Raw genomic sequence first — 133,176 nt, 5'->3', positions numbered from 1 at the left:
GGGGGCGGCGGCCGCCGAGCGGCGGCGAGCCTGCGGGGGCGGGGGCGCGGGGCTGCGGGGTCGGCTGGGGCACCGCGGCGCGGCGACCGGGCGGGGGCGGCGGGGAGGAGGGCGCCGAGCGCGTGCGGTGGCTCCTGGCGGCCCAGCCCAGCTGCCCGCTCGCCGCCGCTCTACCCAGGGCGCTCTGGCATAACTACTGCAGAGGGGCTGCGGGCTCCGGCGCGCTGATTGGCTTCCCAGCAGCCGTCCCCTCTGACTGGCTCTGGGAGAAGTTCCCCAGCCTCACTCCTCCTTCCCGCCGCTCATTGGCCTACAGCCGCCAGGGCTTTTCCCTTTAGGATTTTTGCAACCTCTCCATCCTTCCTCGAGGTGCGTGGGGGCTCCCTGGCCGCGGGGCCCCTCTCCGCTTCGCCGCAGGCCTCCTCCCAGCCGGGTCCAACTCGCCCCTGGCCACCGGAGCCACCCGAGGTCTTCCTCCTCCGCACAAAATCCACCTCCTCTTCCTGCTCTCCGAGGGGCTTCCCTCAAACCGTTTTCCCAACGCAGCGGCCCCGGTCGGGTTAGCAAACCCAACCCACGAATAGTCACATTCAGGGGCAGCTGGGGACCGAACGGGGGGGGGGTTCACAGCCTGCCTCATCTTTGACTCCTGTACCTAAAAAGTCCACAAGCCCGTGGGATTTGCTACGTTTGGTTCCAATGAGCCACACAAAGTCAGAGAAAGCACCTGATCCCAGGATGTTAAAAGAATCTGTCTCCTGCAGGATAGCCCCGGGTGACCCTTCACGAAGCAAAGCATAACTGGTGACAACAAAATAACCTGAGGCTTAACGCCAGCCTAACTCATGAGGAAATCATTGGACACAGCAGATTCATCGAGCCAGAGCTTGCCTGTTTCGTAGATGGAGTAGAAGGCTGCTTGAACTGTCTCCTAGACCCAAATCCCCACCTCTCCTGCTTAAATTTCTCCGTTAGAAATCCAGTTCTTTGAAAATGAAATACCTCTCAGAGGAGGAATGCGTTTGGTCATTACTCATGTGCTCCTAGGCAAGGATCTTTAACTCTCCTATTCTTCTCTGTGACTCCCCCCCCCGCCCCCCACACACACACATGCCTCTTAGCACGGTGCCTTGCACGTGGTAGGAACTCAAAAATTGTATAATGACATGATTTAACACTTCAGTGTGGATTAGTTTATCATCTGATTGTGTTGTTTCTGATCTAGGTAAAAGTAGGTTTTGATTAGGAAAGAAAAGGGAGAGCCTCCACACCACGAATTTTCCAGGGAGTGCCAGACCAGGAGAGAGGAGGTCATGTGCCAGAACCTGTGGGCTGAGGAAAGAGGTAAAGGAAGGGTAGGCTGCTGAGGAGCTCGCTCATTCATTCATTCATTCATTCATTCACTCAGTAACAAAGATTTGAACTCCTACTATGCACCAGACATGTGGGATGCAAACAGACAATGAGAATCCAAAGATTAACCCTTGGTACCTAACTTCAAAGAGCTACAAGTCTAATGGGGAAAACAACCAAACAGAAAATGTTAACACAGCACACGGTCAGTGATAAGACAGAAGCAAGGGCAGCATTCTAAGGGGTGAGAGGGTAGGTCAGGGAAAGCTTCCCAGAAGAGATGGTGCCATAAGCTCAGGCTTACAAGGCCAGCAGGAGTTGAAGTCAGAAAAGAAGCCGGCAAGGAGGGGGCCAAGGGGAAAGAAGCAGCATGAACAGAGATGGAGCAGGGACAGCCTGCAGGGCCCCATTGCAGGGCGGGAAGTACAAGCGACCGCTCAGGCTGCGGGGGCGGGGCGGAATGTGTCAGAAGAGCCCACGCGGCCGAGGCCGAGGTGAGCGAGCAAGGGCCAGGTGATGCAGTCTTGAAGCCAGGCCAAGGAGCCTGCGGAACCACTTAAGGGAATGCTAAGCAGAGGGGTGACATGATCATATTTGCCTGAGGGAAAGATCTCTCCGGCATCGACTTTGTGGATTGTGGAGAATGGCTTGGAGAAGAAAGAGGAATGGAAGCAAGTTAAAACGCCGAGAAAGTCATCCAGACCAGAAGCGATAAAGGCCCAGGGCAGAGGAGATGTGTGTGGAAGGGGAAAAAAAAACTAGCAGCGGTATTTGGGGAGGAGAATGAAAAAGGCTTAGTGACCTGGTGGATGTGGGGGCTGGGAGAGGAGTCAAGGACGGAGGGCTCATTCATTCTTTTTTCAACAAACATTTGAGTGCCGCCTATGTATCTGGCATTCTTCTCCTACTTCATAATTTTGCCTGGGGCTAGGCCTGCGCCTGCATTGAACATTTGACAAATGACATATCCACTTTAAAAGAAACACCAATTAAGAGTCATAATTTGGCTGGTGAGTTTGATATGTTCCACCTGTGGAGCCCTGTGACCAAAGGGCAGATTGGAAGGCAAGCATTGATTGAATTTCATGACCTCGCAGAGGAAGACATGACCTCCCATAAATTCATGATCTTCCAGAGCTCATGCAACTAACTACAAAGGCAACAGTTGTTTTCAACTACTGGGTAGTGAGTACCTTGAAGTAAGGGACGGAGACCTATTTTTAATATGAACTTCTTTATGTGATACGCTCTGTATGAGCCCAGGGGGGTGCTTCCCAAAGTAAAGTGCGTGAATCCGTGGTGATAGGTGGGCCAGTGAAGTTTTGGGTTTTTATTTTACTTGATATTTATTTTAATGTGGATTAGAAAAATATATACAGGAGTAGTGCACCTAACCCCTGACTGCATTAGGACAAAGCTAAGTAGATAGTGCTGAAACGAACTGCTTTCAGTGAAATCGTGAGCTGGCTTGAAGAAAAACAGGAAAGAGTATTGGGAATATGATGATATGGCAAAACTTGTGGGGTGCTATGTGAATGACCGGGACTGGGGCTAGCTCACAGGCAAACCAGCCCAAGCCAGAGGTTTGGGGAACTCTGTCTTTGGCCTCAAAGCGTCTGCTCCTCCTCCATCCAAGCAGCTTCTTCGAGGCTCTCTGTATCTCTCTGCCAAATCAATCAATCAATCAATCAATCAGTCTTAAAAAAAAAAAAAAAGAAGCGGTTCCATTTTTATAAGGGCCTCTCAAAGACTTTCTGGTCTTCCAGCCCCCAAGCGATGACTCTGGCAGTGGAATTTCAGGCACGGGGACAGACCCTGAGGAACAACAGGCTTTGGGTCAGGAACAGCGATCGATCCGGTGCCCTCTGCACATCCAGTGACAACGGAGTTTTACTGACAAACATCCAGTTCCTTTCCCAAAGCCTACGTACTCTCCACCGCCCAGATGAGTGACTATGAATTAAGATTGGGTTTTCTTTTTTGCTCTTTTACATAAACAACCATCTTATCCTTCAAGGCTCCCTTCCTCGTGTTAGGAGTCAGGCCAATGACTCATTCTTACTCTTCAGCTGGAAGAAACAAAGAGAAACAATCAGTCGAGAAACACAAAAGGATGTGCTGATTGAGCCAGTGTTCACTTTCTACAATTCATGGTTCTGTGCTTTCAAGCCCCATTGGAAGCATTTAGATGACACCGTTGGGCCCCATTTTCCTCTTTGGACCTCAGAAGAACTTTTCTTCACCTTTCGTTCCTAGTCTCCAGTTTGAAAGAATTCGAGAATTCCCAGCTGTAGCCAGCAGCTATTATCTTGCTGTAGCTGGGAGGAGAGTCTAGTTCCATGGCTCCAAAAGCAGCATAAATCAAGGTTTCTGGGAGAGAGTTAAGAAAGGGTGTTCAGCAGCTGCCGCCATGGGAGGGGCTCATACACAGCCGTGCACGCGGCCACACACGCACACATGGTTTGTCTTGGGCCCGGTTCCCTTTGCCCCCCAGATTATGCCTTCCTCTTCCCACCCCCCTCAGGTGCACAGTGCCTTCTCCTCCTTGCCCTACCCTCGAAACCGGCTTTCAGAGAAGAAACTTTCAGACTCATCTGCCCACAGTCTATCTGCTTGATAGGATATAATGGGGCTGCCCACCCAGGGGTACGGGTATTTTAACAGGGATCAAAGCTTTAAACCAAAGGAACAGAGCTCTCCAAACTGTGGAATTCCAGGCATTCGCCAGTGGGAAGGGAGTGTTTAAACTGAGGGGCAATGAGGCCTTTTTTGGTGCACCTGAAATCACATCATGTAGACAGTTGCTTATATGTTGGACCGCTGCTGCCCCCAGTCAACACGTCCCTAGCCACACCTCTGCACTCCGTGGCACACAGCCACTTTGTCTCCCCTTCTCTCGCAGTGTATGAGTCCTTTGTGGGGCAGAGAGGAGGGGAGGCGCCAGGCACACTGATCCCAATTCTCCCAAACATATAAGCTATGATCAGAGAATGAATTATGGTCCTTTGGGAAAGAGTGTTCATTCATTCATCCCAGCCAGCAGGCCAGTGCAATGTAAATGGTAACTTTGTAAGTTGAAAGACTTAAAGCCATTTTGAAAATTGCATAATAATCCCAGGCAGAGTTTGGCTCCATGTGTATGGAAAATTAATAGGGCCGGCTGAGATGCTTGCATTATGAGTTGTGGATGGATAGCCTCTCCTCAGACCAGGGACTATGCTTGGCCCTCACTAAATCCACAAAATATACTGAGGTTCTTGTAAGCTAGAGTCTAAGACTTGGGGGAAAACATTATTGAAATTTTTATTTGTGGCACCATGTTGATTACTACAAATCAAAAATTATTCCGTTCCGTCTCTGTTTGTATGAGGGATATTGATCTAGATTCCTAACATATTTCTTCATACCCCCAGTCCATTGATTTTTTTTTGATTGGGCAGATATAGTGTATCTATCTATATCTAACATTTTGTCTCTTGCATAGGGTATTTGGTTTTCTAAACAATTTAAGGGGTTTGTAGTTTGGTGGTTGAGACTATGGTAGCATTAAATCTAAAGGCTGGTGATGCCTGAGGCATGGCTTTATATGCCACATGGCAATTCACACATCCTTTGTTTTGCTTTGAATTATCATGGCCCCAAAACACAGTGGTTCAGGTAATGTAATATATTTATTTTGTCGTATGGTGTGTAGAACCTATAAGGAATTTTACTATGTTGTTTTTTTGTTTTGTTTTTTGTTTTTTGTTTTCCCTGGGTCTTTATGCTCTGGAGCCTAGGTCAACAGAGGCTCTCCAACAGTTGAACTCTCGCGTTGTTTCTTTCCACCAGGGTCCTTTCTCATCCTCAGAGCTCCCTGAATTCCCAGCAGTCTGGGGGAAGAAAATCGACAGCCACCACCACAGATAGCAACTGATGCTTTCTCAACCACGTCTCCCATCCCACTTCCCAAACCCCATCCACAGTTCTAAGTCTTGGGGAATTTCCAAAGTAGCATCTCTCAAGAAAAGGCCATCCCCACCCCACCCCTAACTCTATAGAGTTATCATAAAGGCTCTCCATGAGGGACTGTGTTCCTGAGCAGCAGTGTGGTGGGGGCCTGCAGCCAAAGGAAGGGGAGAGTAGGTACCAAACCATTCTATACCCGTTAGCCCAGCGTCTGCCATATTTGCTGTACCAACACCTGGAGGGACCATTGTCTCCACCATGACTTGTAAGCTTTAGATGAGCACAGGTTCTCATGACGCTTCTCTCTCTATTTCCTCTAGTACAGTGCTACTCAAAGTGTGGTCTGGGTACTTGTGCTGGTCCCTGCACTGTTTGCTACCAGTCTGTGCCAAGTTTAAGTACAAAAAGGGAGAGTAAGCCTTTAGAAAATTTTATAGCATTTTGATACCGCGGCCACATGTAAACACATGATGAATTGGCCCCACTGTTGAATCTCATAATTGTTTAAAAACGGTCTTGTATTTAGGTTTTATTTCCCGGTTTTTCTAGTCATTCATTTTTATTGTAGTTTCCCCAAGTATTTGTACATGTCAGACAGAAAATTAAAAAATATATAAACTAATCCTTTACTACAGCCTGAGAAGCACTGCCCTAGGATGTGCCCAGTGCCATGGTAGCCACTTCATACATATTTTTCAAATAAAGCCCTGTGAAGCTTTTCTTTACAAAAATAAATTCCCACCTTCCCTACTTATAGAGAGTTCCTATTCAAATCACAACACGTAAAAACTTTCCGATAATACCGTAGCCCATCTGAAGATAAATTTCTAACTGAAAGGTTTCTCCTACAAAAATTTCCCCATAGGAACATTCTTCTTCTTTGGCTCACTTTGATTCGGCAATACTCAGAAGAGAGTAAATATGGTTTTTGCGAGATTTTGTGTCTCAGTAGATCTTGGTGTAAATTGCAAAACAGAAGTTGAACTGCACAGCTTTCGTATATTATTTTACCAATTATCCACCCACCCCCCGGATTTTATATCATGTTTTCTGTTGGAAATGAAGGAGATGCTAGCCTGTGTACCAAAACCTATCTTCTTAGAGCAAGATGGTAAGATCCAGAGGGAAGTACTGCTTCCTTGGAATGCCTTCCTCTCATCCATCCTTACAACATGTCAGAAGCATAGCAAGTCCCCCCTGCCATAAATAAATTGCATGTCATTACTCAGAAGATTTAAGCTCTTTTGGATGTCTCCAGTCCTCCTCTAACTCCTGTTAAACTTATGGTTAATACCATATGGTTTGTTAGCTTTTTGTCTGCTATTGTTCTAAAGTTGTTTCATGTGGGAGTATCCTGTCTTCCCAAATAGACTGGAATAACGGAAGGAACATAGGACTAGGGAGTCCAAAGAGCTGGTTTCTAATTCTTGTGCTGCCACTCAGAGCACTGTGCCCCTGGTTCAGTAGCTTAACATCTCTGAACCCACAACCTCCTTCCTTAACTTCCAACTGAGGAAGGTGGTCTATATACTCTCTAAGAGTCCTTCTAGCTCTGACAGTCTGTGTTTCTGTGACTGTGAACTCCTTGAAGGAAGGAACCCTATACTTCTATACCCTGCTTCTAGAACAGTACCTACAGCATAGCAGGCCCCCAATACCTATATGTCGAATGGATGACTGAACAAAGCCCTCACAACACACACCCCAACAATGGGGTGCAATCTCCACAGGAGAGTCTTGAGAAATATTTGTTGGTCCACCGGTGCTCTTCTTAAAGTACTGTGTACAACATTTAGAATCTAATTTTTCTCCTAACGAGCAGCCCAGGCACGCTTGTTGTAAGCAATATTGCAAGAGTGGAGATACAAACAGACATACTTCTATCGTATTTTCTTTATCTCCAGAAATCTCAGTTAGAGATTTTTAGAATTATGTCATTAAAATCTTTACATAACTGAGGCTTTGATGTTGACTCTTTAAGATTGTGAAGTACTGAAGGTAAGAGACTATGTTTATCTAAATCTTGCTGCATGGGGGTCTAACAGGTTACTATATTGGCTGGAAATGATGGTAGTAAACTTTGAGGAGGGTTTATTATCAATTTTTCCCTGTTGAAAGACCTGTGTCAATCCTTTCTATGGAAATCTTTCTGAAATGTTGTGCATATTTCCCTGCCTTACTAAACAAAGTATAGGAAATCTAATCTATTCTTGCTGCTCTGTTTTCTCTTATTTAACTTGTGTATGATGTTGTGAATATATAGAAATGGTGATACATTGGAGCCGAATCTGTGCTGGGCCTATGACACATCATGAAACTTGCTTTCTTAAAAACAAGCACAATAAAAATCCCCCGTATGATTTGTCTCTTCCTCTTTAATGTATGCCATAGAACATATAGCGATCCAAACCCTCCTGCATGAGTCTGATTTTTACAAACTGTAATTCTGGAATGAAAGGCCCTTCATGGGCTGTTCCTTTGCTGTCAATACTTGCAACGAGTAACTTCAACCATCCGGTCAGTTTCAAACCACTCTTTAGTTTACTTGTTTTAACTGATGTTGCAACACGGTGATGACAAGAGTCCCTGCATCATGGTGGAGTGAGTGTGGGTTCTGGAGTCAGATAGTCCTGAGTCCAAATTCCAGCTCTGTTACTTACTAGCCGGGTGACCTTAGGCCAGCCGCCCTACGTGGCTGAAGCTTCACTTACAAAATAAGGATTAAAGGGGCGCCTGGGCGGCTCAGTTGGTTGGGTGTGTGACTTCAGCTCGGGTTGTAGTCTCGGGGTCCTGGGGTCGAGCCCCACGTCGGGCTCCCTGCTCAGCGGGAAGCCTGCTTCTCCCTCTGCCTGCCGCTCCCCCTGCTTGTGTTCCCTCTCTCGCTGTCTGTGTCAAATAAATAAATAAAATCTTTTTAAAAATAAGGATTAAAAGCTTAACCTTTGGTTGATGAATTGATGGGTGGGTAAATTCATGTGATAATACAAAAATAGTACAGGTAGCCAGGATACTGGCGTCCACTGCAATATTCCTTTGGCTTCTCTGTATGCTAGGAAATATATAACCTTGCAAGGTCTTTGTGAGACCTAGAGATAATATAGGTAAATTGTCTGGCACATTGTAGATATTCACATTATCCTATGAACTTAAAGACTATTTCTTTTAAGGGCCATCAAAGCCAGGTTTTCTGTCTGTTTTTTGTTTTTAATAAAGACTGCCTTATTTTTTACGAACAACATTTATTGAACCGTCACCATGTTCTAAGCGCTGTTGATACAGCAATTAGGGTAAAATTCTTACCCTTGTGGTCCTTATCCAGGTTTGTTTTTAACCACCAGAGTGGTCAGGCCTAACTGAGATCTTGCATTTTTCGTTGGGAGTTCATTGCCAGGTTTGCCACAGTCCCAGCTTTGGGGCATGCCAGATTATCAAGATTTTATAGGATTCAAAAGTTTGAGGGGGGCATATGCTCTCAGAGGGTCTCCTTTAACTACACACTGCTGGCTCCAGCTCAACCCTCCCGCAGCCTCCCTTAAAACAGGTCCATGTGGAGGGTGTAAGAGCTGAACGGTGTTCAGTGATGGCCAGGCTCCAGCAAGAGACCTGCCACAGGCCCAGGAATTCTCAGACACCGATTTGCCTTTCCATTTCCCGGGGCTTAACCTCTGTCGCTTGGCCTCCCCAATTACAATTACATTTCCAGACCCTTTTTTTTGGCCTTACCCTCAATTCCCAGCCTTCGTAATGGCTCGTATTTCCTGGATGTAACTACAGGAGCTCAAATTCACTTCTGAAAAAAAGCTTTCAAACTTGAGCTTGCAGCCAGATCTACCCCAGTTTTAAACTTCACAGTCATATTCACATATACTCATACCATTTCTAATTTACTGCTGTACAGAAATATCATATGCTGTATTTACTTTTCTTTTTTTCTGCTCGATACTAGGCAACGAACTGACTCTTCTTCAGAGGAAAAAGGCCAAATGATTTCTTGACAACTGGAAACAAGGCCAGGCTCTTGGCGGATAGTCTATATGTGGAGGGAAAACATTTCTCCCACATGTGGAAGGGAAAGTTCATCTTCCTCAGTGTAACTGCTCCTATGGCAAAAAGGTCATTTAATCACATGCCGGCAGCTAGACAAGATGGTAATATAAAGCAGGATTCTGTGTGCTTCTAAACCATCTGGGGTTTATCAGATGCCCCTACAACACTCAAGGATGGGAAACCCTGAGACAGTTAAGGAGAAAAAAAATCAAAGAATGAAGGATGGATTTGCCTATCGCCCCTTTGTCTCTTCTCACAGGCACTGTTTAGTTCTTGACTCTGAGATGAGCAGATCAACAGAGGATCTTTTCTCCGAGCAGTTGTGTTTACACCTGAAGCAGCCATGATTCCGGAATCCGGGGAGAAGATCTGTCTCACTTTAGTTTTGCTGCAAACAGGACTTGCACTATTAGCAATATACCTTGAATACACTCACAGCATCACTGATATTAACAGAACTTTAAGCCTGCCAAGTTTCCTTACCCCTGTACTAATCTTATTATGGGTTCTTCAAACTGAGGCGTATATCCATTCATACCATTTTTTTTTCCTTAGAATTTGATCTTTCAGGGCGTTTACATCCAAGAAACAGGGATTAAAGGGATGGTACTATGTAGGGCAATTTGGGGGCCTGACAACACACCTCTGGATCTGAGAAGAAAGGGCCTGGTTTCCAGGACTGCCTAATCACCCCAGTTAACTTGTCTCCTTTCCAACTCTCTTACACTTGTTTCAGACTTCATGCTTCTCACAAAGGGCTTCCCCATACCTTATCCAGATTGTTCTTCCCAACAGCCCCATGAGACAGACCAGACATGCAAGTATTATTACCCCGGTAACACTGATGAGAAAACCTCCAAGATTCAAAGACATAATGTGATAATCCCAAGATCACATAGCAGGTCAGCCACGGAGATGGGACCATAACCCAAGTCATATCCGTCCATTTCTAAAAGATACAAAAATAAAAACTCCCAACAAGCCATGTGGCAGTCGTTTCAAACCTAAATGTCATAGGCAAAAACTTTTGAATGTTATCCAGATGTCTTTGAAAGGCTCAGGGGAATCGATACTCACCTTCAAGAGCCAGGCCTGAAAAATGCCATGTTATGAAACACAATGCCCATTTAGGATTTACTAGATGAGAGAGAAAAGTCGGGGACCATATAGACCGGGCCAGGTTTCAGAACGTTTCTTGTTGCTCTTCACTTTCCTGCAAACCATGACCTTAGCACAAGATAGAAGAGGTACAGTGTTGGCTGTGTGTGGAAAAGCGAGTTTGTTTCAGAGGATTCACTCCCAATTTGTGGGCGGGGGGGGGAGCAGAAAGTGGGAGACGCTTTGGAAATCACCCTGCAGTTGGATTTTAAATGTTTGGAGAACCTTTTCCTCCTTGTAGGTGAAAAGCCTCAAGTGGTTCAGGGAAAGTCTGGCTCTGTTTTACTTTCATCCTGTTATCAGGAAGGTAAATGAAGAAATCAAAAGGAGAAGTCCGAATGAAGTAGCCTTTGAAAGCCTCTGAAATCGCACTTCCTCAGGCCAGTGGAATTTGACAGCTAATCATGGAGACTATCGATGATACAAAACTCAGAATTTCTCCGAATGTAGTAGTGACACGCCTGGGTAGGGAGAGCCGCTTACATTCACTACGGGAAATCCACAGCTTCCCTGAGGAAAAGTGGTTCCACGGGTCAGAGTCAGGCCTCATGCTTGGAATTAGGGGGTACAGGTCCGACCAAAGCCCTCTTTTTCCTACCTTGCCTTCACAGTCCGAGAGGAGCACAGAGCCCCTCAAAGGAGAGCTCCCCACAGGAAGGAACAGTGAGCCTAAGAGGGGGCTAAACCTATGAAGCTGACGTGCCAGAATCCCTCCACAGGCCACCCAAGCAGTGAAGAAATTCATGGAGAGAAAGAAAGAAAAGACCCACAGCCGTGAGCAGAGCCAGCTGGGAGGGATGTTATTACTTTATTTCTGTTTTCTTAACTATGCGTGTGTGCGCGTGCATGTGCGTGCGTGTGTGTTGAGGATTGATTGCAGAAAATGTCTGAATCCACGGCCCTCAAGATGGAAACTTTTGTTGATATAATTTCTCCTAACTTTCCTACACCTTCCTTCCCCTCCACTCCAGTTCCCCAGTGGCTATCAAGAGCTGTATATATCTGACCACAAAACATCCAGTCAGTTCAAGTCAAAAATGCAGCCAGCCATCTGGATTGACTCAAACTCTGTCTACACACACCAATTGGCTTGGGGGTAAAAAAATGTAATTCAGCGGAACAACTGGTTATTTTTAAAACAACGAGTTGAATTCAGACAACCATCCAATTAGTTGATTTCAAAATGCCCGTTTGGCGACATGAAAAGGGTTTTTTTCTTTTTTTTTTCAAAGGGCCTTGTGTGTGCATAAACAACCTGAACGCTATTAAATTGACGAGCTATTTTAGAATCAAGTAGATAAGGCCAAAGCGGCTGGCCTCTGTTTATAAAGGGAAAACCTGTTAGAGTAGCAGTCCATCAAGCACTCCAGAGGGTGACACCTTCTGTTGCAAGGATGCAGTCTGCCCCTCGACAGCAGGGTAGACATATCCCTCTTTGTAGCACAAGCACCTCGTTCCTTTTTTACAGAAACCTCCCGGGCGCCTCCTTCCTGGACGCGCCATGCTAGCCGGAAAGAAGGCCGCAGATTCAAACAGACTCTCAGAGGCCAACGGGCTAGGGTTAGCTCTCGCCACGTACCATTCCCTAACGCACACCAAGATGGGAACTCCATTCTCTCTCGCCTTTCCCGGGTCTCAGCCTCGCCACATGCCCCCCAAGGAAGCCTCCTTGGAGCCCTCTGGCACACTCCGGAGTGGGTTGGGTCCGTGGAAACTGCACGACTCTATCTCCCTGAGCTCCCCCGCCCCCAGAAATGTGAAAGTTCTCTTCTTGTGTCACATTGCTAAGAAATGATTTAAGCAAAAAAAAAAGGGCGGGGGGGAGGAAGGTCTCCTCCTGAAGAGAATTTTATTTGCACTCCCCATGCTTTGTCATAAAGGGCACTGAACCGTGTTAATCATATAAGAAGTTTTAGAGAAGCTCTCTTTTTCACATTAGGCTTAAAACATCACCCCTGAGGTGGTGCTGATGGTTCCCTTAGAAAAGATTTCTTTGACATCTAAGACACAAAGGACTTCAGCAAACGCTCCGGCGTTAAATGAGTGGCGCTAAGTGCTGACTCTCCATCCCCGGTGACAAGCATTGACTAAGTGAGACTTTTGTTACTGCGAATGTCTTACTTGGGTGTGTCTTAATCCCGAATGTTGTGGAGGTTTTGTTTTAGTGTGTGTGTGTGTGTGTGTGTGTGTGTGTGTGTGTGTGTGTGTGTGTTTAAATATTTATTTTATCAGAAAGGATCCTCACAATGGAAGCATTCATAGCCATCTCTGTGGCTGAGTCTTTAGGTTTAAGACTGGCTAAGCAGCCTCAGGTAGAAGGTGTTTGCACAGCTACAGAAGGATGGAATCCCAGCCCCCGAGTTGGAAGGGGCCCCATTAAGCCAGTCCTTGCCTTCAGGCATCCAAGCCAGAGGAAGAGCCACCCTTTTTTTAAGATCTCCAAGGACAAAAACTCCACACGTAGCTCTTTTGTTACCAAGAAAATGTGAACTACAAAACATATTTGCAAGGGAAGAATATTATAATCCATATTTAAATGATTTCCTTGCTTCACTTATTTGCCTTCCTGAGTTTTAAAAAATGAATAAACAACAAAATGTCCTTTTCCCTTGGGGGAAAAAAATCCTTTCAATGGAAGCATTTCTCCTCTTTTTGAGGATCCACACGAGACATTTCTCTCAGGAAATTCTATCAGAAACTGTGATGTCTCTCCTGAAAAAGCAGGTCTGCTTTTATCTTATGGATGCTCTGAATCAAGAGTTTTGGCTTCCTTTGGCTGTTAGCTCACAGCCACATTTGTAATCAATGAACAGGACCCAATCCGCGTCACCATGCTTTCCCTCCCTTATCTTCTCTTCATCCAAAGTTCTTCCCTTGGTTGTATCTTTTGTGGTTCCTGGGCTTTGGGGTTGGTTTGTTTTGATGTCTGTAAGTAGTTCAGTGACACAGTTAAGAGTAGCAGAGGCCTCCGCTTGGATCCCAGCTCTGCCCTTTCCTAGCTTCCCTTCCCCGAGTCTCAGTTTCTCAATCTGTAAAGTGGGGGTTGTTGTCGGCATTAAATGAGAGAACGCATGTGCCCTACCAAGCCGACAGTAGGCAATTCGGTTATTTACTAGTATAACTTTGCTACTGCCTTAAATCATTTCGGGAGCAAGCAGGGCAAAAACTGATTGTTTATTCCCCCAATCCAATTTCCCATCTTTTATCCCTTTTCCCCTTTTTTATTTTGTATGACTTGTCTTCCAAGTGAAATCACTTGTTGCTGTTTTCACACTTTGCCAGAACTCCTACTACATTACATGACAGTGCTTCCCAGACTTGCTTGATCTTAAGAATCAACAGAAGCGCTTATTACAGATACAGATTCTGACTCTTTAGACACCTAAAATTATTTTATAAACAAGCAGTCTGAGATCAGATGTTTCTGGGACTGAAGATGTTGGATGTCCTCATCGGCTTTTTCAACAATACACGCCACGTTGTCTGTACTTTTCGCCAAGAATCTAATCACAAACTTCCAAACTTGCTTTCTCTGTAGTGAGTGTCCCTCTAACGTTTTCATTTTGTTCTCTTGTTTTTCCTTCAGTGACTCTTTATACGACTTCTCATTCTTTGACTTCCCGTCTGGCCCCTGTGCGAGGCTGTGTCTGTCCAGTTCCTGATGCCCGCCCCCCCTCTTTGTAAGAGCATGTCCTTCAGCACGCCTCACCCCCCGCACTCCTTGGGGTGAGGTATATCAGAGCTAAAGTTGTCAGCCTCTCCGTATCTTTTCCATGACTGAAAGTATATCGCCATTAACCAACAGTTACTCAGGAACCATTCCAACCCCTTCTTCAGGAGAAAAACATCTGCAGGCCTTTTTTATTTTATTGGCCTGCTTGATGGCTCTACAACACAGTGAAGAAGGAGCCCCACCCTCCACGAGTCTCTTCATCCTGCTGGGGAAGCCATACACAGTTGAGAGACCAAAAAGTCCAAAAAAGAAAAAAAAAGAAAAAAGAAAAAAAGATTTTATCCGCCTTCCTCTGTTTTCCATGGATGAATGCCAAATCCCTCATACTTAAACTTTTCCCCCCTTCCTTTATTTTGCCTGCCAGTTTTCCTTTGAATGAATGAATAAATTGTCCACCCCTCCAAATTTTCTCAATAATCTACCTCTGTAGCTCACTGCAGTGTTTAACAACCTTGGTAATAAAAAAGAAGGAAGGAAGGAAGGAAGGAAGGGAGGGAGGGAGGGAGGAAGGGAGGAAGGAAGGAAAGTCTTGCCTACTAAAATGCTGAAAGCTCTTTAGCTTTATCTTAAGACTGGTTTGGCTGTTCCCTCTTGTTACGTGTACATTGCCAGGATAGTACGAGTATTTTCAAGATGAATTCTCTGCCAAAAGATCTTGCCACTGAGTCATCACCATCCTCATCTTTTCTCAAAATGTGAGCAAGTCTCAGCCGCACTTCATTCGCTTTAGTAAACACCACCTAAGGAAAGAAAGCATCAGCTTCAAGAACATGCACCCTCATTGAAACGAAAGTTTACTTACGGAGTGCCTACTCAGGGCCCGGCACTGCGTTAGCCCCAGAGGTAGAAAGAAGGGCTTGCCTTCAGGCACACACGCACACACATGTACTCCCGGGTGTAACATCCAGAGAAGGGGCGCAGACTGGAAACATTACTGGAATTCCAGGGAGGGTGCAATTCTCCCCCAAGGGCCCTGGGTAGTCACAAAAGGTAAGGCTCCGAGCCCTGAAGAAAGGGTAGCAGAGAGCCTGACGGAATTAATGTGGACAAAGACCAGGAAACAGGAATGAAAATAGTTTCAGCTATTTGAGGGGGAAACAATTAGGAGACCATTTGCCGAGGGCAGACAGTTTGTGTAGACTAGAAGACGAGTGGTAGATAATAATGGGGCGGTGGACCTTAGTCTGCTTGGAGAGGGCCTTGAATGCTAGGCTAATTAGCGTCGCCTTAGCCTATAAGCAGTAAGGAGAGCCGCCCTCACAGATAAAAGAAAACAGGAGACCCCTGGGGCTTCTGGGTACCTTCAAGGAAAGAAGCAGGGACATTGATTACAAGAACTTTGTGACATGTCTTGAGTTTTTATCACTGTTCATATTTGTGACTTTGTTCTTCCCCTGTGGTGTCGGCGCCACTGGGGATGACAGCAAGGAGAGGAGAGCTAGAGAGCTTACTCCTGTCCCCAAAGGCCAGACAGAGGCAAAAAGGACCCTAAGAAATGGACTAAGTGGAGGTGGTTTCAGAAGTAGGAAGACAGACCAGGAAAATCACTGGGGCTCACAGAAGAGGGAAGAGATGTGGCCTATTTGGAGTCAGCGTGGAATTGCAAAATGCCTTTGAGGGTTTAACTGTGAGGAACCTCAGCCATTTCCCTCCCAGCTCCACTGTTCCAGCAGTGTCTCACATGCTATTTTAGAGAAGCGGAATTTAAGGGGCACCGTTGAATGAATGCCCCGTTTTGTGAACCCCAGAGAGCCCTGAGACGACTCTGTACCTACAATTGACCCTTGAACTACATGGGGTTAGGGGTGACGACCCCCCATGCAGTAAAAAATCCACATACAACTTTTGACTTCCCAAAAACTTAACAACTGTTGACCAGAAGCCTTACTAATAACATTAACCATCAATTAGTGCATATTTTATAGGTTATATGTATTCTATACTGTATTCTCACAATAAAGTAAGCTAGTAAAAAAATGTTATGGAGAGAGTACTTTAAAAAAATCACATGGAAGAGAAAATACACTTAACAGTACCGCGCTGTATTTATTGCAAAAAAAAAAAATCCATATATGAGCAGACCCACGCTTTTCAGACTTGTGCTGTTCAAGGGTCAACCTGGTTGAACTAGCTAGGATTGACTGAGGACCAGGGAACACGTAGGTTGATTCCTTGAGCCTCCTAATTCAAAGGTTCTCCTTGGACAATAGTGGCTCCGCATCTCCTCATTCAGATTTGAGGCAAAAGTGAAACAAAAACAACAACAAAATTCTTTTCAGCCAAGAGTTGATCGTGTCCTGCTAAGGTAAGAGTTGATCTGCTCTCCTCCTAATTCAATATGGCTTCAGTATTGTGAATGGGCGGCTCTCTGTCCAGGACCACTTGGAAAAGGCTTCTGTCTCTAACAATCTTCATTTCTCACTGAGCTGCTCTTTCTGAGTCCTAAATTCACCCCTGTCTCCCTTCGCAAGCAGGGGATTGCCAGTGTTTGGCTGATAGGGCACAAAGTGATTGAGAAAGACCCTGTTGCCTCCCTTCATCCACTCTGCCCCTTAGCCAAGCAGACAGGAAACAGTGCTTTCTTCACTGACTTGTGATCACTTTCATGAGCATTTTGTCCAAGCTACATATTAGATCCTCAATAGCATTTGCTGAACAGGTGAACGAATGAATGCCAGGCACTATCCTAGGTTCTGGGCATCTGCCAGTCAAGAAGACGATAGACAGAAATTCCCGCTTTTAGGGAGAGATTACGTTATAGTGATAGAAAAGAAGGAACCATAAAGTTCCGAGTTATGTCAGACACAGCCTGAGCACAGGAGAACTACTCAATAGATAATGTGGTGAAAAGAGAGACTCTAATATTAATAATGCATCTAGTTTATGTTTCTCCTCCTCCTCAGTCTCATTAAACAACACTGATTATCCTCAAGTGTTAAAAAGAGAGTCACCATATGATCCAGCAATTCCATTCTTAGGCATATGCCCGAGAGAACTGAAAGCGGAAGCTTGAGCAGATATGTGTACGCCCGTACAGTATTTTTTGCAAGAGCCAAAAGGTGGAAACAACCCCAGCGTCCTTCGACGGATGAATGGACAAACAAAATGTGGTCTATGCATACAAATGGAATATTATTCAGCCTTTAAGAGGACAGAAATTCTGACATATGCCACAGCGTGTATAAAGCTTGAAGACATTATGCTAAGTGAAATAAGCTAGTCAGAAAAGACTAATACAGTATGATTGCACTTAAATGAGGTGTCTGGAGTAGGGAAATTCATAGAGACAGAAAGTAGAATGGTTGCTTGCCGGGGGGGGGGCTGGAGGGGAGGGAGGAACGGAGAGTAACTATATAATGGATATAGAGTTTCAGTTTTGCAAGATGAAAAAGCTCTAGAGATCTGTTGCACAACAATGAGAAGGTATTTAAAGCTACTGGCCTATACACTTAAAAATGGTTATGATGGTAAATTTCATGATAGGTGTATTTGAAATGATGATATGTGTAATTAAAAAATTGTTTTAAACACTTGTTGAACACTCGTTTGTGAGAAATGTACAAAGATTAACAAACATGAGCGCTTTGCTAGAGTTTACATTGTAATACAGACCCTTCATGATGTGGCCAGGCGTGTCAAGGCCACACAGACAAGAGAACACAAACATTCAACCCAGATATGGAGAGGCAGCTGGATATTTACATTACCTAACAGAGCAAAGGTGAGTGCATTTGGGGATGGAAGGAGGGCAGGCTGTCCACACAGTATGATTTGCCCGGATGCTGCTCCTGATCCGTTTCTCCAAACTTTATCAACGAACGCCATTGCCCGTCATACATTGCAAAATTACAGTTCTTTCTTTCCAGTCTTGAAGGATTAGGATCTTCCACAATTCCTCATGAGTAGGCAAATAACCCAGGGAGGGACAAGAATGGGTTTGAGCTCACAGTTTGCTCCCTGTTTTATGTTACAGGGCTTCGGGACGAGAGGCGAAGAAGTGGGGTAGGAAAGGAGATGGGTGGGCAAACAAAGTCAACTTCCCACTTTGACGCCCAAATGAAGGAGACTGGGGATGCAAAAGATATTGATGTGACAAGTCCACACGCAGACAGGTTTACAGGGGCTGTCCTCCCCACAGGTAATCGAGAGCAAAGGAAAAACCCATTTCCAAATGTTCGCACTGCCCAGCCTCCAGAGGTAGTGATCTCCTTCCTGATGCCAGCAGTATCCCAGCGGAGGCCGGCCTGGGGATGGGGATATTTTTTCCCAACTCCGTATTCTGTATCTCTCTTGACAGAGACCGCTGGGTGAACCTCCTTTTCCCCCACCAGGCCAGCCACGCCTTAATCCCTCAGGTGCCACAAGAATCTAGGGAGAGATCTCTTTGCACTTTCCATGAAGAGAGAGTCTGTTGGACAGGATTCTCTAAACCACATCACAAATGCGTTTTCATCTCCTTAAAGGAACAAATTGTTTTTAAGGACTTCAGCACATTGTTTATGAGTCAATGGAAACTGCTAATAACAAATGGGTCTTATCTATTCACGAAAGCAAGTCTCTGAGGGTCTCTCTTGGGAACCACTGCGAGCAGTTAGTTTGAGTTATTGTACACATAAGACTTCAGCTAATAAAAGGGCATGTTTTAAAACATTCCAGAATTCCAACCTGTCACTAATTCAGATTGGTCTGCCTGCCCCCACGCCCATTAGTCCAAATAGATGAGATTTTGCTGAGGCAGATTTTTGAAGTCCTTTGCAAATGGTAAAGCAAAAGAGGGGATTTCTCCCCCTCTCCCTCTCTTAAACTTGAGACACATTGTTTGACATCTCACTATTAGGATCAATAGGTGACAATTTCTCCCCACTTGTTATTTACCTTGGTTCCCATTAGCAAGTTGCATTACAACAAGAATGCGTCCTGACTTTCTTGCTTAGTGCCAAACAGCTTTGTTTTTCCATAGGCTGACTCTCTTTTGGTTCCGTAAAGGTCATCATTAAGCTAATGCCAACTTATATTTTTAAAAGATTTTATTTATTCATTTGACAGAGAGAGAGAGAGAGAGAGGGCACAAGCAGGGTGAGCGGCAGGGAGAGGGAGAGGGAGAAGCAGCTCCCAGGACCCCAGGATCATGGCCTGAGCCCAAGGCAGACGCTTAACCGACTGAGCCACCCAGGCGCCCCTAGCTAATGCCAAATTAAATTACCTTTCATTCATTTGCAAATGGAAAGCACAAATGCTCATCAGTGGCATGACTTAGAAGTATCATAGAAGATGCTCTGGCCAATCACTCTCTTCAAAACAATCCTGTGGATTGCAATACTTGTGACATGCTATTTTTGAATAGTGTTTTCCAAGATCAACAAGCTATAAACCACATGGTCAGAAGAAAAAAAAGCCATAAGCTATTTAATATTTAAGGGACTTGTGGGAAAACAATATTTCAATGTATATTTAGGTTTTTTTTTTAATCAGCTAAAGAGCACTTCAGCTCTAAAGCCTGTAGGAACCCATCACACCAAGGTTCCAGGCTTACGCAGTAGCTGGAGTTTCCCAGGAAGACATGGAACCAGGTGCAGAAGCTTCAAATAAGTCTTTAGTTTCCTATATACATGTCAACTGATTGTTGTGTTGGCTTCCCGTATCACAGAAATGGTGGCTTGCTGATGGGAAAGCATTTTTAGAGCCACAGGAATAAAAAGGGAGCAGAGATGCTCCTCCGGTTCTGATTCTAGGCAATAGAAAGGGAGTGCAGAGACCGTGGAGATGTGAGCTCCCCTGGCTGGCATCAGGTCAGAAATGTGACTGACTGACGGTCTGAGGCAGTTTGGTGCTGAGGGGAAGGCCTTCTGGACGGGGCTTTGTAGCCCAGAGACTTTATCATCCCTCACCTCCCAGCATGCACCTGATGAAATAAGCTTTAAAAGCTTACGAGGCAGGCAGCTTTTAACAACAAAGGGATTCCCCGTCCAAGAAGTTTCCGGCCTGAGATGACACATGTAGTACAGAAGTGCTCCATTGTTAATCAACCAAATGTATGCATTAACTGAGGGATAGAAAAGCATACGCATTTTAGGGTCAAAGGCAAAGTCAATGAATTTGAGATGCACAATCTTACAATTAAGACTTCAAAACCAGTTTTCAAAGTACAAGTAGCTACAAGCCAATAGAAGAGGGCTAAAGTAAAGGCAGGGTCAATGATACTGTGGCCACCGCAGCAGAATCTTCGGGAGGCACTGTTCTCACTTAAAGGATTCTTTTTGGTCGGGCAATTGAAATCCGCCACCTCCTCTATGAAGTCCTTCCCGTCGCTGGCTCTTTCCCCGGCTAAAATATGGGTCACTCTTTGCTTTAGGCCTCACTCTGCCCTGATAGATGAGACCATGATGCTCCACGTCGCGCCACCCCTAACAACGGGCCGCATTTCTGTTTTCATGCCTGTGTCCTCACTAGCCCTCGAGTACTCTGAGGACAACGTCCTGGTCTTTTGTGTGTCTCCATCACCCTAGCTCAGTACCTGGCACATAGTAGGTGCTCAATATGTTTTTTTCTGAATGGATGGTATCCCATAATGCCCTGTGGTAAAGAGAGCACCCACTGAACAAATGCTCCTGTTAGAGTTATGTCGAGCCAATTTAGGGCCCTGCAGAAGAAAGAGAACTGTAAATTCCCAGCTCCTAAATCAAAGGTTGAAAGCTTGCTCCTCCCTAGCCATAGCTCCTTGATATGGCTCCTGATTAATAATCTGTTACATCCTCAAAAGGGGTCATTTTAAGGTAATCCACCAGAGCTCCCATGACCTACTGACCTTGTTATATCACCAAAAAGGAGCTAACTTTGGGTCAAAGGATGGCAGAATACTTTGCTGCGATTCACATATTACCCAGAAAAGTTTGGCTTCCTGGAATTCATAATAAAAATTCCAAATCCCCAGCAATAACTTCCCAACCCCACATTTCTTGCTAACACAGCAGAGTAACACTTGGATTCTATGCCAGGCCTCCTGACCTTTTGCTAATTGCAAAATAAACAGATCTCCAGTTTAGAGGGGCCTTCTCCTTTTATGGGCTCCCTGCAGTGTAGGCACTGCTTGAATGGTATTTATTTCTGCCATATTTGCTTTCCAGCACTTGTTCAGAGCAGGAGGCAGGTGTCTGGGAATGGAAAGAATAGGGATTGGAACAAGAGGAAAGAAGCAGGTGCCCTAACGTCCTGAGTGAAGTGCCCAATTTATTCTTCAGAAGAGGCTAAGGTCCTAGGAGGATGTGCGCAGATGAAATTTTATTTTAAAAAATTTCAACAAGTATTTCTGAGCCCCTACTCTCGTGCCTAGCCCTGCCCTCGCATAACTCACTATCAGGTAGGGGAAACAGACATGTTAAAATGTGATAAGCACCATTACGGAAGCACGGACCAAAAGCTGGGAAAGTCCAGAGGATAGATAACGGTCCCCTACTGGCCAGTGCTAGTGATTGGCATAGAAATATGATAGGGAAGGGCAGCGGCAGCATCATGGAGATGTGGCCTCCTCTGTTTTGCGGGCTCCGAAACGTAATTTTATGTGCTGCTTTTGCTCTAGCGCTAATCAGACTCCAAGAGATGGACACGTGAAAAACCAGAAAGATAAATACTAATACAGATGTAAGCTAAAGTTCATTCACTATGTATTTACTATATGCCCAGAAGTGTTCTAAGTGCTCGGCACGAATTATCTCATTTAATACTCATCGCAACACAAGGAGAAAAGCACTATCACCAGCTTCATTTTTTAAAAAAATAAGTAACAGAGACTCAGAAAGGTTCTTGCCCACACTGGTCAAGTGAAGATTCTTATAAAAGTCTGTCTGATTCTAATGCCCACGTTCTCAACCCCTACACATGTAGTCACTCATTACTTTATAGTGAAAAAGTGAACTGTCAGCTACTGTGTGAGTTCCTTCCCCAAAAAGGAAAATGATGGAAACCGAGTTAAGTCCTGAAGATCATTTGCAAAGTGTCAAAAGCAGAACAAGGGGCTCAAGAAATATCCTCCATGAAAGAATAGTTACGAGTCCTCAAGCTATGCCGGTCTAGCGAATTAGACTCCTTCACCCCCGCCCAATAGCTCCCAGACTTTGAGTGATCAGCCAGGACACTCTCTCCTGCCGAAAGCCCAATGATTAAGTCGACCTGAGCATTGCTGCTTTTTCTGTCCTTACGTACCCACATCTGGGCCCCGCCCTGAACTTCCGTCAGTGACTAGGGTCTTACATACTCTCCTTGCTCAATTTCTTCCAGCTGCCCCAGCTAGATCCTCCTCTTTCCAAATCCTACTCCCTGCCCTAGGGTTGCTCCACTTGCTAGATTGACCCTCCTCGAACTCCTGATGATCAGAATTGTACCAGAATTACCTATTCCCTTTGGACTACCCAGCTATCCTCCCCAAAGTTCGTTAACTTATTCATTTTACTGGTGTTTAGTGGGTGCCTACCAGGTGCCCAGCACTGTGCTAGGGGCTTGAGGGACAAAAATGAGGGATGTCTTATGCTACCATGATGCCAATGTCGCTCCGGGCTTAGGAGATAGTACAAAAATGACCAAGGTTTATCAGTTAAGGTCTGGGCAGGAAAAAGATGGCACCCTCAAACTGAGTAATCTGGGGGAGAATTTCATAAAGGGGCTACTTACAAAGGTGTGGGTAGAGAGTGGAACCTTCACAAGAGATGGGGTCATACCTGGGAGATAGTAACTGCAGGGCGCTGTTACCCACCCAGGGCCAAGGAGAGGGAACGGTGTGCAGAGTGTGATTTATAGGACCCTGTGGCCTTCCATAGAGAGAGACGCAGGCACTGCCGGTCCTCAGTCCCATCAAGAGAGAGCCTGGGGAATAAACTCTCCAGCCTCACTCTCCTCCCACCCCCCAATCCCCAGCTGGTGCCAAACACAACCAGAAGTCAGGAGGCAAGGCAGTCCATGAATGCAATCCATATGGGTCAGCCTCCTGTCTCACAGAGCAGGGTGAAGAGTGGATCTGGACATCCAGTAACACTATGCAACTGGATTATCTCCTCCCTAGCCCCAGTCTGCTCCGTTTAGGATTCCTTCCACTTCCCCCTCCTCCTTATTCCACCCTGCCAAAGATTACACTTCTTGTATGGCTCGCGAAGACCCCACGACGATTTAATGACAAAACCAGATCACAGACCTGAGACCCTGTTTCTGTTTCTTTCTACTTCATTCTCCCTAAGACAGTGAAGTGCTAACATGATAAGGATGATGCTAATGATGATGATAGCTGTCATTTTTTAAATTCTCGTGATGGGCCGGGGACTAGGCTGTTTTACATAGAATGCCTCCCTAGGTGTCTAATCTCAGGCAGGAAAAAACCGCTGACTTCTAGTAGACAAGTGAGAATAAAGACCAACTTCTTACCTTTACAGATAGCAGAACATTTTTGTGGGTCCCATTGCCATTCTGCCTCTGTCACCCTTGAATTTCTGTGTCCCAGATGCAAAGAGGATGTAGTTAACACATTCTAATTATGGGCTCTAGGAAGAGAGCTGCTTTTATGGAATGTACTCCCGCTGCCACTTTGGCTTCTGTCGCAGAGGCTGCTGAGTATGCTAAATGCTCTCCAAATGCCCAAGGGGCACCCTCAAAGTTTGAACGTGCAAACACAGGAGCTTAATTATGGATCCTGAGAACCAGAATGATTCCATTTACAGCCTTACAGTCCTGAAAGGCGATGTAAGTGTTTAGGGGAAAACCCAAACTGCACCTAAGGGTCGAGACAGTTGCATCAGTGATTTAACATATCCATCCGGTACAGCTCCCCCAAAAGTTATGGAATCTGTGAAGGAAGCCAACACCTCTACTTGCCAGCCCTGGAGGGGGAAGGGTGTAGGGTGAAAGGAGGCTGAACAGAAGCCCAGCAGACGCGCACGCGCGCGCGCACACACACACACACACACACACACACAGAGAGAGAGAGAGAGAGAGAGAGAGAGAGAGAGACCCGTGCGTGCACGCGCACGCACACAGGGCAGCTTACCTTTTTTTGCCAAATATTTACCCAATAGTATGTAATCTACATCAGGTCAGGGATTTTTGTCCACACTCCCACCCACCCATTGCAGTATCTCCAATACCCAGCATGGTGCCTCATGCATAGTACATGCTCAATAAATAAATGAATGGGGGCGCCTGGCTGGCTCAGTCGGAAGAACATGGGACTCTTGATCTCAGGGTCGTGAGTTCAAGCCCCACGCTGGGTGCAAAGATTACTTAAATAGAACTTTAAAAATGAATAAATGAATGAAATGGGGGGAAGTTTCCTCTGCTGCCCAAACAAAGACTCCTTAATAACCCCTGAGTTTATCTCAGTTGGAAATTTCTCTGGGCATCTGGAAGATACTATCCCTCCCATTCTCTCATATACCGGAGTATAATGCTTTAACTTTTCCATAGCATTTTCCCAATCATGGTCAAATAAGTCTTTCCCTAGCATTAGTTCAGCCCAAAGCTACTCAAATAAATCAAATGAGTATGGTTAGATCCACTTTAAAAATGTAGAGATTTACTCCTGTGCATTTGGATATCTTAGTGTTGTAGTTGAATCTGAGAGACTCTTAGGAAAGAGATAACAGGCCCAAACCTCACTTGACACACAGTGCCAAAGTTAATGTTAACTGTTTCTGCACTAGTGAGCTTTTCATTATTCAGCTGCTGCCCCAGCTCCAGAGATGTGGGGCAACTGACAAGACGGGTAATGAGCTTTCATTTTCTTTATACAAAGTCAATTAAGGAAGTGGGTGGTCTCCACTTATTTTGTAGCTTATTCTGGTCAGTAACCTCCTTTCTTCCTTGCAGATAGAGTCTTTCCTATGGCTGGAGAGTCAGGGCCAGAAATAGTTTGGCTGCATTTATGCTCTGTGTATTGCTCAGGGGAAGGACATGCCTGTTACACCAAGGATTTGCAAGGTGGTCAATTTGCTGCAAGCAAATCAAATCAGACTGGGAAGCACTCTAAATTTCTAATACATTTTATTTCCAGACCCTTAACTGAGATTCCCCAAGGTGGTCTACTTAGACTAACTAGATTTCAGTCAAACGTATATAACCTGCTCGATTTGTAAGTTCCTTGAGGCAACTTACAAATGTCTGTCCTATTCACTGCCAGGTCCTCAGTGTCTACCTCGGTGTCTGGTACATAGTAGGTGACCAATAAAATATTGATGGATAAAGGAAGGAGTACTTTTCTAGTTCATCTTCTCACCAATTGACTGGCCCAACGTCACAGTAAATATTGTAGGCATCTCCCTAAAGGAAGACCAGTGGTGAGGCTGATGGCAAGCAACAACTTGTATTCTTTTTTCGAATCTGAGGCCATCATTTGTTCGGATCGTGTGGTCATTCATTCATGGATTCAAATGTTTATTGGAACACGTACCATGCGCCGAGTAGAGGGGATGCGTATGTGAAAAAAACCGTGTTCCCTGATGTCAAGGAGTTCAGTCTCCCCAGGGAAGAGATAATGAAATAACTGCAGCACTATCTAATAAGCATCATGAGAGGGGGCGGGCCCCGAGGGCCACGGGAGCACAAAGGAGGGACATCTGATTTAGACTGGGAGGTCGGAAAGGCTTCCCAGAAGAGGCAAGGGTTAAATCGAGTTTTGTAGGGCAAGTGGGAGTTAGCCAGATGAAAACGGGAGAGAAAGGCATTCCAGGCACGTTTTAGGCACAGACCAGTGAAACGGGCATGGGGCTTCCAGGGAGCTAAAGGAGCCCTGGAAATGCCTCATGACATTTTGCATGCTGGCTAATTCTTTGTTGTGAGAGGCTGTCCTGTGCGTTGCAGATTGTTTAGCAAATGGTATCCCTGGATTCCACCCACTCAATACTACTAGCACCTCACTCCCCCGGGCTGTGACAACCAAAAATGTCTCCGGACATTGTCAGACGTTCTCTGGGGTGTAAAGTCACCCCCAGCTGAGAAACAGCGCCAAAGGTATGTGTGAGGAAGTGATAGGAGATGAGGCTGGAAAGCCAGGCAGGGGTCCAGGTCATGAAAGTCATGGGCGTTGTGATAAGAAGTTTGGACTTTATCCTGGAGATCACAAGAAGCCCTTGAAAGATTTCGAGCAAGAGGATAATCTGCTCAAATATGTGTTAGGACTATCACTCCGGCAGCAGAGTCGAGTGTAAATCTGAAGGGGATATGTGGCAGGGTGATGAGTTAGGAGACGAGCAATCATCCAGAACAGAAGTGATGAGAGCCAGTGTTACAGCGACGGTGGTGAGAATGGAGGCAGGAAGGAAGATTTGAGAGATATCAAGGGTCAAATTCTCAGTATTTAGTGATTTAGGGGACGGGGGGGTGGTGAGGGAAAAGATGCGACTCCCAAGTTTCTAGTTTTAGTAATAGGATAAGTCGTGTGGCCATTCACAGACAAAGAGAACATAGAAAGAAAATCAGGTTTGGGGAGGAGCATACCTTTCATTATTGGCATGTTGACTTTGAGTTACTATGGGACATTCAAGTGAAACTGTTCAGGAAGGAATTTGTTATACTGGTGGCCATTAAGCAGGGAGTTACAGGATCCCCTGGGGTAGATGGGTCCTGAAAAGGAGCTATGTGAAAGCCTGTCACCTATAGAACATTTGCCACTAAATGGCTTCAGAGCCTTCTCCCACCTTCATTCATTTAATAAACATTCACTAGGGGCCAGACCCTAGCCTGGGTGTGAGGGATACAAAGCAAAGTAAGATGGAGCTCCCGCTCTCCGCATCCTCCCAGTCCATCCAGGGAGACAGATGAGGCCACGAGCAATGGGAAGTGCTGGGAAGGAGGCATGCCGAGCGCCGGGAGTGTAAGAGAGGGGGGCCTCTACCAGAGTGAGCGGAGGGGGAAAGCCAGAGAGGGTGTATTGGCGGAGGGAGACAAGATGGAGAGGTGGAGAATGCCGTGGTCCTGAGAATGCCCCTTGCCGGCCTCCCCCTACATCAGTGGTTCTCAACCCCAGCATCACTGAAATTGGAGACTGGATCATTCTATGTTGGGGGGGCTGTCCTGTGCACTGTAGGATGTTGAAGAGCAGCCCTGGCCTCTACTCACCAGGTATCAGGAGCAACCCCTGCCTTACTGGTGACAATCAAAGCTATCTCCAGATGTTGCTTCCTGTCCCCTGCTGGGACGAAATCTGCCCAGTCGAGAGAGAACCCCTGAACCTCACGGAACATAATCTGATCAAGGGCCCGAGGTGCTGTGTTCATCACGGAGCGTGCACGAGGCGGCACTTCTTCCCCCCTGGCTGCTGCTAGCCGGGGGACTCCGCACGACGGACCCGAAGGCAGGCCTGCCGCGGAAACATGTAGGACTCCACTGACGGCGGACTTCAGCTCAAGGACTCAGCAAAGGGCTTCCTGAACCTTTCCTGGACTGCATGGTCATCTAGGATGTTCCTACCCAACCTTTTTTCCTCTCTTTGCCTCTCAGTCTGATGGCTCTCTCAGCCTCCTCCAGCAACCTCCCCAGTGTCTCTTGTACTGCTATCACTCTAGTGAAATCTTTGCACGTTTAATCCCATCTTGGCTTCTGCTTCTCAGAGGAACCGGACTAACAGAAGAAGTCAGACTCTGAAATCAGAACTATCTGGGTTTGGGGCCTGGGCGGCTCAGTCGGTTAAGCGTCTGCCTTCAGCTCAGGTCATGATCTCGGGGTCCTGGGATTGAGCCCCGCGTCGGGCTCCCTGCTCAGCGGGGAGTCTGCTTCTCCCTCTCTCTCGGGCCCTCCTCCCCCCACTGCTTGTGCATGCTCTCTCTCAAATGAATAAAAAATAAATCTAAAAAAGAAAACCCACATACCACAACCAGAAAATAAATGATTGAGGGAACCAATCACAGGGGAAAATTGAAGGAGGAAAACACTAAAACATAAAATACGTTTGGCATACATAAAAAAGCACCGCTCAGTCTTTGTGTAGTTGCTAGAAATGGGCTATAAACTTGGTTCTAAATTTCCTAATGAGGGACGCCTGGGTGGCTCAGTCGGTTAGGTGTCTGCCTTCAGCTCAGATCATGAACCCAGGGTCCTGGGATGGAGTCCCGCATCAGGCTCCTTGCTCTGCGGGAAGTCTGCTTCTCCTTCTCCCTCAGCCCCTCCCTCTCCCCTGTTCCTGCTCACTCTCTCTCTCTCTCTCTCTCTCTCTCTCTCTCTCTCAAATGTATAAATAAAATCTTTAAAAAGAGAAAGAGAGAAATACCTGGGTTCAAATTCTGGCTCCTCTTACAAGCTGTGTAGCCTTGGAGCAAGTTACCATACTTCTCTAAGTCTCATTGACTTGAACATAAAGTGGAGGTAACAGTAGCCACCTCAGAAGGTTTCTATGAGGATTAAATGGTCTACTGCCTCTAACACAGTTAGCACAGTGCTGGATACCACGAAGAGTAAGTGCTGCCTCTGAGCAAAGGATGGCTATGTGGAGAAAGGGGCATTCTGGGCATACTGCACCGCATGACACACAGACATGATGGCAGCAAGTGGCACGGAAAGGCTGGGAGTGATGGGAAACGTGGTGGGCATTTCAGTATGGCTGCCACACAAAGTGTAAAGCAGGAAGTGACCAGAGGTGATGCGAGAGGGAGGCAGGTCTCGACAGAACAATTCCTAACCCTTCCACCTTTTGAATTCAAGTCAAATTGTCCAAGCCTTTCATTGTCTCCTCTGAGCCTTCTTCAAGTTCACTACGTCTGCCTTTGAGCTAAAATCCCAAATCTTCACACAAACTCCATCAAAATTCATCATTCAAAGGGTCTTGCTAGTTGGGAGAGACTAAAGGGTTTGCTGCCTCCCAGTCCCTCTGCTCAGTATTCCAATTTACACAGCCCTGAATGGGGATTACTTGGAGGGAAAAGATCTAATCGCTACTTGGCCCTTGCCCTGAAAACTCTTTCATTCAATCCAAAAACATTAACAGGGACCATTTCCCCCACCCTAAGGAAAGTTAATCATTATCCCAACCTCCTCCACTCAATTCTCCCCTCCCCCACATGCAGACCCACGGGAGCTTACACACACACACACACACACACACACACACACACACACACAGGAATAATCCAGACACGTCCATGAGCAAGAGGACTGAAAAACCAGCAATAACGTGGCCAGTGTGTGGATGTTCTGCTAGCTAAAGACTTGAATTCATATTCCAGCCCCAACATTGAGCAGCTGTGCGATCTACCGCAAGTCAGTCTCTGAGCCTCAATTTTCAATAAATCATAACCTGGACAGAAAAGCACTTTGAAAAATACAAAGTACAGGACAAGTCATTATTATTCAACTTGTGTCAGGTTAGGGGTCCAAAACCCTCTCTCCGGTGCCCTTCAGTATGTTCGGTGCCTTTCTGGAGATCCTTGCCCAGGTAAGAGATGTGAAGCCATCCAACCGGTCTTATGAGTAGGCAGAGAAACAGCTGTCCAAACCTTCTCTGAGGAAGAAAAGTGTAAGCAAAATAGGACTGGTGATGCCAAGCTCTGCAGTGGGTTCCTCATTCAGTCATCTTTGCGAAACTGGAATTTCTCTCCCTCTTCCCTAAACCCACTCCTGAAGCTTAGCTCATCCATTCTCACATCCTCTACCTTACTTGACTTAGGAATTCATCCCTTAAATCACTCTCTGTGTTTTTGTCTACTCACTGTCTTTCAGCCCTGCTATGAATGCAAGCTCCATGAGAACAGTTTTTTGTGCTGGGTTTGGGTTTGGGTTTTTTTGCTATTTTAGATTCATTGATAGATCCCTAGGACTGTGCCCTATGTCTGGGACATAGCACACACTCAATAAATCTCCGAATGAATGGATGGATGAAGAAAGCCCCGCTTCCTAGCTGGGCTCCCAGCCTCCCATCTCTCCAGTCCTGTATGCACCTCCCTCTCAGGCTTGACCTGAATGGTGGTGAAGAGTAAGAGGATAGTACTTGGAAGTGGCAGTAAAGGAGCATGAGCTCCACCCTCAGGAGTGGACGAGTAGTAGTGAGGGGGCTTTTAAACCTCTAGAACTATCTGAAAAGTGTATTTGGAATTACAAACACAGGTAAGACTTTCCCAAAGTGTCTTCTGTGGAAAATTAATCCTACAAATGCTTCTCAACAAGAGGGTTCCATGGTCAAGAAAGTTCGAGAAACACTGCACGATTAATTTTACGCTCAGGGCACTGACAGATTCACGGTGTGTCTTAGCATGTTAAAGGCTTTCAGATGTCAGATAGCAAGGAAACAAGCTTAATTATAGAACCCTTTTATCATATAATACCTACAGAAATATTTTAGGAAATAATCATAAGAAATTTATCAGATTTCTAGAAGCCTTAAGTCACTTTTCCAGATTTGTTTTTTGTCTTCTGCCTGTTCCCATTTAGTTATCGCCAGGAAAACCCTTAAAGCAAACAAACACACTGGGGCGCCTGGGTGGCTCAGTCGGTTAAGCGGCTGCCTTCAGCTCGGGTCATGATCCCAGGGTCCCGGGATCAAGCCCCGCATCGGGCTCCCTGCTCAGCGGGAAGCCTGCTTCTCCCTCTCCCTCTGCCTGCCTCTCTGCCTACTTGTTCTCTCTCTGTATCTCTCTGCCAAATAAATAAATAAAATCTTTAAAAAAAAAAGCAAACAAACACAAAAACAAAACCTTTAAAAGCAAAATGGAGCTTTCTTTTCTTTTTTTTTTTTTTTTAAGTCATCTCTATGCCCAACATGGGGCTCAAACTCACAACCCCCTGAGATCAAGAGTCGCATGCTCTACTGGCTGAGCCAGCCGGGCACCTCCAAATGGAGCTTTAAAGGGAAAGGAGCCTGAGTGTCCAACAGGAGCTACCAAAATTAGGGTTGGGAGAAGGGCTGACAAGACCAGCCTAGACAGAGAGAAACTCAAGCAGAAAAATCAGCTGGTAGGATCTGTGAAAAAAGGAAAAAGCAAGCTTTTTATGAATCACTCTCTCAATGACCATAATCAGTCTTTCTCTTCCCACACTCCACTGAAATTGCACTTACCAGTGGACTCCTTACTGCAAAACCCAATGGGCACTTTGCTGTCATTAGCTCTCAGCTGTACGTGACACAGCCAACCTTCCCTTGTTCTTGAAACATTCTGTCCGTCTGGCTCCTGCAATGCCATATCCTCCTGGTGTTGGTCCTACTCTATGGACCTCATACCTAAAACAATGGGGTACAAGGATATGTCTTAGGGCTGCTTCTCTTCTCAAATGGCACATCATCCTGAGCACTCCCACATACCCCCATAGCTTCAAACATCATGGATAGGCTGATAACTCCCCAAATGTGTATTTCTGTTTTGTTTTGTTTTGTTTTGTTTTTAAGTAAGCTCTATGCCCAACATGGGGCTTGAACTCACAACTCCGAGATTAAGAGTTGCATGCTCTACCAACTGAGCCAGGCAGGGCCCCCCAAATATGTATTTCTAGTGTGGTCTGTCCTCTTGGTTTTTGGACCTTAATATCCAGCTTCTTCCTCAACATTTAAACTTGAACTTACACTCAACGTGCCCAAATCTGAATTTGTCCTCTTGTCACAATCTCAGAGAAAGCATCACCCAGCTGCCCGAGGGAGATCCCGAGTCAGCCTCAACTCCTACTCTCCGACATTCAGTCAACCAGCAAGTCCTGTCAGTGAATTCTCCTAAACATTTCTGAAACCCATCCACTTCTCTTCATCCCCATTGTTACTGCCATTCTCACTCCAGGCCCCCAAGTTCAGACCAACTCCTTACAGAACTCACTGCCTCTGATCGTGTCACTCCTCCCTAATCCATTTGGTCACATGGCAACAAGAACGCAATCAATGTCTTCCAACATAGATCTGATCTTATCACCTCTGTTTAAAACACTTCAGAGGAACCTGAATCAAAAATTAAAACTCTTTCGCATGGTTTCCAAGGCGCTTCGTGATCAGATCTTGCTTTCACATTACAGTGTAATGGTCAGACCGAGGAGCAAGACTGGCTGGGTTCAAATCTCAGCTTTACCACTTTCGGTAGCTATGTAACTGAGCACATGAACCTCCCTGAGTCTTAGTTTTCACATCTGTAAAATGAGATAATTGCGGTTCCATCCCTTCTAGGGTTGTTTTTGAATATTTTGTCAATACGCGTATCGTATTGAAAACGTGCCCTCTAAATGTCAGCTTTGAGTAGTAATACGATCTCTCTAACCTTATCTCTTGCCACACCTTCCCCCTCTCTCTATCCTCTGGCCATAGCATGTCTTTTAGTTTCTAGAGCATGACACGTTCTGTTTTCTTTTTTTAAGTGTACACTTCAGTGGCCTCTTGTACATTCACAGAATTGTGCATTTATCGCCACAGTCAATTTCAGAACATTTTCATTACTCCAAAGAGAAACTCCACGCCCCTTATCCATTGCCCTCCCAACCCCCTCCCCAGCTGTCCCAGCTCTAGGCAACCACTCATCAATCTACTTTCTGTCTCCGTGGCTTTCCCTATCCTGGACTTTTCCTAGACATGGAATCATACAACATTTGTTCTTTCGTGACAGGCTTGTTTCACTGAGCATCCTGTCTTCGAGCTTCCTCCCTGTGGTGGCAGGTATCAGTACTTCATCCCTTGTTACAGCCACACCACGGCCTCTCCTATTGCCTAACCTTTGTGCTCGGTAAGCCTCTGTCCAGAACCCGTGGCTTCTCTCCCACCCCGGCTCACACGGGTGACTCCCACTCAAACTTCGGCTCTCCCTGGTCTAGATGGAATGACAAGAAGCCTTAGATGACAGCCTCCTCCCATCTCCCCTCCCTCTCCAGTCTGGGTCAGGTAAGCCTCCTGGATGCTTCCCCGGTTGCTGGTCTTTTTGTCCGTCTCTCTCCCAGACTGCCAGCCGAACAACGAGGGCTATGCGTGGGGACTGCTCATCCCCCGCACCTAGCAGAGTAGGTGGCACACATAGGCCCTCGATTGCTTTGTTGAATGAATGAAATGGGAACACGGGGGAGAGGGGAGGGGACAGCCCAGAACAGAAAGGTGGAGGCTCCGTTGTTAGCAGAACAAGGGGAGGCTTGTTAATATGCCACCAGACTAAGCGTCCGAACACTGTTTTCTTCAAGCCTGATGTCCTCCAGCAAGATACCCGGCCTCAGTTTTTCCTCCACAAAATGAAGCGCTTGCCCGAATAATGCCTACAATCCCTTTTAGCTCTGACACTGATTGCTTCCAAGTATATGTTTAATTAGTCCTATAATTATTAAGGAGAGCCAGAAGGATGCCAAATGCATTAAAAATACATTCCCCTTTCAAATGAATGCAAAATGGCACTGTACAAATTGTACTTTTTTTCTCTTATAGCATTAGTAATGTAGCATTTACTGGGGTCAAATAAACAAAAAATAAAAATGATGTCTTACATTAGAATGGTTAAGGGATACAGCCTCCATCAACTAGAAGCTTCTGAATCCTCTTTTAATCAGTTCTATCTTGACACTTGATTGAAATATTAGCAGTAAGTGCCTCTGCATTTATCAGCATTTAAAGACCTGAATTAATTTCCCAATCCTGGCCTGGCTTTGTAAGATGGAACGGAAAGTAGGAGGCACCCCTCTCTCTCAGAGAAACACTTCCCAGCTCCATCAGCCCGGCCCAAGCTATTTTGAGTGGGCTTGTCATTAATGAACACGACTGCAGCTCCTTCCAGGTCTGGACTGCTCTCTGTTAGAGCAACTGGAGCCAAAGGTAGACAAAAGCAGCAACAATGAAAAAGATTTAGAATCACGACATAGTCTCTACCTACACACCGCTCTAAGTGTGTACCATACTCAATAATAATAGCTCCCATGTATCGAACATGGTATTGACCCTTTATCTATGTCATCTCATATCACGTTCGTAACAATCCTATGGGATCAGTATTATCATTTTATTGTTATTATTATCCTTATTTTACAAATGAGGAAACTGAGCCAGACAGGTTGAACAACCACCCAAAGTCATGTATCTAGTAAGTGGTAGAGCCAGGGTTTGTTTTTTTTTTTAAAGATTTTACTTATTTATTTGACAGAAAGAGAGAGAGAGAGGGCGCACGAATGCACAAGCAGGGGGAGCAGAGGGAGAGGGAGAAGCAGACTCCCCACTGAGCAGGGAGCCTGAGGCCAGGCTCGATCCCAGGACGGTGACCTGATCCGAAGACAGACGCTTAACTGAGCCACCCAGACGCCCCAGAGCCAGGATTTAAAACCAGGCCTCTCTGAACACAGAGGCACAGTCTACGATGTTACAGGACATATGCCTCCCATCATGTAGTAATTATCCACTTACAAATCCTTCTCTCCCATTGTGCTATGAGCTCCCTCTAGGTTTGTACCACCAGCACATGGCTTGGCACGCGGGTTCACTCATTGCTTCAGGACAGATCTATTGAGTGTGTACTGTAAGCTGAACACGAGCTAAGGGCACTTGGACATACGGCAGTGACCAAGGCAGTAAGATCTCTGGCCTAGTGGAACTTCCATTCAGGTGGAGACAGACCAGTAAACAAGATTTTCAATGAAGAAAACGTGATTAAGAGTAGCTTGGGGTGGGGGTGGGCAATGTTTCAGGAGGCGAAGGTGGTCAGGGAAGGCCTCTCTAAGCAGGTGAAAGGTCACTGGAGCTGAGACCTAACTTGCGAGAAAGAGCCAGCCATGAGAAGAGCCAGAAGAAGCGTGCTCCCAGCAGAGGGCCAAGAATGTACAAAGGCCAGGAGTTGGGAAAGAGTTTGGCACATTTGAGGAGGGAAAGAGGGCTAGTGGTGTGGGCGAAGAGCAGGGAGCAGAGGGGTGGGTGGTGGATAGATGTCTGATCTTACCGGGATTGTAGGCCTTAGGCACCTCCTATTGTCCCTACACTTAGGATTGGGACTGCTGCCCCCTACTGATTCCCAACAGGAGCCAGGGTGGAAGAAACTAGTTTTTGATGGGGGTTATTCAGAGGCAGGATCTCTGGGCTGGGGAAGGAAAGTACGGGGCCTTCCCCATCCCGACTTACTCCTTTCCCTGGGGATACCTTTCTTTGTCCCCTACTCCCATTTTGTACCTTTCCTCCGCCTCCTGGTCCTCCACACACATCTCTAAAACCATTCAAGGGTGCCGCTCATCTCCTTCGACTCCTCCTGGGACTGTAAGCCAGCCAGTCTGTGCCTTGGGCCTCTCATGTGAAAACCCTCGAGGCAGATAAGAGGAGTGAGTGACGGTGACAGTGGCAGCAGACAAGTCCCAGCTTGAGGTCAAAGCTCAAAGATTCCTTCGGCCTGACCCCTGGAGGGAGTAAGGCAATTTTTTGCGTGGCTTAAAACCGTGGTGCAGAGAACTGAACTTCCTCACCGCTGTGGCGAGCAGGAAGGAAAGCAAGACGCAGAAAGAGCAAACACCAGGGAACAAGACCCAGAAGGCCGGCGCCCGCACCGACAGCGGACCGGCTGGTGAAGGGCTCGCACCCACAATCTGCACAGCGGCCCCGGCGCGGCCGAATCCCGGGGCGCCCGCAAGCCCGCTCCCACACTCCCTGCTCCCTACTGCCCCGCTGTGGAGAAACGCTTCGGGCAAAGCGCTGAAGTGCAAGAGAAAAAACGTTCATTGCCACCCTCGGCCTTCTTGGCTTTGGGGTCCCGGCAGTCCCCACTTTCCGTTCCCTCCCTGTCTCGAGCTCAGAGAAAAGGGCTTTTGACAGACGTCCAACAGCCTTTACCTCTCACCGTTAACATTTAAGGCCAATAAACTAAACTAAACATTGAGCTTAACAGTTTAGAAAAAGAGCAAAAAAAAAAAAATGCACAGGAAAATAGGAGGAAGGAAATAATAAAGATAAAAGCAGAAATAAATAAATTAGAGGATGTAAAAACAGTGGAATTAATAAATACATCCAAGAGCTGGTAGCTTGAGAGGGCTAATAAAGTAGCTAACCCTCTGGCAAACCTACGTGAGAAAAACACACATAAAACTAGAAATGAGAAAGGGGGTATAACAGCCAGGATAAACAATAGTTTTAATTGTAAGGAAATTCTATGCACAATTGTATGCTAATAGGTTTTTAAAATATAATGCAATGGATGCCTTTTTTTCCGGCAAAACTATAAAATATTAAAATTCATACTCCAAGTAGAAAACCTGAATAAATTAATAACTGAGGAGTAAATTGAGAAACTGTCACACCAGGTCCCTTAACCTAATGATAAGGTAGTTTCAAATCTTCAAGGAAGAAAACAGAAAAAGTTAGGATGTACCTAATTCATTCCATGAAACAAATATGGTCCTGATTCCCAAACCTGAGAAAGATAAAACTCAAAAATCAGAGACCAATATAAACTCCAAATATAGATATAAAAACTTTAGGTAAGACAGTAGCGAACATAATTTAGCAAAGCCTGAAAGGAACAAAGCACAACCACAAAGGATTGATCCCAGGGAAGCAACAATAGTTCAAGCCTAAGGCGGTCTATTAGTATAATACTATCTAAGTTAAATCGGTGCAACCCAACTTTTCATGGCATACATAGAAAATGAAAATATTTGCCTGGGCCACTGGAGTATGCAGATGAGGCTGCTCCTAGCTGAAGAAGGGGAGAAGGCATGTCAGGTTATCCCAAGCCCACTGGCTACCCTGAGAGTTGAAGGGATGGATATATCGACTATTACCAAGGGTGCTATTTGCAGTATTTATCAAGTGCTAAGGCACAGAAATTGACCAATCAGAATGTACAAGCCATGCTGGGTAGTAGCATTGGATCGGGGTCCTGGCGGCCGCATGCTGTATATACCAGGTATTACCCTTTTAGTTGGTAGATTCTCAGGAGGAACTGGGTCAGGGAGGGAGCACTCAGGGTGCTCAGGGCAGTAGCGATTTACTGTGGAAGTATTTTAATATTTTAAATGGCCTTACCGTTTTGGTGTATACCAGCTGAATATCAGCTCTAGCTGTGACCCAGACCAAATCGTCAGGTGCATCATTTGGGAAGCTCTAGTTGAAGTAGAGTTGACCCATGATGTTACATTAGTCTCAGGTGTACAACAGAGTGATTTGGCAAGTCTATACGATCTACTGTGCTCCCAACAAGAATAGCTGCCCTCTCTGCCCATGCAGAGCTATTACAATGCCATGATTATCTTGTCCTTCTTCGGACTAGTCTGTGGAGCTATCCATCTTTGTCTTCCCAGCATCCCAGCAAAGTATCTGACATATAGAAGCTTAACAAATGTTTGCCAGATGGATAGAGAATCATTTTGAAGAGATAGGGGCGCCTGGGCGGCTCAGTCGGTTAGGCGTCTGCCTTCGGCTCAGGTCATGATCCCAGGGTCGTGGGATCGAGCCCCACATCGGGCTCCCGGCTCAGCGGGGAGCCTGCTTCTCCCTCTGCCTCTCTCCCTGCTCATGCTCTCTCTCTCTCTCTCTATCTCTATCTCTGTGTCTCAAATGAATAAATAAAACCTTAAAAAAAAAGAATCATTTTGAAGAGATATCCAAAAAAACAAATCATAGTGTTTAATACCTGTTATGTCAAATTGGGACTGTGAGGTAAAAGGGTAAAGATATACATGAAAATGACAAGGAAGACACAAGAAAGAACATCTCTGTTAAACATGAGGTAAGAGAATACTTACCAAAGAATATTACCAGCATTTCTTTCTCATTTGTCTGTTTGTTTATTGTTGGTTTCATTTTTTAAGTAAGCTCTATGCCCAGTGTGGGGTTCGAACTCATGACCCCAAGATCAAGAGTCGCATGCTCCACCGACTGAGCCAGCCAGGCGTCCCTTACATCATTTCTTTTTTTATTATTATAATTTTTTAAAGATTTTTAAGTCATCTCTACACCCAATGTGGGGCTTGAACCTACAGCTCCAAGACCAAGAGTCACACACCCCACTGACTGAGTCAGCCAGGTGCCCCAGCATTTCTTTTTTTAAAAAAACAAGCAAAATAAAGATATCTTCTATCATGTTTAATATTGTTTTAGAACTTCGGATCACGGGCGCCTGGGTGGCTCAGTCATTAAGCGTCTGCCTTCGGCTCGGGTCGTGATCTCAGGGTCCTGGGATCGAGCCCCGCATCGGGCTCCCTGCTCCGAGGGAAACCTGCTTCTCCCTCTCCCATTCCCCCTGCTTGTGTTCCCTCTCTCGCTGTGTCTCTGTCTGTCAAATAAATAAATACAATCTTTTTAAAAAAAAAGAATTTCTGATCAATGATACAAAAAAGAAATAAGGTATAAATACTAAATTATGATAGAAAATGCAAAATATCAGGAACTTCAGAATAAACATAAGTTATATTACCCATATAAAGAAAACTACAATACTATGGGAAGATATAACAAAAAGCTCCCACCATCAACCATATATTTTTTTGGTATGAATGCCAATACTATTGTGTTATATTATAATCTTGTTGTCAAGTTATGGCTGCAGGGAAAGGCCACACTCCTGTGGGCAAAGGATGGGTGGAATCCCCCTGGAAAACTGTGGTTATTCCAGATTAGCAGTCATCTGAGCAAAAAGACAAGAATGTGAAACTAAGAAGGCAGGTCTTGGAAACGAACCGATCCTAGTGCTCTTGGGTTCAGAGGTCAGAGGATTCAGAAGTTCTCATCTTACACTCCTGGGTGGTGGGTTGTTAAGATGGTACCCACCTTGTGGAAATAAATGAGGACCAAGAATAAGACGGTGCTCTGAACAGCAAGCCATAGCGTAAAGTACAATGATCTGGTTTCATATTATTTTTTGTTTATTTATCTGCTGTTATTCCCTAGTCTTTATGTTTTTTTAAGACTTTATTTATTTATTTGACAGAGACACAGCGAGAGAGGGAACACAAGCAGGGGGAGTGGGAGGGGGAGAAACAGGCTTCCCGCGGAGCAGGGAGCCTGATGCGGGGCTCGATCCCAGGACCCTAAGATCATGACCTGAGCCGAAGGCAGACGCTTAACGACTGAGCCACCCAGGCGCGCCATGTTATTCCCTAGTCTTTAGACAGTCTTATTCAATATTCCAGCCTCACCTCAACCATGCTAAAAGGTACTCAGGAAAGGTGAATGTGTCTACATTTAGGCGAAAGTGCTGATGGAAGAGCAGGACCTCAATTTTTATAGGCAGATAGAAGCAAGGTTGCCAGTAATTATGAATAATTGAGTGCTTGGGTTAGGCACTGCTTTACACACATTATCTCATTCAACTCTCTCAACAAACTGATGAGGTAGGCACTTTTATTAACCCCAATTTACAGGTGAGAACACTGAAATTCAGAGAAGTGTAGTGATGTATCCAAAATTATACAGGAAGGAAAATGGCAGAGGTAGAACAGAAACACAGCTCCGTCCAACCTCCAGGTCTGTGCTCTCAGCTACTACCTGCTCTAAGAGATCCCTAAGGAAAGACAGCTGTCAAGGACAAGAGTTAAGGGTTCTAGGCTTAATTTAATTAACAAAGGTAGAAGTTTTTTTTTTAGGAGACATAAAAGATGAATTCAATAAATAGAATACATGCCATGTTCATAGACAGACAGTATTGTAGGAATATAAATTCTCCTTGAATCAATTTGTTATTTGTTAGCACCATATTCCAGAGGAAAAGTAACTTCGGAGATACAGGGAATATAGATTGCTTATGAAAAGAAAATCTTTGGGTATTTTTTATTAATAGGTTTTACTTGATATCCTTAAGAGAGATATCTCAAAGTACACTAGGGATATCTTCTCCAAACCCTGCCCAAAGTATAAAGAGTTCTATAGCTCTAGCTTCTCCCCTGGTTACTTCATACCGGAGCTCATCAGATCACAGGAAGGCCCTGGGACTTGGCTCTGTTAGTGGCTTCACCCACACTCAGCTCCGTTCTCTCTTAACAGTGCGGAATGTAGTCCAAAAGCCCTTGTATGTTTTGATTCTGTTTTCTCCATCTTTTCTCAAGACCTTCTTTTCGCAAAACTCATTTCTCCCTTTTTCTAATCATTTCTAAGATTCCCACCTTTTTTTTTTTTTTTTTTTTTTGGTTGATGAGCCTGTTGCTTTTATACTGATGGATGTCACAGAAGCTCATTAAATCACCCTGAGATGGTCATCACCCTGCACACTCCGGGCTCCTGCAAGCATGATGGGCATTCACAAATAAAACACACAGAGCACTGAAAGCATGCGCCAACCCAGTGATCATGAATTTTGTCCTAAAATTGGCTCGGGAATATAGAGGTCCAAGCATTCCCCATAGGGCAATCTGGAAAAAAAAAAAAAAAGCAAAAGTAGACCTCACTTTTCAGAAAGGAACCTCGAGGGACCCAAAGTATCCCATATCACAAAATAAATCCTCACACACTAAACACAGAATAATAATAACTACAACCAAAGAAATAAATTTGGCCTTGGGATGATGTCAAAATCCTGCTCTAGTTCTTTTCACACGGCCGGAGAAAGACCGTGTAGTAAGAGCATGGGACTCAGCACCAGACCGTCTAGACTACAGAGTCCGGGCTCTGCCACTTACCACCTGGGTAACTTTGGATAAGTTACTTCACCTCTCTGGACCTTGGTTTTCTTATTTGTAAACTGGGGTAATAATAGTAACTACCCCCATAGAATCGCTGAGTGGATTAAATGAGATAATATGCCTAAAGTGGCTGATAACTCGGTTTGCAATCATTGTATGTTAATAAACTCAGTCTCCTCTGCCAGAACCCCAGTTCCTTCTTTCCATGTTTTTCTGCACTGATCCTCTCGCCTATCCTTTTGCCACACGCAGTTTCACTGCTGATTCCCTCCTCTCGTTTCTTCTTCTGTGACTTTTCTCACTGCCTCTTCAAACATCCCCTCCCTACAAAATGCCCTTTTGCAAGCAGCTGTTAAGACACGAGAGCGTCAAGGCTCAGTACTCTTTCCAATCCCAGGACCCAAGATGGCTTTCTCTTGCAGAAGCTCCAGCTCGATTAATGAAAAATAGTCAAATGCAGGGCATAGTGTTTGTCCTGTGGAGATGTTCTGCTGTAAGACAACAGTTGGTCTACCTTCTACCACAACTGGTGTTTTTGAGAAATCCAAACTGCTCCGAATAGACCCAAGTCAAAAGGAATTTTTTCAGACCACCGAGGAAGCCCTAATTCATTTCTAGGCTAAGTCTCCCTTCATCGGCAACCAGGGCATGTCTGCAAAGCTTCATTTACCTTACTTAGGACTTCTTTGCCATTTTCTTACAGCCTTCCCATGTCCTCACGCCAGCCACCACTAGTACGGATGCCGTCTGTTCTTCAAGCCACTTTCATAAAGGCTTTCAATATTTGCCTTTGCATTTTGTCCTTTGTTTTCAACTCTGAGCTGGTAAAAATGGCCAATCAAGAGTATCAGCCTAGGAGCGTCTGGCTGACTCAGTCAGTAGAGCATGGGACTCTGGCTCTCGGGGTCATGAGTTAGAGTCCCTCGCTGGGCATGGAGATTACTTTAAAAAAAAAAAGTAATAAAAAAACTAACTATTGAAAATCGACTTAATTAGAAACAAACATGAATTAGAAGAGAACATGTATTATATCATTGGAAAGATGTATTTTAGACAAAGAAATTTAAAAGGAAATGATAAACTTTTCTGATTGCACTGTTTAAACAACTTCTGTACAATAAAATTAAAAATCCTTCTGATAATCTACAAAGATCTATATAATCTGGGTTGCTGGTCCCTCTCTGACTTCATCTCCTCCTCTGCTCACTCTGCTCCAACCACGCTGGACTCCTTGAACATATCATGCACAATCCTTCTTCTGGACCTTTGCACTTGCTATTTTCCTCTGTCTGGAATGCCCAGCCATTCTAGCTCTGTTTCATTGTAATTTCTTCACTTCTGCTTGCCTCTTTGCATTGGTTTCATCCTCAGGCAGCTGCCCCTCATTGTTGCAAAATGGCTGCCAAAACAACGAGGCTATATGCTTCTTCTTGAATATATTAGGAAAGAGAGCCTACTGCCTTTTATAAGCATAGTAAGAAGCCCCGAGTTTCATAATGACTGGGCCATAGCCGAACCAATTTCTGTGGCCAGGAGAATGCCATATGCTGAATAGTTTAGGCCAGGGTTACCTTGACCAAATACTATGGCAAAGGGGATAGATCACTCAGATTGGCTAAGACGAATGAGGGCTCACACTTGGAAGCTGGTGGTGAGGTCAATTCCACACATTTCAAATGGTTGCCAGGAAGAGAACTACAATATCCACTGCAGAAAGGAATTTAGATATACCTATCAGGAACCTTTAACCTAGTAATGATATTCCTTCCTGGGAATTTATTCTAAGGAATAAATTCAAATGAAGAAAAGCTATGTGCATCAATATTTATCTCTGCATTATATCAATGGTGAATAATGAATTGATGAATAACTTTTAGAAGCAAACACTGTAAGAACTTAAATGCGCAACTACTGAGAAATGTTTAAAGAAAGTATGTTATATAAATCAATATTCAATAAAATATTATGTAACTAAGAGTAAAAATTACAAAGATTATGTGATGAGGAGATATATATAAACATTTTTGCATTATATACATATAGAACATAATATAAAAATCTCAATACAGACTTCTGTGTATACTAATACTGGAATGGTATATGAAAAGATGAAAACAGTCACGTTCAGGTAGGAGAATTAAGGATGACTTTTTGCCTTCTAAGATTACCTTTAATTTTGTCTTTCCAGTAAATTTTAAAATCAAAGAGAGGCAATCCGATGACAACCAAGAAATTCCTGAGAAGTGTGCATGCTCTAACGATAAAATTGGACTCCAGGTTAAGCCAATGGCTCCATCAAACCCTGGGCAAAGCTGGTCGTCAACAAGCTGGGCTCTCCTCATTATCAGAGCCTCCCCTTCCTTTTCAGTTTTCTTTTTCCACTTTTGCATCCCCACCCCCGCCCCGATCCACTGATCATTATGTTTCCTAGACTCTCCAGTCATTCTCAGAAAGATCTTAGAAACTCATTTACACTGAGGTTCCCTGGTGGGAGGACTTACAGAGTAAGAGTGGCAATGCTTAACCCAAAGAAATATGTAAATGAAAATGGACCATTAGGTCCAGCTCAATTTTGGAGTGGAAAAGAAGAGTCCATCTTGGAGATGGAAGAGAAGAGGCCTTCCAGTACCTGTCATGTGTCTGTTATTTGAATAGTGATATATTATCCAAATATTATTGTTACTGTTTTGCAAATATTTAATTACTAAATCCAAGACATAGTGGGAGAGAGATATATATGAATAAAAATTACAGACTAGAAAAAGAGATGAGGCCTATATACAAGCAACAATAATAAAATAATGAAAATAAGAACCATAAATGGGATTAAGTGATATGGGAATTCAAAAACAGAAGGTTATTTCTAGCTGGTGATATTAGGAGAGGCTTCACAGAGGAGGTGATGGAGTTTCTAGGGCTTGAAAGATAGAAAGGTTTTAGTATGCATAGAAAGGGGAAGAAGGCAAGAGCAACAAAAGCAAAAGTAAACTATTAGGACTACATCAAACTAAAAAGCTCTTGCCCAGTGAAGGAAACCGACAAAATGAAAAGGCAACCTACTACAGAGGAGAAGATACTTGCAAATGATATGCTTGATAAGGGGTTAATATGCAAAATATACAAAGAACTCATCCAACTCAACACCGGCAACACAAACAATATGGCTAAAAAATGGGCAGATCCAAATAGACATTTTTCCAAAGAAGACATCCAGATGGCAAACAGACTCATGAAAAGATGCTCAACATCACTAATTATCAGGGAAATGCAAATCAAAACTGCAATGAGGTATCACCTCACACCTGTCAGAATGGCTAGTATTAAAAAGACAAGACATAACAAGTGCTGGTGAAGATGTGGAGAAAAAAGAACCTTCGTGCACTGTTAGGGTAAATTAGTGTAACCATTTTGGAAACCAGTATGGAGGTTACTCAGAAAATTAGAAATAGAAATACCATACGATCCAGTAATTCCACTTCAGAGTATTTACCCAAAGAAAACAAAAATACTAATTCAAAAAGATATATACACCCCCATATTTATTGCAGCATTATTTACAAATGCCAAGACATAGAAGCAATCTACGTGTCCATTGATAAGATGAATAGATAAAGATGTGGTATATATACACAATGGAATATTATCCAGCCAAAGAAAAGAATGAGAACTTGCCATTTACGACAACATGGACGGACCTAGAAGGTATTATGCTAAGTGATATAAATCAGAGAAAGACAAACGTCATATGATTTCACTTATATATGGAATCTAAGAAACAAAACAAACTGGGGTGCCTCGGTGGCTCAATCGGTTAAGCGTCTGACTCTTGGCTTTGGCTCAGGTCATGATCAGGCCAAGAGATCAAGCCCTGAATCCAGCTCTGCGCTCAGTGCAGAGTCTGCTTGGGATTCTCTCTCTTTCCCTCTGCCCCTCCCCCTACTCACACACACTCTCTCTCTCAAATAAATAAAATCTTTAAATAAATTTTGTTAATTAATTAATTAAATAAAATAACAAATAAACCAAAAACAGAAGCAGACTCATAGAGAACAAACTGGTGGTTGCTGGTTGGGGCCGTGGGGATGGGCCAAATAGGTGAAGGAGATTAAGAGGTACAAACTTCCCATTATAAAATGAAGAAATCACGGGGATGAAAAGTACAGCACAGGGAATATAGTCAATAATATTGTAATAATTTTGTATGGTTACAGGTGGTAACTACACTTATTGTGGTGAGCATTTCATAATGTATATAAATGTTAAATCACTATGTTGTATACCTAAAACTAGTATAATATCCTATGTCAACCATACTTCAATTAAAAATAAATTAATTAACTTAAAAAGAAGAAGAAAGGGAAAGGAGATGCCAGGCAGGGGTAACTTCATGGGAAAATGCACATAAGAATAGCAAGTACTGTCTTTCAATGAATCTTAAAGCACCAGTGATTGTAAGATGCATTGTTATTTTTTTTAAGATTTTTTTATTTTTGGGACGCCTGGGTGGCTCAATTGGTCGAGCATCCGCCTTCGGCTCAGGTCGTGATCCCAGGGCCCTGGGATGGAGCCCCGAGTGGGGCTCCCTACTCAGCGGGGAACCTGCTTCTCCCTCTCCCTCTGCCTACCGTTCCCCCTGCTTGTGCGCTCTCTCTCTCTCTCTCTCTCACTCTCTCTCTCAAATAAAATAAATAAAATATTTTTTAAAAATAAAATTTAAAAAAAGATTTTTTATTTTTAAAATAATCTCTACACCCAATGTGGGGCTCGAACTCACAACCCCAAGATTAAGAGTCGCACGCTCTACTGACTAAGCCAGCCAGGCACCCCTTTTTTCTTTCTTTTTTTTTTTAAGATTTTTTTCATTGTTATCTTATGCAACACTTAGAAAAGATAAACACTGCCGATCAAACAGTAACTCAATAGTTTCTTTTCATATGGAATTTTTATTCTATATTTACTGAAGGAGCTCTTTCAGACTTTAGACATAGACAAACACAAAATAAGATAGTTATAATATTCCTAAAGCTTCTTCACAGTGAGTGAGGAAGGGGCCAGATGATGCAGGACTGTGTAGACCATGTTGAGAATTTGGGCCTTTCATGGGCAGTTCATATTGAGAAATGTTTTCACCAATAAAATATTGGTGGACAACTCTGACCTCGCTTCTGCTGGGATAACCATTCTCTTCCACCCTGAACCCTTCCTTCACAATCTCCATGGATTACCCCAACAGAGTAATTCTTAAAGAGTAACTTGTCCCTTTTCTTCCGAAAAGTGTTGGGCCAAAAGAGAGCAAAGGCAAGAAGCAGAAATGTGGCCATATATATTATCAAACCATATTAATGAAGGATACCTAAAATAAACCACAAATAAACTACCTTCTCTTTATGCCACAATAACTTAGGGAAGAAATGAACACAGGTTCTCACCTACTCAGTGATTATTAATAGCCAGATGTTCATACTTGAGAGATCCTGCAGTTGAATTGCAAAATAAAACCTCCAGCAATATAGGAAGATCAAGAAAACCATTTTATCATCCAAATGGATATTCAAAAGGCATAATATTACTATAGGAAGGCAAGAAGAGAATTATTTGGATTTCACAAGATGTATACATATGATTGATACATCAGAAATGCTTTCAAAGTTTATTATATGGTCACTTCAAAATATGTGAAATATATAGTTATCAAATATTGCTCAATTAATGTATCTAACGGTTTTATTTTATGAAACCAGTCTGTCATTTTATCTTAATTTTTACATAGATGAAGGAGCAGCCCCATAATATTGAAAATGTAATTTAGCAATTTAACAAGGACACTGTAATCCTTTGAAAATGAACAGCTTTTAACTGAGTAACATAGCTTACCTACTTGTCATACTAAACAAATAACACACTAAATACCAAATAGTTTTTCTTACTACTGAGCTTAACTTTAAAACCACAAATTATCTTTGTACCCATACTTTAAATTTAAAATTCCAAGATTTATTTTTTGCAGTACACTAAGTGGGTGTGTCTTCTTGAAATATGCAAATATTAATCATTGTCATGACAAATTACCACTAAAATATTATCACTGCGAAGAAATGTATTATAGGATTCTACAAAGGGCTATGGAAAGTAATAGATTAAAAGTAAGGACAGAAATTATGTTAAAATGGACTCAGCTTCAATTTTTAGGATTATGATTACATCTATGATTAATCTATATAGAGAATATTCAACATAATATAATATTAAATATGCTGTCACCATCTCACTTACAGACTGATTACGAGGCAAATTAAAGTGTCATGAAGTCATCCTGCTAACCTTCAGGCTAGTGATTCTCAGACTCTAATGTGCATGCCACACACCTGCAGATCTTGTTAAAATGCAGATTCTGATTCACTAAGTCTCCATGGGACCCACGATTCTGCATTTCTAGCAAGTTCCCAGGTGGTACTCATGCTACTGACCACAGTTTGAGTAGCAAGGCTTTAGGTTACAAAAAAACACTTTATATTCTTCAGGAAACTTTATGACAAATATGTTTTTAGTTCCCACTTCTTTCATTCACACTTCCAACGTGTTCAACAAAAATTGAAAATATTTCCTCTGGATAAAAATGTTCTCTATTCACATTGCTCCATGGTAGATGTTGGCGTTAGGAACATTCGCCTCCTCTCAAACACAGAGAAAATAATTAATAAATACTTGTTGGCTGACTGACTTTTTTAAAATAACAGCTTTATTGAGACGTAATCCACATAACATAAAATCACCCTTTTGTAGTGTATAATCCAGTGGTTTTCAATATACTCACATTGAATTGTGCAGCCATCACCACACTCTAATTTTAGAACATATTCATCACTCCAAAAAGAAATCCGGTACCCATTACCGATCACTTTCCATCTCGCCTTAACCCCTCCAGCGCTAGGCAGCTATCAATCTACTGTCTCTATGGATTTGCCTATTCTGGATACGTGATCTTTTGTGACTGGCTTCTTTCACTTAGCATGATGCTTTCAAGGTTTGTCGGTGTTATAGCATGTACTTCATTCCTTTTCGTGCTGGTTATATTCCATTGTATGCATACGCAACCTTTTGTTTATCCATTCATCAGTTGATGGACATTTGAGTTGTTTCCATTTTTTGGCTCTTACGAATAATCCTACTGTGAACATTTGTGTATGAGTTTTTGGGTGGGCGTATGTTTTCAATTCTCGTGGGTATATTCCTAGGAGGGGGTCACATGTTAACTCTATGTTTAAATGTTGGAGGAGACCTAATCTGTTTTCCAGAGTGCCTGCACCATTTTACATTTCCATCAGCAATATACAAGGGGTCCAATTTCTCCACATCCTGGACAACACTTGTTGTTGTTGTTATACCATCCTAGTGGATGTGAAGTGGTATCTCACTGTGGTTTTCATTTGCTTTTCCCAGATAGCTCATGATGCTGAGCATCTTGTCATGTGCTGATTGACCATTTGTATATCTGATTATTTTTTTAAAGTTACGTTTTATGAGGCATTTACCATATGCCAGGCCATTTCCATTCATTGTCTCATTTCAACCTCTTACCAGGCATATGAAAAAAGTACCATTTTGTCAAACAGCTCTTTCAAGGTATAATTGACATACAAGAAAATGCACATATTTAAAGTGTAAATTTGATGAGCTTAGACATGTGTATACACCCCATGAAACCGTCATCAGAATCAAGATAATTAACATTTCCATCATCTCTAAAATGTCCTTGCTCTGCTTTGTAATCCCTCCTTCCTGACCCTTCCCATCGCCCCTGCCAAGCAACCACTGATCTGCTTTCTGTCATTATAGGTCAGTATGCATTCTTCTAGAGTTTTATATAAATAGAATTATATGGCATATACTCTATTTTGTCTGGCTTCTTTCACTCAGCATAATGATTTTGGAATTTATCCAACTGCTTCAATATATCAATAGTCCATTCTTTTTTTTTTAACAGCTTCATTGGGATATAACTCACATGCCATATAATTCACCCATTTCAAGGGTACAACGCAATGATTTTGGTATATTGCATTATTAATGGCATAATATATATATAATATAATATATATAACATAAACATAATATATATAACATAAAATTTGCCATTTTAGGACTTTTTTTATGTTGCTGAATAATATTCTCTTGTATGGACCTACCACAACTTGTTTAACCATTCAGACAGGTAGTATTATATTCGCGCCAACTTTACAAATAAGGCAAAGTGAGGCATGGAGAGACGTCAGCTGTGATTGTCCTAAATCACAGGCAAGTAAGTAGTAGAGCTGGTATTCAAACCCAGGTCTGTCCAATACCAGGGTTTATGCTCTTAACCATTATGTTACACTGTCTTTCCAAACTGAGAAAACCTATCTGTTCTCTACATCAAATATGTGCGGTCCCCACGGCCAACGCCATATCAGTTTTTGTCACAGTCTAGCCCTGGATCATGGTCCTCCTCCCCTAATAACCTATAATGATCTAAAAGATCCTTTCACACACACAAAAGGTAAAGTAAAAGCCCTTGTCAGTATAAGGTTTCCAGAATCAAGGATCAGACATGAGTCCAAGCAGGACGAGACAGGTTAGTGTCAGAATGGTGAGCTTTGCCCAGTCGGCAAGAAAACAAACTGCCCTCCTCAGGCATGTGCAAAAGGGTTTAACTGAATGCAAGCCTGGGGAAGAAAAAAAGTCTTTGTGTGGTAACAGTCCAGGTGGGACGAGTAACCGAAAGAGTCACTTCAGCTCTCAAGGGACTTGATTCACTCACCTTTAGTAATACCTCAGATCGGGAGGACACGAAGATGTATTCTCTACTTTTCCGAGAAAGAAGTGCCGAAGGCTAATGCACTAAACTACCTTCAGAGGATCACAGGACAGAAGGGTTGCCATGGGAGAAGGCAGGGGCGGCCTCATCTCTACTTTCACTAATTCAGGAAAAGAGGAAATGAGGTGTAGTAGAAATAGAAAGGCATAGCTTGACAATATTATAAAGCACTGTAATAGAAGCTGTCAAAGGAGGCTGTGGAATCTTCTTCCCTGGAACTCATTAAGAGCAAGAGAGATACCCACCTGGAATCCAGCCCGGAGGAGAGTCAGAGGAATGCCACTCGGAGACACAGAGAGAGGGCCTAAGCATGGTCTGCAGGAAGGGCTGGCTGCAGTCAACCGACGGGATCGCAGCCCGCTGCACAGGCTGGCAAGCCCGACAGTCTGTAGGGACCACTTGACTCCAGTGCAGCCAGACCGTCCCAAGAAGTAGTTCCTAGAGAACTGGACTCTATGCTTCCTCTTAATTTCATCTGCTTCTTTCTCCTGTCAGAACATGGCCACACCAGGGCCACTACTATGACATTTGGAAACCAGAATATGATTTAGTTTAAGGCTCCAGGACCTTTGGTCGGAAAATATATATTAGACACAGAAATAGCAAGTGGTGTTTCAAAAAACAACCCTGAAACACACGGACCCTGGTCACTACAGGCAATACCCATACAAATTAGGGGGGAGGGTGATGGAATAGGCACAGCTCAAGACAAATGAATCTTAATTCCTGACCACGGCTCTAAGGTCATCTACAAGGGTCTGATTCCAGTCTCCCTAGGCCTCCTCTACTCAGAGCTGGAACATCACTTTGATCCCAGCTAGAGGCTCAGCGCTAGCTCCAGACACGGCTTCGTCAGCAGAGTTGTAGGAAGCTGCACCCCAACACCCTAAGGCTCAACATCAACCTGCTGCAAGTCCTGTGCTTCTGGCCCAGTTTTTGAAAATGGAATTCCTTCCCCACTCTTTCCCTTCTGCCTTTACTTCCTCCCTCTCTCCCCTCCCTCCTTCTTCCCCATCATCCAGCAATTCCACACCCAGGTTTTTACCCAAGAGAAATGAAATCATATGCCTACAAAAAGATTTGACTCTCAATGTTCACAGCAACTTTATTTTTATTTCTTAAAAGATTTTCTATCTTTTGTGGGTTTTTTAAATTTTTATTTATTTATTTTTTGAAGTAAACTCTACACCCAAGGTGGGGCTCGAATTCACAACCCTGACATCAAGAGTCCCATGCTCTACCGAATAAGCCAGGAGGGTGCCCCTACAACTTCATTTTTAATTGCTAAAACAACTAAAAACAGCCCAAGTGTCCATCAACAGAAGAATTGATAAACTGCGGTATATCCATACAGTGGAATACTACTCAGCAATGAAAAGGAAGTAAGAACTGATACATGCAACAATGTGGATGAATTACAAAAACATGCCGAGTGAGAGAAGCTAGACACAAAGCAATATATACTACATGATTCCATTTATATGAAAATTCTAGAACAAGCAAAATCAACGGTAGAAAAAAATCAGAACAGCAGCTGCCATCTAGAGGCATGTTATGGGTTGAATGACATCTCCCCAAAAGATACAATGAAGTGCTAAGCCTCAGTATCTGTGAATGTGACCTTATCTGGAAATGGGGTCTTTGCAAATAAAATGAAGTTTAAATAATGTCGTTAGAATGGGCCCTAATCCGATAGGAGTGGGGTCCTTATAAGAAGAGAGACAAAAACAGACACACACAAGGAAAACACCATGTGATGAGAGAAACAGAGATTGGAGTGATATGTCTGTAAGTCAAGGCACACCGGAAGCTAAAAGAAACAAATGGAACAGATTCTTCCCCTAGAGCCTTCAGAGAGCAGGGGCCTGCTAACACTTTGATTTTGGACTTTCTAGCCTCCAAAACTGTGACAGAATAAGTTTCTGTTGTACTAAGCAATCCAGTTTGTAACAATTTGTTACAGTAGCCCTAGGAGACTAATACAGGGTGGGTGGAGCAGGGATTGGCTAGAAAGGAGCATTAGGGAACTCTTCGGGGGTGAAGGAAATGTTCTATATTTTGCTAGAGGTTTGGGTTACATGAATATATACATTTGCCACAGCTCATCGAATGGTATACTTGAGACTTGTGCATGTTACTGTACGTAAGGTTTACCTCAAAAACAAAAATAACCATAGATAAACCCTGAATTCTAGGTAATGAAATGCATGCGGAAGCATTTAGGGGTGAAGTGTACAGATGTCTGCAACTTAACTTTAATGGTGGGTGGAAGGATGGACAGATGGTAAAGCAAACATAGCAAAACGTTCACCACTATAGAATCTGGGGGGTGGGCATTTGGTGTTTGCTCTGCGCTTCTTTTAGCTTTCTCACATGTCTGAACGTTTTCATAATAAAACAGTGGAGAGGAAACAACCTCGGCTTGCTGTGTGAAAGCATCTTCCGAACCAGTTCCTTAGCCGGCCACACATCTGCTCCTTCCAACCAGACTGGGAATTCACAGGAGCCACCGCAGCCTCAGAAACGTTTTACAGTCGAGAAAATCGCATCACAATGTGTGATTTGCCCTAGGTCACACAGCTAGTAGTAGAGCTGAGGCCATTTTGGTTCCCCAACTTTCCAAAGCTGGGGTCACCCTGTCCCAGGCGTCATTATATATGCAGCATCCAGCACATGGGGGAATCTCAAGATGAATGAAAGGCGGCACACCTGAACTTCTACTGCTCTGCACACACCCTTTCCTGAGGTCCAGGCCCTCTTTGTGCCCCGGTTCTGGTCCCTGGAACTGTGCCTCTTCCCTGAGCTTAAGCCCTCCCTCTGGTGTCCAACCTAGGACCCTGATCCCATGCCACCAGCGTTGCTGGCTCCCCTTCTGGGGACTGAACTCCTAATCACCTCCAGACTATGGGGACCTGTTAACATTTCCCTACTTTCCAAGGTGGATAGTCACCCAGCGGTCCGGTGGCACCTGCCACTGCTTTTGGCACAGATACTGACCACTCCTTTGCCCAACACCGATCTCCTATTGTGGTCACACTTTGCCTGCTGGTCTGGCCTTTGCAATGGAAAGAAAAACAGAAAGAAAAAAAAAGGGCTTTACATCAAATACGTCCAAACAGGACCTGCTTCCTGGTTGTCTCTGGGCCTATCTGACCCCAGGGTGAGCAGAGCCTCACGGCCCTGACGAAGCGCCAGACTGCCGAAATCTGAGCCACGGCCTGCTGTTCGAGGGCTGAGACAACCTCCTGAGCTTGAAGAGAAGGGGAGGAGCGTGAAGGAAAGGAGAGAACACAACCGAAATTTCTCCTTTCTCTTCCAACTGTAGGGCAGTATGGAGTACTGCAGGCTTGGGGTAGAATATACATTTTTTTAAGAGGGAACAAAACACCAAAATCACTCACCCAGCATTTAGGAGAGGGGGCAGAGGCAAGTAGAATGCAAAATGGGACATACAGTGGGAAGAGATCAACAAAGGTTGTCAGCACAAAGCCGCTGAGGCCCAACGAAGGAGCGACAGAGAAACGTCCAGACTCCTCTACTTTTCATCAACTCATTGTATCCTTCAACTCGGTACCGAGCCTCCGTGGGGACCGTACATGGACACTTTCTCTGAAAATCCTCTGGTCCCCAGACTCCTTCAAGTGAATGCCTACATTAATAGACATGCTATAAACTATATATATAATATTACTGTCATGTGTAGCATATATAATATATATATAGTTTATAGCATGTCTATAATTATGTTATTCATTCACAGACATGCTAAAACTATATATATGTATACGCACATATTATTGACGCAGTTTGCATGTGGCCTGCATGTGGCCAGCCTGAGGTGGAGAGAGGGCCCCAGGAAGGCCACCCCTCCAACCGGAACTGCCTCACTCATCAAAGATAATTCCACCAAAGAATTCTTTTCACTTCAATTCTCTTCAGAAGAAATTAGCCAGTGACCAATACAAGATTGAGCATGATGAGTCCCTTTACCTTAGATACGCATACAGCAGAATGCACCAAGTCGCCCGCCCTCCACACCCCCAGCTCTGTGAACCTTCCAACTTAGCAGCAGCCCTGGAGGGAAAACACAGGGAACTCAGGGAGAGAGCAAACCAGGCTCCAGGCAGAGAGAAAGTGTAAAGAAAATAAGCTATCACTCTCCAGTTGGCACGATGACACAGGCTTATTTTCTTAGCGGTTGCTCTGGTGATTACAATTAGCATCTTAATTTATAACAATCTAGTTCGTATTAATATCAACTCAATTGTAACAGTCTACAAAAACTCTGCTCTCATAAAACTGCATTCACTCTCCCTTCCTTTTCGCTTTACGTCTTTACACGGTAAGAGCCCATGAACACAGATTTATAATTACTGCTTTATGGGGCTGTCTTTTAAATCAGATAGGAGAAAAACAAGTTGCAAAGAAAGATACATAGATACTGTCTTTTATGTTTAGCTATGGGGCGAGCTTGACTGAGGATCTTTATTTCTTCATGTGGATTCAAGTTACGGTCTAGTGTCCTTCCAGGTCAACTTGAAAAATGCCCTTTAGTATTTCTTGGAAGGCAGGCCGGCCAGTGAAGAATTCTTTGTTTTTATTCATTTGGGAATGTCTTAATTGCTTCTTCTTTTATGGAGTATAGTTTTGATGTACTTAGAATTCTTGGTTGACAGACTCTTTCTTCCAGCACTTTGAATAGGTCATGCCCCTGCCTTCATACAGGTAATATGGCCTCCATGGTCTCTGATGATAAGTCGTTGTTAATCTTATCGGGGACCCCCTTGTTATGGTTTGGATCACTTTTTCTCTTGCTGTCTGCACGATTCTCACTTTGTCTTTATCTTTCAACAGTTTGACTCTGATGCATCTAGGTGTGGATCTCTTTGAGTTTAATCAAATTAGGGTTTGTTGAGCTTGTTGGGTGTGCATGTTAATGTTTTTCATCAAATTTTGCGAGGTTTTTGGCCATTATTTCCTCCAATAGTCTTCCTGCCTTTTGGTCTCTTCTCTTCTTCTGGGACTCTCATTACGCATATGTTGGTACATTTGGTGGTGTCCCACAGGTCTCTGAGGCTCTGTTTATTTTTCATTCTTTTTCCTTTCTGTTCCTCAGACTAGATAATTTCAATAGACCTATCTCCAAGTTCTCTGATCAAATATGCTATTGAGCCCCTCTAGTGAATTTTTCATTTCGGTTACTGTCTTTTTCAACTCCAGAATTTCCATTTGGTTCTTTTTCTTCACTTTAGTTATTTTTTTTAAGTAATCGCTACACCCAACATGGGGCTTGAACTCACGACCCCGTGACCAAGAGCCACATGCTCTACAGACTGAGCCAGTCAGGTGTCCCCATTTGGTTCTTTTTTTATGAATCAAAGTATAGTTGACACACAACATTACACTAGTTTCAGGTGTACAACATAGTGATTCGACAACTCTGTATGTTATACTGTGCTCACAAGCGTAGCTACCATCTGTCACCATACAGTGCTATTACAACACCATAGAGCAGGGCGTCTGGCTGGCTCCGTCGTTAAGTGTCTGCCTTTGGCTCAGGTCATGATCCCAGCGTCCTGGGATCGAGCCCCGCAACCGGCTCCCTGCTCGGCGGGAAGCCTGCTTCTCCGTCTCCTGCTCCCCCTGCTTGTGTTCCCTCTCTCGCTGTGTCTCTCTCTGTCAAATAAATAAATAAAATCTTAAAAAAGAAAAACCACCAACACCATAGAGTATATTCACTATGCTGTACCTTTCATCCCCATGACTTATTCTTTCTGTAAATAGAATAAATAGCTCCCATTCCCTTTCACCCATTTTGCCCATCCCCCAACTCCCTTCCGTCTGGCAACAGTCTGTTCTCTGTATTTATGGACCTGTTCCTGCTGTTTCTTTGTTCATTTGTTTTGTTTTTTAGATTCTTCATGTAAGTGAAATCATTTGGTATTTGTCTCTGTCTGACTTATTTCACTTAACATAATATCCTCTAGTTCATCCAGGTCATCACAAATGTCAAGATCTCATTCTCTTTTTCCATTTGGTTCTTTTTATCATTCTTGTCTCTTCGTTAATGTGCTCTATTTAACGAGACATCATTCTCATACTTTCTTTTAGATCTTCTGACATATTTCACTCCAGTTCTTTGAACATATTGTAAGTGACTGAGTTAAAATCTTTGTCTAGTAAGTCTAATGTCTGGGTTTCCTCAGTGACAGTTTCAGTTTAATGCTTTTTATCCTGTGTATGGGCCATGGTTTCTCATTTCTTTGCTTATCTTGTAATATTTTGCTGAGAACTGGGCATTTTAAGTAATATAAAAACTTTGGAAATCAAATTCTCTCCCCTCCCCAGAGGAAGTTGTTGTTGCTGTCTCTTGTAATTGTTGTTGCTTGTTTAGTGATTTTTCTGAAGTTATTCTTTTAAGTCTGTATTCTTTGTCATGTGTGACCATTAAAAATCTCTGCTCAGTTGGCTTGGTGGTCAATTACCCATTCAACAGGAATTTCTTTAAACTACCGAAACCAACAAGTCTACCAATCTTTGCTGAAAGGCTGTGTGTGTGATAAGGCCCACATTCAATGCTCCAGTAAGCAGTTTAAAACTTTGCCTTACTGTTCACTTTCTGCTTTTGCAGAGCCTCAAGTCAACCAGTGGTGAGAGCTTAGGGCCTTCTCGGGTCTTTCCTGAGTATGTAAATAACCCTGAGCATGCACATGGCCCTCTAGATTCCCAGGAATATATCAGAGAGCTTTTCAAAACCTCATTCCCTAACTTGATTTTAAAAGTTTTTAGTTAGCTTGTTGCTTTCTACAACTGTTATCACCTTCCCAGACAGCCAGGAAGTTAAACAATTTCCTCACAAATTGCTTTTGACAAATGCCTCATGGGGAAAAGTTTTTCACACTAAATAAGCTCTGAGTCAGGTCAAATACAGACACACTTGCAAGTGGGATCTTCCAGGGAGCCACCAGACAGATCATTCGTGGGGAATGAGTCTTTGAAAGAGCTCCATACTGGTTTTGCTCCCTCTGTTGGCTGCCAAGATGAGAAGGTCAGCGGTTGTTTTTCAAGGCTACCAGGGAGCTGGAGAGTTGGGGACAAGACTAAAGCAAGTTAAGAGGCCACAAACCTCACTGTTTTCACCTAGCCAGGCATTTGTTCTTATAGAAACACTCCCTGATTGCTGCAAATATTCGGTTAACTTCCAAAGTCCTGAAAAAATTAATTCTGACTTTTTTCTAGCACTTTCATTTTATTAATGTTTACCAGTCTCTCCCATAATCCTTTGTTGTTGTTGTTTTTCTACACAGATTTTTAAAATTTCCTTAATAATCCCCTTTTCGCCCCCATCCTCCCACCCACCTCCCCTCTGGTAACCATCAGTTTGTTCTCCATAGTTAAGAGTCTGTTTCTTGGTTGGCCTCTCTCTCTTTTTTTCCTCTGCTCATTTGTTTTGTTTCTTAAATTCCACATGAGTGGAAAATCATACGGTATTAGGTTTTCTCTGACTTATTTCACTTAGCATTATACTCTCTAGCTCCATCCATGTCGCCGCAAATGGCAAGATTTCATTCTTTTTTATGGCTGAGTAATATTCCTCTGTGTGTGTGTACCACATCTGACATTTTTTGACAGTTTTCTTTTTCATTGATGCAGGAGGGTCATTTCAGAGGTCCTCACTCTTCCATTTTCACTGGTATCACTCTCTCAAGGATCACTTTGGGACTTTTTTCCACACACTTTTGTGGGACATAAACTGGGTGACAGAAATTATCATGGCTTTTGTGAAGTTGAGGCATCTAGTTTTATAAATGGGCTACCAGCAATGTTCTCAAAACTGTAGGGTCACGCATACACCTGAAGGACAGGACCAGAGGCAGAGAGCAGCAAAGACCAGTGAAGAAAGATCTAGTGTGAAGAGGGCAGGTTCTTCTTCACCAATGTTTCTCAAACATTGCAGACTGATAAGCAGAGGTGCCCACTTGAGTCGGACCTCTAAATTTATATTTAAGCAGCCTTCCATTGCCAAAAAGGAAAGGATCAGTCATGATCCGTTTACCTTAAAATGACCACCCCATTTTTTTCCTTTTTAATACAGGCAAACTTCTGGGAAAATATTTCTGTAAAGGCAGAAACACAGTTGCTCAGTCTCAACCTATCAAAAAGAGAGAAGTGGTGTTGTGAACTGAATTAGGTGACTCCCAAATTCATATGTTGAATCAGTAACCCCCCAATGTGGCTTCTTTGGATATAAGACCTTTAAAGAAGTAATTAGGGTTAAAGGAGGTCATGAGCATGGGGCCCCAATCCAATAGGACTGGTGTCCTTATAAGAAGAGGAGGAGACACCAGGAGTACATGCCCACAAAGAAAAGGTCATGTCGAGGACACAGCGAGAAGATGATCCATCTGCAGGCCAAGGAGAGAGGCCTCGGGAGAAACCAACCCTGCTGACACTTTGATCTTGGACTTCCAGCTTGCAGTATTGTGAGAAAATACATTTCTGTTTTTTCAGCCACTCCATCCATGGCATTTTGTTACGGCAGCCCTAGTACCAGTGGTAGCCTTGATGGGATCCTGAAACAGGAAGTGGATATTAGGGGAAAAGTCAACGAAATTCAAATAAAGTGCGGAGTTCAGCTAATAGTAATGTATCAATTTTGGTTCATTATGACAAATGGGCCAGAGCAATGTCAGATGCTTACAACAGTGGAAACCGGGTGTGAGCTACAAAGGAGTTCCCTGTACTTTCTTTGTAACTTCTCTGTGCATCTGAAACTATTTTAAAATTAAAAGTTTATTTTAACAAAAAACAGAGAAAGGAGAGCTATCCAAAGCCCTCAGGTGCAGGGCAGCAGAGGTTCTAGACTTCGCAGGGCAGCAACATTTCCTCCACCACTACTTCCTATCCATAGACATACACCAGAGCTCCCCCTAATTCTCCTTTTGGGCTGCCTTCCAGCAGGGGAAGCAAGGTGTGGGTCACTCCTGATCCAGCCCCCTTGCAGCCACTGCATGGTTGTTTCTATCAGAAATGGATTATGCTGTGGGAAGATGGAAAATCTGATGGTGTTTCCAGTCCCCAAGCTCTGTGAAAGCACTAAGGCAGCTGTTCTGTTCCAGTCTCTCACGAGGAGAGGAAGCAAGGTTGCCAAAACTCACAGGCCCAGGGGCAGTAGAGGGCTATGAAGGAAATGCTGGTATTAACAGGGAAAACGTTACAGACTAGCTTCTCTCTTGCTCCAAGTCAACATAGATAGCATCACTCTTTGTGTACCTGTCCCCCCAAAAATCTCCTTCTGCAAACCTTTCATTCTACCAATTAAGGCAAGATTCGGTCGTGCCCAATTCTCTTCTCTATAGATACTTCTTGCATGTGACCAGAGAACAGCAAGGGAAAGGAGGCCATCAGGAACTCCAGGCCCCTGGTACTATAATCAAGCAATTTGATGGGATCCACAGCATGAGAAGCCCGCGAAGGAGCTGGTGTAAATAGGGCAGCTCAGCTCTCGCCCCTCTTCTGCCCCACTGGGGACTAATGCCAGAGGCCCCCACCAGGGCCTCCCACTTTTTCTCCCTTTGGACTAACTCCCATCCCAGTGAACAAGTCTGGAAACTTTTAGGAGCCACCCCCCCCCACTCTCCCCCTGAAGAGCAAGATGGGGAGAAGACATTAGTCACCACGAGCTCCTTGCCTGGACAGAGGCACTGACACAGCAGTACTGGTAAACTGAGAAAGGAAATCGACAGGAGCTTGAGGCACAGAGCAGCACTGACCTGTGAGGCCGGAGCTACTGTGAACAGGTCAGCAAAGTCCCCTGTTCCTTTGTCCCTGCTGCTTTTACTGTGGAGAAAGCTGTTAACCTGTGTCTCAGGTGTTACCAGACAGCGCCCCTCTGGTCCCCTTCCATTCCCGCAAGGGAAGCAAAGGTCATTCTTGACCTGTTCCTCCTATAGTCTCTCCCTTGGGCATAATTAAAGCTGGGAGAGGAAAGGCATTAAGGAACTGTGGTCCTTTAGCTTTATAAAGCTCCATGACTCCAACAGCATAGAACAAACAAGATTTTAGGCATGGCAGGAGAGTAGCACATGAAATTTCTAGTCTTTACAGGTCATTTTCTAAATAGCTGTAAAGAAAAGACCAGTAGCAGTGAGCCTCAGATCGGCGTCGAAGTCCACGCAGTCGTGCTGCTAAGCGGCCGGGAACACAGGACTGCCTCCCTGGGCTCACGCCATTTCCAGAAGCAGGCCGGGCCAACTTGAATCCATTAACCAGGAAGGAAGAACGAACACTTACTTGGGTTTGCCTAACAAAGCGCGACGGGAAGCCATCTCCTGGGTGAGGTGGGCTTTGGCGTAGGAAAGGCCAGTTGAACGGTGACCCCCCCCCCAAGCCGAAGCCAAGCCTTTCCTAACTGCCCCCTGCTGCTGCGGGGGCGGGGGGGGGGGCGTGGGCTCTCCCCCAGGGATGGAGACGGGCTGGGTCCCCCTTGCTTTTACACACCCGAGGTGGTACAGAGAGTCATTTACCACAGCATTCTGCAGGAAAGAAAGCGGATAGTGTGAAATCTGAGGACTAACATCTATAACTAACAAAGGGAAGAAAATGTGAATTGAAGCATAATTACCAATTTACAATGCCATAGCAGTTTCTAGATGCTATACTTAGCAGAAGCCCACAGTCCGCTCTTTATAATTATTTGTATGCATCATCCAGACCTTCAAACTATCTGTATTATCCACAATTATTATCTCAGCTCATCTACACGTTCAGTTTCCCAGGAGGTGAAAAAAACCTCTCCTGATACTTAGTTTATGAATTCTGGGGAATCTGACCGGGGGAGATGTGGAAAAGCAAACAATTGGTAAGGCATATAATTATCTCTTTCAAAGGAAACATTCACCTCCAGCTGGCCTACTTGTGTAGGTTCTAATGCCTGAAAAGAGAATTAATTAACCCAAGCAGGTCTCCAGTGCCTGCATGTCCTCCTTCAAGCCTATTTACAAACCTGCTTAGAAATGCTGGGCTTTTGCAAGCAGAGAGTTCACTTAGAAATACAGCTGCACATGGAATTCTTTGAAAATGGAAATGGAAAATTCTGAACAGGAATAACTTGACATTTGATTCTGGAACAATGGTAAAATGTCAACATCTGCCATGAAAATATAGAACCATAAAATAATGAAAAGGGTCCTTTTGGTTTTTTAAATCTGTAGCACTGTTTGGGTTTGGTTGTTTTACAAAGCTCTCTGCGGTTATCACTTGGCTTCGACAAACTTACATTAAAGTAATATTATTTAAGTGACTGATTAATTAAACAGGCACACTGTAGACTTTTAATTTTATTGGAACATAGTAGTAGCCTCATTCTGTCAGAGGTGTGGTCCATCCAGGCCAGAAGTCTCTTTTATCCATGCACCAAAAGCTAGGTTGTTTGACAGCATATCATCCTCTGTTTAGTGATCTTTTTAAAGATCTGGAATGTCAAACATCCCAAATTCTGTTAAAAATCCATTTTAATGTTATCACTTATAATTATACTTAAATCTTTTTAAAACTTATTTACAATAGGAACCTGTACCAGCTCTTGAATGACTAATTAATCCTTGAGTTTGCTGCCTGTTGTGTAAAGTAGCACCTCCAGCATTTCTTTCTGTTTTAAACTTTTTAATTGTGGTTTAAAAAAAACACACACACAACAGGGGCGCCTGGGTGACTCAGTCGGTTGAGCGCCCAACTCTTGATTTCGGCTCAGGGCGTGATCTCAGGGTCGTGGGATTGAGCCCTGCCCCTGTGTCAGGCTCCCCACTCAGCAGGGAGTCTGCTTGTCTCCCTCTCCCTAGGCCCCTCCCCCTCCCTCCCTCTCCCTCTGTACCCCCCCATGCACACATGCATATGCACTCTCTCTAAAATAAATAAATCTTAAAAAAAAACCCACAACATAAAATTCATCATCTCAACCCTTCTAAGTGCACTGTTCAGCAGCATTAAGTATATTCACCTTGTTGTGCAATCAATCTCTAGAACTTTTTCATCTTGCAAAACTGAAATTCTATTCCCCATTTCCCCCCTCCCCTCCGCCCCTGGCAACCACCCTTCTACTTTGTTGCTATGAATCTGACTACTTTAGATACCTCATACAGATGGAATCATACTGCATATGTTTGTCTTCTTGTGAAGACAAGAACTCTTGTCTTATTTTCACTTAGCATAATGACCTCGAAGTTCACTCATGTGCAGCATGTGACAGGAATTCCTTCCTTTTTTAAAAATTAAGTTTATTATTTTAATTCCAGTAGAGTCCACATACACTGTTGTATTAGTTTCAGGTGTACAATATTGTTCAAGGATTTCCTTCCTTTTTAAGGCTGAATAATAGTCCACTGTATGTAGGGCGCCTGGGTGGCTCAGTCGTTAAGCGTCTGCCTTTGGCTCAGGTCATGGTCCCAGGGTCCTGGGATTGAGCCCCACATCGGGCCCCCTGCTTGGCGGGAAGCCTGCTTCTCCCTCTCCCACTCCCCCTGCTTGTGTTCCCTCTCTCACTGTCTCTCTCTCTGTCAAATAAATAAAATCTTAAAAAAAATAGTCCACTGTATGTATGGGCCATATTTTTTTAATTGATGGACATTTGTGTTGCTTCTGCCTCTTGGCTATTGTGAATAATGCTGCTATGACCATGAGCATGCAAATATTTCTGCAAGATCCTGCTTTCAGTTTTTCTGGGTCTATACCCAGGCGTGGGATTGCTGGGTCATATAGTAATTCTATTTTTAATTTTTTGAGGAACCACCATATCATCTTCCATAGCAGCCATACCATTTTGTGCTCCTATCAACAGTGCGTAAAGGTCCCAATTCTCTATAGCTTTGTCAATGCATGTTAGTTTCTGTTTTTTTGATAGTGGCCATCCTGATAGATGTGAGGTGGTATCTCATTGTGGTTTTCATTCACATGTCCCTAATGACTAATGATGTTGAGCATCTTTTCATATGCTTGTTGGCCATTTGTATGTCATCTTTGAGACATGTTTATTCAAATTCTTTGTCCATTTTTAAATGGTGTTGTTTCTCTGCTGTTCACTTGTAAGAGGTCTTTATATATTCTGGATAGGAGCCCCATATTAGATATATGATTTGCAAATGCTTCCTACCATCCTGTAGGTTACTTTTTCACTCTGCTGATTGTGTCCTTTGGTACACAGTGGTTTTTAATTTTGAGAGAGTAAGATTTCTTTGTTTTTACTTTCCCTTTTGCCCATATGCTTGCCAACACTTTTCTTTTTTTATAATAGCCATCCTAACAGGTATGAGGTGATATCTCATTGTGGTTTTGATTTGCATTACCCTGATGATGAGTGATGTTGAGCATCTTTTTTTGGCCATTTGTATGTTTTCTTTGGAAAAATATCTCTTCAGGTCCTTTCCCCATTTTTTAACTAAGTTATTTGGGGTTTTTTGTTATTGAGTTGTAGGAGTTCCTTACACATTTTGGATATTAATCCTTTGTCAGATGCATAGCCTGCAAATATTTTTCTCCCGATCCATAGGTTGTCTTTTATTTTGTCGACTGTTTCATTTGCTCTACAGAGCTTTTTAGTTTTACATAGTCCCACTTGTCTAGTTATGCTTTTGTTGGCTGTGCTTTTGGTGTCATATCCAAGAAATTATTGCCAAGACCAATGTCAAGGTTTTCCTCTATTTTTTCTTCAAGGAGTTCTATAATTTCAGGTCTTATTTAAGTCTTCGACTTAGTTTTAGTTTGTTTTTTTTTTATTATGTAAGGCAAGGGTCTAATTTCATTCTTTTGCATGTGGATATCCAGTTTTCCCAGCACTGTTTGTTGAAGAGACTGTCCTTTCCTCATTGAATGGTCTTGGCTGACTTGCTGAAGATCATTTCACTTATATGCATGGGTTCCTGGGCTCTATTCTCTTTCATTGTTCTACATGTCTGGTTGTTTTTACACGTCTGTTTTCATGCCAGTACCATACTGTTTCAATTACTATCAGTTCATAATACATTTTGAAATCAGGAAGTACGAGGTCTACAACTTTGTTCTTCTTGCTGAAAATTGCTTTAGTTATTTAGAGTCTTTTGTGGATTTTAGGACTGTTTTCCTATTTTTGTAAAAAATGATAACGGGAGGGGTACCTGGGTGCTCAGTCAGTTAAGCGTCTGACTTCAGCTCAGGTCATGATCTCAGGGTCCTGGGATCGAGCCCCACATCTGACTCCATGCTCAGTAGAGAGTCTGCTTGTCTCTCTCCCTCTCCCTCGGCCCCTCCCCCTGCTCGCGCACACGCTCTCTCTCTCTCTCTAATAAATAAATAAATTCTTCAAAAAAATGATAATAGGATTGGATGCGTTGAATCTGTAGGTTACTTTGGGTAGCATGGATCTTTTAACAACTAATACTTCTGATCCATGGACATGGGATAACTTTCCATTTATTTGTGTCTGCTTTAATTTCTTTTTTTAGAGATTTATTTATTTTGAGAGAGAGAGTGAGAGCACACAAGCAGCGGGGAAGGGGCAGACAGTGAGGGAGAGAGAATCTCCAGCAGACTCCTCACTGATCATGGAGCCCAACACGGGGCTCAATCTCACATATGAGCCTGAGATCATGACCTTAGCTGAATCCAAGAGTCAGACACTGAACCGACTAAGCCACCCTGCTTTAATTTCTTTCATCAGTGTTTATAGTTTTATTAATGAATAATATTCTACTGTATGGATATACCACATTTTGTTTATTTACTCATCAGTCGGTGGACATTTTAGTTGGTTCCACGTTTTGGCTATTATGAATAATGCTCCTATGAAAATCCATGTAAAACCTCTTGTTTGGATGTATGCTCTCGATTCGACATTTTAAAGTATATTTACAAGGTTGTACAACCACTTCCTAATTCCAGAACAGTTTTACTCCCCAAAAAGAAATCCCACACCCATGCAGTCACTCCCCAATCTTTATTCGGTCCTCTAGCCTCTGGCAACCACTATTCTATTTTCTGTCTCCATCAATTTGCCTATTCTGGACATTTCATGTAAGTGGAATCATAAAATATTTGCCCTTTTGTGTCTGGCTTCTTTTAATTAGCATAATGATTTCAAGTTTCCCCCATGTTGCAGCACATATAAGAACTTCATTCATTTTTATAGCTGAATAATATTCCATTGTATAAATATATAACATTTTGTTTATCCATTCATCAGTTGAAAGACATTTGGGTTGGTTCCACTTTTTAGCTTTTATGAACAATGCTGCTATGAACATGTGTATGCACTGTTTGGTGTGGACATATGTTTTTGATTCACTTGGGTATTTTCAATATATCTAAGAGTGGTATTGCTGGATCATATGGTCACTTTATGTTCAACTCCCTGAGAAACGTCCAAACAGTTTTCCAATGAAGTTAAACTTTTTATATTCCAACTAGCAATGTATGAGGATTTCAATTTCTTTAAGTCCTTGCCAACACTGGTCACTGTCTTTTTGTATTATAACCACACCAGTGGGTTGAAGTGGTATCTCACTGTGATTCTGATTTGCATTTCCCTACTAATGATGCTGAGCATGTTTTCATGTGTTTAATGACTATTTGTACATCTTTTTTTGAAGAAATTTCTATTCAAATCCTTTTCCCATTATGTCATTGGGTCATTTGTCTTTTTATTGTTGAGCTGTCATGGTTCCTTTTTTTAAGATTTTATTTATTTGAGAGAGAGAGAGAGAGAGCATGAACAGGGGGGAGGGGCAGAGGGAGAGAGAGAAGCAGACTCCCCGCTGAGCAGGGAGCCCGTTGCAGGGCTTGATCCCAGAACCCTGGGAATCATGACCTGAGCCAAAGGCAGCAGTTAGCCGCAGACGCTTAGCCAACTGAGCCACCCAGGCACCCCGAGTTGTCATTGTTCTTTATATATTCTGTATCCTATGCCCTTATCAGATATATTTGCAAACATTTTCCCATTCTGTAGGTTGTCTTCATTTTCTTGATAATACTGTCAATAGCACAAAAGTTTTAAAAATTTTATGTAGTCCAATTTATCTCCTTTTTCTCTAAAGTCTAATTCTTTTAAAATTGTGAAATTGGACCAAAAGTAAAGCAAGAGATGAGGGACACAATCTTGTTATGTTTATACTTTAAGTGAACATATGTATATGAAGTAGTAACTCAGCAAAGAGACCACAGGGAAAGAAAGGAAGCTGTGAACAGTGGGGGTTTGAGTTAGGGAAATGAAATTAACTGTTGGATTCCCTCTTGTAAGTGATAGCTAACAATTTAAATTATTGGCCAAAAGATCAAGGTAGCCTGGATCTTAAATTATTCTAGCATCAGCATCTAAGGGAGTCAGTCTGCAGAGTGAAGTTATGGCAGCAAGGGTCTCCAAACCGGAGTAGATAAACCTGTGAATAAAGTGAAAGTCAGCAACGTGGTTTGGAGTAGTCCATTCAGTTGAGAGTAGAACTGCCATCAGCCACTCAGAATACAGAGAATGGGGGAAAGAGTTGGTGGAAGGAACAGGAGAGAAAGTCCAGGAAATCAATGCAGAATTCTAGAAGCTCATACTAGCAAAAATGGTACAGGAAAGAGAAAAACATGAGGAATTAAGAAAATAAAGTATTTAGGGTTCATTTCCTATATACCACTGGTGATGGTTAATTTTATATATCAATTTGGCTGAGCCATGGAGCGGCCAGCTATTTGGTCAAACATTACTCTGGGTGTTTCTATGAGGGTATTTTGGCCAGAGATTAATGTTTAAATTAGACTGTGTAAAGCAGATTGCCCTCCATGTGAGTGGACCTCATCCAATCAGCTGAAAACCTGAATAGAATTTATATGCAAACAATGAATCATGGAACACTACATCAAAAACTAATGATGTACTGTATGGTAACTAACATCACATAATAAAATAAAATAAAATAAAATAAAATAAAATAAAATAAAATAAAATAAAATAAAATAAAAAGGTTTACCCTTCCCCAAGTAAGAGAGAATCCCTCCTGTCTGCCTTTGAGCTGAGACATCAGCTTTTTCCTGCCTTTACTCTAGAACAGAAACATTAGCTCTCTCTGGATCTCAAGCCAATCTTCAGTGTGGAACTATACCATCAGCTTTCCCAAGTCTTCAGCTTGCCAACTTACCCTGCAGATCTTGGGACTTGTCGGCCTCCATAATCAATTGGTTCATATGATTATGGAGGCTGACAAGTCCATACATACCATATTCATGTATATACATACACACCATTGGTTCCATTTCTCTGGAGAACCTTGACCAATACTCCGGGTTCAGGGAAAGCCAGATTCCACTGGTTACTGGAAGCTCCTAAACAGTGTGTTTGCCTTCAGAGTGGCTCATACATTGGATAGGACTGAGCTTTCAAGTTCACATTTCACGTTTCAAAGCATTAATATATGTTACAATATGGTTAGAAAGATAAGGAATGAAAAGTTCTAATACTGAAAGATGACAAACAAGCCTATGGTCACCATATGGATTTCACAGTGTATAATAATATCACTTCTCGGCCTTCATTTGCTAGCCTGAAAAATACATGATGCTAGTTATTTAGCATGGCCTCACATAACAATCTTCTTTATTTGCCTGAGTTTCAGAAATGCTCTTCTCTGGACTTTCTGTAGCTCCATCCAGTCCTTTTTCAAGTGAAGAAATCAGAACTTGCAACGGTGTTCTAGGTTCACAAATATCTGGGTTTTGTCGAAGAAGGGGAAACTGTTTGGGTTTTCTTACCAGTCGACTTCTCTGTTTCTTAGCACTTTGTTGGCCTTCCCTCACCACGGTTGTCTCAGATGGGGCTGTGCTCAAAGCCTTCCTGCCATGCCTCTGTAGTGGGGTTAACTCAAACGATAGACAAGAACACGTGATCTGATGAAGGTGTTTGATTTTTGTTTCCTGCTTTCTTTATAATGACTCATCATTCAGATGCTCCCAAGGGAGTGGTCTTCCAGAATCCTTTCATTATACCTTACTTTAAAGGTGACAGCACACTTTTCACCAGAGGGATGCCCGTATTTCTTCATAACTTCAATATGCCTTCTACCTACTTCTTTGTTTACACTAATCAAAAATTGAAGGGAGAAAGATGGATGATATATCATGCTGCCCTTCTTTTATGCCAATAGCCTAAGATCCTGTAATGACTTTTGTGAAATCCAAATATGGTACCTAGGAAATCACGACTCTACAGGAAGCTCCTGCTCTCTTTCTTTCCTATATATTCAGTCTTCTGTTTCCACTTCTTTTGAATGAATCAGTCTTTAACATGCAATGAAAATTCTCAAATATGTAGATGCTGACAGTTTTTAAATAATTGCAGCTCTTTGTAAAGAGGCTTTTCTGTTTTTAAAAGTTGGTATTTTTAAACACATCTTAGACACAAACTTGTTTTAAAGAGAGTTACACAGTTTTCTCACAGGAGGAGGGGAATGACAAATTTGTAAATAATGTTTAAGCATCATCTTAAAAAACATCATCTACTACCCCCTTTGGATTTCACTTGTAGGCAAGAGTATACTTTGAAGAGACACCAAGGCACACAGTCTTTCTGCCTGCTGCTGGAAATCCAAAGAAGTGAGTTGCATTTATATCTCAGCCTTAAGTTGGTAAGTGGAACTATAGAGCCTTATACCATCTGTTTATATTTGTTTAGAAGGAAGTAGTAAGCAATTTTTCAGTGATTTTTAGCATGTTTACAAGGTTGTGCAAACATCACAACTCCCAAATTCTAGAAAATTTTCATTACCCCAAAAGAAACCCCATACACATTATCAGTCATTCCCCATTCCTCCTTTCTACCAGCCACTGGCGACCACTAATGCATTTTGTGCCTCCGTGGATTTTCCCATATTGAACTTCATACAAAAGGACATTTACAATATGTGGTCTTTCTCACTGGCTCTTTTCATGCAGCATAATATTTTCCAGGTACATCAATGTTGTAGAAGGTATCAGTACCTCGTTACTTTTTATTGCCCAATACTATTCCACTGTATGAATGTACCATATTTTATTTGCCCATTTATCAGTTGATGGACATTTGAGTTGTCTCCACCTTTTGGCTATTATGAATAATGCTATGAACGTTTGTGTACAGGCATTTGTGTGGATATTAGTTTTCATTTCTCTTGGTAATAGACCTAGGAGTGGAATTACTGGATCTTGTGATAACTCTATGTTTAACCATTTCAGGAATTGCCAGACTGTATTCCAGAGTGGTTGCACCACATTACATTACCACTAACATGGGTAAGTGTTCCTATTTCACCAACACTTGTCATTGTCTGTCTGTCTGTCTGTCTGTCTGCCTATCTACCTATCTAATATATATCTCCTAGCCATTATAGCCAGAATAGTGGGTATCATTTTATTTTGATTTGCATTTCCCAAATGATTAATGATGCTGAATACCTTTTCATGTGTTTATTAGCCATTCGTGTATCATCTTTTGGGAAGGGTACATTCAAATCTATTGCCCATTTTCTAACTGGGGTATCCTTTTATTGTTGAGCTGTAAGGGTTCCTTATATATTCTGTATGCAAGACATCATATATGTGATTTGCAAATATTTTCTTCTAATCTATGGGTTGTCTTATCTCAAGAGTCAGATGCTTAACCAACTGAGCCACCCAGGCACCCCATTAATTTTTTAACTTTAATGAAATCCAAATTATCTGTTTTTTCTTTTGTTGTTCATGCTTTAGGTGTCATATCTAAGAAGTGCCTAAATTGGGGCACCTGGCTGGCTCGGTCAACGGAGCATGCGACTCCTGATCTCAGGATTGTGAGTTCGAGCCCCATGTTGGATAGAGAGATTGCTTAAAAATAAAATATTTTTTAAAAGTGCCTAAATTGCCCAACCTAGGTCATAAAGATTTATACCTATTTTCATTCTAAGAATTTTATAGTTTCAGGTCTTTGAACCATTTTGAATTCATTTTTTGTATGTGGTATAAGGTAAGGGTTTAACTTCATTCTTTTGCATGTGGATATCCAATTGTCCAAGCACATTTTTTTGGTGAAAAGACTACTCTTTCCCCTTGAATGGTTATGGCACTCTTGTTGAAAATCAATTGACCATAGATGTGACGGTTTATTTCTGGACTTTCTATCCTACGCCATTGATCTATATAGACCTGCATCACACTGTCTTGATTAATATGGTTTAGCAGTAAGTTTTTAAGTCAGGAAGTATAAAGTCTATATTCTCTGTCATTCTGATCCTTCCCACGGCTGCTAAGGTGCTGGTTTTCACTGTGATTGTGGGCTGTCGATTTTCAAGGCTACCACAGAGCTGGGGAGAGAGTATGGGAATAGGGGAAGTTCTAATGACACAAAGTTCACTGTTCTTACCGAGATTAAACCATTTTTCTTGAAGAAATGCTCTCTTGATTTTTGCAAGCTTTTAGTTAATTTCTAGAGTTCTGGAAAAGTTGCTTTTACATTTTTTGGCTAGTATTCATTGCCTTCTCTTTTTTAGAGCGAGAGAGAGAGCAAGAGCGAGTGAGAGGGAGGGGGAGAGAGAGAATCTGAAGCAGGCTCCATGCCCAACACAGAGCTTGACACGGGCCTTGATCTCATGACCCTGAGGTCATGACCTGAGCCAAAATCAAAAGTCAGACACCCAACCGACTGAGCCACCCAGGTGCCCCCTCATTGCTTTTATGGAGGAGAGGTTTCTCAGAGTTCCTTACCCCCCCATTCTTGACATCATCTAGATCTGAGCTTTTAGCCTCCACTACTTTCTCTTCCTTTGCACCAAATGTTGTTGGACCAACTTGTGCTGTTTCCTAGGAATTAAGTAGATAACAATATCACAAATTATCATGTACACTATAAGCCAGCATAAAACTGTTGGGATTTCCAGGAGATTAAGCTATGTGAGCCAGGATCCTTGTCTTTTTATGTTTTAATGTATCGCTTATCTGTGAAGCACAGTGTTAAAATGGAAATATTTGTCTCCAAATTGCTGCTGGAAAATATATGTGACAAATACCCATCATTCCTGTTATGAGCTAAATGTTTCTGTTTCCTGAAAATGTATATGCTGAAACCCTAATCCCAATGTGATGGTACTTGGAGACAGAGCCTTTGGGAAGTGATTGGGTCATGAATGGGACTAATGTTCTTTGGGTCATGAATGGGACTAATGTTCTTATAAGAGGAGACCAGACAGCTAGATAGTTCTCTTTCTATCAAGTGAGGATACAGCAAGCAGTTGGCCATCTACAACTAAGAAGAGGGCTCTCACCAGAACCCGACCACGCTGGTATCATGATTTCCAATTTCCAGCCTTTAGAACTGTGAGAAAGAAATGTATGTTGTTTAAGTTACTTTGTCTAGGATCATTTGTTATAGCCAACTAAGGCAATTCTAAAAAGAAATATCAATTTATCCAATGAAGGACATGCTTAGTGCATTGTAAAATAGCCCATTACCAGCCTCTGGTCTATTCAAGAGAAGAAAAGAGTGATCAGGAAGGGTAACCAATGAGTGAGGATTACTTAGAAGATTGTCATAATGCTGTGCATTTCTCTCCCCACTCTCACGATCTTCAAACTAAATTAAAGGGGCTTCAAGAGAACTACTCTGAGCTTGATATATATTCTCTAGAGTTTGGACAACAGTTGATATGTGTCCTTTGAAAATCAGAAGGCCCAAGGAGTGGCGATTGAGGTTTACCTAAAATAATAGATTTAAAGACTGGTTGGAGGTGTCTATGACTGTCGAGCAAAGACAGCGGATTGCAGTGGATGTAGTCTGAACTCCAAGTATTTGGTGGGGCAAAAGTACAGAGTGTTTACCATGGGACAGAAGGGGTCTTAAGGAAGATACCCAGGCTTGAATTTTCTTGAAAGGCACCTGCTGAAGAGGTATGCATGCTAAGACAAGGTGATCTTAACCATCAGAATCTAGGTGGGGTGCGCAGCCAGCCAAAGTTGGAAGCTGAGGGGAAGAAGAGCAAGCAAAGAATAACGGCATCATTGGCAAAAACTGAGACAATGAGGGCGCCTGGGTGGCTCAGTTGGTTAAGCTACTGCCTTCGGCTCAGGTCATGATCCTGGAGTCCCGGAATCGAGTCCCACATCGGGCTCCCTGCTCAGCAGGGAGTCTGCTTCTCCCTCTGACCCTCTTCCCTCTCATGCTCTCTGGCTCTCATTCTCTCTCTCAAATAAATAAATAAAATCTTTAAAAAAAAAACTGAGACCATGAGAGAGAAAGCTGGTAGGAAAGAGAGAACTTTTGAGTTTGAGTTGAGACATCATTTGTGATATTTATTTTTTTATTGTTATGTTAATCACCATACATTACATCATTAGTTTTTGATGTAGTGTTCCATGATTCATTGTTTGTGCATAACACCCAGTGCCCCACGCAGAATGTGCCCTCCTCAATACCCATCACCAGGCTAAGCCATCCCCCCACCCCCCTCCCCTCTAGAACCCTCAGTTTGTTTTTCAGAGTCCATTGTCTTTCTCATTTGTGATATTTAGTATCCTAATGATTATTTAACATTGGTTAAAAGATATCTCTGCAAAATTCTTTGTATATATTTAGTATTTCCAAAATATTTTAGGGAACTTGGCAATATTTTCATTGGGCCTGGGATGCTTCAGTAAAATGAGGAAGAGAAAACCTAAATTCTTTTTTTTTAAGATTTTATTTTTAGAGGGCGCCTGGGTGGCTCACTCAGTTAAGTGTCTGCCTTCAGCTCAGGTCATGATCCCAGGGTCCTGGGATTAAGCCCTGCATCAGGTTCCTGCTCAGTGGAGAGCCTGCTCCTCCCTCTTCCTCTGCCTGCCACTCCCCCTGCTTGTTCTTTCTCTCTCTCTCTCTTTCAAATAAATAAATAAAATCTTAGAAAAAAAGATTTTAAGTAATCTCTACTCCCAACATGGGGCTCAAACTTACAACCCCAAAATCAAGAGTCGCATGCTCTACTGACTGAGCTGACAGGCACCCCTAGAAAGCCTAAATTCTAATACCAGTTCCATCATTATGTCATATGGGATGTTAGCCACTTTGTGCCTCAGTTTCCTCGCTATAAAATGCAGAAAATAGCTTCTCTCCTCATCTCACATGGTTACATGATGATGAAAGAGAATACAGGACAATTTATGTTAAATTTATTTGACAAGAATAAGTGCAAGATTTATTCCAAATCTATTTCTCATAATTAGTACATACCAGTAATCTAGCAAAGATAGGGCAGGAGACAATGTGTCCTTTGTGTCCCAGGACGTCATCCAGCAGTTCATGGAGATGGGGCCCAAGGTGCTGGCCACGTAGACCATCGACCCCATGTCCTTTGCTGTGCACCAGGAGGCCCTGCTCTCCATCTACACGTAGACACAGGCCAGCTCCGCTTCCCAGGGCTCTGCCTCTGTTGCCAAATTACTACCCAACCTGTGCACACACGCAATGTACAACCTTCTGTTCTTTGCTCCTGGAAGGGCGAGTTCAACTACCAGGGAACCAAGCACTGATTGGAAGACAACGTGAACCACACAGATTCCAGCATATTCAGTACAATGTGGCCTTTGTCCTCTGACACCGTGGTCCAGGCGGACAGCCTCTATCTTCACACGTCCTAGCCACCTTGCAAGGAGACGCTGCAACATGCCTTCCTGCCTGAGCTGGAGACAGTGGCCGCCAGGTCCCGGAGCTGCAGGAACCCGTGGTGCACAAGATCAACCCCGCTGAGGACATCCTGGCCTGGGAGCATGAGCACTGCACCATTCTCTGGCTGTCTGCTTTCGCCCTGGCCCACCTGGAGAGCCGCCGTGACAGCCAGTGCAGCAGCAGCATGGACGTGAGGTCTCTGGTCAATTCTAAAACTCTGACCGGCAACTTGAGGCTCATCACAGAAGCCCTGACCTGAGTCATTTACAACCTGACCGCGAAGGGAACCCCTGAGACATGCCAGTCTTCCTGGAGCAGATGATCCAGCAGGAACAGCTAGACCTGGCAATGGGCTGGCCCACCAGCCAGCCGCAGGCCACCCAGCTGATGGACAAATCCTGCACGTTCCTCACCATGCCGGAACACTAGCTGAGTCACTACCTGAAGGAGGGGAAGCAGCACCACATCAAAGCCGATACACAGGACCCCAAGTTTGTCTTCCATGACCAGCTGAAGCAGGTGATGAGTGCCTACAGGGTCAAGCCAGCCATTTTCTACATGCTCCTGGCCATCTGCATTGATGCCTACCTCGGGCTGGCCTACACGGCAGTCCAGGTGAGCAGGTGGGAGCTCAGGTGGGAGGCAAGGCCTCTGTGGGAGAGTCAACCTGGCCAGGTGAGTCCTCGGCATCCCCTACCCGCCCCCCGTCCTGCCTAGAAGCAGGTGACCCCACAGGTGGCCCTCAGGCCTTCCTTGAGGCAGGGTTTGCCCCTGACCTCACTCAAACCATCCTGCTGCCCCCAGCACTTCGACCTCCTGTACAAAACAGTTCAGGGACTGCTCCCAAAGGCCAAGATGCAGTGACGGGGCCACCCACCAGCGCAGGGAGCTTTCCACCTGCCACCCCTCTCTGCTCCACCCAGCGGGAAGCAGGGCTTCACCCCTTACTGAGAGGCCCCCGCCTGGAATTACAGAGCTTTTCTGTGTTGCTCCTGAGGACTTGGGGGAATCTTTCTCCTTTTCGTCTTTTGAATTCCCTTGGAGGAGCATTTAGGTAGAAGTCCCAGGGCCAGGCCATGGACTTGGGAACAAGCCTGCCAGTGAGCCCTCAGCCCTGGAGGCGACCCCATGGTCCTCGGGGCTTGTGAGCAGAGATGACAGAGGAAATGTGCAGCCTCAGCGTCCCTGCTCCTGCCTGCGATGCTGACCAGGGACTCCCAACCCTGTGTCTGTCCTCCACCCTACCCCAGTCGCCCTCTCGTGACTGGGGTACTCTCTCCTCTTGTCTGAAGGAGGGCAGGGCCAGCCTCTGGATCCCCGGTTCTGGCCCCTTCCTTAGAAGCCTTGTGCCCCCCCCCACCTTGGTCAGGGCTGAGGGGAGCCAGCTCAGGGTGCAACCTTGGTTGCGTCTTCCCCAAGCCCCCATGGGTGGCTGGTGCCCTGAACACCCAGCGGCCTCCCTGTCAGGCTCCTTGCACCACTCGCCCTCCCCTGTGCTTCTCACTGCCTCTGCCCTCCTGCCACACCCCAGGGAGCTTGGGCCTGTCCCTCCTGGGGTCCTGGGTGACTTCAGAGTCCCTGGGGCAGGAGGCAGCCCTAGAGGAGGTCCCCTGGTCCCTCTGCCTCTTACCTCGGGCTCTCTGGGCCTCAGTTTCCTCGCTTGTAGAAAAGAGGATGTGTTCTGGGGTAGCTGGTGCTGCTGGGTCCTGGGAGGGCGTCCAGACCGGGGGTGGAGCAAGAGCGTTTTCTGTAGGAGATGCAACCAACCATGGGGCCGGCAGGGCTGCCCTTCCAGGACCTGGGACCTGAGAGGAGGGTCAGGGCCTGAACCCCACAAATCAGGTGCCTCGGAAGGGAGGGGTCTGGGGAGAAGACCTCGAGCCCCTCTGAGATTGACCTCAGGGAGACCCAGGTGTTTTTTCCAGGGGTACCGATTCATTAGCAGTATAATCAATTAGGTGTTTTGTGCTGGGAGAAGGGTCAGGATGAGGGAGGAGGCGCTCAGGCACCTGCCTCGTCTGCCCCCAGGGAGGTCTTGCCATCTTCTGGTCTGCTGCCCAGCCAGCCACTCCCTAATCAGAAGCCAGCTTTCCAATCGCCGGAAGGGACAGGCCCCTGGAGGACTGCATCTCTGCCTCCACCTTGGGCCTTCTGCCTTTGCCAAGCCAGACTCCCCGGCAGGGCTGCCGTCCCAGCCTTCCAGGCCCCAGATGTGGGCCAAGCCGGGCCCAGGGAGGGGCAGGCATGCAGGCCACCGGTTCTCTTTTGCCTCCCCCCTGCTTCTCTGCCCCGCTGGGTGGCCTGTCTCCCTCAGAGACTGTTTACTGAGTGCCCAGCCAGACCAATCACCTCTGGGGTGCTGGACACAGGGACCAGCATTAGCTCATCCTTCCGCCTTCATCCTTCCCCAAGGCAGGTTGTCAGGACCGCTGACTGTTGAGAGCTCAGGCTGGTTGTGGGACACAGTTGGATGATCAGAAAATAGAGCCATATCGAATAATCAAAAAAAAATGTAACATGAATACAGAGCTTTGATCTAATCTAACTTCCATAGTTTAATTTTGTCCATTGACCAATAATGCCCTGTCTAGCACATCTTTACCCTTGAGCCCAGGATCCAGTCTAGGATCATATATTGCATTTAGTAGTCACGTCTCTCTAGTCTCCCCTAGTCTGAAACATGCACAGTCTTTCTTCTCTGACATTGAGATTTTTGACGAATACAGTCCTTCCTTTTGTTTTAATGCTCCTCATTTGCAGTTTGTCTAATATTTCCTCATGTTTAGATTCATATTATGCATTCCTGGCTAGACAACTGCATAATTGATGCTGTGTCCTTCTCAGAGCATAATATTGGGAGGCACAGGATGTCTGTCTGCCCCCCACGGGTGATGTAAATTTTGATCAGCCAATCAAGTTGTTTTCTGGGTTTTCCACTTTACAGTTACTGTTTTTTCTCTAGCAACTAATAAGCAGTCTGTGGAGAGACATTTTAAGAACAGTGCAAATATTCGGATCCTCATCACAATTTCCCCCTTTTCTTTAGCATCAGTTGATGATTTCCTGCCTAAACCAGTCTTTACTATGAGAGTTGGAAAATGATTATTTTTCCAACTCCAGCGCTCCTTCCACATTTGATACTTGTCAAGCCCTCTTATCTTTTAAAACAGCCTTATTAGCTGTTCTCTCCAGGTGAGGATGCTAGTGTGACATATTGCAGTCAAAATGAGCTTGCTAATCTCAATGGGGATAACTAAGGGCCTGGGCTAGCAAAGACTAGATGGGGACACTGACCCAACATAGACACAGTTGGGGTGACTACTAGAATCCATAGCAGGACCTGTATAGTAACTAGAAACTGTAATTCACAAGGATCTTTGGCATTATATAATTGAGCAGGAACCCTAGGACACAAATGGATGGGCAGCCCATGAGATCCTTCTATAACTGACAAAACTCCTGGTTTAAGTGAATGGAAACCTGACTTGATCTACCACAATAAAGAGTCATAACTTTCACTCAGTTACCAGATCCAAGTTGATTTATAAATTTAGGATCCCATACATGAAAGGAGGCCAGATATCCTTAAGGAAGAACACCCCAAGTATGTATGCATTTTTCTCCTAGCTTCCCCCCCCAGTGAACCTGCAGCCATTTTCCCTGGTGAAAAGGAAATACCCCAAATTTTGAAGAATAGTAAATCCTAGTTCTGAGTTAAACACTAATTTCTGATCAGCCAGGACACTATAGCTACCAGTTATAGACTTAGGATAGGAATTGACAAGATAAAAGTGCAGGTTTTGACCCTTGTGGGTCTCACCATAGGCCCATTGAAACCGCCAAACCCAGTCCAGCAGAAATATCTTCAGTTCCTGCAGATATAAATGACATGCATATTCTAAGTAAACAACAGAATTCCTACCTGGGCTCCTTGAGCCACAGAGGCAAGGCTTTTAAGACTATTACAGAAGAAAGGGCCAAGTAGAAACTCCTGGAGCTCCAGTTCCCTAATAAGAAAGCAATACTGCCTCCCTGGTAGATAGAATTGCAGAAATAAATGTTACCATCAATGACTTGAAAGATGTAAGAGTGATGACTTAATTCATATTTGGCTACTTTAAAAGGCAGGTGGGTCTCAAAGTGACCTTAGATTATCATTAATTATATGTCAACTCTAACTGTGGCTAGTGTTCCATATATGATCTTATAAACACTTGGTGAGTAGCGTTGATCTAATGGATGCATTTTCTCTATATGTCAATCAAGATGGGGCTGGGGTGAGATGAGTGAAGCACTCACCTCAGACACAAAATTTAAGGGAATGTCAAAGCACTGAGTAACCAAGATAAGTAATATTTTAATGCAATATTTTATAGAACTAAAATTGATGCAAAAAACCCATGATATACAAAACAGCAAAATTTTACATAGAGACACAACTAGCAATAAACAGAGAACACCAGAAGCAGAACACCACTGTCTTGCCCCAGTGTATGTCAGCTCTTCAGCCATGTGCTACTAATTTGCAGGGAATATTGATCATCTCATCATCCCATGAGACATCATTATGCTAGTCTACCATCGATGACATTGTGCTGACTGAATCTGGAGAGCAAAAATTAACAGGTACCCCAGATGCTAGGAAATGGTGATAATTCTCCAGAAAATACAAGGGCCTGCTGACACCTCAGTAGAATTGGGGGGGGGGGGAGCAGGTATGTCCAGTGACCTTGGACATACTGGATATCTCGCCCACTGTGAGTGAAAAGTTGTTACATCATGGAGCCCCTACTATTTAGTGGACTTCAGTGGATGCTGGAGGTAACATGTGTCACATCTGATTGGTTGCTTCTTTCCACGTACTGGCCTACAAAGCTGTAACCCTCCATCTTTGAGAAGGCCCAGAGCAACAGGTGGTGCTCCATCTGGTCCACGCTGTAGTGGGAGTGGTTCCACCACCTGGCCCTTATCATCCAATAAATGCAGTGGTACCGAAAACATTTCTGGCAGGTTGGGATTTTATGACAACATGTGGAAAGTCCATTCCAGTGAATCGCAAGACGTCCCTGGAGCTCTGGAACAAACCTATGTTCTTTTAAGGAAGTACCTTTTCTCCTTTAAAACCATTACTTGTCCTGCTTCTAGTTTTTTGATCGAGATTGAATTTCTAACATATATCTTCAAGTGACCACATAATCCAAACTGCCTATCATAAATTGCGTGCAGAGAACTGCCTAGCTATAAATTTGGGTGTGCCCTGAAGCATTTCATCCTCAGTGGAAGCTCTGTGTTTGGAATGTGGCTTGAACAGATCTTGCAGGTAAAAGTCCTAGGACACCTATCCCTACCATAGAGCTGTTGTTCCATTGACTCACACCTATAACCTCATAGAGGGTTCAAGGCTTGTTTACAACTGGCTCTGCATAATATGCCTGCAACAGGCAGAAGTGAACTGTTCCAGCATTATAGCCCTGAGGGGTATCTCTGAGGGACAATGGAGAAGTAAAATCCCCCAGGGGGCAGAACTTCAAGGAGTACTTCTGGTCCACTTTGCTTGCTTGGCCTTTAGGCCAGGATCCATACTTGGACTTGGCAAGCTTTTTTTCTAAAGGTGCAGATAGTAAGTATTTTCCGCTTCGTAGGCCACATACGATCTCTGTGGTAACTGCTCAACACCACCCTTGCAGTCAAAAACGACCGTAAGTAGGATGTAAATATATGGATCTGGTTGTGTTCCAATAAAACTTTATTCAGAAAACCAGGTAACAGACTAGAGTTTGCCAACCTCTCATCTCTACCAATTCACTGGCAGAGAGGTTAATGGTTTGGTCAGACGGTTATGGATCTGGAAGTGAACGTAGAGGATGGGTAACAAGTTTAACCTCTTGATTTGGGGTCCCCAGAACCCTAAGTGGCCTGAAGATAAAACAATATAATATTATATAATAGTGGCTTCCTTAATAGTCTTATGTGTTTTATATGTTGCACTTAAAAATATTACTCTGAGAAGGGGTCCATAAACTTTACCAGACTATCAAAGCCTTTGAAAGATGAAAATGTGAAGAACTACTCAAAATGGAGGTAGACAGTGAGAAATTACATGTCTCAAGTAGGATGCATCCCAAAAGGCCCTAGTCTCCATTGCAGAAGAATGGTACCAGCAGCGTCAGGGAGAGCAAATCCAGAAATAGTTTCTTTTCTACTGAGGGAAATTGTCACCCCATCCATAGTGGAAGGGGCTTAGGGCAATCAACCTGCCATAATGTTATGGCTAGTCACCTCGAAGTACAGTACTTTATGAGGGGCTCAGAATTTGTTGCTTCTACTGATAAGTTGGGTTGAAGTCCATGAGATTCCCGGGTTTTATGTACATCATCACAGAAGCAGCAGGTCTCAGATTGTTGGAAAGGCTTACTGATGATTCAGTTACAATACCACTTGGGAAATTAACACCTTGCATGGTTGGGATGATGTGCTACAGGATGTGAAATCACTCTGAACCAACTAACAGCACATAGACAATACTGTTTTTCTCGTTGTCAGAGTCCGTGAGTCTGGGGTCCAGGGCCCCGGAAAGGTTACTGGCACCTCTTGGGTTCATTAAACCTAACCAACAAAACCTTTGTTTCCCATACTTGAAACTAAAATTTGAAGACAGCAGTACCTATGGTAGACCCTGCCCGTAATGATAACTTTGTCAGCATCAAAAACCCTGGCATCAGGTCACCAGATAATGGAAGAGTATGGACAAGACCACTTGAGAGCTGAGTATAAATAAGATTATGTTCTCGGGAATTCCGAGAAATAACTGGGAGGGGGCTGGTATAGAGGAGAACTGGAGATTCCACAAGACTTGATGGAAGCAAACTGAGAGAAATGCTGTGTGTGACTTATTCTGACCACACTGCGATTATTTAGACATAATAATGGCGGTTTTCTCCATGAAATCTGTGATTTTATAGTCACACAACTAAAAGAACCATGAATTAATCATGACTTATGTTTTACAATTTATATAGCTATTTTCATCTATTTTTGACAGTTTTACTTCTTTTAACTGTTAACATCTTTTGTGTGTCTGAGAAGATAGATGTGTGCTCCTCTATCCATGTTGTACGCACCTTTACCTCTAAGATAAACAACCTCAGTCTTCCTCCTATGTATCTTTCACTCAACTCAACTCAGTTCTGACACTATCTACCTGGAGATAGCATCAGATCCCACAGGTTAAAGGCTCAGTCCCACAAGACTGCTCCTACCCTACTTCAGATGCCAACAGCAAGCCCAGATTGTCACCTGTGCATTGATCCACCCACTATAAATAAGATTTTCCCACAACCCCCTTCTCGGGTTCAATTAATTTGCTAGTGTGGCTCACAGAACTCAGGAACCCAGTTTACTTACTGTTTACCAGTTTATTATAAAAGGATATGATAAAGGATACAGATGAACAGCCAGATAAAAACATACATAAGGCAGTGTCTGGAAGGGTCTCAAGCAGAGGAGCTCCTGTCCCTATGTAGTTGGGGTGGGTCATCCTCCTGGTAGGTGGATCTGTTCATCAACCTGGAGGCTCTCTGAACCTCCTACTTTAGAGATTTTAGGGAGGCTTCCTCATGTAGGTATGACTAGTCATCAACTCCATTTCCAGCCCCTCTCCCCTCTCTGGAGGATGAGGAGTGGGGCTGAAAACTCCAAGCTTCTAATCATGGCTTGGTGACCAGCCCCCATCCAAGAGCCCACCAAGAATCACCTCATTTAAACAAAAAGATACTCCTATCACTCAGGAAATCTCAAGAGATTTAGAAGTCTGTGTCAGGAGCTGGGGTCAAAGACTAGGTCAAAGACCAAATATTAGAACAAAAGATGTTCCTAGCGCTCTTATCACTAAGGAAATTACAAGGGTTTTAGGAGCCCTGTGCCAGGAACTGGGGACAGAGACCAATATATATTTTATCTATTACCCTGCAGTGAGCAGTTCACGCCAGGCTGGTGTGGTCTTGGGTAACACAGATTATAATACAGTTTTATGCTGAGTTATACGTATTCTCGTAGTGTTCACCCTAACAAGATTCTTAGCTCCTTGAGGACAGGGTCTATGTCTTATATCAGTGCTACTCATTTTTTAAAAATTTTATTTATTTATTTGACAGAGAGAGACACAGCGAGAGAGGGAACACAAGCAGGGGTGGGGTGGGGGAGGGAGAAGCAGGCTTCCCGCGGAGCAGGGAGCCCGATGCGGGGCTTGAACCCAGTACCCTGGGATCACGACCTGAGCCGAAGGCAGATGCTTAACGACTAAGCCACCCAGGCGCCCCTAGCAGTGCTACACAAAGTGTAGTCTGTGGACTGTTTGTTACCAGTCCACACCTAGATAAATTCAGGAATTAAGATTAAGCATTTAAAAATGTTAAAGAAATTTGACAAGGTAAATGCCTTGGTGATTTTTAAAAATATTCTTCTAATAGTTAATTCTTATTGTGTTTTATAAAAGTATTGGATCACTATGAATTGGAAATTTTTAGAAAAGAGCTTCACAGTTTGAGAAGCACTATTTTTTATACAACTTTTACTCTTTCTTATATATGAAACCTTTGAGTTTCATTTTGAGGTCAGTCTTTACATTGTAATTAGAAAGCCTGAAATGCAAGTGACAATGTGGGCAAAATGTTACCAAAGAAATAAGAGGAAGGATACGAAATAGAAAAATAAATCACTGGTGTATATTACCAATATACACCTGTAACATTACAGACACCATCAGATATTTCTTTTAGCTCAACTTATTTCAGAAGATGGACAAATGATAAGTTGCAACATCTCTTGGTTCTAACATGAATTTTTTTCTTTACTAAGGGAGAAAAGCGATTCCATGTTTGGATTTTGTCCACAGAACAGATTTGTTTTTGTGAAACCATAGTTTTTGATATACATAAGTTTACTTTGAAAGATACTTTGTAAAACCTTTTTTCACTTATAACTTCTAAAATATATTTTTAAAATGGTGGCTCTTACACTGGTTCAACTTCTGTTTTGCCTAGTAAGATGCTGGTTCTTAAATGTATGATGCATGTAGCCTCGGACAAAGAAAACCCTGAAAACTGACTTGTCTCACCAAAATAATGAATAAAAATCATGTCTAATAACTAAGCTATCAATTCACTCAACGTGTATTAGACATCTGTGTGCCAGATGCCCTAAGATAGGCCGTGGCACAGAAAGGGAATTTTAACTTTCTTACAACCAGGGATCCTCTTATTTTGTGCCCCAATAATGGCCAGGTAGTATATCTTTGGAAAAGCTTTTATTTGTCTAATACCAGAAGCCTGGTCCTGAATTCATAATTATTGAAGAATGAGCTATTCTAGAACATTGTGGATTAACCCATTTCCATATTATAATACACTGTAAGGTGAGAGAAAAGCAGGATATAAGATTATATGTACACCACAATTACAAAAGAATAAAACATGCATATGAAAATAGCCTAGAAGGCAATAAAAATGATAATAGCTGTGTGTTGGAGTAGTGGCATTAGGGGTGGTTTTTATTTTCTCCCTTTTTCAAATCTTTTGTAATATATTACTTTCATAATTTAAAAAACAGAGGCAGTAGACACAAACAGACATTTCATAAAAGAAGACATTCAACTAGTAAGCAAACAGAAAGCCATTCATACTCTCTGAGAAAGGAATATATATTAAAACACCACTATGGTGCAATTCTTCACCTAGTTGGCAAAAAAATTACTTTTTAAAATAAAACTTGATGTCATTGAGGATACAGAACAGGCACTCTTATACATTGTAGATGGCACTGTAAGTTGGTTTGATCCTTGTTATGGGTTGAATTGTGGACCCCCAAAATTCATACATTGAAGTCCTCACCCCCAGTACCTCAGAATGTGACCTTATATGGGAATAAGATCATTGCAGATGTGATTCATTAAGTTAGGATGAGATCATGCTGGATGAGGGTGGATCCCTAATCCAATGTGACTATTGTCCTTATGAAAGGGGGGAATTTGGGAACAGACATGCACCCAGGGAGAAGGCCATGCGACAATGAAGGCAGAGATTGGGACGATGTAGCAGAAGCCAAGGAACACCAAAGGCAGCCAGCAAACCACCAGAACCTAGAGGAGAGGCCTGGAACAGATTCTTCCTCATAGCTCTCAGAAAGAACCAACCCTGCTGACACCTTGATTTCAGACTTTTGGCTTCCAGAACTGTGAGACAAGTTTTTGCTGTTTAAACTACCCAGTGTGTAGTATTTTGTTACGGCAGCCCTAGAGCAAAAACCCTAATATATATATATATAATATATATATATATTTAAAGATTTTATTTATTTATTTGAGAGAGAGGATGCGCAGGGGAAGGGGCAGAGGAAGAGGGAGAGAGAGAATCTCAAGCAGACTCTGTGCTGAGTGCAGAGCCCGACATGGTTCTTGATTTCACAACCCCAAGACCACAACCCGAGCCGAAATCCAGAGTCGGACATCCAACCTACTGAGCCACCTAGGAGCCCCTAAATATTTATATTTACACCATATTTATATTTTGTATTGTATTTATACTGAATTTACTATATTTGTATATTTTATATATAAATATAATCATATATAATTATGTTGATACTTCTGTATATATGAAATACAAGCCATGTATTAAACACTATGCATAAAAATGATGTAGAACTGATTTTTCTCTTCCTTTCTCTTTTACCATTTTATTTAATGAATTTATAGTACTTTTATAATGGAAGAAAAATTAATAAAACGTAAAAATAAGAGTAATTTGTTTTTTAGTTATCTTACCAGTTCATAGACCAGTAATTGAGAAATACATCTATTTAGTCTCTAGAGGACATTTGAATTCTGAAATTTTTGACTTTGCAAAATGGAAAAGACAATAGTTTCCCTGATGGTGCGTTAATATTCCTTGTAGGTTACAAAACCTTCCAAGGATACATGGGTGAAAAATTCAGTCAGAACCTTACTGCTAAAAGGAGCCCAAGTCAAATCTACAACTGCAGGACTCACTGAATTCCCCACATCCTCTCTGACAGATGCCCATCTGGCTTCTGCCCAAGTACTTAACAATAATGACAGGGAGGTCACTGCTTTTCCATTAGGCCATGCAATTATCGCATAACAATCATAGTTAAGGTCTTCAGTATATTGAGCTTCTCCTTATGGTGTCCAGGGTTCCCTTTGGAGCAACACTAAATAAATGTATTACCTGATTCATAGGGCTCCTGTTTAAATATACGAAGTCTTAGGGCGCCTGGGTGGCTCAGATGGTTAAGCGTCTGCCTTTGGCTCAGGTCAGGATCCCAGGGTTCTGGGATCGAGTCCCGCATCAGGCTCCCTGATCCTTGGGAGCCTGCTTCTCTCTCTCTCTCTCTCTCTCTCTCTCTGTGTGTGTCTCTCATGAATAAATAAATAAAATCTTTAAAAAAAAATATACGAAGTCTTTCCAGATCACATGTTTAATGCCTGAAATGACTCCTCGTATGATAGTATTTCTAGAGAGTCTCTTTTCATGCTTGCCTGATCATTCCCTAGTGTCTTGGTGTACTTCAAAATATGGTATAAAAATAAAGTTCTCAAGGGGTGCCTGGGTGGTGCAGTGGGTTAAGCATCTGCCCGTTGGTTTCAGCTCAGGTCATGATCTCAGGTTCGCGAGATGGAGCCCCACGTCAGGCTCCGTGTTCAGTGGGGGGTCTGCTTGAGATTCTCTCTCTCCCTCTCCCCCTGCTCCTCCCATTCATTCTCTCTCTCTCTCGCTCAAATAAATCTTAAAAATAAAGTTCTCCAAGTACAAAAGCAGATTATTGTGGGTAAATTACCACAATTGATCTAATACAAGGCCAAGCACTAAAAAATATTATTAAGTACTTTGCATATATTCTTATTTTGGTTCTCTCAGCCACCATGCATTGTTCTCAGTCACATTTGACAGTTAGGAAAGCTGAGACACTGTGAAGTAACTTGCCTAAGATCACACAGTCGAAGCTGAGAACAGTTGAAGTCCAAAGCCCTTCCTCTTAACCAGCTGCCAAAATGCATTTGTTGAATACATGCTTAATAAATGCTTGTTGAATGAAGGCAGGATTTATATATTTACACTTTTAAGTAATTTTTTTTGCCCAGTCCTAATCCTGGCACTTAGCGAATTAGTGCTTAACTGAAATCCCCGGATACTTTTCATATAAACAGCCTTTAACTGTCATCCTGAGCAGCCACAGCCCTCAGCTCTAACCTAAATGCAAAAAGGTACATTTCTCTCTATTACATTTCACCTTGTTGGTTTGGGCTCATCATTATAGCTTGTTGAAATATTTCTGAATCTTGACTGTCATATGGTGCTCTCCTATCTCTGTGTCATTGCAAATTTAATAAGCACACCTCCAATAATTCTGCAGTTGTAAAAAAAATATATAAAGACTTTCTTCCTAATTTCCTGTGATAAAACTATTGCTTTTATAACTACACATTCTTAATAAAGTAGAAGTAATGAGAAAAGAAAGGCACACTGTATAAATCCATTTTAATTATTTCATGTTGACACTCAGCCCTAATGGGGCTGAATCTATGGATTTTTAGCATAGTGTCTGGAGACGGAGAATGATGTCACCTAATGCCGAATAGGAACCATCAGCTCTACGTAGTATGTCAGTTAGGATGCCTGGATACAAGTAATAGAAAACAACCCGAACTAGCTCCAGCAATTGTGAGTTTATTAAGTCCTATGACAAGGACAACAGAGATAAGGCAGTTTGGGTAATTCACTGGCCCAACAATACTATCAAGGATTCATCTTCTTCCCATTTTTCTCCTCTGAGGTTCTGTTTGTCTGCCAGTCTCATAGCTGTGAATTGTTACAACAGCCCCAGGTATCATGTCCTCAAACATTGACTTCCAAAGGCCAAAGCAGAGGACATCCTTTTCTGGTGCCCCTTCCTGAGAAAAGCTTTCCCAAAAGCTCTCCAACAGACTTTTCCACATGTGTCATTACCAAAAGTATATGTCCATGCCTGAGCCAGTCATTAATAAGGTTAATGAAATTACCATGGCTGCAGACTGAGAGAAAAGATTTGCAAAAGACACATCTGATAAAGGACTATTACCCAAAATATACAAAGAACACTTAAAACTCTACAGTAAGAAAACAAGCAACCTGATTAAAAAATAAGCCAAAGACCTTAACAGACACCTCACCAAAGAAGATATACAGATGGAAAATAAGCATATGGAAAGATGCTCCTCGCCATATCATAAGGGAAATGCAAATTAAAACAACAATGAGATACCACTAGGTACCAGTTAGAATGGCCAAAATCTGGAACACTGACAACACCAAATACTGGTGAGGCGGTGAGGGAACAGGAACTCTCATTCACTGCTAATGGACTGTAAAATGGTACAACCACTTTGGAAGACATCATGATGGTTTCTCACAAAACTAAAAGTACTCTTGTCCTACGACCCAGTGATCAGACTTCTTGGTATTTACCCAAAGGAGTTGAAACGTATGTCCACACAAAAACCCACACACGATATTTATAACAGCTTTACTCATAATTGCCAAAATTTGGAAGCAACCAGGATGTCCTTCAGTAGGTGAATGGATAAATTGTGGTTCATACAGACAATGGAATATCATGTAGCACTAAAAAGAAATGATCTATCAAGCCATGAAAAGATAGGAAGAACCTTAAATGCATCCTACTAAGTGAAAGAAGCAATCTGAAAAGGGATACGTACTGTATGATTTCCATCTTGGAAAAGGCAAAACTATGGAGACAATAGAACAATTAGGGGTGGCCAGCGGGACAGGGAGAGATGAATAGGCAGAGCACAGAGGATTTTTAGGTCAGTGAAAATACTCTGCATGATACCATAATGATTAATACATGTCATTATGCATTTGTCTAAACCCATAGAATGTCCAACACCAAGAGTGAACTCTAACATAAAGTCTGGACTTTAGGTGATAATGATGTGTCCATGTAGGTTCATCGATTGTAACAAATGTCCCACTCTGGAGGGGGTGTTGTTAATGGGGGAGGCTATGCATGTGTGGTGACGAGAGGTATATGGAAAATCTCTTACTTTCTCCTCAATTTTGCTATGAATCTAAATCTGCTCTAAAAAAATAAAGTTTTAATTAAAAAAAAAATTACCAAGCCTGGCTTAACAAGGTGAAGGCCTGGGGCTGGGAAGGGACCCAGTCTCTCTTAAAACCCACGGTGCCTCATACCAGCACAAATTGGGGTTCTGTTATCATGGAAAAGGGGATAGTGGTGGGCAACCAATGGTGTCTACAATATGTAGCAGGATATGTGCAGACATTTCAAAATGTCTGAACAAATGACATCCAGATGTACTTGCACAATCATATATAGAAGAGTTAGATACTACTTAGCAATGGAATAAACCTATTAAAATCCAAACCCATTGGAAAATCTAAAATAGCACAGTACTCCACTCGATGGGCATTATCATGGATGAAAAGTGGGACTGATCTCAGGATGCTAGAAACAAATTACCACATGTTTCATCCATTCAACAAGGATTGCATCAAAAAGGAAAGAGAACTTTCTTTCAGAAAATCCAAATAGAATCCAGTAAATGCTCAATGAAGTATCATGATTTTGCATTTATTCCATAGAAAAATAAGCAATATACTTCAGGCTTCCTTATGTTTATACAAGTACACTCCATAGTTTCTTTGATGTCTTCAGTATAAAGGCACACTAATACCAGTTTTTAATAAGGAGTAAGAGTGATATAGTGAATATTTCATTTTGAGGAGTTGGCGAAAAGATTATTTTTAAGTTTACTTCAAAGGAAAAGGATGAAATAATAAAAGATGAAAGACTGATTCATGTTCTCAGTGCTAGTTAATTCAGAAGACTCCGTGGTCCCATTTTTATCTGCTGACTGCAATCTTTCTAAGATAATTGATCTAGGTTTCTGTTTGATTGCATTTGCTGTCACTCATTGCATTGTTTGCCAGATTGGAAGTGTTTGATACAAGTTTATGTACCAGGTATAATTTCAATATGTCATCCAGTCTTTGTTCATCCTTCACTGTCAGTTGATGGCTTAAAATTGGCTCTCCAGGAAATCTTAATTCACTGTAATCTAACTGCCGCATTAAAAAATACCGAGGAAGGAACTTCCTCACCTACAATTTCAAACATAATTCCATAAACCCTGCAACACACAGCAAGATTAGTTCAGTTGAATTTTAAATTACTCAGTCCAGTTCATAACAATTTTCTAAAAATAATATTGCAAGTCCATGAACCAGATTCATTTCCTGGATTAAGAAGACAGGAAGTATTTCTAAAACAATTCTAAGGACATCAGTGGTTTTCATAGGATCAAATGGATAGGAGTACGATACTATCAAATCCAATAGCATATAAGAAGGTTTTCTTATTTGGTGGCATTGGTACATTTTGTGTTTGTGACGAAGTAAAACAGACCGTAAATATGGGTTCAAGTACCTGTTAACAGAAAGGAGGTTTAGCCATGTGTGCTGGATAGTACATATGCCTCAACTGAAAATCAAGAGAAAATACTAAAGTGGAGAAAAGGGAGTTTGTTCCCAGCTTTCTCGGTGACGTTGTTTTCCATATAGTAAGGGGAGGAAAATCTACAAGAGGGGATGGCCCATGGAATTCAAGGAACAGAGCAAAGATATCTCAGAAAGTAATAATGTGCTTCAGAAGTTTCTAAGAAGCTGTGGTGAGTAATACATTACTCAGAAGCCGTTAACCCACAATTCCCCCTGAGGGCAACCTGCTGGGAGCCCCCCCCCCAAATCAAGTTACAGAGCAGGGAACTTTTGTGCTTAATTTCAAACAAGCTTATCAAGACCACGGTGGTTCAGGAAATGGGCAACAAAGGAAAGTACAATAAATAAAGCACTCTTCACAATGAAATTTGTCAAACTTTTCAAGAAAAGTAACTATCAAAAGAATTTTGCATAATACCTTACCCCAGGGGGTTGAAATCAAAGTTTCACAAAGTCTTAATCTTATTGCAAAGTTGGAAAAGAGGGTATAGTACCTAAGCAGTACAAGAGAGTAACCTTATTCATTCTTCCAATAAACATTTATTTAGCACCTACTGTGTGTAAAATTCTGTGTAAAGCACAGAGGATAAAAAAATCAAGATACAGTGTTGATCCCCAAGAGGCGTGTTGGAGGGAGACAGAGAAACTCATGATTCCAGTCAAGTATAGGGAGTCCTAGGGTAGAGATCTGCACAGGGGTTACTCCCTACCCCTTCGTTCTATACTTTTGACATCTTTCTGTCTACCCTCCAAAAAAACGTACAGATGGAAATAGAAAATGGTGGGAAAAGGAAAGGTAGAGAGGTTTGTGAAATGAGCAGAGGACAGCTGAGACAGCCAGAAATCCAGAATGTAGGAAATTGATCAGATCTGGTTTCTTCAGCAAATAAATTGCAAGGGAAAAAAAGGGGGGGAGGGGGAACCTTAGATTCAAAGAGACTTAAAAAACATAACCAACAGTGTGAAATTTGTTTAGACTGTGACTTGAACAAATCAAGAGCTGTAGGAGGGGTGCCTGGGTGGCTCAGTCGGTTAAGTGTCCGACTCTTGATTGCAGCTCAGGTCATGATCTCAGGGTCCTGAGATCGAGCCCCATGTCGGGATCTGTGCTGGGCGTGGAGGCTGCTTGGGATTTTCTCTCTCCCTCTGCTCCTCTCCCCCCCCCCCCCACACACCCTTGTGTGCTCAAGTGCATGTGCTCTCTCTCTCTCTCTTTCTGTAAAAAAAAAAAAAAAACTGTAGGACACAGGGAAAATTGAACACTACCTGGACATTTGATATTAAGGAGTCTGTCAAGTTTTTGAAGTGGATAATGGTATTGGGGTTGTGCCCTTTTTTTAGAGGTCCTTATCTTTTAGAGACTTTTACCAAAGTATTTACAGATGAAGTAATAGGATGGCTGAGATTTGTTTTCAAATGATCCTGTATGGGGAGGTGAATGTGTCAGGGTACAGGAGAAACATGATTGGCTGTGTGTGGATAATTGCTGAAGCTCAGGGATGGTTACATGGTGGTTCATTATATTATTTTCCTTACTTTTGTGTACGTTTTTGAAATTTTCCTTATTAAATCAACCTGGGGAGTCAGAGGTGGCTTCCAAAAGGAGGTTTGAAGTGAGTTTTGGAGGAGGAGAAGAGCTATCTAGCTAAAGGAAGGGCCATCCTTTCATCTCAAAAATTTGGAAATGATATTACCTTTTGAAAAAGTGTTAAAAATTGTAAAGTCTATTGTACATGTAATAGTGTATTTAATGCAGACACACAGTTTAAAGAATAATAATGGTATGAAAATCTGTGATGCCTTTAAAGCCTTCCAAGCCCCTCCTCAGACCACCATCTTCCTCTCCACCTCCAAAAGCTCTGAAAACTCTCCTGAATTTTGTGCTGATTATTCCCTGTGTAAGGGCACCTGGGTGGCTCTGTCAGTTAAGCGTCTGCCTTTGGCTCGGGTCGTGATCCCAGGGTCCTGGGATCGAGCCCCACATCGGACTCTCTACACAGCGGGGAGCCTGCTTCTCCCTCTCCCTCTGCCTGCCGCTCCCCCTGCTTGTGTGCTCTCTCTCTCTCTCTCTCTCTCTCTGTCAAATAAAATTATTCCTTATCTTTATAGTTTTTGTCACATATGCATTTATCTTCAACCAATATAGTATTACTTAGTTTTGCCTGGTTTTGAACTCTATATAAATGGAACTATACTGAATGTGTTCTCAGACTTAACTTTATTCACCATTGTTTTTCAGATTTATTTGTGATTTTGTATGTACTTGTAGATCATTCTTTTTGTTGTCAGTATTCCATTTTACAAATATGCCATAATTTATTCATCCATTCTACTATTGATGGACATTTGGGTCGTTTTCCGTTTGGGGCAGTATGGTACTATAAGTACTCATTTACATGTCTTTGAAGCACAGGTGCGAGTTTTCCCTAGGGTATAATGGCCTAAGAGTGGGATTTATGGGTAGGATTGAGATTGCTTTTTTGAGATGTCAACTGATTAAATCAATTCGTAATGGAAGGAGACTGTCAACTACACTGTCACTTAGCCAATGGTGTTAAGACACTCAACAATGTGTTTTTTAAAAGATTTTATATATTTATTTTAGAGAGAGAGGAGAGAGCAGAGGTGGGGGGGGAGGAGCAGAGGGAGAGGGACAAGCAGACTCCATGCTGAGCACAGAGCTCAACACAGGGCTGGATCCCACGACCCTGAGATCATGACCTGAGAGAAAGGTTGAATCTAAGTACCATTTGCTGCAGAACAGGGACAGTTCTTTGGGCTTCACCATAGCTGGAATGAAATATCCCTCAAGACTATTGGGTGCCTGGGTGGCTCAGTTGGTTAAGCGACTGCCTTCGGCTCAGGTCATGATCCTGGAGTCCCGGGGTCGAGTCCCGCATCGGGCTCCCTGCTCGGCAGGGAGTCTGCTTCTCCCTCTGACCTTCTTCCCTCTCGTGCTCTCTCTCTACCATTCTCTCTCTCTCTCAATAAATAAATAAAAATCTTTACAAAAAAGACTATTCCCTTCCCCTTATTTTAAATCCTTGCTCATCAAGCAAATTTCTGAATTGTATTTTCCAGCAATCTTGGTATTAGGAAAAGGGAGTACTCTGGATAAGACAGTACTCAAAGAGCCTCTTCACTAGAAAGGGATTGCCTCTACTGGACAGCAAGATGCTGAAGTATGAAACTGGTTGACATCAGTGAGAACGGACATGTGGGAATTGCATGACAGTTCCTTAGAACCGTAAGAAGTTGAGAGTTTAAACCTAGGATCTGATAAGATGGTGAGGCCATTAACACGTAAAATCGCCAGAAGGACAGGTTTGAGGCAGGGTGGGAAGCAGAACTGGAAGAGATGACGTTAGCATATACTAGATGTGCAAGGCCCCTCAAAACATCCAGGTGAAAATGGTCAGTTGGGAGTCTGGAAATCAGGTCTGGAGCTCAAGTGAAAAGTTGAGATCAGAGATTCACATTCAGAAGTCATTCATGTAAGGGGTGCCTGGCTAGCCCAGTCAGTAGAGCATGTGACTCTTGATCTCAGGGTCATGAGTTCAAGCCCCACGTTGAGTGTAGAGCTCACTTAAAAAGAAAAAAAAGTCATTCACATAAGCCTGAAATGAAATTGCTAAGAGAGATAAGGTAAAAAAAAAAAAGAAGAAGAAGAAGAATTTTGAGCACAGGATCTTGAGGACATACCTACACTTAGGAAATAAGAGAAGGAAGAAGAGCCAGTGAAGGTAACACAAGAGACTGTCAAAGAAGTAAAAGGAGATCCAAGAACATAGAAGGCAAGGGAAGAAAATGAGAATTGAAGGCTGAAGAAAGTGAAAAAGTTTGGAGTAGGTCCTCTAAACAAAACCCTGGAGATTCATCTAGTGATAAACAAAAAAGGGGTCCATAATAAAGGAAACTGCCAATTACTCAGCACCTGTTATGTGGCACAATAGCAAGAACTTTGCAGGAGCGCCTGGCCAGCTCAGTAGATAGAGCGTGCGACTCTTGATCTCAGGGTTGTGAGTTCGAGCCCCACGTTGGGTGTAGAGATGACTTAAAGAAAAAAATCTTAAAAAAAATAGAACTTTGAAAAAAGAACTCTGCCTATATTATTTTTTTCTTCTTTTATTGTGGTAGAATATACATAACATAAATTTGACTATCTTAACCACTGTGAAGTGTACATTCAGTGGGATTAAATACACCCACATTGTTGTGCAGTCATCACCACCACCATCTCCACAACTCTTTTCATCTTGCAAAACTGAAACGCTGTCCCCATTAAGTAATAATTCCCCATTCTACCCCCCCCAGCTCCTGGCAACCACCATTACACTTTCTGTCTCTATGAATTTGACTAAGTACCTCGTATACATGGAGTCATACAGTATATGTGTTTTTGTGAGTGGCTTATTTCACTTAGTATAATGTCCTCAAGATTCATCCGTTGTAGCATATGACAGGATTTCCTTCCTTTTTAAGGCTGAATAATATTCCATTGTGTGTGTATGCCATTGTGATTGAATAAAAAAATGTATACATTGATCTCTGCCCCTGGTTCTTGGCACAGAGCTTATGAAACCCTTGTAAATTCCTAAGTGATAAGAGCACTAAGAGCATCTTTTGTTCTAATATTTGGTCTTTGATGCAGGTTTCTGACACAGGGCTCCTAAATCCCCTGGAATTTCCTGGGTGATAGGAGTATCTTGTGTCCTAATGAGGCAACTTTGGGTGAGCTCCTGGGTGGCTCCTGGATGGGGGGTCAGTCACCAAAAAGACCAAGCCATGTATAGAAGCTTGGAATTTTCAGCCACGTCCCCCACTTCTCCAGAGAAGGGAGAGGGGCTGAAAATGGAGTTAATGATTGATCATGCCTATGTGAAGAAGCCTCCCTTAAAGTCCCAACACTAGGGGGTTTGGAGAGCTTCCGGGTTGGTGAACACATCCATGTACTGCAAGGGTAATGCCCCCCAATTCCATGGGGACAGAAGCTCCTGTACTCAGAACCCTCCCAGAATTTACCCTTTGTATCTCTTCATCTGGCTATTCATCAGCATCCCTTATCACAGTCTTCAATAAACTGGTAAACATAAGTATCTCCCTGAGTTCTGTGAGCTACTCTAGCAAATTAATCAAACCCCAGGAGGGAGCCATGGGAACCTCCTATTTGTAGCCATGTCGGACAGAAGTGTGGTTAATCTGGGGACCTACTATTTACAATTGGCATCTGAAGCTGGGGGGAGGGGGGAACAGTCTTGTTGAACTGAGTCCTTAAGCTGTGGGATCTGATGCTATCCCCGGGTAGATAGTGTCAGAATTGAGTTAAATTGTAGGACACCCCGCCTGTGTTAGAGAATTGCTTGGTGGGGGTAAACCTCCACACGACTGGTGTTAGAAGTGTTGTCAGTGTGGTAGTCGCGTTAGAATAAAAAAACAACACAGGAGGAGAGGACTCAGTTTTTCCTTGTACAACCACATTTTTAAAAAGATTTTATTTATTTATCTGAGAGAGTAAGAGCAAGAGAGAGTGCATACAAGCAGGGGGTAGGGGCAAAGGGAGAGGGAGAAGCAGACTCCCCGCTGAGCAGGGAGCCTGATGTGGGGCTCCATCCCAGGACCCTGGGATCATGACCTGAGCTGAAGGCAGACGCTTAACCAACTGAGCCACCCACGTGCCCACAACCATGTTTTGCTTATCCATTCATCCACTGATGGACAGTTGGGTTGCTTCCACGATTTAACTATCGTGAATAATGCTACTACGAGCACACAGGTGTACAAATATCTCTTTGAGACCCTGCTTTCAATTCTTTCGGGTATATACCCAGAAGTGGAATTGCTGGATCATAGGGTAGTTCTACTGTTAATTTTTTGAGGAACGGCCATACTGTTTTCCACAGTGGCTGCACCAGTTTACATGCCCACCATCGGTGCACGAGGATTCCTTCTCTCCACATCCTCACCAACACTTGTTATTGTCTGGTTTGTTTGGTTTTTTGTTTTTTTTTTTTAATAGTACCCATCCTAATGGGTGTGAAGTGGTCTGTCATTGTAGTTTTGATTTGATGACTAACAACGTTGAGCATCTTTTCATGTGTTTATTGGCTGTTTGTGTATTTTCTTTGGAGAAATGTCTATTCAAGTCCTTTGCCCATTTTTGCGTGAGGTTGCTTGCTTTTTCATTGTTGAATATTAGAAGTTCTGTATATATTCTGGATATCAGACATATGATCTTCAAAGATTTTCTCCTATTCTGTGGGTTGTCTTTTTACTCTGTGGATAAATTTACTCTGTGCCTTTTTACTCTTTTACTCTTTGATGCACTAATTTTTAGATTTTCACGAGGTCCAATTTGTCTGTTTTTTCCTTTTGTTACCTGTGCCTTTGGTGTCATGTCCAAGAAATCATTGCCCATGAAGCGTTCGTCCTGTGTTTTCTTCTAAGAGTTTGATTGTTTGAGGTCTTACATTTGGGTCCTTGATCCATTTTGAGTTAAATTTTTGTGTACCTACATTATTTTTAATCTTCACAACCGCTCTTGGCGGTGGACAATTTTGGCATTCCTATTTTACAGAAGAGGAAACAAATTTAAAACGGTGAACATCTTACGGAATGAATACGGCATGGGGATGAAAGGGGCGGCACAGGGAGTACAGGCAATGGCGTCGTAATAGCATTGTGTGGTGACAGATGGTAGCTACACTTGTGGGGGGCCATGACATAACACAGAGACAAGTTGAATCCCTATGTCGTACTCCTGAAACTAATGTAACAGTGTGTGTCAACTGTACTCAACTTCCAATATTTTTTAATAAAATAAAATGGTGAATACCTTGTCTAAGGCCACGGAGATGGTGAGTGGAGGAGTTTGGATTCGAACCCATGTCTGCATGACTCCAAAGCTCAGGTCCTTGTCATATCTCACGGGTCAAAGCTTGGCCAAGATTAGGAGGAAGTTCTAGCAAAATTACCCAGTGCCTGACTGGTTACTTGAGAGTAGGAGGTGTGGGGTTTTCCCAGGGTCCGGGATTGGCCCAGGGGACTTCAGAGTTCAGTCCCGGTGTGACTGAATGTAAAACCAGTTGGGACGTGAGTGTAGCTAAGAGAGTGGGGGACAGTGTGTGTGAGGGAGGGGGGACCGTCAAAGCGTAGAAAGAACTTGAAGGCCTAGAAAAGGTCAGAGCCAGTGTAGATGGTCGTGGTCTAGGTGGGGGAGTCAGAGTTCGTGGTGAAATCTTGGTAGATGGAGCAGTTCCCAAAGCGGGCCATACTCACATTCTCCCCTCTGGATCTTTGCACATGATGTTTTCTCTACCTTAAATATGGTTTTCAATGCCCACTCGCACTCCAGTCACACACACACCCTGATCTTGCCTGGCTAAGTCTTATTCATCCTTCAGGTCTTAGCTTAGATGACCCCGACCGGATTGGATGCTTCTTGTCTATGCGCCCACAACCCTCTATGCCTCATTGTAATCGTGCGGACTACCCTTTATTATAACTGAAAGCTTGCTTCTCTCTCTCCAGTAGTCTGTGAGCTTCCTGAGGGCAGGAACAGTTTCTTACTCATGTCCCTGTCCCCAGTACCTACTATAGGGCCTGGCCCAGGGTACTTGCTCAATAGGTATTAAGAAGCAGTACGACGGGAGCACCTGGCTGGCTCAGTCAGTAGAGCATGTACCTCTTGATCCTAGGGTTGTGGGTTCAAACCCCTCATTGGGTGTAGAGATTACTTAAAAAAATTTTTTTAAATCTTAAAAAAAAAAAAAAACAAGCAGGGGTGCCTGGGCGGCTCAGTCAGTTAAGCATCCGACTCTTGATTTTAGCTCAGGTCATGATCTCAGCGTCCTGAGATCGAGCCCTGTGTTGGGCTCCCTGCTTAGTGGGGAATCTGCCTGTCTCCCCTCTCCCTCTGCCCCTGCCCCTGTTTGCATGCTCTTTCTCTCTGTCTCTCTTAATAAATAAATCAATCTTTAAAAAAGAAGCAGTGTGGCTCTAAGAGTACACTTAACATGGGGGCGCCTGGGTGGCTCAGTCGGTTAAGCGTCTACCTTCAGCTCAGGTCATAATCCCAGGGTCCTGGGATCGAGCCCCGCACTGGGCTCCCTGCTCTGCAAGGAGCCTGCTTCTCCCTCTCCCTCTGCCACTCCCCCGCTTGCTCTCTCTCTCTCTCAAATAAATAAATAAAATATTTTAAAAAAAAAGAGTACACTTATCATGAAGAGCACTGAGTAATGGATACAACTGTTGAATCACTGTATTTTATGCCTGAAACTCATATAACACTATGTTAACTATACTGGAATTAAGACAAAAGAAGAAGCAGTAAGGTTAAACACAATGTGGCATCTTGAATTGGATTTTGGAACAGGAAAAGGATATTAGTGGGGAAACTGGTGAAATCCAAATTAAATCTATAGTTTAGTTAAGAGTTATTAATAGTTACTAGTCTATAGTTTAGTTAAAAATAGTAACATTACCAACGTTAATTTCTTGTGACACACGTAGATGGTTACCTAAGATGTCAACATTAGGGGAAGCTGGGTATAAGTTATATGAGAACTCTCTGAACTATCTTTGTAACTCTTCTGTAAGTTAAAATTATTTTTAAATTTAAAAGTTTATTTAGGGAGCACCCGGCTGGCTCAGTCCATAGAGCATGCAACTCTTGATTTCAGGGTTGTGAGCTTAAGCCCCATGTTGGGCATGGAGCCCACTTAAAAAAAAAAAAAAAAAAACAGGGGCGCCTGGGTGGCTCAGTCGTTAAGTGCCTGCCTTCGGCTCAGGTCATGTTCCCAGGGTCCTGGGATCGAGCCCCACATCGGGCTCCCTGCTCCGCGGGAAGCCTGCTTCTCCCTCTCCCACTCCCCCTGCTTGTGTTCCCTCTCTCGCTGTGTCTCTCTCTGTCAAATAAACAAAATCTTAAAAAAAAAAAAATCAGGGCACCTGGGTGGCTCATTTGGTTGGGCAGCCAACTCTTGATTTCAGCTCAGGTCATGATCTTGGAGTCCTGGGATGAAGCCCCGTGCTTGGCGGGGAGTCCGCTTCAGAATTCTCTCTCCCTCTGCTTCTCCCCCTGCTCGCTCACTCACGCACTGCTCTCTCTCTCTCTCTCTCTCTCTCTCAAATAAATAAATAAATATTTTAAAAAATCAATCAATCAATGAATAAAAGTTTATTTAAAACAAAACAAAAACAGAAGCAGTATTGTGGTTAGGAGGGCAGCCTGTGTACCTTAAAAGACTACTTGCCCTTCCTGAACCTCCTTTTTTTAATCTGTGAAATGAGGATAATAAGAGTATCTTTTATTTTATTTTATTTATTTATTTGAGAGAGAGAGATTGAAAGAGAGAGAGAGTGCACGAGAAGGGGGTGGGGCAGAGGGAGAGGGAGAAGCAGGCTCCCCGCTGAGCAGGGAGCCCAATGCGGGGCTTGATCGCAGGACCCCGAGATCATGACCTGAGCTGAAGGCAGACGCTTAATGACTGAGTCAATCAGGCACCCCCAGAGTACCTTCTTGATAGAATTGTAAGTTTATCTATACACACAGATTTTATTCTCTCTCTAGAGATGTGCACATACATAATATTCACTGGATGTCGGTCACTATTCTAAGTATTTTACATATGTTAATTTATTTTAATCTTCTTCCAACCCCATAAGGTAGGATCTAACAGCCACAGCAGCAGCATCCCCCTCCTACAGGTGGAGAATTTGAGGAACAGGAAGTTAACTAGCGTCAACAGATAGGAAGTGGTACAGCTGAACCATGAACTCAGAGGGTCTGGCTCCAGAGCTGATACTTGCATTATGTTACCTCCCTTTCAGCTTGACTGAGTTAATACCTGCAAAGCACTTACACCAGTGCTCAGGCACTGAATAGCATTAGCTATTATTTAATTACCCCTGAAAGACGGGTCTAAGGTGGGATTCTACTTGTGAGTTCCAGGGTGGGATAGAGGCAAAGACCATAGAGGTTTATAAAAATAAAACTTCAAGGGCGCCTGGGTGGCTCAGTTGGTTGGGCGACTGCCTTCGGCTCAGGTCACGATCCTGGAGTCCCGGGATCGAGTCCCGCATCGGGCTCCCTGCTCAGCGGGGAGTCTGCTTCTCCCTCTGACCCTCTTCCCTCTCGTGCTCTCTATCTCTCATTCTCTCTCTCTCTCAAATAAATAAATAAAATCTTTAAAAAATTTTTTTAAATAAATAAATAAATAAAACTTCAAGCCAGGAAGTTCGGAGGTTGGAAAGGAATCAACAAGAAGTGAAGACCAGTTTCTTTGTTTGGGTTTTTCCCCATTCACTGCCACTGCTATTCATTCAACTTGGTCTGAAAAAGATCTAGAAGTCTTCTCCAGTGCTGAGGACTCTGTTGTATTTCTGAGGATTATTTTGATCATCTAACCCTGCAGTAATTTTTAAGCCATCGATACTTTAAAAAGTCCACTTTTTACTAACTTATTTAAGTTCAATTAGTTAACATATAGTGTATCATTAGTTTCAGATGTAGAGTTCAGTAATTCATCAGTTGCATATAACATCCAGTGCTCACTACATCACGTGCTGTCCTTAAAGCCCATCACCCAGTTACCCCATTCCCCCACCCACCTCCCCTCCAGCAACCCTCAGTTTGTTTCCTAGAGTTAAAAGTCTCTTATGGTTTTCTCCCTCTCTGGTTTTGTCTTATTTTATTTTCCCCTCTTTTCCACTGTGATCCTCTGTTTTGTTTCTTAAATTCCACATGTGAGTGAAACCATATGATAATTGTCTTTCTCTGATTGACTTATTTCCCTCAGCATAATACCCTCCAGTTCCATCCACGTCAATGTAGATGGTAAGATTTCATCCTTTTCTGATGGCTGAGTAATAGTCCAGTTTGTGTATATACCACATCGTCTTTATCCATTCATCTGCCGAAGGACATCCGTTGATGGACATCCACAGTTTGGCTATTTGGACACTGCTGATGTAAACATTGGGGTGCACGTGCCCCTTCAGATCCATTTTTATGAAGCATTTTCCGGTTGAACTTAAGTCATATGCAAACTTAAAGCACTTTTTAGAAAACTGTGTTGATAATAAAGGGGAATATTCAGATAAATTTTAGCACATACAGGGGCTCAAGGCTATTTTGTATAATCACTCACTCTATTGTCTGGACACAGAAGATGGTCAATTTAATAACATACAACAAAACGAAATGGGAAAAACAATCACTGTGAAGCCCATCCTACTGGTCAAGGTACTAATTCCACCCCGGCTTCTTGCCCGCTCATCCGGCTCTTTTATACAGACACAGTCTTACACGTTTTCAACGAAGTATTTATTATCAGTTAAGCCATGATTCCAGATCCCAGGGTGGGGATCACCATGCACCAGGGCCCCCCTTCACCACCCTGGGACAAGGACTGAGGACAGAGAAGAGGGTGGAGCCAGTTCAGGTCTTCCCAGGAAACCTGCCTTCTGCCCGGCGGCCGTGCCAGGCTGACCCCCAGGATGTGGGGCAGCGGGACTTGTACACACACCAGTGCCATTGCCCCACGGAGACATAACCTGGGACTCCTTCTGAACCCATAAAGGACACTAGAAGTCATCTAATCAGGACCCTTTCTTGTATATGGCTTATTCTGTGCCAGACACTGTGTCAGCAAATGAGAAACAGAGATCAACCAAAACAAAACAAAAAAACAAAACAAACAAACAAAAAAAGAACTCTGACCTCTCTGACTCTAGTTCTTTACAGCCTGGTGCCTAAGACAAACGTAAAGCATATAGTGTGAGAGGTGTTAACAGAGACGTAAATGCAGAGTGTTGAGGCGACAGCTGTCCCTGGGGAGATCAGGAAAGGCTTCCCAGAGAAGGAGATCCTGCCGCTGGATGTTTCCAGTGGAAAGAATGGAACGTAAGTGGCAGCTTGGAAGGTGAGGTCGCTGAGGCGGTCTTCCCTGAGGGCACAGGCTGGGCCATGGCCCCCAGCCTCTAGCGCTGCCCGGCTCAGGATTTTAGGCACGCCCCTGCCAGGAGCCTCCGGAGCTCTTTCTCCAGCCGGACCCAGCCAGCTTCCAGCACGGCTCTGGGCCCAGGGTTGGATCGCCAGATTTAGCAAGTAAAAATACAGGCCACCCAGTTAAATTTGAATGTTGGCTAAGCAGTCAATATTCTGTAGTTCAAGTATGTCCCCAGAATATGAATCGGACATACTTATACTACAAAATATTTGTAGTTCAAGTATGTCCCCAGAATATGAATCGGACATACTTATACTACAAAATATTTGTTGTTTATCTGCTGTTCAAATTTAACTGGGCATCCTGCATTTTATCAGGCAGCTCCACCTAGAGTAAATACAGATTTGTGAGAGTAAGAGCGTGGGAGAAGAAGAGAAGAAAGAAGAAAGGAAGGGCAGAAGGGAGCTAGTTCATTGCCGGAGGATGAACAGGGAGCCTTGCAGATTTGAGGAAAGCAGTAGATTTGTCAAGACCTAAAAACCACACAAAATCTGGCCTTCACATAACTTCTCACTACTTCCTTTCTGTTTTCATTTCTCCAGTTTTATTGAAACATAATTGGCATATAGCACTGTATAAGTTTAAGGTATGCAACACGATTTGATGTATGTGTCTCTTGCAAAATGATCATCACAGTAAGTTCATTTAACATCCATCACCTCACAGAGTTACATTTTTTTCTTGATGAGAATTTTTAAGGTCTGCCCTCTAAGCAACTTCCAAATTTACAATGCAGCGTTGCTAACCATAGCCCTCCCGTTGCACATTACAGCCCCATCTCCGTTTGCAGTTCTATGTAGTACAAGAGAAACAGTTGTTTCCCCCCTTTTTGTTAAAAAGTCTGCCCCCGTGTGGTGGGAAAGAAGTATTAGGCCAGAAGCCTTACTTCTGGTCTTTCGGCTCACTGGGGCCAAAGGCCCCCACAAAGGCCAGCGATCCGGAAAGCAGGATGTGATACTAGGAGTTTATATGTTTGTTTCTCTGTTTGTTTAAGTGGGGGGACAGGGGAGGAACGAGCAAAAGATGAACAGACTATATGAAGAGCATTGTTAAAATAGCTTTAAAATTAAAAGAAAGTTTAAAATAGAATAGCTCTAAAATTTTGCTCAAGACACACTTGTAACTTTGCACAAACCAGCATCATCTGTTTCCAGGCTGCAGAAAGCAAGTTAAGAGACTTGCCTAAAATTCATGCGGGAGACTATTTCAATTGAGACCCACCTAACAAACGGTCAAGTACCATTTGAACGTTGTCAGTTAAAGAGCCACCGTGGTGATCTTCGAAGTGAAGAAAGCCTGGTTCGCGTGCCTCTTCTAGTCACTAACCTTACTGGCAGGTAGCCCGATCCCCAGGCTGAAGTCACCGCTTCCCAGGGAGGGGGTTGTCCTCCCCGGGGGAGGCTGCTCGTTCTCCCCAGCCATGAGAAGAAGAGACTGGGCTGCCATTTGCCTCAGCTCCAAACTTCCCACGCTGCCATCATCCTGGGTAACTCCCGTGTCTATGCGGACCCTCCCCCAAAAACCAGGCCTCACGGTCCCTGCCTCTCCTCACCTCTGGGGTCTCACTCACCACCTCGCGGCGCACGCCCACGGACGTCACTCAGCTGGGCCACCCCCTGGGTACACCTCCTCTTCTGAAGTCCCCAACTCCAAAGGGTCCCTCGCAGACCGGGCCATGACCTTCGGACCTTCCTACTTTCTCGCGTTTCCATCAAGCCTCTTCCTTTAACTTCCGGTAGACGCCCAGAATCCTGAGCAGCCCCCACTCGCTGGTGGCTTCGCGGCCTTCCGTCAGCCGCCTGGACTCCGCCCGGGCTCCCTCCAGGTGCTCTCCCTCCCGCCGCTCGGCCTCCAGAACGCACCGCCTTCCGCATCTCCCTCGCTCCGCACAAGTGACCTTCTCCGGCGGACGGACGACAAGGCGTGGGGTAGTGGGGAGCTGGGGGGCTCCTCCCAGCCGCACCCGCCCCTACTCACTTGCCTCCAGTATCAGGGAATGAGGGGTCCCTCCGCGCGGGCCCCGGCCATCCCTTTCTCTCCCTTGTTTCCTCACCCCGCTTCCCCTTCCTCATGGTCTGCGCCGCCTCACCTCCCTGACGCCCCCCCCCCCCACACACACACCCCTGCAGATTGGCCTCCGCCCTCACAGCCCCCTGCCTCGGCTCTCCCTGAGGTCAAAGGGCCGCTGGAGCCATTGCGTGCTCGCCCACCGTCACCCTAGTCGCCCCTGTTTGGCCGGGCCACCCCCTTCTCTGCTGAGGTCTCTGAGGGCTCAGGGCTGGCCCCTCTCCACTCCTCTGTCCACACCCGCCTGCCAGCGGGAGCTCACTCGGAGCCAGCTAGCGAGGACTGCCTCCAGCCTCGCCCTCCGCCGTGCGCCGTCGAGCCCTGCGCGCAGCTGAGGCCGAGGGCCCTTTAAGACAAAACCCACACACTTACAAGATCCAGTCATTTCTTTTCACATCCGTCTGCCGGACAGGGCGTTTATCGGGCCCTTGGGCTACGAGCTCTCTCGTCAGCCCTCTGCCGGGTTCAAACGCGGCCTCCCCCACCTCTCAGCTATGGGAGCTGGATTAAGTTCCTAGACCTCATTAGCAAAATGCGATTACTAATGGTGGCAACCTCACTGGGTCGTAGCGAGGATGAAATGAGATAATCCACGGAAAGTGCTTAGTGCCCCGCCGGGCCCGGACGTGGCGAACACTCACTGTGTTCTACACTCCGTTGGTCAGTCGGCCTGGGTCTCAATTCTGGCCCTGCCGCTTCCTTCTCGGCGTGTCCCCTGAGCAAGTTATGTAACCTCTGTGCGCCTCGGTTGTCTCCTCCGTCAAATGCGGAGCGCAGTATTGTCCGCCACACCCGGCTAGGCTGCACATTCGATCAGTGGGCCCGTAGAGCACGGAGAAGAGTTCTCATAAAGGATTAAATATTAATGCTATGTTATGTTAGCCCCCAGAAAGGCAAGGAATGCATTTGTGAGCCTTGCCAGAGCCCAGCCATCTGGATCTCGTTCCTGGTTCCCCTTGCAATATACTAGACACATGCATACATGCTCCTTGAGGCCAGCCAGGAAATGGGAAGCGACATCAGGCCAACAGCTACCATCTGGCGCCGCCCAGTGTCGGGCTGCTTCGGGGACAGCTCTCCTGCGGGGATGTCTCCAGCTGCAGGATTTCTTACAGCTGGACGTAGCTACGTGACACTCCCCTGAGGTCCAAGTGGCCTCTCCTGGACTGTCAGCATCCTGTGCTTTCTTATCTTGAAACTGTCCCTGAGGCTGTAAACAAGGATCTGCTGTTCTTATTTTTATTTTTATTTTTTAAAGATTTTATTTATTTATTTGACAGAGAGAGACACAGCGAGAGCAGGAACACAAGCAGGGGGAGTGGGAAAGGGAGAAGCAGGCTTCCCGCCAAGCAGGGCGCCAGACGTGGGGCTCGATCCCAGGACCCTGGGATCATGACCCGAGCGGAAGGCAGACGCTTAACGACTGAGCCACCCAGGCGCCCCTGCTGTTATTTTTAAAGAAATGTAAAAAAAAAAAAAAAAAAAAAAAGTGATTAACCCTTAGCAGCCCTGTCCCCTGCTGCAGCTGGGAATCCACGCGCTTGCGGAACATCTCCAACAGGCCCTCCGGGCCGCCCAGCGGTCCTGCACCTTCTCCCTGGTCAGCCTGTGCTTTCCTTTCCCCAAACTTCCCTCACTCTCCTTAGGCCTCCCATCCTGTCATCTCCCCGACTCTCCCGGCTCCACCCCATCTCTCAATGGATCACCGTGCCTCCTACTTCACAGAGAAAATTGAAGCTCGCAGATGCAAAACAATCACTCCCTGTCGGTAAATCTGACAGTGTGTTCTGTCCCCATCTTTCTGGATCTCTCCGCGGCATTTGACACGGTTAGTCTCTTCTTGACACACTTCCATCCCCTGGTTTCGAAGATGCTACAATCTCTTGGTTTCGCTTTCCCCTTGGTGGCTACTGTTCTTCACTCTCCATTGCTGGTTCCTCAACATCAAGTCAACTTTGAATGTTAGAGAGCGCCATGGCTCTGCCCTTGGACCTCTTCTCTTTACCTACCTTCACTTCCTTGATGACTGCCTCCAGTTTCATGACGTCACCTACTGTCCTACTGCCTACATGTTGATGACTCCCAAAATTATATCTTCAACCAGACCTCTCTCCTGAACTCCAGACCCATCCTGCTGCCCACACGCTGGGGGGCTTAAACAATAGACATTTAGTTTCTCATAGTTCTGGAGGCCAGAAGTCCAAAATCAAGGAGCATCAGGGTTAGGGACGCCTGGGTGGTTGGTACAGTCGTTAAGCGTCTGCCTTCGCCTCAGGTCATGATCTCAGGGTCCTGGGATCGAGCCCCACATCAGGCTCCCTGCTCGGCGGGAAGCCTGCTTCTCCCTCTCCCACTCCCCCTGCTTGTGTTCCCTCTCTCGCTGTGTCTCTCTCTGTCAAATAAACAAATACAATCTTAAAAAAAAAAAAAAACAAAGGAGGATCAGGGTTAGTGTCTGGTGAGACCTCTCTTCCTGGCTTATAGATGGCCACCTTCTTCGTGTCCTCACATGGCCTTTCTTTTGTGTGTGCATGGAAAGAAAGAGAGCTCTCTGGTGTCTCGCTTCTTATAAAGATACCAATTCTATCGGATTAGGGCCCTACCCTTTTGATTTCATGTAACCTTAATTACCTCCCTAAAGGCCCTATATCCAAATACTAACACCTTGTGGATTAGGGTTCCACTGTATGTTTTGGGGAGGGACACAATTCAGTCCATAACAGATATCTAACAGACATCTCAACCTTAATATGTCCAAAATGGAACTTCTGATTAGGGGCACATTCAAATGCCTGGGTCCTGAAACATATACAATTTGGGGACCTTTCTTCAGGAAAAAGAACTTGAAAATAACTTACGGGGATGCCTGGGTGGCTCAGTCGGTTAAGCGTCTGCCTTTGGCTCAGGTCGTGATCCCAGGGTCCTGGGATCAAGCCTCGCGTCGGGCTCCCTGCTCCGCGGGAAGCCTGCTTCTCCCTCTCCCTCTCCTTCTGTGTGTGCTCTCTCTGTCAAATACATAAATAAAATCTTAAAAAAAAAAAGAAAAAAGAAAATAACTTACTAACATATTGCTAGAGCCTGAGCAAATGAGAGACCTAATCATCATTAGTTTTACAGTAAATCTGCCTCTGCTACTGATCTTCATTCCCTCCCTCCCCCCACACACCTGATACATAGCCCTTCCTCCTCTAGTCAGTGGCAACTCTGGCCTTCAAGCTGCTCAGGCCTAAACCCTTCAAGTCATAGTTGACTCTCCTCTTTTTCTCTCCCCCTATATCTAGTACATTAAAAAAATTGTGCTGCTTCTACTTTCGAAATACGTTCAGAATCTGACCACTTCTTACCATTGCTACCATGACCGCCCTGTACTAACTCCTCATCAACTCTTGCTTAGAATATGGCAATGACCTCTAACTGGTGTCCTTGCTCCCACTGTTGACCTCAAAAGTCTGTTTTCAACACAGTGAGACTTTTAAAAATCTAAACCAAAACATGTTAGCCCAAAGCCCTCCAATTTTCTTGTTCAACAAACATAATCAAGGCAGCATTCTAGGCCATGGGGACACAGAAGTGGAAAAAAAAAAAACAGATATGGAGCTTACATTCTAGTAATGCATTCCCTCCTCATTCAGAGTAAAATCCAAGGTCCTTATAATAGATTTTCCTTGTTTACTTGTTTATTGTGTCTCCCCTGACTACAGTATAAATTGCATAAGGTCAGGAATTTGTTGGTCTGTATACTTAGTGAATGGCACATGTTAGATATTTAATAAATATTTGTTGAATGAGTGAATGAACTTTCCCATACCAAACTGATCCATCTATCCACATCTGTACTTTTCTGATCCACTTTCTCTCCCCTTACAAGTAAAGGAGATATCCTTCCCTTTATCTATGGTACAGTGGCTCTCGAACTTGAATACACATCAGAATCCCCTGGAAGGCTTGTTAAAACACAGCACTCTAGGCCCCAGCCCCCAAACTTTCTGATTCAGTCAGTCTCAAGTAAGGTCTGAGAACCTGCATCTCTAACCAGTTCCAGGTGATGGTGATGTTACTGGTCCAGGGAATCGCGGATCTCACCACACCCACTTTCTCAGGAAACTTACACTACTAACGATCTTTTCTTTCTAAATATCTTCAGTGGCTATCTTTCGACGGAGTCCTTCCATTCCCTTCTTACTGCTACTATAGCTCTGTCCTCTTTTTTTAAGGATTTATGTATTTATCCTGGGGGCGGGGGGCATTGGGCAGAGAGAGAGTGAGAGAGAGAGGCCCGAATAGACTCCCTGCTGAGCACAGAGCCTGACTCGGGGCTCGATCCCACAACCCTGAGATCATGACCTGAGCTGAAACCAAGAGTCAGACGCTCAACCGGCTGAGCCACCCAGGTGCCCCTAGCTCTGTCCTCTTGATCATCAGTCACATTTCTTACAAGTGTTATCTATACTGGAAGTTTCCATTTTTCACCCTCACTCACTTCTCCATCCGCTCCAGTCAAGCTTCTGTCCCCATAACGCCACCAAAACTTTCCTCACTAGGGTCACAAACGATCTGCATGTCTTCAAATCTAATGGACATGTTTTTTAGTCATCACCTTACATGCCTTCAACATGCTGAAAACTCTTTCCTCCTTCTTGAAACAGTGCCTTCCCGTGGCCTCCATGAAATTATAATCTCATTGTTTTTCTCATACTTCCGTGGCTGATCCCTCTCAGGCTCATCTTCTTCTATCAAACCATTAAACACCGGAAAGCCTAAAGATTTGATCCTACAACATTTTCTGTTGTTACTCTGTATTCTCTTAAGGAGATCGAATATGACCAAGGCTTCAATTTCAAGATGCCAGTATTGCCCAAATTTCTATCTCTAGCCATGTATTTAGATATTACTAGCTCTAGATTTGTATAATGACTACCTATAAATTGACTTTTGCTCACTTGTCTAACAAGAATCTCACACTTAACATGACCAAATTGGAATCATTAATTGTCCCACAACCCAAACTGCTCCTCTTCATCCTCCCCCAATAGCATTGCCACCACCATCAACCTACCTGCCCAAGCCAAAAATCATTTTTTTGAAGTTTTTATTTAAATTCCAGTTAGTTAAAATAAGGTGTACAATATAGCGATTCAACACGTCCATACCACACCCGGTGCTCATTAGAGCATGTGACTTCCTTAACCCCCATCACCTGTTTCACCCATCCCCCAACCCAACTCCCTCCTGGTAACCATCAGTTTGTTCTCTATAGGTAAGCAAAAATCATTCTTGACTCTTCCTTTATTCATGCAGCTACCTAGTCACCGAATCCTCCCCTTCTCCCTTGTAAATATCTTCCAAACTCATCACATTCTCTCTTAGTCCAAGCCACCATCATCTCTCCTTCAGGCTACAGTTGTAGACTCTCAATGATCTTGCTACTTCTACTCTTGCCCCACTCTCCACCTTCTACCAGCAGCCAGTGATGTATCCAAACACAAATCTAACCAGCCCCTTCCTCTGCTTACCACCTTTCCATGTTGCTCCTTACACCAGGATAAAGTTAAAGATGTGCACACGGTGTGCACAAAGCCCACTGAGCTTGGTGGCAATGCATATATGTCAAGGCCTTTGGCATATCTCCCCTGCCTGTATCTTCTTCACTCTGCCTCCTACAAAATCCTCATTCTAGCAATTTCAGCGTACCGCAATTCCCAGAATGCTGGGTATCCTTGCCCAGGATACTCTCTCTTCCAGGAAGTTCTTCACTTCCTCATGCACTGGGCTTACTACTGATATCTTTAGAGAGAATGCTCAAGTGTCATTTTCTAAGATTTCCTTCACCTACACCTCCCCTCCTGCCTCTGTGCTTCCAGATATTCTTATGCCTTCTCTGTCATGTCACTTGCTGCTCTATATTTTATTTTTTATTTTTTTAAGATTTATTTATTTATTTGAGGGGGAGGTGGCGGACAGAGGGAGAGGTAGAGAATCTCAAGCAGACTCCTCGCTGAGCACGGAGCCTAACGCAAGGCTCGATCCCGCAACCCCGAGATCATGACCTGAGCTGAAACCAAGAGTCGGATGCTTAACCAATAAGCCACCCAGGTGCCCCTGCTACTCTGTATTTTAACCACTCATTTTATTTTGTTTCTCTCCTAAAATTATTACAGCCCTGTAGGGCAAAGACAACCATGACTCATTTATCTCTACATTGCCAATACTTAGCCCAGTGCCTATCACATACTAGGAATTCAATAAATGTGTGTTGAATGAGTTGTTAATTAATTAACTGGTGAACAAATGGTGACCTTGAAAAAGCAAGTTTAGGAGTGAGCCTCTCTCCAATGGGCTAAAAAAAGTAACTGAAATAGAAGTGGAGAACAAAGTGTGTAGACCATGCTTTGGAGAAGCATAGCCATGAAGAAAAAGAGAAGGGAGAAAGTGTGAGGGAAAGTGTCACAGAGATTGCTCATTGCCTAATCCAACATTCATTCTCCCCCTTATAGAAGACCAGTTTTTTGGCTGGGCACATAATCATCTAGATTAGAATAAAGTCTGCATTTCCTCACTCTCTGACAGCTATGTACGGCCAATGGGATATAAGCAAAAACGTGTGATAGCATGGAGCATATTTCCTTAAAAGATGGTTGATATGTGCCCTTTGCCTCTTCTTATCCCTTCCTCTATTCTGCTGCTTGGCATGTGGGTACAGTGGTTTGTACTTCATCGTGGAACCTCAGGAAGAGGGCCACACTCGGAATGGCAGAGCCGAAAGCCGGATGAAGCCTGAGTCCCTGATAACTGCCACATCGACCTCGGATCGCCCACCTCACAACCTTCACATGAGACAGAAACACTGATTTTGTGAAAGCTACTGTTAGGTTGGGTTTCTCTGTTACAGCAGAACCCGATCGTAGGAAATACAAAGGGTGGTTTTATTTAGGATGGGGGAGATAAGATAATGTTTATAGCTAGAGAAAGGGGTCAGCAGAAAGGGAGATAGAGGATCCAGTTGATAGACCAAGGTCAAGGAGGGCATGGGAGGGATCGGGACATGGGACACAGATGGAGGGATTTGCTCACCTCACATTCTGTGAGCCCTAGGGAAGGGGACAAGAGCTACCATGTGTGGAGCACATTCTATGTACTAAGTTCTTTATAGATACTATTTAACTTAAACCTCACAACACTTTAAGTACTGTAAAGAGTATAATTTTTAAGCTAGTTGTGTTCAGTTGTGTACAAGATGTAACCTATTATTTCGGTAAGAGTTCAGTCTCTATCTCAAGCCATAATCAAGTTTCAATTCAGTCAATATGATCTGTGATAACAATAGCAAAAGACTGCAAACAACCTAAATGTCCATCATAGGGGATTGGTTAAATAAATTATGGTCCATCCTCACAATGGAACCGTCTACAGCTGTTAAAAAGAATGAGGTAGCTCTTTTGGGGTTGAAATGGAATTAACTCCAAAACGCATTGTAAAATGAAAAAAACAAGGTGACTAACAGTGGGTATAGCATGTTATAAACTTGTTTAAAAAGGAAAAGCACAGGGCACCTGGGTAGCTCAGTCAGTCGAATGTCTGACTCTTGATTCCGGCTTGGGTCATGATCTCGGGGTCGTGGGATCGAGCCCCACATCAGGCTCAGTGCGGAGTTGGCTTGTCCCTCTCGCTCTGCTCCCCCACCCCCCCATGCTCTCTCTTTCTCTCAAATAAATGAATAAAACCTTTTTTAAAAATTAAAAATTTTAGGGGCGCCTAGGTGGCTCAGATGGTTAAGCATCTGCCTTCGGCTCAGGTCATGATCTCAGGGTCCTGGGATCGAGTCCCACATCGGGCTCCTTGCTTAGCAAGGAACCTGCTTCTCCCTCTGCCTGCCACTTCCCCAGCTTGTACTCTCCCTCTCTCTCTCTCTTTCTGGCAAATAAATAAATAAAATATTTTTAAAAAATCAAAAATTTTAGGGGCGCCTGGGTGGCTCAGTCATTAAGCGTCTGCCTTCGGCTCAGGTCATGATCCCAGGGTCCTGGGATCGAGCCCCTCACTGGGCTCCCTGCTCAGCAGAAGGCTTGCTTCTCCCTCTCCCACTCCCCCTGCTTGTGTTCCCTCTCTCGCTGTCTCTCTCTCTCTCTCTGTCAAATAAATAAATAAGATTTTTTTAAAAGATTAGAAATTTTAAAAATTTTTATTTTTATTTTTTTTTTAAAGATTTTATTTATTTATTCATGAAAGACAGAGAGAGAGAGAGAGGCAGAGGGAGAAGCAGGCTCCCAAGGAGCAGGGAGCCCGATGCGGGACTCGATCCCAGGACCCTGGGATCATGACCTGAGCCGAAGGCAGACGCTTAACCATCTGAGCCACCCAGGCGCCCGAAATTTTAAAAATTTTTAAAAAGGAAAAGCAAAACAAAAGAATATACATATGGTACCTCTGAAAGAATACACAAGAATCTAGTAACATCTGGATATCTCCCGGGCAAAGATGGGATAGTGAGAGGGAGACTTGTCTTTTGCTATATACTCTTTGGTGCCTATTGAATTGAAGACAATAGACAATCTACATGTTTTGCTGATTAAAAAATAAAGAACATGCCACTTCAGTAAATAAGAAAACTGCCCATTCAAGATTTTTCCATCACCCTTCTTCCTGGGATGGCATCTCAGTTCGAACAGGCATATACAGCCTTGTGGCTGTGGTGGGAAGCCGCTGTTTAGCCTGGTAACAGAGCAGAGGTGGATCCAAGTTTGATGAGGCCCGATTTACACGACTTGGAGAGCCTCTTAAAGAAATAGCACACGCAACGGCGAATACAAAATGAAGTACAGAACCTTCAAACTAATTTGGGCAAACGAGGGGCCCTGAAGCTGCAGCTTCATTAGCTCCGAGGTCAATCAGCTTCTGATGCTGGGTGTCTTATTCCACTGGATCCTAGCCATTGCGACTCCTCCATATTGCTCCGCTGAGATAAGACCATTCTCCTCTTATTTACAGCCTTCCAGCCATTCCCAAAATGCACAGAAGCCCTCTAGGCAGACTTGGCCAGATCTGCCAGCTTCCTCTCTTTCACAGATAACTTCAGTGCCCTTCCCAGAGGTTACAGGGAACTTCAGCTGCTCTCTCGGGCCAGTGCTGGGAGAACACTGGAAGCATCAGGAGGCAGAGCTGTGAATTCCTCTGAGATCAGGATGACATCGATGCCCACATGGTTGTGTTATGTGCTCTGGCAAGGGCCAGCCACTCAAGCATCAGGGCAGAGAAAAGGGGGCTGTCGCACTGACCCAGAGTTGGGGATTTCGCACAACAGGTGTGGCGTCAGCACAAGGACAAGGGAGATAAGGGTATTGTATGATAGATGTTGAATGGCTAGGCCGTGGAGACAAGACTCAACGGTAAAGATAGGGATTTGGAAAAAAGGTAGTGGGAATTGAGGGGTGGGGTTGAAGTGGACACAGCTGAAACCCAGTTAGCGTGGGTGCTAAGAGGTTCAGCAATGATTTCCATGGCGTCACCATCTCCTAGTCCTCATTCACGGTCTCCTTTGTTGGACCTTCTTTTTCAACTGACCTTTAATATTAGTATCTCCAGGGTTCCATCTCCATACTGGATTATCTCCACTTGGATATCCCACAGGCACTTCAAATCCAACACAATCCAACTGATTTTCTTCCCCGCCCCATACTTAGTCTTCTTCCAATTTAGTGAGATCTGTCTTACAAACTTAATTCACTCTCCATAATAACTCTCAGGTTTTAAAGATGAGGAAACTGAGGCTCAGTTGAAACAATCTGTCCAGTTTCTAGTTCTGCTACAAATGTCAGGGTTGCAGTTTGAACCCAAGTCTGACTGACTGAAAAGCCCATGATCCATTCATCAGAATGGGTTTTGTAGTTGTTGTTGTTGTTGTTGTTGTTGTTGTTTTAAGTAAACTCTACACCCAACGTAGGGCTCGAACTCACGTCCCCAAGATCTAGAGTTGCATGTTCTACTGACTGAGCCAGCCGGGTGCCCTAGTTTTATACACCTTAGTGATGGGGCTCTGTCCTGCTTAGTGGAACCACCATCCTTCTGTTGCCTAAGCCAGAACACGGACAACTATTCTTGTCTCTTGTTCCTCATTACCCTTCCCCATGTAATAAGATATAATCCATTGCCAAGTCCTGCTGATTTTACCTCAAAAGTATCTTTTTTCTTAAAGATTTTATTTACTTATTTTAGAGAGAGAGCACGGACGGAGGGACATTGGGAAGGAGGGAGGGGGAGAGAGAATCCCAAGCAGACTCCCCACTGAGCACAGAGCCCAAAACAGAGCTCAATCTCACAACCCTGAGATCATGACCTGAGCTGAAATCAAGAGTTGGACGCTTAACCGACTGAGCCACCCAGGCGGTGGCTCTGCTACCAGAGCCTTCTACCTGACCTCCACATACTTCCTCTGGCCCCTCCCCCCGTTGTCCACATACAGCCAGAGATGGTGCCAGCAAAGCACAGATCAGACCAGATCACTTCCCTCAGTGCCTATACAATAAAGTCCACTTCTTTGTGAGACATAAAAGATTCTCCACTGGGGCGCCTGGGTGGCTCCAGTCAGTTAAGCATCTGCCTTTGGCTCAGGTCATGATCCCAGGGTCCTGGGATCGAGCCCCAAATCAGGCTCCCTGCTCTGCAGGAAGCCTGCTTCTCCCTCTCCCACTCCCCCTGCTTGTGTTCCCTCTCTCGCTGTCTCTCTCTCTCTGTCAAATAAATAAATAAAATCTTTACCAAAAAAGAAGAAGAATACAAAATAAATTAAGAGGCTCTCTGGAGGGATGAGGCCCCACAAGTGAGGAGCCCTGAAGCTTCAAATTCATTAGCATCCCAGTAAATCTGTTTCTAAGAACACTCAGCAAGTCACGTGCGGTTTCATAAATGCTCCACACTGTTTCATGCGCTTGCTGTCTTGACACGCATGACCCCCTCTACCTGAAATGTCCTTCCCCCATTACTCACCTGGCCACTCGTTCTCTGCCAGTGGTGTGCTGGAATGAGATCACAAGCTCACACGACCTGACTGTTGGACACAGATTTTGTGAACCGGTCGTTAAACACAGCTTTTATTAAAAACTAAGTTAACTTCAAATCAAGTAAGCTATATTAAAAGATACTAAAGACTCAAATCTCATCACGTCCTAATCATGTTACCACATTCTCCTATTATCCGTGTTTTGGATGCTATGTATGTCCCTTTTATCCATGTGTTGGGACGATTCTGTGATGATGTGCTACCGTACCTCTCTTCCAAACCCCCACATCCAACGACTTCCCATCGTGGGTAGCGTGAAGTTGGCTGCAGTGGGAGTATTTACAACACAAAACTCAAGTCGGGGCTTTGTTTTCCCTGGAGAGCCCATTGTTAAGTAGTTACGAGCACACCACTGTTTATAACCAAACCCAAGGCACACCTCTATGCAGCCTTCCCTGATTTCCTTTCACATACACACACGCGTGCGCGTGCGCGCACACACACGTGGGCTCACACACACGATCATTCTGCCCCTCCTAGATCCCATATACCACTCAATAGCCTTTCATATACTTTATTTCCAGAGTTGGTTTAATTAAAGGCAGGTACTACATTTTATCCACCTTTGTACCACAAATGCCTCACACATTGTAAGGGCTCAATAAACGTTGGTTGAATAAATGTAACCTGTCCAGGTTCAGTTTCTTCTTATGTCAAATGAGAATAGCTGCTCTCCCTACCACACACAGCCCTTAGGAGAACAAATGAAATTCTAGACATGAAAGTACTTTGAAGGAAAAAGTGAAAAGTATCATACAAGCGCAGGGTATTATTTTCACATGTTCATGTAGTTTAATGAGTTTCCATCATAAAACACCTGTTGAAGCATATAATTCTAGCTTTCCTCTGTTCTCTCTCAAGATGGTCTAATTTAACCCCTGGGCTCCCTGGGCCTCTTTGAACCTTTCAGGGGTGAGAGTCCAAAGAAACTCTTTGTTTTAATAAAGCTCACTATAAAGTATGTTTCTGTAAAGTTGATTTTGGACTTAGGAGGAAGACCTCTGAGGAAAATGATAAAATCAGAGATGCATTCTCATCAAGGTAAAAATCCCAAATGACAGTTAAGGACCCAAAATGAAGACATTAAGATGGGTCAAGCCAGGGGGTCCTGGCTGGCTGGGTGGGTAGAGCATGACTCTTGATCCTGGCAGATCTGAGTTTGAGCCCCACCCAGGGTATACAGATTACTTAAAAATAAAAATTAAAAAAAAAAAAAAAGATGGGTCAGGGCGCCTGGGTGGCTCAGTCGGTTAAGCATCCGACTCTTGATCTCAGCTCAGGTCTTGATCTCAGGGTTGGGGGTTCAGGCCTTGTGTTGGGCTCCACACTGGGGATGGAGCCTACTTAGAAAAAGAGAGAGAGAAAGATGGGTCAAGCCACCCTACCTGGAACTCTCTTTCTTTTTCTTTTTAAAGATTTTTTATTTATTTATTTGGGAGAAAGAGAGAGAGAGAGAGAGAGCACGAGCAGGGGGAGGGGCAGAGGGAGAAGCAGACCCCCCACTGAGGGGATCCCTGGGTGCAGGGCTTGATCCTGGGTCCTGGGATCATGACCCAAGCCAAAGACAGACACTCAACCGACTGAGCCACCCAGGCGCCCTGAAACTCTCTTTCTTTATACTTTATTTTTTAATTATTTTTTATTTATTTATGGGTGGGCCGGGGGCAGAGAGAGAGGGGGAGAGAGAATCTTAAGCGGGCTCCGTGCCCAGGGCAGAGCCCAAGGTGGGGCTCGATCTCACAACCTGAGATCATGATCTGAGCCAAAATCAAGAGTCAGACGTGTAACTAACTGAGCCACCCAGGTGCCCCTGTCCTTTATTTTATTTGCATTTGTATTTATCTTATTTAATAAGCCCTAATATGTCATTTAGTATGTGTCAGATTCTTTCTTAGTACTTTACAGATATTCACTCATTTAATCTTCGTAAAACACTTCTTTATATTTTTTAAAGATTTATTTATTTATTTGACAAAGAGACACAGCGAGAGAGGGAACACAAGCAGGGGGAGCGGGAGAGGGAGAAGCAGGCTTCCGGCCGAGCAGGGAGCCCGATGCGGGGCTCAATCCCAGGACCCTGGGATCATGACCTGAGCCGAAGGCAGACACCTAAAGACTGAGCCACCCAGGCGCCCCCATAAAACACTTCTTATTTTCATTATATAGGTAAGGAGACTGAGTCACAAAGAGGTTAAGTAAATTGCCACTTTCCTCCACTGTAGGAAGGATGTGGCCACTCCCAGCAGAATCTTACAGAAGCTTGGAAGCCCTGCTCCGGGGCTCTTCCTGCCTGGCAGGCTTCTCACCACTGAAGGACCGGCTTGACCACCAGACCTCTGCAAGAAGCTAGACAGTCACTGGAGACTGCATCCACTCCCTCATTTGTATCTTTTATCCCAGATCCTTCGTGCTGCTTGTATGATGGTTCTATAGCCAACTAAAGTACAAGCAACTGGGGACCACGGTGAGTTGCCATAATCACAGGACTCTGGACCGCGACCAGCCTTTGGGGTCTGACCTAGATCAGGCCTCCCGGGCAAGTTCCTTAACATCTCCGAGTCTCAGCTTTTCCATCTATAAACACGTAAGTCAATGTTATGTGATGGAAAGAAAAAAGAGGTTTGTGTCCGACAAGATTTTTATTTGTTCATTCTTTTATTCACCAAATGAGTGCTTACAGAGTGTCCATTATGTGCCCGTCACTGAGCGGGGGTACTGGAGAGAGTGGTGAACAAGGCCGATAGTGGGGTAGTGCCTGCCCTTATGAAGCGTACGTTCTAGTTGGGGAAAACAGGCAAGAGATGAGCAAACAGATAAATAACTATAAATCGAAATAAGTGTCACACAGTAAACACTATGATAGAAATGGTAGCGGGGATGGGGAAGGGGAAGATCTACTTTCCACAAGGTGATCAAATAAGGTTCCTCTAAAGAAGTGACATTTGGAACACCTGGCTGGCTCAGGTCATGATCTCAGGGTCCTGGGATCGAGCCCTGCATCGGGCTCTCTGCTCAGTGGACAGCCTGCTTCTCCCTCTCCCTCTGCCCCTGCTTGTGCGCGTGCGTGCTCTCTCGTGCTCTCTCTCTGTCAAATAAATAAAATCTTTTTTTAAATGTCACTTCTTTTTTTTAAAGATTTTATTTATTTATTTGACAGACAGCGAGCACAAACGGGGGAGCGGCAGGCAGAGGGAGAGGGAGAAGCAGGCTCCCCACTGAGCCACCCAGACGCCCCAATAAATAAAATCTTTAAAACAAAAAGAAGTGCCATTTAAGCCAATTTATTATTTTACTAGATTTGTGACCTTGGCCAAACGGCAGGAAGTTTAAAAAATTACAATAGGCGACTGCTCTGAGCCTCAATAGCCCTAATCCCTACGTGCCCAGATCCTTGTGATGATCCAATGAGATGGTATGTGTAGACCCTCCAGCACGTAGTAAGCACTCCACAAATGCACAAGCCTTTCCCCTTCTAGCTCGAGCAGTCAGGGTTCTCCTGAAAATGACTTAAGGTCACACAATCTGCTTTGGCAGTTATTTAGCTGCTTAATCAGTTTAATAAGCCAGGAATTTAGCGGGCAAATCAAGTTCCCCCCAAATTAGCAAAAATTATACATACACTTTGGGATTGAAGCAAGATGCCTTCAATTTAGGGCCTCCTCATCATGAAATCTGGATAAGCCTTCCTCTAAAATCATCAGCTGGCAAAGCAGCAAGTTAATGTCCTCTAATTCTGCCAATTGGCTCCAGCTAGATTTCCTAATCACTAATTTAACCTTCAGCAGTTAAGTTATGGAAGATAACTACCGCTGGACCCTTATACTGCCCAAGGGCCTGGCACCTTGATTTCTCTTTAGGGTGGAACAGGGAAACCTGTGGTAGGGAAAGGGTGCTGTGATTCTCTCCGCTTACAAGTAAGGGAGCAGGAGAGTTTAATTTTCACACCCAAAGTCACATAACAAAGTTGCTATAGCCAGCTCAGACCAGAATTCAAGGCTATGGTTCCTTCGCCACTGTTTTCTGGCTTAGACCAGGGTTGCCTGGGGTGATGATTAAAAAATCAATTCAGCAGAACTAAAACCTCTACTGACTGGTTATCCCATCACAAGACATACACACACACACACACACACACACACACATTAGTGGAAAGAATGATGCTGATTTTGTCAAGAATAATGTGATGAACTGTGGTTGTCATTCACTATCCTGAAGAATCCATACTAAGAGCTAAGCTAGAGATTATCATATGATAGGCCAACCCTCAGATCACTTGGTGGAACCTCATCTGACCACACTTTAAAAACACAATGCTAAACACACACACACACACACACACACACACACACACACACACAAACACCACGAAGGTAGTCAAACCTTTAAGTAGTTATTGTTACTAATGTACCTACAAGTAAAAGTTTAAGCCATGTTTCAGCTATAGTCTGAAATGTGGGGAGGATCACACTGTTGGACCAGGAAAAAAGGAAGGGAAAGTTGGTCAACTTGATGAGACAGAAACAATGTTCTTGGTTTCAGAGTTAAGATATTTTTCAGGTTCGAGAATCACTATTTATTCAAATATGGCTTCCAGTTATTAATATTAAAGACTGTCAATCTCTAGGGGCACCTGGGTGGCTCACTGGTTTAAGCACCCACTTCAGCTCAGGTCGTGATCTCAGGGTCCTGGGATCGAGTCCCACATCGGGCTCCCTGCTCAGCGGGGAGTCTGCTTCTCCCTCTCCCTCTGCCCCCACCACCCGCTCATTCTTTCTCTCTCTCTCTCAAGTAAATAAAATCTTTAAAAAAAAAAAGATTATCAATCTCTTAACTTGAATTTTGTCTGAAGCATACATGGTATAACATAAATCAGCACCTAAAACACTAGGGGCATTATGAAGTTTTTGTCTTTTTTTTAAAGACTATTTATTTGAGAGAAAGAGAGAGTGGGAGAAGGAGAAGCAGACTCCCCACTGAGCAGAGAGCTCGACACGGGGCTCGATCTCAGGACCCTGAGATCATGACCTGAGCTGAAGGCAGATACTTAACTGACTGAGCCACCCAGGAGCCCCTGAAGTTTTTGTCTCTAAAAAAAGTTATTGAAGATATGTTTTTACCCCTGAACAGGTACACTCATTTCCAATTATATTCTGTACAGTCAGTCCTAATCCTGAAATTTAAGAACTCCGTCAAAATTAAAATAACATACTTGGGCATTAAGCTAAACTATGGTTGTTTTCAAATTTTTCAATACAGAAAACCATGGGGTATGCTCAAAATAAATTAGAAGCAATGGCTGGAACAGCCCATTTCCCAGTCAATGCTTTTGAGCAGCTCCTAGAAATAGATCTAATAATATCCCTGGTTTGGTGGCCGAAGCAATTTAAACAAATTAGAGATGCTTAAGCCTTTGTCAAATGACTGTACTAAAATCAAATTTGATACCCTTTAAAAACCAATATTATAGATAGTAATTATAATTGCTTCTGACAAGTCAGTCGAGAAACCATCCCAGACCTCCAACATATATAATACAGTGTTTAAGCACGATGCTACATAAATCACTCAAAGCAACAAAAGAACAGGAGTCACTATAAAACAGATGCAGTTTGGCAACTTGGTTCTCCGAAAACAGTAGAGGGGCTCTGGCACGTAGTTGAAGTAATCTAGGGCTGGAAAAATTCTTGGGGAACGAGAGGAATCACTGGAATAATATAGAAGAGCCCTTATTTCACCATGAACAGAAACACTTTTATGGTTCCCAAAGCGCACTTGCTTTCCCTTTGTCTTGTTAAAAATATCCACCATTAGAGGGGCTCCTGGCTAGCTCAGTTGGTAACATAACATGCGACTCTTGATCTCGGGGATTTAAGCGCAAGCCCCAGGTTGGGTGTAGAGATTATCTAAAAACAAAATCTTCAACAACAAAAAATATTCTCCATTAGATATGGTGACTATAACTCACGAGGAGATTTTCTCATATTTTCCTAGAGAAGATAGGCTACGTAGGGGTGGTTTGGTATAGAAAGATTCAGGCACCTATCAACATAAGAGCAAATATTCTTAAGTGAAAATGCCAGGAAATTGGGATACTCAACAAATGTTGAGCTCTGTGACACCAGTTTCTTGGGCTGTTTCTTCTACCCTCAGCTCGGCTGAATACTCTTTGTTCCTCTGCTCTTGCAACGAGGTTCTGTCCTGGTCACTCTCTGGTCTTCTCACTACCAGTGCTTCAACAGCCACCCAGAAGCAGATCTATGTCCTCAGCTCTAGCACCTGCTGTCCCCGTCTCTCCCAGGATGTCCCAAAGCCCTCTTGAACCTGTATATACCAAAGCAAGCTCCCATCTCTCTCCATCACCTCCGCCATGCAGCGTCACTTCCTCTGTATCTCAGCTGGGCTTGCCAGAAATGTGGGAGCCATTCCAGAAAGACTGCAAGGAGTAAGGATCAAGTGTGGGCTCGGGAGTTAAGTTACTCCAGGTGCTACTACATTCTACTTAGATGAGCTACCAGCAAGATTATCCCACTTCCTATCTGATTGCATGTAAAGCGTGGACGCTAGCTACTTGGGTACTGTGCCACTTTGGGCAGGCTCCTTAACCTTTACGGGCCTCAGTTTCTTCATCTGGAAGAGAGAGATAATAGAATGTGTACTTCATAGGTGATTGCGTGTGTTAAAAGATACATTGCACGTAAAGTGCTAGCATAGTGCCTGGCCCCTGGTGAGCACTCAGTAAATACTAGTCACGATTATAATGATCTAGATTCTTCCTTCTTCCAATTATGCTCTTCTACCAGCATTTCATTATAAAAATTCCTAAACATAAAGAAAAACTAAAAGAATTGTCCAGTGAACATGCACATCCCCATCACCTAGGTTCTACCGTGTTAGCAGCTTGCTCTTCGGACAAAAGCATATATCCATCCACCCATCAGTCCGTCTTAATTTTGTGTGCACTTCAAAGTAAGTTTCAAAATAAGCATCTGTCCCTAAATGCTTTCACATGCATATCATTAACTAGAATTCAATATTTAGTTTGCTTTTTAGGTAAAATGAACATATAGTGAAAGGCATAACTCTTTGGTGTACCCGTTGGTGACTTTCGACAACTGAATACACCCTAAGGAATCCAAAGCTCTGTCCATACACAGAATATTTCCCTCACCCCGGAAAGGTCTCCTGGGCCCCTTCACACCTGGGACACCCCCACCCTCCCAAGAGGCAACCACTGCTCTGATTTTTCTCTGCAAGAGATCAATTTACTCTATTGTAGAACTCCATAGATGTGGAGTTACACAGTAGGTACTCTTATCCCCAATCTTTTTAACCACAGTAAAGTTGATATGTGAAAAACAAATCTTACTGTTGTTTTAATTTGCATTGATTACTATTGAGGATGAACTTTTTGAAATGTTATTTATTTGTCAGAGAGAGACAGGGGAGAGAGAGAACACAAGCAGGGGGAGCAGCAGGCCGAGGGAGAAGCAGGCTCCCCGCTGAGCAAGGAGCCCAATGCGGGGCTCGATCCCAGGATGCCGGGATCATGACCTGAGCCGAGAGCAGACCCTTAACCAACTGAGCCACCCAGGCGCCCCGAGGACGAACTTATCAAAAGTTATCACTTGGGAATTTCCTTCTTTTATATCCATTATTCCGTTGGCTTAGACTCTGGAGACGCAAAGATACGGACTTGATTCTTGGCCTACTAGATGTGCAAACTTGGACAAATTACTTGATCTTTCTGAGCTGCAGTTTATCCATCTCGAAACTGGAAATAATAATAGATTGATTTTCCAGAATATTACTATTTTACAGGATTATGAAAATTATGAGATAACGCATGTAAACCATTTGTTGTGGCAGGTATCGGAAACACAGAAAGTGCTCAACGCACGTTAGCTATTATGATGCCGTTCTTTGTAGATTCGGAAGTTACTGTGCTCTTCTTTTGATGTCCAACGTGGCTCATTCCCTCATGACCACCTCCTCTCTACCCAATTGTCACCTCATCAGTGAGAACACCCCCGATTGTTGTATTTTGACCTAGCAGCCAACCCTGGAATTATTTCCCTATCTTGCTCTACTGGGTTGAATTGTTTCCCTTCAAAAGGCATGCTCAAGTCCTCAATCCCATACCTGTGAATGTGACTTTATTTGGAAATAGGATCTTTGCAGATGTAATACAGTTGAGATGAGATCACACTGGGCTTGGGTAAGCCCTAAACCCAATGACCGGTGTCCTTACGAGAGGAGAGACAGAGACCCATGTACAGAGAGATGCAGGAAGAGCGTCTTGTAATGACAGAGGCAGAGATTAGAGTGATGCATATACAAACCAAGGAATGCCAAGGACGGCTGGCAACCACCAGAAGCCCAGAAGAGGCAAGAGAGGGATCATCCCCTAGGGCCTTCAGACGGTCTGCCAACACCTTGATTTTTTTTTTTAAGATTTTATTTATTTGACAGAGAGAGAGAGAGCGTGCACAAGCGAGCGAAGGTGAGCACAAGCAGGGGGAGGGGAGACAGAGAAGCAGACTCCCCACGGAGCAGGGAGCCCGATGCAGGGCTCGATCCCAGGACCCTGGGACCATGACCTGAGCCGAAGGCAGACGCTTAACCGACTGAGCCACCCAGGCGTCCCAACACCTTGATTTTAGACTTCTAGCTTCCAGAACTATGACAAGATGAATTTCTTTTGTTTTAATCTACCCAGTTTGTCATGGCAGCCCTAGCAAATCAATACACTTGCTTTATTTTGCTGCATAGCATTTACCATCTGACATACTAAATATTTATTTTATCTGTTTCCCTTCACTAGAGTATAAGAACGAGTGAGAGCAGGGACTTTGTTTTGTTCATACTGATTTCCTAGCACTAAGAGATTGCCTGGCACATAATAGATGCTCAAGAAACTTTCCTGGAAGGAGGGAGGGAGAAAAGGAGAAGGAAGTTTACTATTCCTATAAACTATCTTAAACACCATGACTTTTGTCTTTTCCCTTTTAAGATTTTTTTTTTTTTTGCCTTTTAAGATTTATTTATTTTAGAGAGAAAGCATGAGCAGGAGGGGCAGAGGGAGAGGGAGAGAGAATTCTCAAGCAGACTCCACGCCGATCTCACGACCCTGAGACCACCACCAGAGCCAAAACCAAGAGTTGGACTCTCAACCGACTGCACCACCCAGGCGCCCCTTAAGATGGTTTTTGATGTGAAGTTGTTATGTATCCAAATTCATATTTTTTCTTTCATGGATTCTGCCATCAATGTTATGCTTAAAACAGCTTTTCCCAATCTCACGGTCATATATTCACCTTATTGTCTTCGTAGTAGTTTATGGTTTAATTCTTTTTTAAATTTGTACAAAAAATTTAAACATAGATCAAAGTAGAGAGAATAATATAATATGCAGTTTCATTTTTTTTTTTTTATGTTCAGCCCTTCATCAATCCAGAACTTACTTTGATGTGTGGGATGAGAGAGCTTTAGCTGTTGTTTTGTTGTAGGTTTTTTCAAAATGGATAACCAATTGTCCCAGCAGCTTTTATTGACGAATCTCTCTTTAAAAAAAAAAAAAAGGATTTTATTCATTCATTTGACAGAGAGAGAGGGAGACACAGTGAGAGAGGGAACACAAGCAGGGGGAGTGGGAGAGGGAGAAGCAGGCTTCCCGCCGAGCAGGGAGCCCGATGCGGGGCTCGATCCCAGGACCCAGGGATCATGACCTGAGCCGAAGGCAGACGCTTAAAGACTGAGCCACCCAGGCACCCCTCTCTTTTCTTTACCAATCTGAAACAATACCCTAGTGATCACCTAAATACTTCCATAGACTTCGATCAGCGAATCAGAAGAGAAACCTCAGCAACGCGTGTCTCTTTTTGCACCAGCACTACCTCTAAAATGCTGCTTTAGAATAGGTTTTCATATCTGTTCGTGCGAGTTCTGCTTGGTTGATTCCTTTTTTCCCTATCTTCTTGACTGTTCTGCCCTGTTCCTTCTTACAGATGAACCTTAGAGTCATCTTGAGGTTTGGAAACCCTCCCTTCAAAATTTTGGTTGGAATTGTATTAAATGTATCCCTGTACTTGGACGAGGAAGCTGCCTCTCCGTCTATCCTGTGACTGGTGTCCAGATTCGAATCCTCATGTCCCATCTGTAGACTAGCCTCCTAGCTGGCTGCAGGCCCAGTGCTCGACGAGCCAGCCTCCACATTGCTGGCAGAGTGATCTTATTGAATGGGCACACTTGGCTTAAGTCAATTCTCTGCTTAGAACTCTTAAACGACTTCCCTTTCTATTCAGCACGAGGCTCCAAGACCTGGTCCTAACCTACCCCCTCTCCCCCACAGCAGATATTCTGAACCCAGTGTGGGTCTTCGGAGGAGCCTTGATCTGACCTCTTCTTTCCTTTGCCTTTTTGCAAAAGCTCTCCACCTAATAGAGACCCTTCTCAAGCCCCTTTGGACTTCTCGCCGGCCTTGACCCCCCTCCGGCCCCTTCCCCTGACACCCCAACCAGAAACCAGAGTCCCGCGGCCTGCTCCCTGCTTCCAAGACGTCTAGCGTGACACTCACCATACTGGTCCCTGATTATTTCTCAACACCTCGAGCAAGTCACTTCTTCCTGGGCTTCAGTGTCCTGTTACTAAAGTAAAGAAAGCTGGACTATTTCCTTCAGCTAAAATTTCAGCTTTACCCATTTTGCTTTTTGTCCCTCGGTTTCAAAGCTAAAACAAGCGAGGATTGCCAAAAAAAGCAACTTCCAAGTCAACATAGGTTTGGGCTAATTAAGCCTATGCCACATCAACTCTTCTGTCTGGGGAAAATTAATGCCCACACAGACGACCTTGAGAAACCGTAAGATATTAAGCTACCCTCTGAGGCAAAGACAGAACGCTCACCTGGTAGCCCTTCCACTGAACTTACTGCAATTCTTTAGAAATGAGTAAGCCCTACATATAGATTACAAATTTTGCCCGTAACTAATGATTTCAAATACCCCTTTCCCCCAAATTCCTAGACAAATGAATTAGGTGCAAAGCACTTTTCGAATTATTGAAGACCTGTAACTTTAACAAGGACCGCTCAGAATTTTTGAAGCCAGAGGAGGCCCTAGAATCATCCAGCTCAGCCCTGATTGTAGTTGAAGGAATGGGGACTCTAACAGGGAGAGTGGCCTACCCTAAGGAACACGGCCCCTCCACACATGCCCATTAAAAGTGGAAACTTCAATAACTGTCTGCAAACTAGCCACCTTCGGTAAAGCACCAGTGAACCACTAGAGACAATAAACTTGTATTATTAAAGCGGAGGTTTGGTGGTGTTAAGGATTATAACAAATAAGCTTTAATCCCCTCTTTTACTGAGCTACTTTATTAGAGGGGAGGGAGACCTTTGCTTTGCTGCCACATCAAACTTCACTATGATTAGGCACCAACAAAGTAGTAAGCATTAGACAGCACAGGAAATATCTGTAGAGTTCTTTATGCTCCTATAATTGCCTCAAGCATTAGTCGCTTTAAAAAAATCACACACACATACTTAATACTGGAAGAGAGACTTTACTACCGAAAGTCTCTTTTCATTAAGATTTCACTTCATCACTAAGAATTAAAATCCATCCCCCCAACCACTACCTCCGGAGAATGGACTTAACCCGCCCATCCTTGAGGTGGAGCCTATCTTTGAGGTGGACCAATGTTATCGCTGTTTCCCCTAATGAGGAAACAGAAGACCTGGGCAACTAGCTCAAGGGTAAAGTGCAATTCGGCAGGAGCCCCTTTTACTAACTTGGGCCCACGGTATAAGGGAAAATTAAGAGGGTTTGAAAATTCCCAAGTTCCACAGCAGCAAAGAAGAGCAACACACACATAAGAGCCTCTTTAGTTTGCTAGCATCTTTCTGTGGAGAAGCAAAGATTAAGCATGAAATTAAAAATAGGTTAACTTCCTTTGCTAACTGTATTTGTCCTAGAAGCTGAGGTCTTCAGATTCTTTTGAAGCAGTCGTTCTCCAAGTGTGGTCTCCTGGCCAAGAGTAGCCTCACCTGGGTTAGAAATGCAAATCCTCAGGCCCCACCCCAGACCTACTGAATCAACCTCTGAAGGACCGGCCAGCTGTGTTTTAACAAGTGCTGGAGTTTAAGAACCACTAGAGGATCCAAACGGCCTTATCTGGGTGACAACTGTCTGCCTACATCTAACACTTTGTGTTATTAGTCAATACCCACTTTTCCTACCTTGTGAGGTCTCAGCCAGCTAACTAGCAGGGCGTGAGTAATTTCTGCTCGAGCTTAGTCACCCTACAGAGCCCCTGAGCCTCACACCTAATAGGCCCACATCCAGGTTTCCAACGCGTACTAGCCTCCGAAGCAAAGGCCGCATCTCTCCATCCAGGGGCCATTCCACCCAAAGCTTTCATCAGAATCCCAAACCGTGTTTGACAAGTTCACGCTTCTCTCATCTCAGATCTCAGGCATGCCCAGTTCCTGAGGGGCAGGCGTCCCACTGGTTTACAACTTTGCAACCCCTCACATGGATAAGCACATGTACTTAAAAGGAACACATGTTGTCTAAAATGTGTTAGCATAATCAAATTCCCCAAATTAGGTGTCTTGGTGCTTTCTGTAGATGCAACATGAAAAGCAGCTATGCCTAACTTTTCCTTTAGGACCACCACCCCCCCCACCGCCCCCCACCCACCCCACGAGTGTTTTTCCCCTAGCATTGTTAATCTTTAAAAAAAATAGAATCCAATTTTTCAGACTTTAAAATTTCATTTATTTGGGAAACTCGAGGCCCAGTGACATTCAGGAACAATCTGATCATTCACCAAACTGACAAAACACACACTACATAACTTCAAATATTTTATTTCAAAATATTAACTTTAAAAAAAAAACCTAGATACATTCCAAAAAACTTAATAGTAGTAACTAGAGAAAGGATTTTACCATCTTACTTGAGTACTGACACAGACTGTCGTCAACAAAGGTCCTGCGGTTTACAGATGGATACCGTGCAATTTTTCTCCTATTATACTAATCAAAATTGCATCGTGATCCACCCGACAACAGCAAAACAGGTCATTTTGCAATTACCAAATATCAAAACTTACAACCTTTACAATCTGAAGTGGGAATAAGAAGACGATAAAATCCTCCTTTCTTCCACAGGCCGGGACAAGTGCAATACTTTACATAGAACACAAGTAATGCCACAAATCCCCACCCACGGATGAATGGGCCTGAATGCGGGAGATGCGTGTGTAGAGTCACAAAGCCGGAGACAGCACACATGATCACAATCAGTTTTGCATGGATTTGCACAGCCATATATACATATATACGCTGAAATGCAAACCTGCAAAACTAACCGTAAGTGGCAGTGTCTTTCAACATTCTCTCCATCATCGAGAGACTCGTCGCCCCAGAGTACTGCAAGTGCCCACACTACAGTAGAGTAAAGTCAAAACTACCTGCACTATGAGCACTTTGGTACTACGAGGACCCGATCTTCTCCGTGACGAAACCGCACACTGCCCACGGGCCCCACCATCCGCTCCCAGCAAACAATGGAACCACAGAACAACAAACCTTTGAAGCTTGGCCTGTTCAAATTATTACTCAGGACATACGTGGTACTGCTGAGCATTAGGCAGCCTGTGCCAGAAGGAGCATTTAGGGCAGTAGATTCTAAGCTGCTTCACTAACTGCACTAGATGCACCTTAACACAAGAGACACATTATGAGGAACGGCTTAAAGGCATCCACAACTTCATTATGCACAAACTAGAGTTCTCAGGAGCCATTGATTAAATCACCATGGTAATGTAAGAAGTGCTTGCATTGCAGTAGATCTCAAAAAGCTACCTGCACTGTAAGCACTTTTACATGGCCAAGGCCTATTCCTGGAGCAAAAGGGTCTTCCGCCACCGAGCTCGTCTTTTCCGTCCTCAGGGATCTGTGCAGACTCACCTAGTTGAAAACAAAAACAAACAACAACAACAACAAATTAGTCACCGACCGAGTAAACTAGTTAATATTCCTGAAACAAGCTTCCCTTTGGCTTAGAGTCCAAGCTAAGTTTTGTTCAGAGTTTCAGCCAAATCCTGAGAAATATCAATCATCTGAATTATTACACAGAGTTGAACACAAGGAACACTGGCAGTTTCGAAAGTTCACTTCGTAAGTATAAGCGGATTGGGGACCTCCCCTCGCCATCTAAGAAAACTTGAGACCTGAATCCCAGTACATTTGCAGGCCCATTAGATCCACCCTGATTTTAGAAGAGGTGCATCCAGAGGAGGATGCGAGTAAAAATCAGGGTATCTGCTTCTTGAGGTAGGGCCTCTATGCAAAATGTGACTGGGGGATTAAATGCATATGCCCCACCCCCACCCCATTAATAGAAAAACGAGAGAAATTTTAGAGCTGGTTTAAGAAACCTAGCCTTGCGCGCCCTTCACATAATGCACAGATGGCCCAGAGATGTCACATTTTGATCTATTTCAAAGGGCTCTTGTTCTGTTTAAACATTTATGGACCCATTTTCTCCATTAAACCCAAAGAAGGCCGATTAGCTCTTCTTTCCGTCATGTCATTATCGTCCATAAGAAAACCTTCTCCCATTTCCAAGTGCTTATTTTACCTAAGAACATGCAGCGAGGAAGGGAGCCCCTATTTGAAAAGGGCTCACAGGGCTCCCCAACCTCTTCCACGATGGGTTTTAAGTTTTGTCAAAAAAGGCAAATTTTAGACCAAAATCTGTAGTATGTTTACCTAAATGAGAGAATTTTACATGTCGGGCTGCCGTCATGGTACCCCCATATGCCACTAATCTGGTCTTTAAATGAAAACGCAGCTGATTCATTACAATTACACTTAAATCTAAACTCAATTTTCTATAGGGGAGGAAGATTCAAGTTAACGGGGGGGGGGGAAGTGACCTTTTTCCTATTAAATGGAGTTTCTACTCCCACAAAGTTCTTTTTTTCTCCGTTAAACAAAAAGAATACTCCCCAGTGGACTCCTAATGCATAGTATCTGCCGAGTCCACTTGGCAAAACTGCGCCCCGCGAGGGTCCGAGAGCGCGCCGTGCACACTTACTACTGCTCCTGAATTAACCGGTCATCTGGTATACATCGCGCCCGCCGGGCGGCCACTGAAAGCTCTTCGAATGGTAAAGAGAAGGCAAAGCCCCCAACGCCGTCCACACGCGCCTCTGCGGACCCCCGGGCCCCTTCCCGCGTGTCGCACACGCTCACCTAGTGCCCGGCTGAGGGCCCGGAGCGCCCGCGCGCAGGGTGTGCTCCAGCGGCTCGCACCACGCGCTCCCGTCCTCGTGCTGAGGCCGCCGCCGCCGGGATTAAAGAGAAAGAAACAAAGCATCATGGGAAACGGAGTTCTCCATTCAAAGCACCAAAAACGCGCCAAGCCCACGCCTCCCTCCCCCTCCATTCCCGGGTTGGTGGGAGAGAAGCCAAGGGGGAGGGGAGTCCTTTTCACCCCTCCACGTGCACCCCCTCGGCCCGCGCCCCCCCAGGTCCCCCCCCCGCAGCCTAAAGGTCAGCGGCGGAGGAGAAAGGAGGGCCCCCCCCGCTTCCCGCGCGCTCCCCGCTACCCCTCAACTGCACTCTTGCTCCTCTGCAGCTCTCAAGTCCCGCCCGCTCCGTTCCCCCCCCGTCCCCTCCCACCCAGCAGTCAACCCCCCTCCCCGCTCCCGGCGGCCCCCACGAAGGTCCCCGCTTCTGCCCGCTCCCGGCCCTCGCAGGTGGCACGCGCGGCGACCCCGCGCCGGCCAGCCCGCTCCCGGCGCCCGCGCGACACGCCGCCCGTAGCGCTCCGGGGACCCGGGCGAGCGCTGCCTCCCGCCGAGCCCGAGGAGGAAGAGAAGCGGGGAGACGCGTCCCGGCGACTCCTCGGGGCCGCGGGCTCACGCCTCACCCGAGCGCCACCCCCCCACCCCGGTCCCGACGGCGCGGGGCACTGGCCCGGCGGCCACCACTTGAGGAGCGCTCCGTCCCCTCGGCCCTCGGTCCGAAGCTATATCCCTGGGAAAAGCCCGCCCCTCCGCCTTTAATAGCCCAGGGAAAAAAGCCCGCCCCCGCCCACCCGGCCGCACAGGAATTAGGAAACGGAACCCCCACCCCGCCACAGCGCAAACCCCACCGAGTCGCAGTTACCCACGGGCCGGGCGCAGCCGGCATTTTCCCCTCTTTTGCCCCAAGCTGCAGGCTTTAATTAAAGGCGCGCCTGGGCCGCCGGCCGGGCCGGAGCCGGTGCCACTGGCGCAGAGCCCAGGGTGGCGCGCTCGCCCCATCCCCCCACCGGAGACAAGACGACGAGGCCCACGGAGCCGTGGGACCCGGGTGTCCTCCCCAACCCGGCGCGCGCGCATGCGCGCCGCCTCGCCGCTAGACTGAAAGTGTTCCGAAGGCCCGAGGAGGAAAGAAACACACAGCATTTCCACCCTGTGCACATGTGAAAGTTTTAACCTCTGGCACCTTGTGCTACTGTTCGGAGGGTTTCGCCTTTGCCAGGCGTCCCCCCCCCCCCGCGCTCAGCCACTAAATCAGGGTTTCTTGGCAGGCATCGCTAACGGTAGCTGCCGCCGAGTACACGCACAAATGCAAGGCAGATACGGTGCAATTATCTTGCTTTCTCTTCTCACTCCGCGGCTAATGAGAACCAATTGAGGGCGGACTGCTTAAAGGCCAAAGCCCAAGTACTCTGTGTGAAAAGTAAGACGATGTCTGAGTTTCAGAAGCACAATCCAGCATGGAATGGTGCCTACCAGACTTTGAACACCGGGCAAAATGCAATAGTCAGACTATACCTACTCCACGTCCCAGGCAGACACGGGCGCGGGAGGGAGTTTGGGGGGGGGGCGGGGGGTAGTGCGCGAGACGAGTTACAAATCAGAGAGGGCAGTGAGCCTGCGGGGTCTGGGGAGGAAAGCGCTGGAAGGCCAGCGGGGGGTAAGGAGGGAGCGGGGGTGCCAAGTGAAGGCGGACCCCTCCCTCGCCGCTATTGTTACCGGGGGAGCCAGTGGGAGCCCAAAGCTCAGAAGAGGACAAGGGCGCCATGTGACTCTCAACCTGGTGCACAGTAGTAGCTCAGGCAAGCGGATCACAAAAGACTGGCCTCTCCCGCCCCTGGCCCGCGAGGGAGTCCAACCTGCACGGCCAGCGCCCCTGGGGAGTCAGCGGGGGATGCCACGCAAGCCACACTCATTTCTCCAGCAGAAGTCACCGCTACAGGTGGGCTTTCTCCCCTTTACATAAAACGTGCAGACAGACCTTGCAGCCCACCCTGGGGCGTCTGATACTTTCTGGAAACTACGCGGCCCGGAGTTTACCACCCAACCAGATCCCTCCTGTGTGATGGCACCGACTGCAATGCAACTTTCGACCTTTAATGGTAACCACTAGCAGTGGAAAGAAGAGGAGGGGTAGGGAAGAGAGCTTAAGCCCGACTTCAAGAAACATTGTATTAAAGCAAGATAAGAACAGTACCTTTGAGCTCGAGCAAAACCTGGAGTAAAAAAAGGGTTTTTGCGAAAGTGGCGCGAAGATAATATCATGTGATCCGACCCCAGGGCGTCTCCTTCCCCTTTTGCCAAACTCCCCTCCCACCCCCGAAAAAAGGGGGGTGGGGGAGTTACATCCGCTCCTCACAAACTATTAGCATAATTAATTGTGTCCTGCAGCTGCAACCAGAGCTCCCGGTCAGTGAGTAAACATATCCTCGGCCTCTTCGCGATCAGAACAGAAAGACCCATTACCCTGATTTGGGAAAATGTTCCCAAATAAACCTCATTATCATCAAAAGTCTTAATTTTGGCATTCCGACTCTATGCGTCTTGGTTTGAGAGACAGAAGAGAGTTGGAAAAGATGAAACCATCCCATTTAAAGGGGAACAAGCAGAAGTGGGTCCCCCAAAGTGAAATATTTAAGTAGAGGCTTTCAGATGGAAATGCCACATTGAGGGACTTCACTAGCTTAAAATTTCCCAAAAGTTTTAAACAGTTCATTAAACAAGACATCCTCCCAGAGTCTTCCTACTCGCCCCCCCCAACTCCTACCCCTCCTCCCACCCCTCCTTCCCTTTAAAGCCAGAACAATACCCGGAATAAGGTATTTTGAGATTGCTTTACCAGGATATTTTCTTGTTCTTAACTTTTTTTAAAGGCTTGCAACATATAGAATGTCTGGATCAAGTTCCCAACTGGCGAAAATAATTTATTCCATCTCAGTACCTGCCTAACACAAGGTAAAATTAAGTACAAGATATTGGTTATTTTAAAACTGAGGACACTTTGACACACGAAGTAATTTATTTTTGTCTTTTTTTCTTTTGGAAAAAAAAAACGTAATCATCAGCCAAAATACCTAGACAATCAAAAAAAGCTAAAGAACAAAGCATTTCACACACACACACACACACACACACACACACCCAAAAAGTCAGAATAACTAACAGCTCCAAGAAAAGCACGTGATCCCTTCATGCTTTAAAACTTGTGGTCATGCTGAGGCTAAAAGCTAAGAGCTTGTGACCCCGCAACCCCGTCCCCTCCCCCAGACCACAGCCCAGGGCTTAAGGCTCCAGGCTCCCACCAGGCTCCTGCTCTGCTCCCAGTATTGTGAGACAAACAATACTTAGGCATTCTGCAAAATAAAGGAGCCACAACTCCTAGCCCCAGGCACATCATTTACGCCCAAACAGATTGGCCTGTGTGTGTGTGTGTGTGTGTGTGTGCGCGCGCGCGCGCACGTGCGTGTGTGTGTGTGTGTATCTATAGATATCATATAGAACATATGCTTACACAGAAGCCCAGATGTTCTAGAAGAATGTGTGAGAAAGGTATCAAAACTGGTCCAAGGGAGGGAGAACTTATCTTTTGTGAGCCTACGAATTCTCATTGCAATTTAAAATTCTTGCCACTATTTTGAGATTATAATGAGTTTAAAAAGTGGTTATCCTGTAAAGTATCCCCCCCAAAAGAGAGATACTTTGAGCTTTTATCTGCCTGAAGAGGGGAGGAGGGGCCCCTCTCTACTGACCTCGAGATTTAATTGTGCCCACATAAAGCACCGATCCCAAGTAGTTGGGATTTTAGCACCTTAAAAATACTACCGGTAATTGACATTTTACCCAGTTGAGAAATCATCTCACTTGATTTAGAAATAATATTAAGTGGCTCTGTTAAACCTAATGATTGGTA

General features: G+C 44.1%; 1 pseudogene; it reads left to right on the top strand.

Annotated features, from left to right (window-relative positions):
• The first annotated feature begins 12,007 nt into the window (after window positions 1–12,007).
• On the top strand, window positions 12,008–74,094 carry LOC112809155 (BOS complex subunit NCLN-like; annotated as a pseudogene).
• Window positions 74,095–133,176: the final 59,082 nt, after the last annotated feature.

This window comes from Callorhinus ursinus, unplaced genomic scaffold, assembly GCF_003265705.2.
Source record: "Callorhinus ursinus isolate GAN/ISIS: 27379988/994484 unplaced genomic scaffold, GSC_fseal_2.0 scaffold33, whole genome shotgun sequence".
Lineage (NCBI taxonomy): Eukaryota > Metazoa > Chordata > Mammalia > Carnivora > Otariidae > Callorhinus > Callorhinus ursinus.
Note: the sequence above shows the minus strand (reverse complement) of the source record. Positions and strands in the feature narration are given on the sequence as shown.